Below are 144,179 nucleotides of genomic sequence, written 5' to 3' on the forward strand. Positions count from 1 at the left end.
TATGGCTGGGTAGAGGAACATGCAATTAGTTAACACTATGGCATATTGGACAGTACACAACAGTGTGCTTAATATGGAAATGCTTCCAAAGATAGATACCACCTGAATTACTAATGATGCCTCCAGGCATTTCTTATGGTTTTAGCCTAATGATACTTCTAGGCATATACCATACCAATGTCCATTCTTATTTACATTAATAATTGTGAAAAAATGCTACATTTAGACTTTTGAGAGATTTCTTCCTAATTATATGATACAGAGTATGCCCATTAATTCTTGACTTCTGTCTAGGGTAGCTAAATAACTGTTACTTGTTCACGTTATTATTTTGCCTCTCTTTTTGTATCTCTCTAAATATCTCAACAATTTAGCAACTAGTTACTGATGTATTGTGAGTCATTTATAGTACACTTCAAAAATTTTCACAGTGATTATTGTGACTTGTAAAATGCAACTCAAGACATTGAAACTAATGAATAATACCAAAATTAAAATTAGTTTGTGCTTAACAGTCTGCCATTTACTTAATGTTTATTTATTTAGACTTTGTTGCCCAGATTAGTTTTAATTTTTACTTATTTACACTTTGTTGACCGGGTTAGTCCCCCTAGGCCAATAGCCTCTCTTCAGTGAAGACCAAGGGCAGTACTCATACTTGATGGTTCTAAAGATAGAAATCCATGTTTGAATTGTGATGTTACAACTCAATTTTGTCAGAAGATTCAAGATGTAGTGACTGGAGGTTAAAATACAAAGTTCCAGAGCTGCATTGAGTGCAATGAAGATGATGGATGAAGAAAATATTAATATGCCCTCATGGGAATGAAATAAAGATCAGCTAGGACTGGTTATGCCCCTACTAGCTGACATGGTCTAAAGAGTTAGACATTTATCAATTTCTAAATGAGGAATTTTTGAAGCAGGTTCATTTAACTGCCTATGTATTCAATCCATTAGCTTTGTTTTTATAAAACTTAATTTTATTTATTTTCAAAATGTGCCAGTAGTATATAAAACAGTAAGCTTGAACAGCAGAAAATAAAAAAAAGAAGAAAAACAACAATATTATAATTCTTATTCAACATCACAACAACTTATACATTTTTGACATAGCAAAAACCGTCCCAGATACCAGTGCATGATCTCAGATTAAGGGAACCCCAAGAATTATAATAAGTACAAAAAACTGTTATATAACTTTAGTATAAAGTATAGCAATAACCCAAGTCAGAACCATCTTCCTAATTTCAGCACCCCCTTATACAAGTCCAAAACCAGACAGAAGGAAAATTTTGGTGTAAACTCACCCTTTTAAATGAGTACATGATACTCAGTACATATTACCAAAGTAACTTTCAAAGTGTTGTGTGGGGGGTATTATCATAGCTCTACAGTGTTTAGCACAGAATAACTTGGTAACATGAGCCACGACCCAGCAGATCTCTGAAGTGGATTCTGAGCCTGTATTCTCTGTCCAGTGACTTCCAAAAATCCAAAACTCCTACTTTTTTCTCAGAGCAAGACATTATATTCCATGCATCTTCTTAATAAAATAGTAGTTTCAAATAAGAAGAATCTTTGAACAGCTCCAGAACATATGGAGATTATTGACTTTTCCTTGTCCATATTGCCAACACTTGCTGTTTTAGGACAGGCCCATTTTATACTACTGATCAAATACCACTTAAAAAGAAGTCTAAGTTGTTTGTAAAACTTATGCCACCTTTTCTGCCCATTTTGGGCTTTCCAGACCTGAGCCCATGTCACATCTGTTGATCTAATACCCTATTGTGCCATCTTTCTGGTTTGAACCAGACATTTCAAGGCTTTGGCATTAAAGATCCATAGCTCCTTATCAATCAGGCCAGCCATACCACTCTTAATTGCCTCCACTTGTTCCATCTAAGAGGCTTCCCATCATGTTCTTCTCTAACAGTAGTATTGCATCAGGCTTGTCTGATATGAAAGTAAGTGAATCATTCTTCAGCATTCAACTGGATCTCTCTCTGGAGCTCCATAAAGGGGATTATTGAGCCTTGAGATTCTGGGGAGCAATAACGAAGTCCAAATTCAGATTCCCTTATCTAACCTGTCATGTATTGCACCTCTTCTCATAGTTCTTTTAAGTAATGGATGATTCCACATCACATCTGTGAGACCCTTACCTCAATTCAATCCACAGGTAAATATGCAACCCTCATAGATTTAGTCAGTCCATTCTTGAGGAATACCTAGTAGGTGTCTACCCCCAACAGATTAATTCATTACAGCCGAGTGCATTTCCAGGCTTATCAGCATTTAATTCCTACTGATGCTTGCTTGTTCAAATTTGCATTAATAATTCCAAAGCCATGCTACATACAAGGTATAATATTTTATCCTGAAGCATACATGTCGGCAAACACAATTGTATTGCTATTATACCTCTGTCAATGAGTATTTATTAGAACTGTAAGGTGATAACTTCATTTTTTTAAAGGCTCAAGCCACACCCACTGGGAGGTAGCTGCACTGTAGGGAATGAGTTAAGTTGAAAAGCAATTGCCTAGCTAGCCAAACGAGGCAGTCTAGTATCTCATTAGAGCCTTGGTAGATACACGATTTGCAGGTAATCTCCTCTCTCCCTTACCCTGAATGGCATTGACTTCAAGCTGCTGAAGGACTCTCTAAGTTAGGATGGGATATAGGGACAAAAATATTCTGCAATAAATGCAAAATAAGGTGTAAAATCTTTCCCTGAAATGAATTAGCATTTCCTTCCAATGAATGTACCTTATCTACCTTAAATAAAAGTGCCATTGTCTTAGCCTGCAAGTCATTTAGATTAGCTTCTACTGTCTCTGTATAAGAGCTTCATACCTTTAGACCCAAAAGAAGTAGTCTTACTGATCTTCTGTAGTGTAAAGGTATCAACAGGGGAGAAGGAAGACAACAGTGGATAATAATAATTTTCCCAAAATTGCATTTTAATCCCAAGACATCCCCAAAAACCTCAAACTGGGCTAAAATCTTTCCTAATGTCACACGCAAATTTGAACTCAAATACAATTATCCTTTTAGATCACTGTGTATGATATACCTGTAAGAAGCATACCAGCCAGTGGGCACATGCATACAAGTACTGAGCACGTACAAGCAAGTGTGTCATTTTTGAGTGAGCAGCCAGAGTGATAGCATGCATGTGTGTAGTAGTCAGTTGGTTCATTTAAGTTTAATTTTCCTGCCATCCACCCTGATGTTTTTGTGTGTAATAAACTACTTAAATAAACATCCAAGCCTCTTTGTCTAATTCAAATGTACAAGATGAGTGACATGGTGTTAGAATAGGATCCAGAGTCAAAACCATAAACCACGCAGTTAGAAATGGAGGAATATACAGAAGTGGATCATCCCTACTTCTCAAAAGACTCACAGGTAGGCCAGAAACTAATTCCGGGTACTAAAACTTGCTTAAATGATTTCTTTCACTATAAATATAAAATAAAGCATGCAGAATTCTCAAAATGAATTTCTAATTAAACAAAATGCCAAAAACTGTGGCATATTGATAAAATACTCAAATTAATTATGAAAGCATTTGAAACAATATCCAAATTGCATAAAATACATAAAAAAGAAGAAATGACCATATTTTTCACTATGTGCTAATTTTTCATATTAACTAAAGCTATTCGAAATATCCAAAGTATGCAAAGTACTGGCAAGTGTGTGCAGTATTATAGTGCAGTTTAACAAAGTACAGTCATTTCAAAGAATATTTCACAAAGTACAGTCATTTGAAGAGTTTATTGTATATTTGAATATTACTAAAAGTACCCTCTGTGTTGTGTGTTCATATGTAATTACAAGGGCCAAGATTGCATTGCATTTATTATAATTTGTGGGCATGGCAGAATGATTTCACAGAACTGCACCACTTGTGTTTGATAATAACTGTATTGCAGAAAAATTGGAGTTTGAGCAGGAATACAGTATTTTCATACTGGCTGCTTTTTCTGACAAAGACACATGTACAAAGGTATTTATTCTGCTAAATTTAGCTGGTTCAGAAGCCATTGAAAGAGAACGTTCATTTGTGTATGCAGCTGCTGTGTTTGCAGGGGAGGGAGAAGACCGCCATATTGTGGTACCAGCTGAAATTCGGGAAGACCCTGAATGCTTAAAAAGTAAATGTAGAGGAATGTGTAACCCCCAAATGAATGTTACAATGGAACAGATCAAAAGCATGGTGAAACTTTTGCAGCATATATAACTGACTTGACAAATAAGGCTAAAATGTGCAGATGCGGTGATTTGATAGATGAGTTGATAAAAGACAGGCTTGTGTGTGGTATTAAAGATGATGCAGCGAGAAATATTTTGCTTTGAGTCAGTGATTTAGCATTAAACAAGGCTATTTATATTTGTCAGATATATGAGCTTACAGAAAGGGACAAAAGTATGCTTATAAATGAGAACAGTTTTGGAATGCACAGTGACAAAGCTAATGTAGATAGCATACAGAAAAAACACTCTGTAGCTAATTGCAAAGAATGAGAACTTCTTGAGGGCACAAATACTTTATTACACACTTTTGTCAAACTGACTTCATCAGAACAACTACCACAAAAATAATTTACCTAGGGGACAATTTATAAGGGCAAGTAGAATGACATTTGATTATATGAAATTCAGAAATGAGTTACTTTATTACAAATCTGTTTTTTGGCTAGGGGTTACAAGAAAGAATTTTTAGATGAAATTTGAAATAATGGTAAAAATAAATTTAGAGTTCCCCCAATCCTTAAAGAAAGTTTTGTTATAAGAAAAAGGAACGAGATTTTGAAAATATAACAGAGGTGAAAGAAATAAGAGATCCTAGCCAGGATGATTCGGAGACCTCGCGACAATAGTAGGGCTAAAGATTTCTCTGAAGTTTCTGAAATAATATGAGGCCAGAGGAAACTAGGCCTTTACCTACTATAGCAAAGACTCTACTTTGTAACAGGCTGAGGGGCCTGATCCTCTGGTTACCTCCTGTTACTTTGTGCCTGCTGTATGCCTTCTCTTTACTGTTTCTAAGGCTCAGCTAAATGGCAAACTTGATTTTTTCTCTTCCCTCTGCCTAAGATTCTGTTTCAGGGTCAGTGCCTAGCCAGGATGGCCTAAAAATGGAGAGATTTTGTTTACTGATCCAGTTGCTTCAGTTCCCTCCATTTAAGAATTCCCAGCTAATTGCCTCCTGGAAAAGTTTGGAGGCAATTCATTTTGCTTCAGAGTCTTCTGCCTGAGAATTTAGAAGATTCAGATCCCCTACTTGATTAGAGGGAATTTGCCCTCCTGGATTAAGGCCTCTTCAGGATTTTTTCATTTTTTTCAAGATTTCCCCTCTTGTTGATTTAGAAGTGGGAAGGACAAGTATAAGATTTCTCCTTTTCGATGTTTTCTCCCACTTGTTTTACAGCATGTTTTCCCCTATATTTCAATTTGGATGTTGTCATTCCATGGATTGGGGTTTTAGACTTAGGACAGATTTTGTGCCTCCTGCATAGTTTACCTCTACCGGTATTGTTTAGGGCAGCATAGCTAGGCCTTTGCTTTATAAACTTCTGTGTTATTTGGATGAAACTGCTAAGCAAGGGCTAGAGGGTGTTAGAGACCTGCTTGTTAAAAATCGGTATCTTATTATTTGGAAATAGAGGACTGAAGATGTATTAGAGGGTAGATACCTAGCAATACCCAGCAATTTGAGAAAGAAAATGCCAGTTGTTAGAGTGATTGTAGAATTCTGTCCAGATGGGGCTGGAGAGCTTTGGCCTCTTTGCATAGGGCTAGGATACTTATTGAAATGCAGTTGATATGCCAGGTTTCTGAACAGGTGGGTAATTTCTCTTTGCAATGGTAAAAATGCTGCTTTGGCTTCTTCTTAGATTGTAGCTGCCAGCATTTCAGTTGCCTGTAGGCCATACAGTGAGCAGAGAATTTTGCCTGAGCAAGCATGTTTTAGCAGTCTAATGGGATGCCTAAGGCAATCTTTAGTTTTGTTTGGTCGAGGTGTGTTTGGCCCTGGCAAGAGAATCAAGATTAAAGAAAATGGAAAACTGTCAAATGTTTTTTCGATTTGCTTTGATTTCCTCCAGTAGAAATTGGCCTCCTAGAGTAGGGGCAAGCCAACGGGCCCTTTTTCTGCGAGACAATGGAGGAGATTTCTAGGTACAACCAGAGTTTAGTAGTAGTCAACCTTCTTACCGAGGGGGTGGAATCCAATCTTCAAATTCTCAGTCTAGGGCAGGGGCTCGTCCTGGTCCTAAACAGGCTTCAATGACCATTTTCTTTTTCTGCCAGATTCTTCTTGCCCCTGGTGAGGCACAATTGGAAATTTGGCTCTTTTTTTACAAAACAGGCATAATGTTCAGCTGCAAATGGGGCCAGGACGTTCTTGCGAGGTTACAAGTTCTATTCCTTTGTTTTCATATTCAGGTCATTGCCAGGCGTAGACAAACAGGTATTGGTCACAGCAAACAGACAAATTTCTTTAGTTCTTCAAATATTCCAGTTCCAGCTTAAAGCCAGTTCAGAGGAGTTTCCTTGGATTTTATTCTCGCCTGTCTTCGTTTCCATTTAGGGACTTCTTCAGGAGCTTTTACAACAGCCCTCTTCCTCACAACTTACTGGATTTTTTTCTCTCTGTTTCTGTGAAGAAAACAAGGGAACGGACCCTTGTTGGGAGAAGATATCTCTGTTACTACCTCTGATCTCAAAGATCTTGATGCTTCCTATCAGGCCCAGTTGCAGTCTGTACCTCTGTTCGGGCTGGAAATTTACATTATCAGTTCTCTGCATGCTTCACTTTGGATTCTACTGCTTAGAGTGTTCACACAAGTTTCTGCTGGACGAAAGACCCTATTTTCAGACAAGAGGAATTTGGATTTATCCCCTACGCGGCCCGATCCTTATCAAATTGCATCAGAAGATTGATAGCTCAGTGATAAATCTAGTATACTTACACATATTTCTCAGATGCCCTACATTCTGATTCAAGGACAGAACATTCAAAGGGTCTAGGACCCTCTCAGCTATCTACAGTATGATGTGTGAGACTTATTACCTAAAGTATTCTCTACTTTTTGGCCGGACAAACAATCTCTACCCTCTCTTTACATGCTTTCTCTGTGTCTGTATGCAGTGCTTCCCAATACCACTTTAGGTGAAAGGAAACAAACAAGCCATGGCTTCTTTTATTTCTGTAATTACTGCATATATATAGAAGCAAGAGGAAGAGGATAGACAATGTCATTCATATGGACACAGATCTGCCAAGAGGAAGATTCTGTCATTCATCAAATATGAGGAATTCATCTCAAGTTCTCTGGTGGGCTGGACAATGAGACCTAAACACTCTCACTCTCATATATTCTGCCAGCACTGCAGAGGCGAGGTGGGCAGTGGCCCACGGAAGGCTTGTCACCTACTGTGGGGTGCCAAATGCAGTGCCAAATGCAGAAGACAGATGCCCTCGATTTGGCTTTCATCTGCGAAAGATTTGGCAATCAGTTGCATGGATGGGCTTTGTTGAACACTTTCAATACAAACTGAAGTCATTGTTCAAATCAACATTTGCACTGGATGGAGGTACAACAACTTTGGCTCACTCAGATTTAGATTCCTTCAGGCAGGCAGCGATGATCTACACTCCAAACTGCTCATCATGTACTACTCATCACACAGCAGGAACCCTACCAGGAAAGGTTTCTTGATTAGCAACAAATCCTCAACAAATAGCAGATCCTCGCACAAGAAATTTCCTTCAGGCAGATTTTTGGGAGGATGATTGCCAGACACAAAAGTGTGCTCCTCACTGTTCCTTCTCCACTGAAACAGTTGTTGCAAAAAATTCATTATGGCCAACTCTTGACAGTGCTTGGTTCACATCATTCAGCATGAAGTTTAAAGGTGTATCTGCATGTATGCCCACACACCTTGCCCTCCCAAGGTACTCACCAGGAAGGCCGAATCTGCAACCCCATGCCTTTCCACCACAGCCTTTATCGATGCCTTTTTGTTTAGGCCAGACTTGATCCCGAGAACATCATTTTGCCTGACTTTGATTCCGCAAATTGACACACAACTTTTGGTCTGAAGAGTTCAATAACAAGATTCATGCTCTGCATTCTGTTTCTGCGCATATTCTTCACAAGAGCTCTGGAGGGTCTCAGCTTCTTCTCTAAAGTTTTGAATGTTATTTTTGGAGGCATAGGCCCTGAGTACCAGAGGTCTTAACTCATTTTCTGTTTTTTGAATGTTTTTATTTGAGGCAAGGAACAGGATTTTTATTCTGACAAACCCAGGACTCTTTTTTGTCTTTCAACTTGATACAAAGATTATTCAGATTTTTGTTTTTGGATTGATTTAAGTTCTGCCTTTTATTCTCTATAGGTTTGTCTTGCTGATTGTGACTCTCCTCCTATTTTAAGGTCTTTTGTTTTTCTCTTAATTTCTTAGAGGATTGGAGATCCTCCCCCGTTCCATTAGACTGTACCTTCCTTTCTGGGTCAATTTTTGGAAAAACCTTTTCGAGCCTCTTTCTTTTTTTGAGCCTGCTTTTACTGCTGAAATTAGTCTGCTGTCATGGAAAACTGCTTTTTGTTGGCCATTACCTCTGCGGAGAAACCGTTTTGATACCTCACCCTCATGGCAGTGGGTTCTTTCCTGATTTTTTCTTAAGGATTTAAGATCTTTATCTTCCTTTATGCCCTTTATGCCTAAAGTGGTTGCCTTCCTTTATGCCTAAAAGTGGCTTACTTTGGCCCTGCTTTTTTTGCTAGAGCCAAATAAAGGGAGCAAATTTTGCTATAAACAGACAGTGAATTTTCCAGACACAGGCATTTGACAGTTGTTCAGAACCAGGCAGCAGTCTTTTGTTTCTTTTGTTTTTTGTTTCTTTTGTTTTGGGTTCACAGTGTGTCAAAACAACAAACCTCCTAAAATTGGGTTGTTTTTCTTTTTTTGTGCTTGTTTTCCATCATTCTAAAGGAGATCAGGCTGGAATGAGGCCTCGCCCATCCCACTTTAGGGCTACTGCTACTTCTACGGCCTCTAAATGGCTCAGCTAACATTTTAGCTTTTACTTTTTTGTTCAGGAGTTACTTGCATACTTTTTTCACACCTTTCTTTGTTATTTCTCTATTCCTCTTTATGCCTGCAATTTTACAGGGCATTTACCCCAGGCATTTTAGCAGCCCCTTACCCCCTTCCCTTTTTCCCTTTTTTGCTTTTAGGTTCTACCCTAAGTAAAGGACTGAGAAAATGAATGATAGAGAACATATGTATGTTATTTTTATGTACCAAATAAATGTAGATGTTCGAAGATCCACATGCAGTCAATCTCCCTCCTTCCCCACTCCCCCTTAACAGGGTGCTATGCTTTAGGTGATAGTTGTTGTTGGTTGTGTTTTGGTTTTTATTTTTTTTTTTTTTTTTGGCTTTTTTTGCTTTTTTTTTCTGACTCTGATCTCTGAGAAAGAAAAGAATATAGCAATGGGCGTCGGTCATCGCCTTTATACCCTCCTGATGTCAGATCTAGGAGCCCATGACCGACGTCGCCCCATATCATGGTATTCGGGCCGACCCGCCGAGACAGCGGACTACCCAAGTGTAAGGACTGCAGCAATGTGGATCTTCGAACATCTACATTTATGGTAGGTACAAAACTGTACTTTTTGTAACTTAGATATGACAGTTGATAGTCCAATTTGTTTCTATTATAGAGCATATATATAGCATAACTGTATTAGAAGAGAACAAAGAATTATACAAAATTGTTGGAAAGGCACCTTGTTTTATATATAAGAATAGTATTAACATGAAAGTACTATTACAGAAAAATAATACTAGTATTATGCTCCCAGGTTTATTAACAAATAAGTGTAAGGAGGATGTACAAATGTGTTAATGTAAAGGATGTTGCTACGTTTGAGAAGGACCATATATCCATTTGGACAAATTACCTTACACTTTATCGATACCTGGTAGGTTCAGTTGTAAAACTATGGGAGTGGTTTATGTAAGTAAATGGATGGAGCACAGTGCTTTTTTATGTAGGGATGACAAATAGAATGCTACAAAAATGGATTAAGGAACATCTCTACAGTATAAGAAGCAAAGACAACAAAAATTCTGTTTATAGACACTGTATTGAATGTACTCAGTATAAAATGTTTTTATAGTAGAACAAGTGTTAGTTGATATTAGGGGGATTTTAAGAATGTATTAGATCAGAGAGAAACATTATGGCAATTAAAACTAAGGGCTGGTAAATATCCTAAGTTAAATGATGTGGTAATATTAAATGTTTTTTGAACTACAGGAAACTTTCTATATTAAAATAATAGTAACAACGTGAAAGGTTGGGGTGAATAAGTTTTAATTTTGTGTAAATAGGATTTTTTCTACTTTTTATTTTTCTTTAAATTATTAATATGTTAATGTCTTGAATGTTTTTATTGGTCAGTTTGTACATATAATTGCTATATTTTGTGATAGTTCTGATGAAATCAGTTTGATGAAAGCGTGTAATAAAGTATTTGTGCGCTCAAGAAGTTCTCTGTTCCTTGCAATTAGCTATTGAGTGGCTTCTCTGTCAGAGTTTGTTTATTTTTAAGTCATTGCCGAGTTCTCTGATTTTTTAGTTATTTTAGACAGTATACAGCACATCGCACAAGGTTAAAAGATACAGGCCTAAGGGCATGGCAACTCCAGCATAACCCAGAGCATATTCAGTAAGACCCAGGGTACACGCAGCAAAGCACAGGGGTAACTCAGCAAAACCTGTAGCAAGCCTCATAGTCAACTGTCATAATTGTGGTGAAAATCACAAGCCCAGATAAGAAAAGTGCATAGCCTTTGGTCAGCAGTGCCATAAACGTAATAAGTGGAATCATTTCAAAAGGTTTTGTAAATCAAAGAAGGTACATTCTTTTATTTAAAAAAAAGCACACAAATAGGCAAGTTGATCAATTAGAAATCTGTGGCCCTCCTTTTTATATTGATGGTATGTCTGTGCTTGGTGAAGCAGTCAATGCATTAGATTTATGGGCAGAAAATGTAATCTTTTGTACTGTTTGGATTAATAGCAGACCTGTGCAGCTCAAAGTAGAAATTGGTTCAAAGTGCAATGTTATGTCAGCAGAAACATTTGCTAGAGTAAAAGCTGCAGAACAGCTTGATTTGACAGTGTGTGAAGCTTGTTACTTATGGTGGTGGAGAGATTCAAACTGAAGGCTCAGTATTCCTTTCATGTTACTGTGCTGGGAACGGCTATGACTTGCAGTTTTATATTGTCAAGAGACACATGGAGCCATTATTAAACCTCAGAGACAATTTGAAAATAGGACTGCTGTAATTTAACAAAGAGGTCCACCATGTAAGCTTGAATGATAATGGCTCAAATTTTGCCCAAACCATTTGTTCTGAATATGCTTATATTTTTGCAGACAAACTAGTCAAACTCCCAGATGTGTACTCTATGCAGTTAGACCCAGGGCTGAGCCCAGTTATCAGACCAGCACAGAAAGTTCCAGTAGTTATGCAGAACAGAGTCAAAGGTAAGTTAGATAAATGGTGCAGCTAGGAGTAATTTGTCCAGTAGAGGAAGCAACTGAATGGGCATCTTCCATGGTAGTAGCTCATAAGAAAAGCTCAGACGATATCAGAATATGTATTTATCCAAGAAATTTGAACAAAGCATTGAAAGGACCTCATCATACTATGCGCACAGTCAAGGATGTTGCTGTCCCCTTGTCAAATGCCACTGCTTTTCTAACTTGGATGCAAAAAGTTAATTTTGGCAAATTTTGCATGATCAAAAATCTTCATTGCTAACCACATTTGTTACGCCATTTGGGAGGTACAGATTTCTGAGAATGCCATTTGGAATACATTTTGCCAGTGAAGTATTTCAGCATGCGATGAAACAAATGTTATCATGGTATCGATGTGCTATTATAGTAGATAGATATTCCAGTAGGAGGCAATGGTGAAATCAAACATGATAGAAACCTCAAGAAAGTTATGGAAAGAGTTTGTGAAGTGAATCATAAGCTGAATCCTCAGAAGTGTAAATTCATACTACAAGAAGTTACTTATTTTGGCCCTTTGTTTACTAATTCAGGCTTAAGACCAGATCCTTCCAAGCAAGCAGCAATTCTTAAGAGGCCCGCTTCAGACAGTGTTCAAGCCTTACAACATTTTCTTGGCATGGTCAACTATTTAGGCAAGTTAATTCCAGATTTAACCAATGTTCATCACTGCTCAGAGATCTGACATGCAAAGATATAACCTGGTCATGGTCAGAACAACAGCAGGGAGTACTCAATGTCCTGAAACAGAAAATTGCCAGTCCACCCCCTCTACTCTACTATGATGTTCACAAACCAGTAACTCTTTCCTGTGATGCTTCTAAGTTTGGTGTAGGTGCAGTCTTTCTTCAATAGGGTCAACCAGTAGCTTATGCATCGAGAACTCTTACCCAAACCAAAATTCAGTATACCCAAATTGAGAAAGAACTCTTGGCAATTGTGTTTGCAGGTTTGAAGTTCCATGAATATATTTATGGCCGACCAATCCAGATAGAAACTGATCTACCAACCTCTAGTCACTATTTTGAAAAAGCTTATGCACACAGCTCCTGCGAGATTGCAACACATGATGCTCAAATTGCAAAAGAACAATTTCAATCTTATTTATATAAAAGGCAAATGTCTTTAACTTGCTAATATCTTATCCCGATCGCCCAGGAAAAAACACAGAAAACCATGAAAATCAGGTTGTTGATTTTGAAGTCATGGAAGTGAGAATTTTTTCTTCCACACATCTTGATGAGCTTAGAACTCGCACATCTTCAGATCCAATTCTCCAGAAGCTCAACCACTTTATCAGTCAAGGATGGCCTTCAGAACAATCCTATCTCCCACTAGATGTGCAGCAGTATTTTTTCATACAGAGATGAGATTTTGTCAGACAATGGTATCATCATGAAAGGTCCAAAAGTGATTGTTCCAAAATCCAAGCAACAAGAGTACACTAAGATCTTGCATCATGGCCACCCAGGAACTGATTCTACCAAAAGATGGGCGAGAGGGCTAGTATTTTGGTATTCTGTGTCAAAGGATATTGAGGAGGAAATTTCTTCTTGTTCTGTGTGTAATGGTACAAAGCTGCATCAACAAAAAGAATCCCTTCAGTTATGCCATATTCCTAAGCTACCTTGATTGACAGTAGCCCCAGATATCTTCAAGTAGAATGGTCAGCATTACTTGGTGTTAGACTCTTATTCAAATTGGTTCAAAATTGAACTACTTCCTAACCTAACATCCAATACTGTCATTACTAAGTTGGAGACGTTTTTCTGTGTATGGTAGTCTGCATAGAGTCTTTGCTGACAATGGTGTACAGTTTTCAAGTCAGCAGTTCAAACAATTTGCTGAAACTTGGGACTTTGTTCTGAGTATCCGCAGTCAAATGGCTTGGCTGAATGTGCAGTTCAAAGTGAAAAACAGCTGTTGGAGAAATTCAAACAGACAATACCGATGTTTTCCTAAACTTGATAAATCTCACAAACATTCATCGTTAGGAATGTTTTCTAAACTTGGTAAATCTCAGAAACATTCCTCACTATGATCTATCTGTAGCAATTTAATGGTTCCATGTGCTAAAAACAACAAAGCAGTAAAAGCCCAAATGATGAAAAATCATTTGTCCCAGAAGTCCTACTATGATAAGACTAGCAAACTGCTCAGTTCATCAAAAGAAGCTTGAGATAGTGAAGATGCAGATGTCAAAAGATTTTGATCTCATCAGATTTGTGAAAAGTTTGTGTCAAGAGCTGAGATTGTGCATCGTGTAATCACAAGGAATGGAATTTAGGTGGAATCAGAAGCATTTTTTTTACAGGTATTCGAGCCAGTATTACAACATCTTGCCTGTGATAAAGACACTAATTCTCAGAGTGACTTGGCCAATGTTCCTGGTCCAGAAGACATTCTGTCAGCATTCCCTGTTCCTGAGAATATACCTGGGATTCCTGAAGTAGAACATTCCCTAGTGACTATCCCTGTTGCTAAACCCAGTCCTAACTATTGCATTACGAGAACAAGTCGCATTTCCAGACCTAGTTCCTGACACATGACAACCTGGACATGACTGTTGTTGTGATGCATGCCTGTTCAAATTTCATTGCTTATATGAGACAGCTCAGTAAAGAGGGAGGATGTAGATGTAGATGAGTGTGGGTGATATAGCTTTAAGAAGCATTCCAGTCAGTGGGCATGTGCATATAAGTAATGAGCACATACAAGCAAGAATGCCATTTTGAGTGATCAGCCAGAGTGACAGCATGCATGCGTGTAGTAGTCAGTTAATTTAAGTTTAATGCTCCTGCCATCTACCCTGATGTTTGTGTGCAATAAAATGACTTAAATGAACACCATATTTGTCTTATTCACATGTACAAGACGAGTGACAATCTTCAAACAGCAGAAAAGAACTTACCATTTCCCTTGTCAGCCTAAGTTTCTCTACCTTAACAATAAGCCCAGTTGCTTTGTGAATCACATAAAGTCATAACAGCTAGAGTAATAGCATACTTCTTCTTCTTCTTTTGGCTTTTCCCGGTTAGGGGATGGCCACAAAAGATCACATGTCCGCTCATGACTGACAGTGGGGTTTTACGGTGTCAAGTTGCCAGCCTGGTGCCCAACCTTCCACGGAAGGCACACACATGCATGCACTCATGCCTAGGGCCAGTTTAGAGTAGCCAGTCCACCTACAGCATGTCTTTGGGATGTAGGAGGAAACCAGAGCACCCAGAGGAAACCCATGTGACCACAGGAAGGACATGCAGACTCTGCACAGAAGGCACCCCAGCCATTGATCAAACTGGAGAATCTCTTGCTGTGAGGCGGCAATGCTAACCACTGCACCACTGCAGCCACCATAGTAATAGCATACTGATGCTTTAAAAAGATCAGTGACTCAAAGTGCATTCACAGTATGACAATGCAGATGAGTAAAAGATGCTTTGTAACATGCTTTGTAACATGTGTGCTTCAGTTCCTATTGAGTGGCAGATGGCCTTAGGTACTTAGCCAGAGTAATGGTCAGCAAAACAAAAAAATATATTTACAAAAATGGGGGATGTCAAGCCCATCCATTGGGAAAGGGGGGGTTGTAGATATTTTTCAGTGGGATCTTGCTTTTGTATATGTAAAACTACAAGACTTGGACTGCTTCCAAAGCCATCTGGAGTGAAAAAGCTGATATAAGTATTTTTTTTTCAGTCGCTCTTACTGTCTCCATACTATTTAGCATTTCTGTGTTGCAGTTATGGATTCAGTTGAATTTAACACTATTTTTCAGCCAGCACTTGTTAAAGAAACACCATCTGTTTGCTACTGTACTGCTGTTAGTTTGTTTTAACAGTAATCTCATATTCACTAACCTCCTCTGGTACAAAAACAATTTGTTCTGAGTTTGTCAAAGTTCTCCTGAGGCTGGCAAAAATATTCTGTTATATCGTGTATTTTTTCTCTGTATTTTGTTGATCGTGTTTCAGGGTAAGTGAACTTATTTCCATGAGTTCCTGATACTGCAGGAATTATGTGAAGCATTTGTTACTGCAATTGAGCTGAAAACCAGTTTCTTTTACATTAGGATGGGTCTTTTACACTCTGGTCAGAGCAGATCTGAGTTAAACCCATGTAAGTGAGAAACTGCTGGTTTAAAGTTAATTGTGTTTTTATCTGACTTGACCTGAAAAAAACTGCTGGTTTAAAGTTCATTGTGTTTTTATCTGATTGACCTGAAAGGCTAACAGTTTAAAATTGTTTTCATCCTGCTGGTATAAAAGAATTACATTTGTGTAAGGTTGTGCTCATTTATTCAAAGCTTCCCTGTGCCTGGCTTGGACACCTCTGAGTACAACAGTTTGATTGCTTCTAAAACCGCCTGGACGTACAAAGATGATATAACTATTTTTTGCAGTTGCTCCTACTGTCTCAGTACTATTTAACATGCAGTTCCCCATGCCTTGTATGTAAGGAAACCCTCCAGTTTAAATTCTTCTATAGAAAATGCTGTCCATAGTCTCCGACTGGTCACAGCTGCTCGAAGAGCTTCCAATTTTTGCAGAGGGCAGTACCACTACAGGTCATCGAACTGAAGCTGCACAATGTTTGTTATTTTTGCTAGAGGTCTAGAGAGAGTTTCTGCTGCAATCTAAAGCATTCACTGCTAAAATAAAAAAAGTATGTTTTGAGTTTCCTTTGCACTTGAACTGAATTACAGTTTTGCTGAGTTATACTGTTTTTCTGCACTTTCAAAAAAAGCTGTTCTGTTGCCTCAAGTAGCTAGCACATAACAAAGACTAGAGTCATATCTGCTGAATCTATACTGTACTGCTAGACTTGAGCACTATTCCAGCCATCTTACATTTGGAGGGCCCTGTCTGCACCCTTGTGGCATAAGTGTGTAGTCTAACCATCATTGGAGTTGAAGATTACTGGAGGAAAGCTCATTGTGTGCTTTCGCATTTTGAAGTTAAGCTTAAGTGCTTAATTTCACCTGTATTTAAGCCTCTCATTTGTGCATACCTGTGCACCATTCACCATGGTTCAGTGGTGCCCCGTACAGAAGCAAATACCTTGAAAGACAATTTTCTCTTAGACATCTGTTAGTGAACCCTCCCAAGCTTCCCTGCTGCATTGCAGGAAACTACGTTGCACACTGAGAAGCAATGCCATGGTTTTCACCCATAGACATCAATAGAATAATCCCCTTTGTTAATCCTAGAGCAGAATCTGCTCAAACTAGCCCACTCCCCAATAGTAGTTATGGTAAAAACCTGCCATAATGGATGGTCAGTTTCCAAACATCCTGATAAACATGGGCATCCTGAGACAATGTAGTAATTGTCTCATGTATACTGACAACCTTTTACTCCTAAAACAAACAATTGCAATATGTGAGAGATGTAATTACACTATGAATTTTCGAATCAGTTCTTTCAGGTAACAACAAACCAGACTTCAAACAGATTGTCTGTGCACACACACCTCTCGCACAAAATCAGGTCACAACATATAAACCCACATACACCGAGGTACTCAATAGAAGCCCAGCAAAAGATCAGAAACCACTTGCACACACTGCAAAGCAAATAGAATCCACTATACATAACCCATACACCAGTGTCTCAGCAAATAAACTTGTAAGGTAGAACACCTCAAAACCAGATGTCCTGGTCATAGGTGACTCCATAGCGAGACACCCAGATCTCCGCCTCACCATCCTGGACAAGAAGATAATGGTCAGCTGCTTGTCAGGTGGCAGCATTCATCATATCACACATACACTCAATTCACTCAGCAAAAGCTACCGGTATGAATCTGTCATAGTATATGATGGTGTGCATTACTTGAGATGTAACTCTCTGGACTATATGAAGATAGACGTGACTGAAGTTTCAAATTTTGTCTCAGGCAGCTATGTCACTAGCCTTAAGTAGCATTCTACCTTCTCCCAGGATGATGCCATAATATAAGACAAAAAGTTATTTAATTAAACAATTGGCTTACCTTCTGGTGTCAGTCCAGAGAGATCCAGTATCTGTCAGCCTGGAAAGACATGGTTGACAGATCGCTCTGCTGTGCCAGAGATGGTCTTCACCTGTCTCCTGTAGGCTTTCAAATACTGGCAAAACACTTCCCTTCCACATAGTGCCTTTTTTAGGCAATGTCAAAAGAGCTAAATTTCCAATGAAAAACAAATCCACTTGAGACAAACTCACGGTTATGCTGCTTAATGCTAGGAGTCCAAACAGGAAGCTGCACTTCCTGGAAGCACTTCTCACCTTGGAAGATACTAATATCTGTGCAGTCACTGAGACATGGTTCAAGGTTGCAGATAGCACACTGGCCATGCAAGGCTACAATGACTTCCACACATTCAGACCCCAAAATGAGTGTGAAAGAACCAAAAGTGGATGTGTATCTATCTTAATTAAAGCCAAATATATCTTGAGACTAGTTGAACAATATAAATGTTGTGACTCCAGATTCAACTAACAATAGGTAAAGTACCCTACCACATCATTGCTAGCTGCAGGTCCCCCAACATGAACCAAGAGAAACACACCATCTACCTGGACTTGCTAAAGTCACTCACTATCCAGCCAAATACTTTGGTCGGGGGTGATTTCAACTATCCCTCCATCAGCTGGGCAATATACATGAGCACAAAGATGCTCACCCTGAAGTTCCTAGACATTGTCAATACAAATGCCCTGGAACAGCTAGTCTGCACACCCACAAGGGGCTCAAATACCCTAGACTTAGTACTCTCCACTATTGGGGGGGGGTCACTGCAGTACTGCCTGGGCATTACCCTCTCTGTAAAGTCAGACCATAAATCTGTCTTGTTTGAAGTATTGATTAGACTTGATACCCCCATAAAGCAAACTACAGCCTGCTAGGCAATGATATAAAAAGTTTTAAACCCCTTCCTAGCACAGCCAACAATGATTCCTATGCATAGAAGTACACAAATGCCCTGTATAACCAAGTAAACAACTCTATAGTTACAGCTGTACCTGACCGAATCAAAACTAAGTCCTCCTGAAAAAACAGGACAGCCTTCTGGACTTCAAGTATAAATAGATTAAATAACAAAAGGAAGAAACGAATGCACAAGAACAAGACTGACGTTACCCAGCAGAAGAAGAATGCCATTCACAGCTTGAACAAGCAAATCAGATAGCGTATAAAGTTCTCTAAAGCTAGTTATGAAGCTAAATTAGCATTCCTAGCTAAGGATAATCATAAGTCATTCTCTAGCTAAGGATAATCATAAGTCATTCTTTAGCTGTTTCTGAAATCTAAAAGGGAACACCCAATTATGTGCCAAACTTATAGTAGACAGTACATCTCATACTGAACACGAAAAAATTGCCAACCTGTTGCTGAACTGACCATATTTGGCACAAACTTCACCCCCCATTGCCACCAGCCATACCCCAAAGCATACCTGACACTAGTCCTGTACCTAATATCTCCAAAGAGCAGGTCATATCAGCACTCTCCATGGCCAAAAATACGGCCTCTATGTGACCAGATAGCATTGCAGGCTGCTTACTAAACAATCTAAAAAAAAAACTAGTGGGACCACTTGGCACTCTCTTTAAGCTCAGCCTGAGTGCTGGCTTTGTTCCTGCAGAGTGGAGACCAGCAACAGTAATCCACTTGCAGAAAGGGGATCCATCAACCAACCCTGGGAACTTTAGACCCATAAGCCTAACCAGCCATATCTCCAAGGTCATGGAAAGAATCATCATATACCTTATCAACAAGGACATAAGAGACATTCAAACTCTTGACCCAATCCAGTTTAGCTTCATCAAGTGTGGATCATTCTTATTGAACCTGGTGGACTTCAAGAATGTCACCAAAGCCCTGGATGAAGGCAAAACAGTACATACTGCCTACCTTAACTTAACCAAGGCTTTTGACACAATCCCCCACTCAGGTGGTATTGAAAAACTCTCCCAGCAGGGGATTAACTCTTATGTCAATAGGTAGCTGGCTCGTCGACAGAATGCATACTGTCAAAGTTGAGAATCCCACCTCTAACAGTAGAGCACTTACCAGTGGCATACCACAAGGATCTGTGCTGGGCCCTTTGCTGTTTGGAAGTTAATTCTCAGAAGTCTATATGAAAGTAGATGGCCTGTGGTTTATCAAGTTTGCTGATGATTTCAAACAGGGTGCAATCACCGAGTCCTCAAACGATGTTAAAATATTAAAAAAGGGGCTAACACATACAAATGATTTGTACCAAAGCCATGGACTAAAACTAAATGCATAAAAGTGCATTATTATCCCCTTTGGCAAAGAGAAAGTGCCTGCAAACTACAACATTGACAGCAACCCTGCTAAATTTAATCCCAGTGGTGAGAAATTTGAGAATGCAGGTTGATGGTAGTGTCTGCAGTGGTAAGGAAAGCCTTCTACGTTGCACATAAGTAAGGGCATCACATCCAAGACTAAGGCTGTTTTAACTCCTCTATACCCGACCCTCATTAGACCATTAATAGAGTACAATGCTCACTTTTGCATCTATGTCACCAGACACCTGCAGCAGCTGAAGAGACCACAGAGGTTTCTCAGCAAGAAAAGTCAGGGCCTCCAAAATATAACCAAAACCAACATGGAAAGACTGAAAGAACTATATCCCTACTCTGCATCAGGATCTGTTTTACTAGCTCGAAAGATGTTTTTGTTGAACACCTCTCCATCAACAGAAAACTGTCGAAATTCACTTCTGTGAATTGCGGAATTTTTCCAGGATAAGGAAATAGATGGACAAATCCACAACTTTGCTCTTTTCCCCACTGTAGTGCAATCACAGAGTTGGTATATATAGTTAGTGGGGTGTTGGGATGATGTCCCCCACTTGGGTGGGTTTGATTTAGTGCGATGTGTGTTTTATTGTGCTATGCAGCGATTGTTTCATTGCCCTCGGGAAAATTCCACGATTCACGGGAGTGACTTTCGATGATTTTGTGTATGTCAAGAGATTTTTGATGGAAATGTCTTTTGATGAAATAATATGGACCCCTGTAACCTACAAGCTGCTGCAAGGCAACTTGTGCCTGGTCTAAAGAGCAGTCTCTGACCCTGCCCTAATGGAAATGCTGCACATCCACAAATTGAGACAAGAGGCACTTGCTTCAGGGATCTCAACCTAGCCTGTGACATGAACAGAACATGTTGGAGAGATGGATATATCTCCTAGAGATTGCCGTTTCTCTGGAAAAAACTCCCACTTCATATGAAGCAGAGCTTCACAATTACCCTATCGAAGCGTAACCTAGAGATTTGGATTGGAGACCATAATTTCATCCCAGTGGTGTCACCTATGTCCCTCATGGACAGGGTCAGTTGGTGCTGATCATAGACTCACTCTGCAAATAACAGCCATCTAACCAATTTCAGTTAGGGAACATGGGGATAACATGGCTAGCCTGAATACCTCTCAATCTCTTAGAGCAAGAAATGTGCACAAAGCCATAATCATAAGTGGGATAAAGGCCCAAAAATAGGGACAATTTTTAAATACTGCTCTTATAAACCTAGAATGTTGATAGAATAATAGGTTTTAAATTAGCATGAATTTTATGAAAGGTATGAAGTCTGAAACTCAAATGTCTGTCATTATTTTCTAACTTCACTCTTTAATAATTTGCTACTAGTTTGTCATAAAAATCGCAATTTTATGAAAAACAGATCAAAAATATGTTGCAAAAATCTGGACATTCTGCAAAAATCTGTACAGTTGAGAGGTATGTGGCTAGGCTTGTAAAGGCCCTAGGGTCAACAGCCTAGTAACCTCCTAAGAACGTATGAGCCTATCTGTGCAAATAAACCTGACATACTTTACTGTGTCTATATTTAGATAGATATTTGAGGTATGCACGTCAAGAAATATGCTGTAAATACTATGTACAAAGTTTGTCTGCAGATGAGAATGGCTCTGAATTTGTTTTCATGCTGCAGTACATCTGAAATTATCATGATGGTTGTGATTTCGTTCCCTTTCCATCATGGTCTAACATTGCATTGCATTGTATGCATGGTACACAATAAGTGGCTATCCTTGGTTGGCAGGATGGGATGTATGCATTAGCAGGTAATCACTGGTAACTTAGCACAGTGAGTAGCATTGCAATCCACCTCTTCTTGTTTCTTTGGGTTGGATTCCTTCTCCATTTCTCTGTGCAGGGTTATACAGGTGATGCTGTTCCCTCCATCAAAACAAATACATGCTGTACATGAATTGGCATTACTCAGATTTGCTTGTAGGTAACCATGCAGTATGAGACTGTGTGTGTGTGTGTGTGTGTGTGTGTGTGAGAGTTAGCATATCCAGGCTGTGACAACGTTCTCTTGTCAAGGTGTGAGTGACTTTTGTAAAAAAAAAAAAAAAAAAAAAAAATGTTTTCCTCTGGACACAGTATTGAAGCACATACAACACTCTTCTGGGTAGCAGTTAAAGAAACACTTAACAAGCAGATATTTTCCAAACATAATGCATAAAATGCATTACAGAACATCTAGATGTGCAGTCTCTTGGAGCATCTGGATCCCCAGACCCACTTACCTGTGTAACTGGATTTTGTCATGTGTGAACTAAGAATGCTCTGTCCTCAACCTCTGCCTGGCCCTCCTAACCTAAAACTCTCCTTTCTCAGTGGTGAACACAGAAGGTCTCCATAGCTTGTGTGCATACCTTTCAACCTCTTAACCCAGGAAATCTGGAGAAACCCTAGTATAATGGATGTCAAAGGCCCAAAAATAGGAACACATTTTAAATATTGCTCTTATAAACTTCGAAAGTTGCTATTATAACAGGGTTTGTGTTAGTGTGCATTTTTCTGAAGGATATGAAGTCTGAAACTGAAATGCATGTCATTACTTAGTGACTAATCCTTCGATCATTGCAGTGATTTGTCAAAAAAAAAAAACAGTTTTGTTATGATGAACAAACAAAATATAACAAACAGTATCACCTGGATAACTATTCTCTCCCAGTTAATCACAACCCCTATATACAGAGCATTTACTATTCCTCCATATGAGCTGAAACTCTCGCTACAAGCCCTGATAGATTTTTCTTCAGACAAGAAGCAAGCAAAAATCTATTGAAGTTATCAAATGACATATTTTACATAATTTTAAATTTGATAATCAAATTTCATAACTTTTCTCCTTTGTCCTTGTCATGATATGCTCTGTTGTGCTATCAATATAATGTTTCTTTGATCCTTAGATATCATATCACTACAAATGTTTAATGTCTAGACCTACTATGTTGTATTTTACCTTATCGTCATGTTATGCATTGTTATGTATTATTCTGTTTCATTGCTTTGCGGACTTTTCACCCTGGGTGTCCGCTGAAAATGGGCTTCTGGCCCAATCGGATAATACCTGGTTAACAAATGTAATAAATAAAAGTATGTCGAAAATCTGGACATTCTGCAAAAATCTGTGCAGTTGAGAGGTATGCTTGTGTGGTGGCTTGGACAGTATGGACATTATTTTTTTAATTTCCTCACAAACCACGGAGGTGTGCACAGAACGTTACTATAGCTTGCCTACTTGCACTGCTCTGTCTGGGAGCATGATGATGATGAAGTATATCTTCACAATCAGTTATCAGGTGTTTGTGCAGGTGTGTACCTTGTGAGTACGGGTAAACAGGCATGTTATGTATACACATTTGAAATGAATGAGTAGAATCTATTACTGTTGCTATTTTTTCATTCACTTTTGTCTCAGCATAATGCAAGAGTATACAGAAGTTAAAAGGGGTCAGGGTTGTGGAGGCATGCTGTGACTTTGTATGCTACATCAACTTGAAATTTATGCCCGTGGCTGTATGCTTATTTGCTTGTTTCCTATTCTAACAACAGGAATATACAGAAAGTAACCATCCTTTTTTGTAGGGGTAGGAAGGCAGCCCCCGCGGTGGTGCAGCGGTAGCATTGTTGCCTCACAGTAAGAGGTTTTCCTTTTCGATTCTCAGCTGGAGCACCTTCTGTGTGGAGTTTGCATGTCCTCCCTGCGGTCGAGTGGCATTCGAAAGACATGCATGAATGGGCGTGCCTTCACTGAAGGTTTGGCTTCGGGCTGGCAACTCGGCACCATAGAAATCTGCTGCCAATCATTAGCAGACCAGAATTCCGCTGTTGAGACCCATAACCGGGAAAAGCCGAAAAGACAAACAAGGAATGCAGGCATTGTTTTCACATGTGATTTTAGGTATCTTCATTAGGATTTGTCTTCTTATTTCATTGGTAACAACTATTTAGTTCATAGGTTCATAGCTTAGTACTAGGCTACCTGCCCTTTCAGGCCATGTTAAGCCTAGCCATTTACCCCATGTGAGAATCAAACCCTGCACCTTGTGTCTGTAAGGTAAACACCTTAACCATCAGGCCAACCCCCCACATCTTTAAACATCAGACTTTGGACACTAATTTTTTACTTGAAAAAACTTAGATTTATTTTTTTTTTTATTTCTTTACCCTCTTACAGTAGAGTAGCTAGGGCAGGGCGAGAAGGTAAATTGCCCCAGACACAAATTGTTGGGAGGGCATGATCAGCCCATCCCAACTGCTCTTTGTTGCAATACCAGCATTTAAAAGCTGGTATTGCATTTGCAGTCAAAACTGAGGGCTGTGATGCTCCATGTATGGTCTAACCTGTAGGAAATGTTTGCTACATTGCACAGTTTGCTAGAGTTTAAAAGGAAAACTTATTTTTTTAACTAAAACTGGAATGCTTTAGTGCTTTGGGCAGGTGGGGTATTAACTGTAACAAATGGTTTGCTGCATTTGTAAGAAAGAGTTTGCTACAGTTTAAACAGAAGATAATTTTTTTAAGTAAAATATGAGCACTTTTGCACTCTGGGAGGTGTAAACTGTTTCCACTCTTTACTATACTGTAAAAGAAGAAATGCTTTTTTTAAAAATACAATATGTTAAAGGAGGGTTGGAAATAGGGCACTGAAATGGGACCTGAATGCCTGGGGCAGGAATGGGAGGGGACGTATCATGTATCTGGCCCTGTGATTGGTGTGGCAGTAGATAGAACGTCCATTTTTTTATTTTTTTTTCCCCAGGGGGGGCGTTACACAGATCTAATTGTATTAAGCTAATTAGTGAAATGCCTCATTCACAGTTCTGGCCCAGGGCACTAAGTGGATCAGCTACGTTTCTGTGTACGCATGATTTGTGATCACACCCTCATTGGCTCAAAAGGCTTAAAATAACTCTGAAAACCACCTCAAAGCATATAGAACTTTGTGCCTTCTGGGGGCTTACACACACCTGGCTAGATTCAGTTGCTGCTGCTTCAGTAATTACTGTGTGGTATTGGCCAGTCTGGTGTACTGAAAAGGTGGAGGAAAAAATCTGCACTTAAAAAAATTTAAGGCAAAATAGTACTTGCCTATTAAGTCCAAAATGTATCTTGCAAATAGAGATGTAAAGATGAAACCAACTTCATTATCTTCTCAGAGTCGGTATTACAAAATCCTGCTCAGTAAAATTTGATTGTGTCCACAACTGGATAAATACTAATCTCTCCAAAGTTTCTGAAGAAATGGCCATCTCATTCAAGGCAAACGACTGAACACAATTTTCACACTGAAAGCACCCAAAAGCCCTCCAGGCTACCTGACAAGATAGGTTCTGTCATCAGTCAGTGGTCTGGAAAAGCTATATTGGTTGGGATACTTGGATATCTTGAGTTTAAAAAAAGTCAGCCTCAAGTTTTCTTACTGATAAGTGATGTGTTGATTGTTTGAAATAAGCTTGCTCTCAAGAAGTAGAGTCCACCTACAATTGCTTTTTTCCTAAAATGTCATCATCCTCATTAGCTGAAATGGAATCAACTATATCACAGCAGGTCAGTGATTGTTTTTCTGTCATCTATCAATAGCTGGAATCTCTAAATTTCATTCACAGACTGCCTCAGGTATCACTTATAGGAATTTATTGACTGTATATACCTCAGATTTCTGATTGTAATCAAAGACAATAGCCACAGTACTACTTTACAGCTTACTTCATTCAAATACACACAAGCCTTGACCAGCCAGATCAGAGACAATCTAACTGTGATCACGTAATCTCATGGGTCATTCCGTGGTATCCACAGACCTATTGCATTATCCTCCCCAGAAAGATGCATGATATGGGGAGGATAATGCAGATACACAGATGTGTCTCCAGTTATAAACACTTTACTGCTTTATAAACCTCAGATGTCTGTTGTCAGTGAATGAGTGCATATAAAAATAATGGCTTCTGTGATATCTCTGTTTGCTTCTTTCAGCAACATACGAGCAACTCTCATCAGTTACAGACACTGTAAAGATTGTGTACACATCAAATGTCTGAATGTAAACAAATAAATGAAGAAAGATACAAATAAGGTATGCAGTAATTTATTTCAGATCACTGCTGTAATTTGCACACAATACATCCTTTTGAAACCCCAGTGGGTACAGTCTTGCACAAACCAGTTGCGGCTACTTTGTCTGTGTATACATAAGATATCTGAATGTGATGAGATAAATGAATAAATACATAAATGCTGGCCATAGTAATGTATTTCATTTCACTGCTGTTAAACATGCATACTATGACACAGTGTCACCTGCAATACACACATACGTGGCTAACAGTTAAAGCCACTAAATTAATTGCTAACATGTCAGTTGTGTGACTGAAAAAAAAAAGACGATATGTATGATCAGAGTAATGCATATCAGGTCGGTAGCATCAGACAAACATAATGCAACTGACTGTAACTTTCAGACACATAGTACAACTGATTATAATGTCTCTTTTAGAAACACACACAGTCTCACACAAATATTTCTACTAGTTATAACCACACTGTTGACTATGCGCACCTTGGGTTTTGATCAAATGTATGAATAAATACATAATAATGCTTACAGTGTTCTATTTAAATTCAGTCACACCAAATGCATATACTGCAATCCCTCTGCATCCATCTCCAAACACAGCATTAACTCTTTTTAGAAAATACATTCCCTCATAATGGCAGACTGGCATAGATTACTGAAGGGATAGTAGACTACCAACTATTATTTATTTAAAAGGCTTTTTTTTTAAACCAGATAGTTTTCTTCCTTTGTTTTGCCACAGTACAATAAGTTTTATTTTCATTTGTATTCATGCTATCTTATGCAGTATGTGAGCCGCTAAAGACATTGCTCACTGCTTCATTTATAAATGCAACCATCTCCCATTGAAATGCCATTTTTACCCCCACCTCCAATGGCACATACAGATTCTATAAGAAATAATCACCTTAGTCTCCTTAGGGACTTATGCATAAATGTAGGGCTGATTTTAAAATAGCCCAGTGAAGGAAGGTAGCTTTTTTATAGGAATTGGTGCTCTATGCTTACAATGCCCAGATGTGGAATTTCATTTCCCAAAAAGGAAAAAAAAATGTTAAAAAATAAAACATGTACTTTTCATTTGGAAGTGTGACAGCCCAGCAGTCAAGTTCACAAGCTGCCCTTGCATTTCTTGTTTAGAACTAACATTAGTGAGTAGTTGGCAGCATGTTAATGGTACTACGAGTAGAGCTGATTGTGCACAAGCACTTAATAATTAAACTTTGCAGGTCACTGCTTGAACGAAGTACTGGCAAATATCACTATCTTGCAGAAAAGTATGTATAATAGCAAGCATTAGAAATGTTAAATGGTGCTGTCCCAGTTCTTCCAAGTTGCAGGTTCATTCTGTCCTGCACCTGTATATGGTTTTGACAAGTGCCATAATCATGGTAGCCCTGGACCTTCCACACATGATGCTCCTGCACTTGATGTTGAAATAACAGTTTTGGAAAAGCAGGGATCTCTAAATGTCAATGCCTGAATCTAATGTGAAAATATAAAGCCGAATAATAAATTTCTACATGCCCAGAAAACTTCTCTCTCAGAAGGATCAGCAAAGGACTAAAATTTCCTCCCCTGCAGTTTTATTTTAAGAAAAGTAAAAGTAAATATAAACTGGAGGTAGCATCCAAAGCCAAAGTCAATTGCAAATGGTTATTTAATTATTTTATAAAACTAAGAAACGACACTCTGCAGAGTTCTGAAATAATCTAAAACAGCATCACTCACTGAATGTCAGAGGAAATTACATATGTCCTAGCAGTTACATTTTTTCCCTGCAGCTTGACCATCAGCTGCTACCCCTCCTTTCCTCATTCACTAGGTCAAGAAGACATGTCTTTACTTCCCCGAGGTTCACCAGGCTCACATTTACCCATATATAGGCTGGTGTGGGAATCAAACACCCTGCTTGAAGTATCATACTGCTGTTATACAATGTACCTTAACTCCTGCCTCCACTAGAGGAATCCTTTGAGCTCCGCAGTTTCTGCTTTTGGTAGGTGCATGCATGCTTCTGCTCAGTCTTAACCTCCTGACAAAGCATCTTAACACTGACACAGCATGTAAATTGTTTGGATTCTAGCACAAGATCCAAACAATTTACATGCAGTTCACCTAGGTTGCCTCCCTCCTCCAGGACAAGTGGGCCAACATCAGATGCTCACTCCCATCTCCCACCACTTAACCCTTTAGTGCCAGTGCTGCTAATCAAACACTGATTGTCTGAGAATAAGTAAAGGCATAATTAATCTGGAACATTAGGCTATCATGTTTGAACATAAATTTATTACAAACCACACCCAGGAAGCATTCATCAATTTAACACCAAATATATTTGTCTCTCGCCTACATAAATCTTCTTGCATAATTCCAGACCGTTTCTAATGTGCAACCTCAATTGTTTATACTCATTTGTATTTCTGCCTGTAGTGACTACAGAATGTTTTTCAAAGCCTGTAATTTATTTTTTCATTCTAGTCTGTCCACAATTTTATATTTCCTGTAATGTATATCATTTCCTTTGAAATTCCTCACAAACTGTATTGTTTTGTAAGTTGGAGCTTTTCTCCTCAGGTCTCCACTGAAACTGGGCCATTGGCTCAGTTGGACTAACCCAGTTAACAAATGACTGACAAATATTCTGCAAACTCATAAAAACCTGACACCATCTAATATCTTAAAAAAATACATTCAAATAGTGCTATCTGAAGGAAAAAAATACCACTTTCGTGGGACAAGACAGCAAACCTGGATGTGTAATATAGAGGATTATGATTGGCTCGCTGATCATAACCTGCTTATTATGTGTTTGAGACATGGATGTCAAGAAATTCTCCTCAAGGGCAAACCTCAAGAGGTGACTTTTGGCTTCCATGTTGAGAACACACAGTAAAAGGTTATAATTGTTGATACAATCGTAATTCTTTTTAGTGGAAGGAACTTTATCTGCTCCATGTACTATTAGTTACAGGGAAAACATCTCTAATTGTTTACTTGGCTTTCAAGGCTTTTAGCAGGGATTCCATGTAGCATTTCCTTATTGATGTTGCAAAAGGAGTGAAATGGGTGAGGGTGCCTCCAGCAGAATTTCTCAAGTGATGTTTAATTGGATTTAATAATAATCTTGTCTGTAAATAAGGACAATACTACTTGAAAGTTTTGAACCAAATAATAATTAAAAGGAGGGACTACTGGTTACTGGCAGCCAGTCAGCGTTTTTTAAAACATAAATGTTATGTGTGGAAAGATAAGCAGTTAGAGCAAAGAAACATATCTTATTTACTAAAGTTTGCAGGATTTGTGTTCTGTGTAAAGTAGTAATGTTGAGACCTTCTAACATAGGTAGTAGGAAGATTTTGTTTAGGGTATGAATAAAAGGGGAGATTAGGTCACTAAGCCTCTTGGGAATGACATTGTTGGTTTGAGGTTCTTTGTACTATTGTCTCACTGTATGCTTTAAAGACAATGTAGAATTTTATGAAGTCCAGTTACCATTGCTCTTCTATGTCAAATAACGTTTTCCAAGGTGTCATTAAGTATTATTTTTATTTGCATCATTCAGTCTTTTTGATTTGACAAAAATATATCATTTTTTTGTGGTTGATTTTTTTGTCTCCTGTGTCATAAAATTGTGAAGTCTGAGTATTCTTAGAACTCTAACAGGGATTGGAAAAGGTCATAGCTTAATAGGAGAATACAATCAGCATATATAACTTAGTTGGTTGAGCAATGGCAAGGTCATTGACAAAAAAAAAATTGAGAACAACAAAGACCTCAGTACCACATAAAGTTCTGACATTTGATAAAGCTAATTGAATGACCATTTCTTAGGTTTAGTTCTGATTTTTTTTTTTAGTCACTCAAGAAATAGACTTTCATTTGAGATGATATAATGTACTATTGCTTCTGTAACAATGGCTATTGGATTGTCTGCACACTATAGTTGCATCTTTCTTTTAAAGACATGCCTTTTAAAACAACTAATGGTCGATTGCCTACTTGAGCTATACTTATTTCAATTGTTATCATTTAAATTTATAATTGCAAATGCCAGACTAATAACCACTAGGGCCTTGCCTAGCAGTGCAACCTAAATGTGTCCCATAAGTCATTGTATTTTAGACGTTTATATAAAGACTGTATGTCAGGACATGATTTACTTACTGTAACTGTCCATCAGAGACATGGGTGAATTTCTGATTTCCCATCCACTGGTCCATGTTATGCTTAAATAGGGATCGTGAAGGACTTTGTTTCACATGGATGGGAACCCTATTGCGGAAAATGGTAATTTTCTGAGATCTCTCTCTCCAAAGTGTCCGATTTACGTTTTGAGTAAACTTTTTGGCCCTTTGATCAAGTATTTCTGATGCTCTTCATTTTGCCGATATGCAAATTGCCCTTCAGATTGAGATCATCGCTTCTCAGTCTGTATTAGACAGAGTATAGAGACAGAGCTTTGGAGTGATCTGCATAGGACATTGTGTTTATGCCCTCTATCCTTTTTTGTAAGGAATCTATGCAGACATTGCAGTTGCTGCATGTGTCATTGGGGGCATTCTACTCAATGATGGGTCTGATGATCGGCAAATACAGTAGCACAATGACTTCCCTTGACCTAGACTCCATGCCTTTATTTTTTCAGTTGAGCAACATAGAATGAATTCTTTACTACCCTAGTCCAGGCTGCTATCTGTATGTGTTCCCAAATCTCTGACTGCCAAGTCAACTCTTGGGGGGTATCAGTCATGTATCTCTGAATGATCACCTTTCCAAAAGGCGTATCTTTAGCATCAGTCATTTAACTGTTAAAACCTCTTGTAAGATGTTTGCTTCAACTTTGCAATCATCTGCAAACTTGGTCAGCCAGAGGTCTTTGACATAAGACATGAGACGTGAGTTCCGAGCACTGGATGCCAAAGACGAATAGGCCCAGCACAGAGGCCTGAGGAATTCCAATGGTGACTGACCTCTTTATCGAGCTGGTCTCACCAATCCTAACTTCCTGGGTCCTATCAGTGAACCAGCTGTCTGTTCACCATGTTATATAGGGGATAAATGCCTTTGCCAGGTCAGGGCAGGCACTATGCACCATTTTACCATCATCCATTGCTTTGATAACCTGTTCAAAGAATTCTTCCAGGTTCATTAGGCATGATCTTCCTTTGAAAACCTGAATTGTGTTGGGTCCAGTGTCTGAAGATTTCCTATCTTTGTTGATCATTTCCATTATAATTTATTCCATGACTTTGTATAAAAGACTAGTCACACTAATGAGTCAGTTGTTTCTGGGATCTGTTGATGGTCCAGCCTTTTTAAGAGGGATGATTGTTATAGTCCGCATTTCCCATGTCACAGAGCCTGTTCAAATACTGTAGTTAAATAGTGACTACAGTGGTCCTGATAGTTCATATTTTAGGCTATTCATGAAGCATCAAGAAATATTAATGGGGCCCATTGAGTCTGTGTCCTTGGCTTAGCAAGTGCAACCAGGACCTCGTCTCTGTTTATACTTGGAGGTATTTCCCAGTGGGTGGATGGGAGTGGAGTTTAATTGGCCAGCAAACAGATTCTCGTTATTACCCATCTTAGTGAATATGGCATCATTAATCGCCAGTTTACTGTTAAGTGCTGCCTTTGAGGGTTCTGACATAGATGAAAACGTTTTTCTGGTTGTTGTTTACCCGGAAGGCTATCTTGACTCCAAAATTAGCTTTACTGGACTGGTTTAGCCCTCTTAGTTGCCTGCTTTGTTTGATGAGAAAGTTTTTATCTTTGAGAGTTACAGTTTCTCATTTTAGCCATGATGTTTTTCCTTTTGTTGTATAACCGGTTTAATTTAGGTTCCACCAGAGTGCTTTGGTTTTAGATTTTTGGGCTTACTTCTGGCAGGTACAGTGGATTTATGTCAGTTTATCGAACAACCACACTGTTAAACCCTATATGTTTGAGACCAAATAGCTGACAATGCAGTTAAATAAAGAACTTGCTTACATCCACACAACACCTGCAAACAACACAAATAGAATTTTTGAAAGGAGGGCAAGTCCTCCTGCACCCCACACATGAGGTATTGTACTTCCTACATGTCCTGCTATTTATTTATATCAATTCTGAGATTGCACTATAGTGAAGAAGAGCAAATTCCACAATCAACACTCTGTCGCAATCTCAGTCAGAATGGATCAACGAACTACATTTCTCAATCATATGGTTTTCAACAATTTTATCCTTTAAGCATCTGACATAGACCCAGTACAGCAGTCTCCATGCAGTCATTGACATGGCTGTACAGAGATGGTATGAATAATTCAGCATAGATTGCTTTGATCTCTGTGTTTGAAGGGGCATTTAATTTTGACATACTATCACTTAATAAAAGGTAGTTTATTTTATTTATTTTACATTTGTTGACCGGGATAGTCCCACTGGATGCATGTCCATTTTCAGCGGAGGCCCGGGGAGAAAAGCTCCAAGGGTAAGCAGATACAGCATTACATAATACCAGCATTACATATTACAAACAGACTATTTACAGAGATTACATAAGTAAGCAAGTTAAACAAGTTCCATAGGTTACAGTTAATCCTGAGCACAAGTCCGGATTAAATTAAATTAAATTACACAGTAAACTGGCTAACAGATTTTTACACATTCTAGAGAGAGTTAGCCAGGCTTGATACATTGACATAGCCAGTTAAGTGACAAATGTTGTTTGAGTCTAGTTTTAAACTGACCTAAGGTGGAAAGTAAGGTAATATCAGCTGGAAGAGAGTTCCAGGATCTAATTACAGAGTTTGCAAAGAGAGAATCACCGGCTGTGTTATTAATTTTGCTAGTCTGAATTAGTAGTTTGTTATAGGATTGAAGCGGTCTAGGATTGTTATAGGGGGTGATAATATTTTTAAGTGCAGGAGTATTGTCCTGATTATAGAGGATTTTATAGGCCATAATCAGTTGGTTATACTGGATTAGGCTGGGTAGTTCAAGCCAACCAAGCTGATTTAGATTGATGCAATGATGTGTCCTAAAAGGCAGCCCAGTGGCAAACCTGGCAATGTGGTTGTAGCAAATTGAGAGTTTGTTAAGGACAGTCTTGTTCAAATACGAGAGTAGAGGGGATGCATACAGAAGGGTTGAAAGAAGGTGAGAGCGAGCTATGGCAATTTTAGCTGGAGGGGTTAGGAAGGCTTTTATTCTGTAAAGTGACCCTAGTTTTTTATTGATGGTTTTGATAGTTTGGTTAACATGTAGGTCAAATTTGAGATTATTGTCTATGATAACACCTAATAGTTTTGTAGATGGGTCAGGGGAGATTATTGTGCCATCATTTGATTTTATGGTAAAGGTGAAAGCGGTAGACCTACGTGTTGGTGAAAATAACAGCATTTTACTTTTTTGGGGATTTAGGATCAGACGATGTTCAGAAAGCCAGTTTTCTAGTGTATTAAAGGTGGTCTGGGTAGCTGACCATAACTCTACTGGAGATGTGGTTGAGCAAATCAGAGTAGAGTCATCAGCATATTGGATACAGCTGACTTTTGGGATGACAGTATAAAGGTCATTAATGAAGATGGAGAACAGCAAGGGCCCTAGTATAGAGCCTTGTGGTACTCTGAGGGTGTTAGGTAGAAGGTTAGAGAGTTTGTTCTGCCAGAGGACAGCCTGCTGTCAACCATTCAGGTAGGATTGAAACCATTGGAGGGCTCCAGTATCTAGACAGAATGTTTGCAGGGTGTGGATTAAAAGTTGGTGATCAACCATATCGAATGCCTTGGAAAGATCCAAAAAGAGGGCTGAGGATATATAATTATTGTTGCGATTATGGTTTATGGTGTTAGTAAAGGCTAGGAGGGCTGAAGTAGTGCTGTGATGAGGACGGAAGCCATGCTGAGTGTCTTCCATAAGGAGATTTTGGATTAGGTGGTGCATGAGTTGTTTCTGAATACATTTTTCCATAATCTTTGCAAGTGGAGAGAGTATAGTTATTGGCCTATAATTGGAGAATTCAGTAGAGCTGCCTCCTTTGTGAAGTGGGATTACATAGGATATTTTCCAGATGGTGGGAATTTTAGCTTCTACTATGGTTCGATTGATTAGTATTGAGATGGGGTAAGCAATAGCATCAGCTGATTTTTGTAGGTACTCGGCAGGGAGTTGATCAGCAGAAAGTGTAGTGGGTTTTAATTTTTGATCAAGGTATGGATAAGTGAAGTGGCGACTGGTTGGAAGCTGAACACAAGTAGATTTCTAGGGGTGCTACTTTCAGGACCAGGGGAGCTAGGAGGTAGTTGGCTAGCTAGGGCTTGAATTTTCTCAGTAAAGAATTGGTTAAAACTATCAGAAACATCTTCAGGGGTTTTATCAATAGTAGTAGCAGGGATTGGGGTTGAAGTTTGTCCAGGATGTAGTAGATTATTTAAACCTTCCCAAAACTTCTGAGGGTTATTTTGATTTACTGTCTGTAAATTACAGTAGTATTGTTTTTTGTCTTGTAAAATTGATTTTTGGTTTCGTTCCTGGATTGCCTGTATTTAATGTGATGTTGAGGGTCTTTAGAAGAATGCCATAAAGACCATGCTTTGTTTCTAAGGGTAATTTTGAGTTTAGACTCTATAGAAAGCCATGGTGCAGTTTTTGCCATGGTTCTCTTTGAACGAACAGGTGCATGCAAATCAAGGATCTCAAGGAATTTGTTGTTAAAGTATGCTACTGCTTCCTCTAAGGGGAGGTGTTTTAGAATAGACCAATTACATGAGTTTAGTTCTTGTTGGAATTTGGCAAGGTCAAAGTTTTTATTGTTTCTAACCTTTCTGAGTAAGGGTTGTTGGGAATTAATGGTTTTGTGCTTAATTACTTATGTGAGAAGGTGATCACTTAGGCCATTAAGGAGGGTACCAGAGGTATACAGTTGGGGGTGACTGTTTATGAGTACCCAGTCAAGTATACTTTCTTTTTGGTTGGGTTTACCTATCCTGGTAGGGGTGGATATGATTTGTGTAAATGCATGCAGGTTAATATGGGTGGTTGGGGATTCTAAGGAACAGGTGCCCCAGTCTATGTTAAAGTCTCTAAGTAGTAGGGTTTCTTGGGGGTAGTGACATGATAACCAGTGCAGGATATCTTCAAATGTAGATATATTGTTACCTGGGGGAATGTACATACAGATGATATTAATGCATTTATTTTTATTAAGTTGCAATTTGGTGGCAAGAATCTCGGAGTTATTAATCTGAGGAGGTTGTATTACATCTATGGTGACATTCAACTCAGATTTATAGAGTACAGCTACTCCACCCCCCTTCCTCGAAGCACGATCCAGCCTGTGTATGTTGTACCCAGGTGGTAACACTTCATTGTCTTTAGTGTTAGGTTTTAACCAGGTTTCAGATAAACAGAGAATCTCAGGGGAGTGGACATCCAGAAGTGCATGCAGTTTATGTACCTTGTTATTAATGCTTCTAATATTGAGATGACAGACTAGGAGAGAGTTAGTTGGCCTATTAATTGTAGGTTTGTAGCTTAGATTACAAGTAGAGGGGGTATGTGTATCTGAAGTGAGTGGGCCAGGGTTGGGGTGAATATCACCACCAAGTATTAGGTTGAGTCTATACTTGGTGATGAACTTCAGGAATTTGTATATTAGTTTATGGTAGTGTTTGGATCTAGAGCTAATGTGCCTGGGGTTGAGATGTTGATAGACTGAACAAGATGTTGGATAGGATCTGGTACTGTAAGTATGGTTGAAGGTGGAAAGATTTACAGCTGGGGTGATAGTATGTATGGCCTTTTGGGACCTGAAATCCCGTAAGAAACTGGTTTTCATACAAGGTAAGGAGGTATGATGTGAACAAGAGGGGTAGTAAAGATGAGTATATCATTATATGTGATTCAGCTAGTGAGTGAAGGAACTGTTTTACCTGGTGATGCAACACCAGAAGATAGAGTGGTGAGGTAAAGGTACTGGAAGGGGGATGGGAGAATGCCAGATGAAAGCTAATAGGTGCTATTAAATGTAGGTAGTAGAATGGGGGTGGGTGGAATTATCCCAGGTGAAAGCAGATAGGATCTAGAAAGTGGGGAAGTGGCTATAGTACTATAAATTTAGAGTTTGCTTTAGAATAGTTCCTACCTGTTACAGGATTTACTGGAGTTAAATTGATTTTGGTTTCAAGGGAGACTTGAGTTGTGAAGCGCCAAAAACTGAGTTGTTGTCAGACATTAATAAGGAGCATGTGACATCAGGGCAGAGGTGCAATGTTCTCCCATACTTGTGAGTATGAGGTCCAATATGTTAGAACCTATAGTGGGCATATTTTCCAGTTGGTCAAGGATGTTTGTCCTTACGAAATTTAATTGCAGATTTGAGGTTGTGTAGGGTTCCCATTCTGTTGAGGTGTAAAGCTCCCCATGAGTAAGGTCTCAGGCATAGATAAAACTTCCTGGTGAACCACCACAGCTAAAAACTTTGTTTATTTAAAAAGAGAGGCAGAACATAAAAGACTTCCAACAAATGAGAGCTCTAAATGATTAGCGCTTTCAGCTATTCAGCCTTCTTCAGATCACGTACTCCATAGCTCTTCAACTGAAGTTAAATAGCAAGTCATTTCTATATACTGCAGGCAACGCCTGCTCATTAACCAATCTAATGTCATAGCAGCCAATCATGGTTTTTAGAACTGGCAAGCCTCCTTTACTTGGCTTATAGTAAGACATCTGTTCTTTAATATTGGTTTAAGTGGGACCATTGTATTAAGGCCTAGGGGGCGATCAGCCCTTAAGTTCACTATCCAACTCGGCATATGGAAATAACTTGCACCAGGAAGTTTTATCTACACCTATTTAATTTTGTTTTGTCTGGCGCACCTTTGGAAGTTTCTTGTTTCTCTCTACATGACTAAGGTCTTCTGTTGGATGGTGAGTAATTCTATTAGGTCACAGTATGAGCTATGAGCACCAAGGTACATAGAGGGTAACTTATATGAGCTATGAAAACCATGGTACATAGAGGGTAACTTATATGAGCTATGAGCACCATGGTACATAGAGGGTAACTTATATGGGCTATAAGCACCATGGTACATAGAGGGTAACATATGAGCTATGAGTACCATGGTACACAGAGGGTAATGTATAGCTTGCTAGGATATGGTGTGAGATATTGTTTATGGTAGTCTGCAAATGTAGAGGTATGCTTGTTAATGGATGTCAGTTGAGACACCTCCATCTTTAGTCTGTCTGTGCATCTACTGGTCTATATGTGTGGAAAGCATTAAAGTCTTGCTCTGCTAGGATACTGTCTGCAGCTTTAAACCATATCTCAGTAACTACACAGATGTCTATAGTCTCCACAGTGAGGACACCTTAGAGGGAGTATAGTTACTTGTTCAGTTTCCTGGCATTTAACAGTAACACCATAAGTTTCCCATGAGTTGATTTGGCTGTGTTGGCAGGCTTGTTAATCTGCCATTGCTTTATAAAGGCTATGTGAGAAAGATAGTTTTAGCCAGCATTCAAAAGCCTATGGGGAGAGGTACAGACTGTTTGGCAAAGCAAAATGATCCGTTAACCATGTCCTCCCATGCTGATGAATATCTGATCCTTTTAGAACACCACCAAAAACTGAGACAGTTGTTGAAGTCAGTCATCTTTTGTTCATATTGTGGCATCATGTTATGTAAAGGGAATATTCTGCTCATGCCAGCCTGATACAAATAGTCTGAGAGATGTATAACCTCTCAATTCATATAGTCTATGGAGGTATGTCCCAGGTCATTTACACCTACATGAGCTATGATTGAATATTACTGGTAGCTGTGATGCAGTGACTTGAGAGTGTATGCAATATAACAGATTCTGGCTCCATATGAGCATCTAACCGTCATCTTTTCCTTAGTCAGCCTGTATAGACGGGCATCAGTATGTGTACGATGGAGTCCCCTATGACTAGAGTCCTGGTGAATATTATTGCTTGCTTTATTGACTGTGTATTTTGGGCTCCACTAAGTGGACCTTATTTCTGTTGGTGGTAGTTGCTTTTGTGGAATGCTTTTATCTTTCATGAGGATAATCTTTGCAGATGGGAAGTCTTTGGATAGTAAGAAAATTACATTTAAGTGCCTGAACATGCATTTTTCTATGTGTGCGTTGCATGCTGTGTGCTGTAGGTATAAGGTACATAGCTTTGAAAACCTGGTATATGCTTGTGAGTAAATATGGGACAATTACTACACTATCTTAAAATGACCATATCTACCAAACTGGCTGTAGAGAAGTGAGGAATTTTTTTATCAATGTTGTCTGGTCCTTTAAATGATGAGCTACATGGATGTTATAAACAAGGGTTAACAGAAGGCTACTAAAAATGCTTTTTGAGGGTGGAGGCAGATGATGCTATATAATACTAAATTTAATAGTATTTCTACTCAATGTGCAAACTAGCTGCTCTAAGCTGGCCACTGTGCAAGGTATTAGCACTATGGTTACTGCTTTACATGGTACAGTTTTATCAGCAGTTCTAATGTAATTTGCTTTCCAGGTGTTTGCTTCAACACAGGGTAGTATTAACTTTGTGTGGGTCTGAAAACGTTTTTGTAATGAACTGAGGAAGAGATAGAAAGTTCCTTGAATTTTCTTACACTAGAGATCACCTTAGCACATGATCCTCTTGTCTTATTAGAGAGCTGCAGCCTTTATTCTAGTTGCTATCCATCATCAAATTTTCCTGTAGAAAATTTAGATTGTCTTTTGGTGTTTAAAATGCTTAATTTAGTGTTCCCCTTTTTAGTAATAGGTTTAGATGGACATTTGAAATATGAGGGATTTTTTTTTTATTTTATACACAATTTCCTGACCATAGAGAAAGCATTCCAATTCCAATCACAGTCATTGCAAAGTTGTGGAATACATAAACTTTTTACTTCCACACAGGGTTGAGTGAGCCTTCCACTGCTGCACATGAATGTTTTCTGTCATAAAAATCAGAATGTAATTTGTCATGAGGAGACTGCTGAACCAGGAAGCTTAAGAACTTGGTGTGCTCTTTGCATTGTTGTAAAGCTGACAGACTAATAATCCTTGTCTGCAACAGCTGCTTCCCTGGAAAAACACAGGCAAACTACAATCACCATACTCTGGAAAACCAGCTAATCTCAATTTAGTCTGTCTTTGTCATTACTTCCTATGGCTCACTTTATGCTGATTCCAACTCGGTGCTTATTTTTTGCCCTAGCAGAAGCAGCTCTATACCTGAGTTGCTGCAAAATGCATCACTGACTCAAGAAATATCGCCACTGGCCTCTTGTCTAATAGTGTTCTCTGTTTTGAATTCAGCAGTAATGTCATGGAATTTGGCTGTCACAGGTATTATATTATTGATTCTTGTGGAGCGATCTATGATCAGATTTAAAGATTAAGGCTGCAGTTCTTGACCATATGAAAGACACGGTCATCGAATGCCATCTCAGTAAATGAATATAGTCTACCAAGATGAAGGAGATTTACCACAGACAGTATTGTGAAGTTTTGCTACTTCCTTATTTATTTATTTATTTTCATTTCATTTGGTTACCGTGAAGGTATGACTGGGGCATGCAAGACCTCTTTGCAGCAGATACCATGGGAAAATGCTCAATAAAAGTATTTAGTGGGAAGAAAAACTTAACAAAAATATTATAGTAGATATTTTTTTTTTACTGCAAATGGTACTTGAAGTATACTGATAAGAATCCAGATGTGTGATATATAAAAGCAATTAATATCTACAGTTGCAGCAGTACACATAAGAGTAAATATAAGCTGAAGGAAAAATGCACCCGTTGTGACTATGGTGGGGATACAATAATGTAAAGTAATCTGAAAACAAGTTTAGTATTAGCAGTTGTAGCAATATCCACAAAAGAAATATTAATTGATACAAGCATATCCATTATAAATAGGTTGACAAAAGTGGTCACATAAGAAGATGTTAGTTGAAGCAATATCATCATACATATTTGTTGTGCATGAAAAGTGCATGATCTGTAGTGAGAAATCCACTGTATTAACATTGGCAAGTAAGGAATAAAAAAACTGGGTTAAGCAAATAGATATTTTATCTTAATTGCAAACATGATTTAAACTATAAGAGTGATAATGTATGTTAGGCATGTCTGGAGCAAGTCGTAGTTGTCAAAGAAAGGACATTCATAACAGTGGTAATGTGCAGAAGGAGCTGTTTGGATAAGTCAGTTGTGAGAGACCAGCAAATAAAAACAAGAAGAGAAAGCAATCAAGTTAATGCTAACAGAGCTCCAATGTTACAGAAATGCCTAATGATCAAGAGGACTGAATGTAAAAGTGGGTGGGGGTTGCATAGTTAACTTAAATTATTAAAGTTACAGAAAAGTGGAGACTTAAGGTTGAAGTCAAGGGATATGAAAAGGAAAAAATCTAGAGTTGCTGATGAAGGAAGAATCTCTGCCATTTGGAGCAATGGAATAGTGCACACTTTAGAATTAAGGATATGAATGTGGATTTGAGTGTGGGGTTGACTAACGTCTGTTGGTGTCTGGTTCCAGGGTTTGGCCACATGACATGGCTACAAGGCCTCACTATTTGCATTGGATGCCTTGTTCTGGTAGGCAAGGTATTTGCCTTTAGAGCAGAGTTCTCTTACAGGACAGAACTACTACATCAGTGGGATAAACGGAAGGCCATTTGGATGGTTTGTGCAGAGCATACTGAGATACATTAACGTGGGTATATTGAAGATAAATGGGAAATTCTCTCCACCTATTTTTATTACATCAATGCAATGGTGAGTTGTTCTATGCAGTATGGAGGCAAATCCTGCTATATTTTTTTGTAGCATTTCTCTAGTCTCCCTTGTTGAGTGGTGAGGCAGAACAGAGTAGACTGGTCAGGAGGTAAGCATTCGGTGTAGACTTTTGGGGTTGTGCCAAGAGATTAAAACACATTTATTTATTTATAAAATTGGATATGTGGAGGTAAAATTTTAATTTACTGTCCAGTGCAACACTAAGGAGTTTTTTTGGGATGATATCCAGTTTAATATTGTTGGAAGTGGTAAAGGAAAAATTACTTTGTGTGTCAGCATTAGATCTAAGTTTTTAGAGCATGACTTACTTTGTTTTAGCTCTGTGTATTGGGTCATGTTGTTATAAAAGGAGTTTGACAGAGGAGTACAGTTCATCAATGGATGGGCAATAGTAAACAAGGATGAAGTTGTATGTATAATGTATAAGTGATTATGAGGCCAGAAGAGGTATGCAGATAATTAACAAGTATATTAAAGAACAGTGGGACCAGTAGTAAATATGGTATGCATGCGAGGAAGGAGGAATACTCTGTCTGAGTCCATAAAACTTTAAATAATGGTAGATAAGTTTTATTTTTCAGTGGTCCCAGCGGAAACCGTATCAAGCTCCATCCCCCTCCAATTTAGGCTCTGAGTCCCTAATTAAATATATTGTTGTCCCTGATTATTGACTTGACAGAATAATAGCTGTGTTTTAGTCATATTGTTGTGAGTAAGATGGGAAGAAATACTAATAATTCTACCTGATCCTACAACAGCATGTTGACTGCCTATAATGTGGCATACTACTTCTGCTGATTATTGGCCTCACTTGCAAAGAAGTGAAAAAATCCACTGTTGTAATTTGGTATAACAGTAGGGCATAAATCCAGTATTAGTGCAACTTTATTCCTATAGTTACACTTGCAGCCTTTTTGCCTGCTTGAAATCTTTCTACATTTGAATAACACATTACCATTAAGTCACATGCTTATCTTTTGTTCTGGACGTAAAAGGCTGTTTAAAGAAAATCAGCGTTTCTCTAAACTTAGTAAAACCAATGCCTCAACATTGGCCTAAATATAAACACATACACCTTTATATAAATATGCAGGGTCTATATTAGTTTGTGGAAATTTATTTTCAATGAACATGTATTCATCAACCGCTATTCAGCAAAAATCATTTCTGCGATTTCGTTGAATATTCCAAGGGTAAAGATGTAGTTGGCTAATGGTACAACTTTGCCCTTTTCTCCAATGTAGTGCAATCTCTGAGTTGGTTTATATAGGTGGGGGTGGGGGGCAAAGCTTGGGTGGGTTCAATTTAGCTAGTTGTGGGTCCATTCTGCTACAAGTCAAGTATTTCTTTGCTCTTGGATTATTCAGTGAATTGCGGAAGTAGTTTTCACTGAATAGGTTTGAGAAATACATACTTGTTGAAAATAAATTTCGGTGAACTAATATAGATTCTATATGGATACATGCATGTATGTCTTTATTTGAAGGCACCTTTTTTAATAATCATGTTGTAACAAAGCAGCAGGGTGACCTTTAAATGGTTTAACGGCATTTGTTTCAGTTTGATATTATCATATGTGCTTCTGAACAGGGGGAATGCATTTCCTTTTTTTTTGGTTACTTCGTTCATGAGATCCAACATCTAAACTATTTTTAAATTCCCCTCTGATGTTACCATTCTTAAGGCTATATTTTTCACAGTTAGTTTTGGGTCTCTAAGATTGCATTTCATTGGGAAGATCATACGCCAGGCCCACTTTTGAAAGAGATCTTTAGTTTTCTAATCTATTTTCGAAGCTGTCTCTACAACTTTTAAAGATGGTGAGAAATGACCCAAACTTTGTATATAAAAAGGGTAAAAACCTTAAAAACAGTTAATCTGACATGAATTAAAAACATCACATGCAATAAAAAGGTGTACTAGGAAATGCGGGATGTGGAGTGTATAACCAGTATTGCTTTTTTTAGGAAGGAGACACATTTCCAGTTAATTACTGAGGCCAACCGTTAAAGTTGGTTGTGCCAGCCTCCTGTGGTACTTTTGTGATATACTTCATGTGGCTTTTTTTTGCCAGGACTGCAATGGATTTAACATTATGAAAACAAAACAACCCTTAGAAAAAGTATAAACATCTGTATAGTGCCTTTTAAAGACATACCTTAACTTGTGAAGGAAATGAAGCAAGTAAGAAAAAACACACATTTGCAGTACTTGAAAAGGTTACTAAAGCCACAAGAGGTGGATCATGGGAAACGTGCAATAAATTTAAAGAGCTGATGTGGCAATTACAGTTAAATTCAACAAACTGTCTCTCTTCTGAGTGCGTTAAAGTTATGTTCTGCTAAATTAGAGGGATTATTTACTAAATTTATTATTATACACAGTTCTTTTATTATCTCATATGCTTTGTTAAAATAGTTATGCATGGAAGAGCAGTTTTGTCATGAGTTTTTCTCCGAAATTTACTTTAAAATTTTAAATCTTGGTGTACAAAACATAAAATGCTTGACTGTGTACGACTACTCTGTGAAATGCATAACTACACTGTAAATTTATTTCACATGTATTATCAGTCCAAGATTAGTATAATATAAATCAGAATTTTAGCATGTATTCTGCAGTGGCATGTTCTGTTTACTTGCTGTAACCTGGCTTTATTTGCTGAGGCCTAAACTCTCTTTGTTCTATTAAACTGTGGTTCTCTGCCTTTTCTAGAGAACTGATCATTCTTTCAACTTTGCACCTACTCTGCCATTTAGGTAATGACCTGCTACTTTCTTAGCTGAGGTGAGGCCCTGGATGAAGTAGATCGTTTCTAAACTCCAGTTTCCTGAAATTTACATGTAGTAATGAGCATTTCCCTGTAGATTGAAAAATAATCTTGCATAAAATGAAGAGGCTATTCCAGGAGCACAATAAATAGAAAAACAATCCTTCCAGTTTGTGTTTCTTAACCTTGCATAATCCCAAATCAATCTAGCTATTCATTGCTCTCTGTTTATCTCAATCCCTGCTGGCCTATGTTTCAATATTGAACAGTTGTGAGTTACAAGCTCTTGGCACATTTCCAGAAGCAAAGGTTGTCTTTGCTTTCCTAAAGTTACAGATTCTCATTTTAATTACATATAGAGCATGCACTCAATGCATGCTCATAGGTTCATATGAAATTACTGGACGATTAAGAAACGTATCCCAAATTCCCAATTGTGCCAAAGCATTGTCTGGTTAAATGACTTGCTCAAGGTCACACATCCGGCAAATAAAAGCTGATAGAGCTTGTTAATAACTCATAGCCTTAATCCTTATCACTGGCAATCAGATTGTATTTCTGCACATGGAAAAATTAATAGAACAAATTCATGTCTTAAAAGTTTTACTACAGTTTTAATCCATCGCAATAAAATAGCCTTTGTTTCAATAATCTTTTGCATTCAGATTCATGTTTCAAACCTGTAAAAAATGACAAACTGAAAATCTTTCTTTTAGTGTAAGCAAAGCACAGGCAAATAAAAATGCATTCTTTCTTTGAAATATTGTGTTGCAAAACAACGCAGTTGTCATCTATGAGTATTCTAATAAAAATGAATCCATTGACATTATTTACTAAGAAACAACAAATCTTCATTAATTTAAACAACGGTTTGCAATGAACAGCACATACTCATAGTCATCTTCCGGATCAGAAAAAAATAAAGAAAAAGCACAGAGACACATTTTATAACACTTTATTTTACAGTTTTTTGTGGCTTGAGACTTTGTCCTTTGCCTTCTGGAAATGTGTCTACTATTTATATTGTCTTGTAATCTGTGTACATGGAAACATATGCTGGAGAGTTCATAGGATCATAGGAGGTTACTAGTCAATCAACCCGGAGGTCATTTCAAGCCTAGCCATTTCATCCCAGTGTAACACCATAGATACTCTAGTTAATACCCAGGATTGTATTTATTAATGATGTCTCATGTCCAGGAGGGTTCTGGGCAATATCCCCTCTTAAAATTTTAGGTGCCCCATCCGCTCAGCCAGGTTCCTTTTGAACAGTGTCATAGAGGTGCTTCACTTCACATGAATTGGCAGCCTATTCCAAAGATGTAGCAGTTGCTGGGAGACAAATCTGTCCCTCCAGCACATCTGTTCAAGTCACAGGCCATATTTAGGTCCCTGGAATGGGTAGCTCTAGTCACGTTTGATTTACGGATGTGTAACAAATGCATTATTCTATCTTCTATATTACTGTGTTGCTCAAATGTTATTATTCTGTCTTCTATATTACTGTGTTGCAGTAGTTTTTGAAAATCGTATTGTACTTGTTAACTTTTTTTGATATGGGCTTTGTAATAGTTATATATAATGCTTTTCTCCCCTGGCCTCCACTGAAAACGGGCTCATTCTGGCCCAATGGACTTTCCCGGTTAGCAAACTGAAAATAAGTAAATAAAATAAATAAATTAGGTTTGGGTTGGAGATTGCTCTGCAAGTCAGCCATAAGTCTTAAGTCTATACGATACTAAGTATAATGACAGGGACATTAGTCGGTCTGTGTAAGGCATGTGCTGGAATCCCTTGATCTTTGTTAGAAACCTCTGAGGTCTCTCCAATTGCTGCAGGTGTTTTGTATGGTACGTGCTGAAAGGGCTGTTATACTCAATTATGGATCAAATTAGTGACAAGTATAGAGGGGTTATAACCTCCTTTGTTCTAGAGGTGATGCCTTTGCTAATCAAGTGTGCTATGTAGAAAGCTTTCCTTACTACAGTAGAAACATGGTGGTTGAAGTTAAGGTTTGTAAGGAATTTGTGATCCCAGATCTCTTACCACTTCGTAGGTACAGAAGATATTGTTGTTAATTTGATAATGTGAAGGGACACTGTTTTTAATGAAGGGGAATGATGATGCATTCCTTTGAATTCAGTTTGAGACCGTGACCAATGACACCAGCCATTGGTCTGCGTAAGACTTTTTTGAAGTATAGTGACATCATCTGGGGATCCACTAATTGCACCCAGTTTGTAGTCATCTGCAAACCTGGTTAGCCACAACCCCTGAGTTTTGGCCTGAACGTCTGAGAAGTATATGCCAAACAGTAGAGGGCCAAGCACTGACCTCGTGGCACTCCGCTGGTGACAGGTCTGCTAGTTGATGCAGAGTCACCCACTTTAAAAGTGTGTGTGACCAGTTTGTGATCCAATTGGCAACCCATCTTACATCAAAGGATTTACATTCAGTTTGCTAAGTTTATCGGTAATGCCTGAGCGTGGGATTGTGCCAAAGTCTTAGCCAAGTCAAGGTATGCTGTGTCCACAGATTTGCCCTTGCCAGTGACCCTGGTCATATTTTCAAAAAAATCCACCAGATTTAATATGCAGGATCTGCCCTTGAAGCTGAATTGGGTCAGATCCAGAGTCTGGAGGTCACCTATGTATTTATTTATGAGGTCCATGATGATACGTTCCATGGCTTTACAGATGAGGCTGGTCAGAATTATGGGTCTATAATTCCATGAGTCTATTGTTATGTCACCTTTGTGTTGGGGAATAACTGTTCCTGTTCTCCATTCCACTGGATCAAAGCCAGTGGTTAAGCTGTGATTAAATACAATACTTAATGGTGATGCTAGGTCATGTTTTAGTTTGTTTAGAAAACAGCCTGGGATTCGATCTGGTACCATAGATGCTTTATGTTTTGCCGTAGACAAGGCTTTAATGACCTGTTCTTCAGATATGTAGGGCAGGGGGGTGGAGTTGGGGACAAGGTTTGTGATTAGTTTTGAGGGGATAAGGGAGTGAAATTTTCCCCAAATCTGTCTGCTAGCAGGTTTGATATTTCTGCTGGATCAGTGTTTGTGATATCATTAGTCACTAGTTCGGCACATGTTTGGGTCCTAACTCCTAGGCTATGTACATAGCTGTAAAAGGGCCTTAAGGTTATCCTTATGAATATATTATTAACTTAGAGAAAGTCTGATGAAAGGTTTTGCTAGTCAATATTTACATCTACTTGTATGATTTCTTTTTTCATTAGATATATAATTAGTTGTTCAGGAGAATATTTCTTTTATAGTTAGAATGTTATTTCCATTATTAGTTTTTATGAATAGAGAGACAGAGTGTATGAACTTGGATATATTAAGGCAACCCTCTCCTTCTTTCTTTTGCAGCCAGTCAACTTCGATATTACTGTTGCCTGGAGGGAATAGTACAGAATCTTTAATGTTAGGCTTCAGCAAGGTTTCAGTGATAGCAAGAATATCAGGGCTACACTGTGATATTGAGGCATGTAGTTCAGTAAATTTGATACAAAGACTAAGGAGTTTTATACAGACCATATTATTTAATTTTTTTGGAAAACAAGTAGGAGAATGAATGGGGTGAGGGGTTTGGGCTAGTTTTATTAGTATGGATAGGTGTTTGTTTAATGATAGAACAGTACAGCTGGGAGGAGTTATAGTTTGAGGTAGTAGGTCAAGGAGGGTTTGTTGATTCACAATTTTGTAGGGGTCGTTCTTTGACATTTAGATTAATTGCTGAGTTTTTTGGGGCTTGGTGGATATCGCCACTCTGTGGGATTTTTGAGAGGAAGTGTATTGATTTAGAGGGGACCTGTAGGATGTTTATTTTTATTTTTGTTTTATTTATTTATTTATTTTTAGTTGAAAGGTGGAAGTGAATTACTTTGTTCCTAAGGGAAAGACAAGGTCGGAAATTAGAAAGGCAGGGAGATATATTGGTGTAGCTACTCCACATTGCATAGTGTTCTGAGTAAATTGCAGTAGAAGAGGTGTATAAGGGTGAAAGTGTATCATGATAGTTTTATAGCTAATATGTTAGTAGCAGCAGAAAGAGACATGATGCTTGGAGAAACATCTGAAATTTCAGTGGTTATAGAGAGGAGGAAATAAGTGGAGGACGACAAAGGTGGAGTTAATGAACAGAAGTAAGTAGAGAGGATTTTTTTACTAGCTAATTCAAATTATGTAATAATGAGAATGGAAATCGTAGAGTAACGATAAAATTGAAGTCTGCCAGAGATATACCCAGCAGAATGTAACCAAGGGCACTAATAATGAAATGTAGGTGCATGTAAATGTATGAAGAGCAGATGAAACGGCTGTAACTTCTGTGGCTGGGAGGAGACAGAACCTGTGTTTGTGAGATGGTTATGTTACTACAGTTGGGAGGAGTGAGGGGTATTGTGATAGGTTGGAATTTGAATAGGGAATGGTAAGCCCAATCTAAAGGAAGTGATGTCCAGGGTGGAGAGAGATGTGAAGTCAAGTGGGATCAAACTGTGCTTTGCAAGAAAACAATCAGTCAAGATAAGCAAAAAGCAAGTAAAAACATCTGAATAGACTAGGACACAGCAATAGCAGTGGCAGTGTTAAAATCTAACCGCAAAAAAAGTTGGAAGTATTAACATGAAAAACAGGGAAGATTGTATTAGCTGGTGATAGAAAGGGACAGTGTATAAAATAGTAGTATGGAGGTGCTAAAGGAGGTAGAACTAGGCCAGCCTAGTAAAGCAGACAGGGAGTTAAATGTAGCGGACAGGGGAGATGCAAGAACAATAATCAGTAGTACCTCAATCTGTCTTAGAACTCGGAGACAGACAGAACAGTAGCCTGAGTAAAGCAGTAGAGTAAGACAAAATGACCCAAGGTAGGAAGGGAACTTGGCATGGAAAGGTTTCCTGAGACCCCTGTGTATTCATACAGTAAGGTAAAAGGAGACAGTTGCACTCATTCTAAGGTAGGAGATACCAGCAACAGTGACACTCCCCTCCAGTAATCCAGAAAGTACCTAACTAAATATTACAATACAGGGAAGGTACTTAAGGCACTACTTTATGATTTTTCATTTGTATGCCCTCGGAAGCCAAAATAACTGGGTGTTCTGACCCTGCTTTAGAGCCTTGATTGATTTTATCAGTGATGTCAGTCTGGAAGGGGGACCTTGAGTCTAGAGACACAGTACTTAAGATGCCTACAGTATTTGTGACTTTTTCCTCTAGTCCCCCCCACCCCAGAGACAAAATAACAATAGGAATGTATTTACTTTAGGGCATTAAAAAATATTTAATTGGATCTTATTATAATTCCAAACAATGATGTAATTTTATATTGTAGAAAAAAATTAATGCCAAGAGTAAATTTTTCCTTACAGTGATGCAAGTGGATTGCTTTTAGTTGTAGTTCTTGCATATCAAATTAGAATTTACACTGTAATAAATGCTTATTTGGATGTCTAGTCATGGTGCTAATTAAAAAAGAAGAAATCTTGAAATTTTACTGACTCATATGGATGAATGTGTAATTTTGGGATTGGATTTTAACTGTGTACAGTTAAGTTGACACTTGCACTTGTGTCTTCTAGAATGTCTGCTACAGTCTAATTTAAAAATAATAGATAGAATCAGTTTAATAGATTTAAAAGCACGAAAACAAGAAAACTCTAAGATTCACTCATTCATATATGTTTGGTACTCAGGCACCAACAGAGAGAAGATATTTCTGGACTTGAGTGAAAGTTAGTTGCTATAGCAATAGCCCACTATAGCAATAACCCACAGCTGGTGCAGATAATGGTGGACTTACCCACGGTTGGTGTGATCAAACAAAGCCAACCATAGATAAATCCAGCATTACCCACACCCATCCGTGGATTATTGTTATTATACAATGGCATTATTTAAGGGAAAAAAACAGCATACTTTGCTTAAATTACATCATTGTATAATGGTGCTGTGGTGTTATTCCACTTTAATTTTATGTCTTGGAGTTGCTTGATGTACTGCGCATGCGTACTATAGAGCTTACATTCCCATGGGTAGACAGTGCACTGGTGGTTGGGAAAGAAAAGTAGATGGGGAAGGTGTTTGTAAAGCTACTGTGCCAACTGCAATATTCTGCATACAGGAAGAGAATTGCGTTTTAATTTTTTTTTTTTTTTTTTTTTTTTAGTACCTGATTCCTCTTCATTACAGAACATCATGGCTAACTTCATAGCTTAGGAACACCTTCCAGATGTACAATGTTGTTTGCTGCCTGGAAGCATACATATCAGCCTCTTAAGAGTAAGAAATGTGGGCAAAGCCATAAATAATGGGGCATAAAGGTCCAAAAGTAGGGACGGTTGTTAAGTATTGCTGTTACAAATTAAGAGAATTGATAGAATAACAGATTGTGTATTAACATTAATTTCCTGAAGGGTATGAAATCTGAAACTCAAATGTCTGTCATTATTTTCTAAATTTAACCTTCAATGATTTAAAAAAAACAAAACAAATAAAAACACGTGCTTTTATGAGAAACTGACCAGAAATATGAAGCAAAAATCTGGGCATTCTGCAAAAATATGTACAGTTTAGAATTATGACTGGAAGTTGTATACACAGTATAATAGTAAAGGATTATATACCATAATATACTGGAAGAAATGGAAGAAATCAAACACTTTTATTAATTTAATGATAAGGTATTAGTAGAAATACACTTGAGATATATTAAAATCCAATATCTATAAATAAATTAGAAATTAGATGCAAAACAAATGAAAAGAATGTGGCAGTGAGTTGATAGACATCCAAACAAACAAGATAGATGTTGTCAAAACAGAACAAAAAAGAGAAAAATATTTTAAACATAGTGACATCCCGAAATGATAAATATCGACAAATAATCATAAAAAGGAAACAATACTGGATTAATGGAAATTTAATTCATAGAAGGTTACAAAACTTGGCCAGTATATTAAACATAAATATAACATGACCAGTACTACTAAGTGTGTAGCAAGTATTCGATTTAAAACAGATAAAGATATACTTGGAATATATACAGAAATTATAAAAATTTCAATGACATAAATGAGATACCGCTAGAAATAAACAAATGTTACATTAAAATCATTAACTCTCTCTCTCTCTCTCTCTCTCTATATATATATATATATATATATATATATATATATATATATATATATATGTGTGTGTGTGTGTAAATATATATATATATATATATATATATATATATATATATCTATATATATATATCTATATCTATAGAGAGAGAGAAAATTTAAGTTTTTTTTCATGTTAACAATGAATGCTCTTTTGAGTGAAGCAAAAAAAAAAGATTGATCATTTCAGATTGAACACAAAATATTGAAAGAGAGCCCCAGAAAAACACAATTTTGTGCAGGGATACTCCATGCACCCCAAGCCTCGGGGATGTTCTCCACATCCCTTGTTAATTATATGCCAACTCTGAGGTTGCACAACAGTGGGAAAAGGTCAAATTCCCAGAAACTGCTACACCATAATATTGCATTCACAGCAGTCTGGCAGCCAGCAAAAGTGATAATAGAGTGTTTACTCCATTCACTGTTATCAACTGCAGTCATCTATCAACACATATAGATATATAAATATAATATGTAGGATCTCTTCTTTATATGTCGATTATCTAGGACTAGGTAAATACGTTATAGTCAATGAAAATCAAGAGAACTTCTGAAACAGTGCTTTAAAGAATAAGAAACTGGACTAAGGCATATAGTGTTACCTGTGCTGATATTCCTATTAAGTTGTTGTGTCTTTTGGCTTTTCCCGGTTAGGGGTCGCCACAGCGGAACTCCGATCTGCTAATGATTGACAGTAGATTTTTATGTGCCGAGTTGCCAGCTCTGATGCATAACCTTCAATGAAGGTACACCCATTCACGTATGTCTCCACACAGAAGACGCTTTAGCTGAGAATCGAACAGGACGTCTTACTGTGAGGCGACAACGCTACCGCAGTACCACCACCGCAGTGATATTCCTATTAAGTATGATCCCCAATCCCTCAGATTTATCATAAGATTAAAAACTGCTAAGCAGGGATACTGAAGTTGTATCTTTGTTTAAAGACTTTGCAAAATGGCTAGAGAACAAATTTAATTTCAGTCATTATGCAGAAAATGTTGCAGAATAATGCACTGAGACTATAGGTGGCATTAGCAGATTTAGAATTTCAAGAATATCTGATATTATGAGATGTATAGGTCTAATAAGACATACCATTAAATCTAAATCTGTGTATTGTTCCCACATGCTAAAAACAAAGGACTAGATGAGCCTGGGAACAGAAAGAGAATACACCAGGGTTACCGAAGGTTCTGAAGTTGTGGTGAATGCAAACAGGCTATTAATTTGTGGCGTATTCTAAGCAAACTACCAGCAGAAATCTGGGAATTTGATACAGATCTACAAAGCAGCCTAGGGTCCATGCCTGTGGGAGAAGTTATGCTTGAATAAAGAGGAATACCCAAAATCATTAAATTGTTAAGACCATTCCACTAGAACAAGAAGACTATAACATGATTCACTGAGAATGTGGTAAGCATTGGAATAAAATACTTACTAACATAAACAACTGCAAAAATGAACTATATGGTGAAGCATGTTCTAAAGACTGAAAGTGTGCATGAGCTTACAGTCTGTACCTGAAATAATGTATTCTATTGTTTTGATGTTAGGATGGGGATCCATCAGCCATCCAAGCAAATCTCCAAATTAAATTTGCTTTTAAAAATCAGAATATGCCTATCACCATGAATTTCATTTTGATCCTTTGAATGTGGTCTTGCCTGGTTGATGTATGTGTCTAAACTGAGTAGCTGAACAAAAGGTAGGGCATGACAGCTAGTTATCACAGTAACAGCAAAGGAACACCTTGTTCTATGGACAATTTGGAGAAGCTGATTAGGCAACTTGATTGGCCTCTGATATTTTTATTTTATAAAGTACATTCTGAGTGAGGCTATTAGATAGCATTACAGTCATGCCACTGTGGTGAGCAAGGTTGCACGTTGGATAAAGTATCATTAAGAATCATGAGTTATTTATTTATTTACTTATTTATTTATTTATTTGACATTTGTTAACCAGGTCAGTCCAGCTGAGCCAGGAACCCATTTTCAGTGGAGACCCAAAGAGAAAAGATCCAGTACGGAAACAATTACAATACATAAGCAAATTATAGTACATAAGCTACAGTACATTCAAGCAGAGAATCATAAACATTTTAGTTTTTTAGTACAAGAATAATGCTGAGGGATTGTATATAGATCATACAGCAATCAACTTTTGTAAAACATAGGTGTTTTTAAATGATATAATTCTAATATAGAGAGAGTAATTTAAAGTAGAAAAAAAATTTTTTTTTGAGTATTTGAAGGAATATTCGGGAATTCTGGCCACAAGATACACTGTGTCTATATGGATCATAACATAAACTATGACAGTAGTGTTCCCAACACCTTTACTGACCACCTGCTTATTCATGCAATAGGAATGCACATTCTTAACCAAAACAACATAGCTATAACCTTGCTCACAATCTCTCCACCTTCAACAAGGGCACTTTTTTTACAAACATAAACTTAATAAACTGGGGAGTATTAAATACAGTCATCCTAAATACAGCAGAAGCTTTATTTAACACAACATTTCTAAACACACTAAATGAGGCACACCCTTAAGGACGATCAAAATTAAATCCAGCTTGGCTATCTGGCTAGAAATGAAACTAAACTGTTCATGAAAAACAGGGATCGAGCATGGAGTACCTGTTTAAAATCAAGTAATAATGGCAACAAACAAAAAAAATAAAATCCAATCTGACAAAAATTTGACACACACACACACACACACACACACACACACACACACACACACACACACATATATACTCACACACACACACACACACACACACACACACACACACACACACACACACACAGAACAGGTCAGTTAGGGTTAATCATCTGTGAACTGAGGGGTTGACCTAGATACTAAACATTCTATTTAATGGGTAAAATAAAACATATCAAAGATTTACTGGAAAAGCTCACCCAGACTCAGCCACAACATGCTGTGAGGGAAAGGTTAGGTTGCTTTTGATTTCTTCTACTTTGTATTACTTTATTGCCTTTTTCTATTTTGTATACTGTGAGTTGTTTTCTTTACACTGTGTTTTACTTGCATTTTGCTTGTAATTACATATTAAAACTTGAAGAGACCACACCATATCTTTCAACCTCTTACAGCAAAAATTCTGGGCAAAGCCTAAAATGATGGGGGCACAAATAGGGACAGATTTTAATTATTGCTCTGACAAACTTAGAAAGTTGATAGAATAATAGGTTTTGCATTAGTATGACTTTTCTGAAGGATGTGGAGTCTTAAACTCAAATGTTTGTAATTATTGAATGACTTCAGTCCTCAGCTATTTGCCATAAAGGAACAGATTGTAGGAGGGACACACCCAAAAATATGAGGCAAAAATCTGGACAGTCTGCAAAAACCTGTACAGTTGAGAGGTATGGACCACACACTGTCTCTTGTGAGTCAGACAGAATTTTCCTACCCTCCCACACTGTTACTGTTGTTCTTAAACACCACTGTCTTTTTAGTTGCCTGCCTCTTATGTTAATTTGACCATACATCTTCTCTCTCTCTCCTATTACGGGCTGATGTGAGTAAACTCAAAATTATAATTTTGTGAAATCACTCCTCTTAAAAACCCATTGTATTCCATAGTACCAGAATACAAAAGTGTCCACCTCCTTTCACTCTATCGTGCCCTTTTAAAAATAGTGGCTCTCCACTTAGCTAAAACTTAAGTTACCCACTTTCATATCTAACTGCTTAGTGCACACTGAGTGTTTAGATAAACACATTTATTTATCTTACCTTTAAACATCTGTTGCAAGACCACCAGTTAATGGAGAGCCCACGTTCTTCCTCTCAGTAGTCATCTTGGGATTATCACTTCTGTTTTCTCCTGGTGAGAGAAGGAGTACAGGGGTATTATTTCATGGAGACTGCTGATCACCAGAAAGCATAATGACGGTTTTATAGGTGACGGCTTGGAATCTGTGTTTATATTCTGGTTCTGGTGAGAGAAGGAGCAGAGTGCATTGATTCCTGACTATTTCTGGTTGGAGAGTGAGTGAAGGTGCTTAACATACCTGATTGGTCTGGTTGCTATTCATGGCATCTGTCAGAAATAGGTTACAAACCTATAGACCCTTGCATCATCTGGGATAAGACTGTGGATCACCAAACAGGCTGTGGCCTGATTCTGTTCTTGGGACTGGTGCTAACATTTTGCTTCTTGTGAGAGAAGAAGCAAAGGAGCATTGTATCCTAGCAGAGTGAAGCTGTGGTGAGAGCAGCATTAGTAATAGCCAGGCAGTAGCCATTCATGTGACTCCCCTCTTTTCATCTTTCTTGACAAGCTAATTCTTTGGTTTCAGTAAGTCCTGCTTGATTTGTTTCTAACTTCAGAATATCTGCTTAAATACTTCTTCCTTAAATGTCCAGGGTCTACACATTAGGTTCCCCTCAAGTGTTTGGCAGTGCTCTATAAAGATCCAGACACCTTGACATTTTTCCTTCAAAAGCGCAATTGAAATTTCTCCCATACCTAGTTGCACACAGGACAACTAGTTTGCAGTGACAAGCACTGTCCACACAGTTGCAAACTGGATACTCCTGACAGTGACTGATATTCTCACTCCAACTGTCTAATCAATGGAAAATGGTCTGTTGCACGGATATGAATTTTCGTACTGTCTGTTACCAGCTTGGTGGATGTTGGCATCCTGAGGCAATGCAGAAATTGCCTCATGTTTACTGACAACTAGTTAATTCTCAAGCAAACTGATATGGTATGTGAGATATGTATTTACACAATGTCACTGGAGGCAAAGCTCTCACATAAAAGTACTCCTAATGTCAGTAAGGTTGTCAGTAGTACACACGCTGCACCCATCATGCACAATTTAAAGCAGGCGTATCCACCCACATATGCTGAGAGACTTGCATGTAACCTCCCTAAACCACAAAGACCTCCAAGATTAAGTACACATAACAGCCCCAAATGCACTCTTTCAAAACAACACTCACATCAACGCATAGAAGCTACATCTCATGTTGCCTTTACCTCTAAGCCAATAAGGCAAGCCATCACACAATCCAACATTCTAGTCATTGAAGACTCCATCATGAGACACACTTTTGTCCCTCTCACCAGGCTGAGTAAGGAGAAAGTTCCAGTGAGTTGCTTATCAGAGGCTAGGATCCACCACATTACACATGCACTCAGGTCATTGTACCACAATTACCAATATGAATCGGTCATAGTCTATGTGGGTGTAAATGACCTGAGACGTACCTCCCTAGACTATATGAAGAGAGATGACATGGACCTCTCGGAATATGTGTCTCAGGCTGGTATGAGCCTAGCATTGAGCAGCATTGTACCTTCTCCAAGGATGATGCCACAGTACAAACAAAAGATAATTTGACTTTAACAATTGGCTTAATTTCTGGTGTCATTCTAAGGGGGTACAATATTTGTCAGCATGGAAGAAGATGGTCAACAGACCATGCTGCTTTGCCAGGGATGGTCTACACCTCTTCCTGTCTAAGCTTTTGAATATTGGCTAAAACATTCTCTTCCCCCTTTGTGCCTTTTTTAGTCAATGCCAAACTGAAAGTACTTCCAACATAGCAAATCAAAACCAAATAAATCTAAAGGTGTTACTGCTCAATTCTAGGAGACCAAACAAAAAACTCAACACACTAGAAGCTCTCTTTACCCTAGAGAATACTGACATCTATGCAGTCACTGACATGGTATAAAGCCTGTACAAGCATGTTAATAGCTGCATAGAAACAGCTGTATGCACCAGAAGGTACAGAGCTATCTTAAAAAACAAGCTACCCTGGTGGAATCACAAAATCAATAGGCTCTATAACAGTAGGAAGAAAATCATGGCAAAAATTAGGAGATGCAATACTCAGCAAGAGAAAAGTACTCTCATGAAACTAAACTAACAACTAGGAGGACAGATGAAGTCTACCAAAGCCAAATTTGAAGTTTTCCAGGCCAAGGACAACCACACTCCCATCCAGCTTTACCCCTTTCTCCCCCTCAACCTTCCCTCAGGAAATATCATCAAATATAACTCCCCCTACTATCACTAGGGAACAATCCTTAATGCTGTCTCTCTGAGACACAAGGACACTACATCAGTGGGCCCAGACAATATCCCAGAATGCCTTCTAAATATCATGAAACATGACATACCAACGTCTCTGGAATTACTATTTAACTGTAGCCTCCAAACAGGCTTCCCTCTACACAAAGGTGGGCCATCTACAGACCCATAAGTCTCATAGGATCAAAGGAAGTTACTAGGGCATTGGCCCTGAGGCCTTATAAACCCAGCCAAGAGTTTATCCCATGTTTATACAAGACAGCACCCAATGCCCCTGTCCAGCAGGGACACAGGTGGAATCCCAGCGGTGTATTTTCTGTTTCCCATCCAGTTATCCAGGCTGCACTTAGGATCATAGGAAGTTACTAGGCTATTAGTCCTCAGGCTCTTACAAGCCTAGCCAAGAATTTAGCCCAGGTTCCAACAAGTCAGCACCCTATGCCACTGTCCAGCAGGGATACAGATGGAATTCCAGGGGTGTATTTTCTGTTCCTCAAACAGTTATCCAGGTTGCGCTTAACAAGGTTAATGAGGTACTCTACTTTACGTGGAGAGGGTGTCAATTCCACAAAAGGAGGAGTCTCTGGGAGACAAATCTGTCCCACAAACAAGTCCTATTGATGTCACAGACCAGGTTGGGGTCATGCTTGTGGATTACTTGAGTGGTGCTTGACTTGTGGATATGCAGCAGTCCCATCAGGGCAGGATTTGAGATTGCTTTGTATGCCAGACAAAGGTGACCTCAGAGGAGTCTGTAGGAGGCTGAGTAGCAGGACAGGGCTTTTAGCCTATCTGTGTAGGGGTGATATTTGAGGCCATGGATTCTCTTGGTGAGGAGCCTCTGTGGTCTCCCCAGCTTCTGCATGTGCTTTGTGAGGTACATGCCGAAAGTGGCATTGTACTCAATAATGGGTCTTAAAAGGGAAGTGTACAGGGATGTTATGACCACCTCTCTGAGCATGTAGCCCAGGCCGGTATGACCCTGACCTTGAGTAGCATCTTACCCTCACCAAGAATGATGCCACAATATGAAGACAAGATGATCAATTTCAACAATTGGCTTAAGTGTTGGTGTCATTCAAAGGGGATCCAATGCCTGTCAGCCTGGGATGACATGCTCGACAAGCCACGATGCTTCGCTAGGGATGGCTTGCACCTGTCACCCCTGGGCTTTTGGATATTGGCAAAGGCTCTTGCTACCCCCATAGTGCCTTTTTTAGGCAAGGCTCAAAAGACAAACCCACCTCCATAGGTATCACAAGGGATAAGAAACTAAGAGTAATGCTACTCAACGCCAGAAGTCTAAACCTCAAGATGCACCACTCGAAACTCTCCTTAGCATGGAGAACATCGATATCTGTGCAGTAACAGAAACCTGGTTCAAGGCTCCCGAGAGCACCCCAGCACTACCAGGTTATACCTCATACCATGCTTTTCGGCCCCAAAACTTGGACCGAACCACAAAAGGAGGGGGGAGTATCAATATTCGTCAAAGATACCCACACCTCCAGGTTGGTGGCACAGCACGAAGCATCAGAGACTATCCATGTGCAACTAACTGTGGGTAAAACTGCCTTCCAGTTTATAGCCTGCTACAGACCACCCTCCCAAACACAGGAACCCCACTCTGCCTTCCTGAGAATACTGGAAAATATGAAGGTCTCTCCAAACACCATTATATTGGGCGACTTCAACTACCCAAACATAGACTGGGAGCATTACTCTAGCTCCAACACCCTAGCCCAAAGGTTCCTAGAATTTATAAACTCAAATGCTATGGAACAACTTGTTACCACTCCCACAAGAGGGGAAAACATACTGGACCTGATCATCACCAACATGGGGACACTATGCTCCAGACCAGAAGTGTATCCCTCACTGGTAAGATCAGACCATAAACTAATCTCACTGGATATTCACATCCCGACCCCACCCCCTGCCCAGAAAACTACAGTGAAAAACTTCTCTAAAGCAAATTTCACATGCCTTCAAACCGAGGCGAAATCCTTCAAAGCCCCCGGGCCTGTGGAAAATACGGCCCAGACCGCAGAATCCTTTATAAACGCATTCTATGAACACCTTCAGGAATGCATGGATCATGCAATCCCAAATAAAACCAAGACCCAATCCTCCAAAGGCAGACGTCCTGTCTGGTGGACCCCAGCCATAAACAAACTATACAATAGAAGGAGGAAGCTACTACATGATAGAGCAAAATCCCAAAAAGGGAAGGCATCTCTGATCAGTATTAGCAAAAACTACGGGCACTCATAAAATCATCTAAGGCCAGCTTCGAGAGAAAAATTGCACAGGACACTAAGGATAATCACAAGGCTTTCTTTAGTTATGTTAGGAACCTGGGTGGGAATTCCCAGATATGCTCAGAATTAGTCCAAAATGACAAAAATACACGAACCCACAGACATTGCCAACATCCTAGCTGACAGGTTCAGTGCAAACTTCTCCCCTCCCACCAAAAGGGCAAATATCTATCCCAACAGAGTGCTGCCCCCCTGACATCTCAGATGCTCAGGTAAGAGACGCCCTCTCCAAAGCAAAAAACACAGCATCAATGGGACCAGATGGTGTCCCGGACTGCGTCCTACATGAACTCCAAGAAGAGCTAAACCCAAACATAAAACTACTGTTCAATCTTAGCCTTTCTACAGGATATGTACCCAAAGAGTGGCGTACAGCAACAGTGGTCCCTCTCCACAAAGGTGGTGCCTCAACGGATCCTGGAAACTATCGCCCCATAAGCCTGACTAGCTTGGTCTGCAAAGCTATGGAAAGGATCATCATGGACCTCATAAATAAAGATATTGGGGACCTACAGACACTGGATCCTACCCAGTTTGGCTTTGTTAAGGGCAGATCCTGCCTCTTAAACCTGGTCGATTTCTTTGAAACAGTCACCAAGGCCATTGACGAGGGGAAGGTGGTCCACACAGCCTACCTGCACCTCGCAAAAGCCTTCGATACAATACCCCACTCGGGCATTATAGATAAGCTCACCAGCTTAAATATACACCCCTATGTCACTAGATGGGTTGCAAACTGGCTCAAGGACAGAACCCACATGGTTAGATTTGCTGGAGCCATGTCAGACTCCAAACCAGTTACAAGTGGCATCCCACAAGGCTCAGTCCTGGGACCTCTCTTGTTCGGTATATATTTCTCGGTACAGGCCAACACGGAAGGACTGTGGCTGACCAAGTTCGCAGATGACTGCAAACTGGGCGCCATAATCAACTCTCCAGCTGACACAAGCATCCTCCAAAAGGGCCTCATAGAAACAGACAACTGGTGCCAGAGCCATGGCCTCAAGCTAAACGCCAAAAAGTGTATAGTCATCCCCTTTGGCAAAAACAAAGTGCCCACAAATTACCAAATAGGTGGTAATCCATTAAGTACAGAAGAAGTCATTAGGGACCTGGGGACCCAAGTTGATAGCAATCTCTCATTTGACAACCACGTGGCCAAAGTGGTTAGAAAAACATTTTATATAGCCCACCTAATCATGAAGGGATTCACATCTAGATCAGGAGAGGTCATCGTGCCTCTTTACTCATCCCTCATCAGGCCCATAATTGATTACAATGCCCCTTTTGGGATGTACCTTACCAGACACCTGCAGCAACTGGAAAGACCCCAAAAGTACCTCACCAAGAGGATCAAAGGGCTCAAACAGATGCCATATGCTGCCCGGTTAAAGAAACTCCAGCTCTACTCAGTGGCATACCGCCTGCTCAGAGGTGATCTGTGCCTGACGTATAAAGCCATGTCCAACCCGGAATTAATGGACATGCTGCACCTCAGAAAATCCAAATCCCATCGAGCTATGCTCGAGAGACTTGAACCTCAGCACTGAAATAAATAGGACATGCTGGAGGGACAGATTCATAACCCAGAGGCTCCCTTCACTCTGGAATAAAATCCCAGTCCAGGTTAGGCAGAGTCCCACATTGACTCTCTTCAAGAGGAATCTTGATGAGTGGATGGGAGATCGTAGGTTTACCCCGGCTATCACTTCTGTGTCACTGTTAGAGAGAGGCACAGTATACTAACCTCAAAAAAAGGCATAGCAAAATTAATTTAAAATGGGTGGCGAAAGCCAAACACACTCTGGCTAGGCTTATAAATGCCCTAGGGCAGATAGCCTAATATGAACCTATGAACCTATGAACCTTGTCGCTGGATGAGATACCCTTACTAATGAGGTGGGCCATGTAGAAAGCTTGCTGTACAATGGAGAAAATACAGTGGTCAAAAGTCAGACTGCTATCAACCTGGGTGCCCAAGTCCCTCATGACTGATTGCATGCTTAGTGCCTTATTATCAATGTGATAATTTGTGGGGACATCACTTTCCCCAAAAGGGATGATGATGCATTTTTCAGCATTCAGTTTGAGGCCATGTTTCTGGCACTAGTCATTTGTTTGGGAAAGACCCTCTTGGAAGATGTCCACATCACTTTTATGTAAAACTATGGAAAGAATTATGATGGAGATGATCAACAGAAATATAGTAAACCTCCAGACGCCAGTCCCAACCCAGTTTGGTTTTGACAAGGGCAGATTATGGCTACTCAACCTGGTGAACTTCTTTAAGAAGGTCATCAAATAATGGGTGAGTGCAAAATCATTCACACTATCTACCTAGACCTGGCCAAGGCATTTGACACAATACTCCACTCAGGCATTGTTGAACAAACCCAAGAGGTTAGGTACAAACTTGTATTTCACCATGTGGATAGACAACTGGCTCACAGGAATTTGGGAGTCCACCTCTACAAAGAGGCCAGTCACAAGTAGAGTCCCTCAGGGATTAGTCCTTGGACCACTTTTCTTTGGAATTTATTTCTCAGAAGTCAAGGCCAGTATCAGTGGTCTCTGGCTGACTAAATTTGCAAGTGATTTGATTGCAAATTAGGAGCTGTTATTGAATCTCATACTGACACAAATGTTCTCCAGTAGGGGTTGAGACACACAAATAAATGGTGTCAGAGCCATGGACTAAATTTAAACACCAAGAAATGCATAATAGTATCCTTTGGAAAGTCAGCCATCCCTGGTAACTATCGTATTCACATATTGACAACACACTCCTTAGAGTTGAGCTAGTAGTCAGGGACTTGGGGACACACACAAGTAATCAAGCATTTGACCATCCTGTGTCTACAGTGGTGAGGAAATAATTCTGTGTTGTGCAACTTATAAACAAATGTAGGGCATCTTAATCCAAGGAAGTCACTGCACTGTATTCGGCATTCATCAGCCCTACCATTGAGTACAGTGCCCCCTTTGGTATGTACCTAACCAGGCAAATCCAACAGTTGGAACATCTTCAGAGGTTCCTCACTAAAGGAATACTGGGCGTATGTAAAATGTCCTATGCTGAATGTCCCTGTATTCCCTCTCCTACAGGCTTTTGAGGGGAGATCTATTCCTGGCATACAGGACATTCAGACCCCACTCTGATCGACCTCCTGCATATCCACTAAACAAACAGTACCAGAATTACTCATATTAAAGACTTAAATCTTGTCTGTGATATAAATAAGACCTGCTGGAGAAATATGTATGTATACCAAACATTACCCCATCTTTGGAACATGATCCCCATCCATGTGAAGCAGAGTGGCTTCCTAACTCAATTCAAGTGCAACTTGGACAACTGGATGGGAAACCGCAAATTCATCCGTGGTTTGGCACCTTTGTCTCTAATGGACACAGGTAACCTGTAAATGATTTATCTCCCAGACCCATGCTTACGGTTATCAAGGGTATAAAAACTTGTCAGAGATTTGGGATGCATGGCTAGGCTTATAAAGGCCCTTGTGGTCATTAGCCTAGTAAACACCTATGAACTTATATACATATATATATACATATATGTATGTATATGTATATATATATATATATATATATATATATATATATATATATATATATATATATATATATATATATATATATGTATTTGCAAAGAACAAATCACAACAACCATAAGAGATTCTGATCCACCATTGACGTACTCCTAAATCCAGCCACACAACCCAACCTTGCCACAACCTTGCCAAACAGATACACTAACAGACTAGGAGATTCCATTGCTAACCAATTTAAATTACACTGCAAATTTTGTTGCCTCTCTTAAACTCACATTCCTTAACTACTAATATTACACTTCTAGTCCCCATGGCTCATTCCCAAGTTCTCACGCTTCAACCCATCCTTACCTTGAGTATCAGAAAACTATTAAAACTTCGAAGCCCACCGCTTACGCCCCTTGCCCCCAATAAGTTACCAGATGAATACATCAAAGTAGCTGCAGATGCTGTTACATATTGCCCCCAGTAAATTACCAGATGAATATATATCAAAATAGCTGAAGATGGTGTTACATATCATGTGTCCATTTTAATGAACCAGTCTATCAAGGAAAGTTATGTTCCTACTCTGTAGAAAAAATTTCCTACATAATCCCCCTACATAATGGTAGAAACTCCACTGACTTGTCTATGTACATGCCCATGGCAATCCTGTCTCCCCTGTCTAAAATACTTGAGAGATGTATACAATCCAAGTTCTTACCTTCATTACTGAAAACTTACTAGCTTCTCCTACAAAGTATGGTTTCTGTCCACATCACAGTATCACCACTGGACCACTATGATTTGTTATAGCAGTATAATAAAGCAGAAACAACTAACTCTGTCCATTCCATATTCCTTGATCCGTCCAACACCTTCATCCTGTTGTATCACCTGAAATTACTATGCAAGATATATTCTCTAAACTCTCACTGTCCTGGTTTTACCGATACCTCTCAAACAGATAAGCTGTATTTGGGCAAAACATTTCTTTTGTTTCTTCCAGTAACAGTTGGCGTCCATTAAGGATCTATATTAAATTCACTATTTTTCAGTATATTCACTAATGACCTAGATTTAGCAACCATCTTCCAATATTTAAACAATCCAATCATCTCCTCTGCCAAAAGCATGGTAAAACTACAACAGTACACCCAAGAAGCTTTCTTACAGGTTAATACTTGGTTAACTGACTCATGGCCCCTGCTAAAACCTCAAACTTCCAAACTTTTTTATTCCTACCCTAGTAACTATTCAACCAAAAAACAATTCATTCTCAATTCTGTCTTCAAACAATACCAGGAAAAAAATGGTAGCCCATGTCAAGCTACTTAGGGTTACTAGTAACGGGAATCTAAAATTCAACCACTACATAAAACAGGTTGTCAAAAAAGGTTCATCAAAAAGTGGGAGCCCTTTATAGACCCGAAGTATATCTAACATAGCAGGCTAAGATAAGCATTGCCTCATCTCTTCTCAACCCTACTCTGTTATATGCGCAACCCCCATGCCTGTCAATTTATTCTTCAATGAACTATTCTTACTTGACCAAATATTTGTCACCAACCATCATTACAGGATTCATCACTGCCTTGCACTAAAGCAACTTCAGTGGCTGGAATTAAGGCACTATTTAACCTGCTCACAGTGTGTCATGACACGTGTGCTCATAGATGACCCAGGCAAATGCCCACGTTTAAGCAATATTCTCCATCTCTAAATTCCCAAAAGTTCAATGTGCTGTACAGACCGAATGTTGCTAACTGTAACTAAATCGTACAATACTACTAGAAAATACCTACATTCTTCATCTCTTTCTACACCTCTCTCTCTCTAAGAATATCAGAAAATAATAAACATAAGGATTACCTAAAAAATACTTGGTCATGCTCTTGCACTTCTGCTGGAATAACCTGAATGCTGACTTTCTCTCTACTTGTACTCTTCCTGCTATAACCACAATCTGGTCTACTGCTCTTTGGACTTGAAAGAACGTCTCATACTTACTATCAACATTACAATTTTCAAAAAAAATTTCTGGCATAAATCTTGGTAACAAATTTCATTATAAGACAAAGATAAACCTTTTTTGATTCTTCTATGTGCTATTTCCATTATCCGGTATAGAAAATCTTAACCAAACTGTGAGTAACTTACATTGACATACAGTGCATTTTTGCTTATTGTCTAAAATGTATTAACTATTGTTTTACTGTTTGTTTTATTGTGGAGCTTTTCTCTTTGGGCCTCTGCAAAGGGACAGCTTTTCTACCCAGACAGACCATCCTGGTAAGCAAATGCAATAAATAATTAGCAAATAAATAAATATAGGTCCTTACTAGGCCCTAGACCATTAATTATCTTTAGAATTCTAGTAATGCATTCTCATGAAATGTTCAATCCTTGTTTAAGTATGAACAATTCAGTACTATGGAGAACATTTACGCATTACCCCTATCATAAGGGACAAAGGTCAATTTGTGGTCTTCCATCTGTTTATCCAGATTATGTTTGACTAGAGTGAGGAAAGTACTTTGCTTTATTTGGAAAGGCAGACGGCCCCAAACAAATGGCATTTTCTGAGATAGATGTCTATCCCTTCAACATGTTCTGTTTATGTTGCAGAAAAGATTTAGATCTCCTGAGCACATGTTTATGCCACCATTAAAGCTGTGGAAGTGGAGTAGATCTGAGTGGATAGGGTCTGCCAAGGGTCAATATGTGAAGCAGAGATTCTTCTCAATATTATGCAGGCTATTGAGGGGCAGAGAGTTATGAGATGGTCACTGCAGATTTTATGATTTAGGACCCTGATTTCCTTAATGATAAAGCACTGTAGTCATTCAAATTGTGTTAAGTGTTTGGGCAGGTACATACTGAATGGAGCATATACTCAGCAACTGGCCTGAGTACCGAATACAGTGGAATGCTGATATCCCTCGACATAGTTCCATACATTTGCTAAGGAGCTGTACAGTGAAAAAGGACTTAATGACAATGGTGAATACACTAAGATTAAAGAGAAGTTTGTTACACACACAGATGCGTTGTGTTGCTAATGTGATAGATTAAGGGACATCACGTTTGTTTAAGGAGATTATTATACAAATTTTTGGCATTTAGTTTTAGTCCTTTGTTATGACACCTGCTATTTGTTTGGGAAAGGCCCACTTGGAGGATTTTGCTTTCCTCTGGAGAGTTTATCCACATATAGAGTTATCTGTAAACCTGTTCAGTCGAAATCCTTAATATTAGCTTTGAACTTCAAGAAATAAACGGCAAAGAGGAGTGTTTGAAGTTCTGAAACCCATGGTACACTACTAGGGACACATTGTCTGAAGGGCATAGAGCCAGCTATCCTAATTTGCTACTTTCCATTTGGGAGCCATTTTGTTATCCAATCTGTTACATAGAGATTGACATTTAGTTTGAGAGAGCTTACCAGTTAAATCTGAATGTGTGATGGTGTTGAATGTCTTTGCAGGGTCTAGTTGTGGTGTGTCTACTGATCATCTCTCATCTATTGCTTCAGTCACCTTTTCAGACAACTCAAACTGGTTAAGCAGACAGGATTTACTCTTCAGAAACCAAACTGGCTTAGGTCAAGAACTTGTAGATTACCTATGTCCTTATTTATTATTTATTTTCATAGATATCCTAGCCTTACAAAAGACTCTGGTCCAACTTAGGAGTCTATAATTTCCATTGTATACTGATGACCCACCTTTGTGCAGGGTATTCATTATTTTTTTTAACTTTTGTCAAGTTTATGCCGTGTATAAATTTGTAAATTATAATAAGGTAGAGAGATTTGTTTTTATATCATATATTTGAAATTCCAAAATGTCGAACACCATATGTTCGAACTTGGAATTTCGAATATTGAAAACATCGAACGCTCAGAATAGCGAATTTTTCCCAGGGAAAAAATTCACTGTTCCGAGAAACATACACAGAACACAAGCCCACCAAAATAAATAAACCACACACATACAGTTAACAAAACCCAACCCCACACTAAACCACACATACATTACTAACTATCCACTTACCTTAACCCGTACCCTATCCCTAAGCTTCATAACTATTGCACACATACCCTATGAAACTATACACAAACAAATTCATACATACACATACAGTTAACAAAACACAACCCTACACTACACCATACATACATTACTAACTATCCACTTACCTTAACCTGCACCTTAACCCTAAGGTCCGTAACTCTCTCACCACAGTGGAGGAAATAATGAAGCCATGGAATGGCCCACCAAAATGTTGCCCTAGGTAAGATTTCAATGTTCCGGGGCTTCGCTATTTTCACCATTCAATATTTAGGGTTCGACGTTTTCACATTCGGCATTTTCCCTCTTAGGAATTTTGATATAGACCTGAGAGATTCATATGTTGCTTTTATAACCGTATTTTACCTAAAAGTTGTGTTTTAAAAACCGTTTATTAGGCTTTTAGTAATGCTGTGTTACTGTATGGCAATATAGTGTGCTTTTATTTTTATTCTAGAATTGTTACTGTTTGATTGAACTTTATCTGGAAAATTTTGAAATGTTTTGTTTCCCCCCTTAAATAAATGTGTACTGTCTAGCTCCTCCGTCAGTTCCCACATAATTAACAATTTCTAATTCCTTTGACACTCCAAGATATGCATCAGAGCTGATAATATGCAATGGAATAAGACTTTAACATACTGCAATAAATAAGCAAAGCAGTCAAAGAAGAAAACAATATAAGAGGTGCAAAACAAAAAGCTTGTGTTTTCCACATAGCAATTTACGGTGGGAACTGTTTGAGTGAGCATTCTTGGAAAAAACATGAAATGCTTTCTTTCCCTATTTAATAAAATATCACATTTCTTGATTCTCCCTTAGTTCACATGTAAATATCTTTTTCAAATAGCCATGCCTCAACAAGAGAGACAGCAAAACATTTATAAAGTAAGGGGAAAGGACTTTAACGTACTGCAATCAGTCAAGAAAACCATACAAAGAACACAAAGCAAGAAATTTGTCTTTTCAACACAGCAGTAAATGGCAGGGTCTTTTTGAATGAACTTTTTTAGGAAAACAGTTTTTCTATAACTGATATGATATATCTATGCATTCCAAGGGCATTCTATTCTTAGCCATAACTGAGTTGTTCTCAGTGAGAGTCATTCATGAGTTTCCATGTATTCTGTTGCCTTCCATCTTAATGTTTATTACTTTGCTGCCATCGCCTTTGTGTCATGAGCCTAGAGAAGCCTTTATATTTATATCTTTAGATTCCAGAATTTTTTTGTAATATTGTGCATCATATATTGGTGTACTTTTAATAAACTAAACATCCAAATGTCACCATTGCTAATGCTTACAGAGCAATGTAGAAAATAACAACATTGATACATTGCAGTCCATTCTGAGCATGCAAAAATGATTTTTTTTTTTGCAGGGAGTCAAGTCTCCAAAACACTTCCTGCTAATTATATACTCTCATTCAGAGACCACACAATAGCAGGGAAAAGGGAATATTCCCAAACTGTGGTAATGTTGTGATATCCCACAATTCTTGATCATCTCTCTTTTTGACCCAAGTTTGTTGACAAAACAGATGTTGACTTTTAAAAAAGAGTAGTGATTTCTTTAAGCACTCCAGTAAATAAATACATATATACATACATATATGTAGCTATATTTAAATATATATGTCCATACATACACACACACACACACACACACTCTTACACACGCACACACGTGTGTGTTTTTTTCCAACAGACATTCTGAGTATACAGTGGCCGGGTCTATATTGCAACATCGAATGCTTAAAACAGTGAACGATGTTACATCGACACATTTACAGCGAAAGCTGAATATGTCGAATCCAAAGAACAGCGATTGCTTTCCTAGGGAAAGAAATCGCTGTTTCAACCCCTGCAAAAAAAAAAAAAAAACACATTACACACTTCCAAACACATACACACATACCCAGTCTTAATTATACTCCCCCAAAAACCAGTAAACAACTAAATACACATATGCACATAACCCAAACATACATTTAACGGGAAAAAAAACAGTAAACATTTTAAACCATATGCACTTACCTTAACCCACACCCTAACCCTAAGGTCAGTAACTCTTGCACATTTACATAAACAGCTCCAAAAACATACACACTTACCTTAACCCTAATTCTACCCCCCCAAACAAAAGTAAACAACTGAAAACACATACACACGTAACTCAACCGTACATTTAACACAAAATATAAAACAGTAAACACTTTAATACGTATGCACTTACCTTAACCCGCACCCTAACCCTAAGGTCAGTAACTATTGCACAATCACACTCGGGAGCTATACCGGACAAGGGACCACACTAAACTTCAGAACACGGCAAAACAACGAAGCGGTCAAGCAACTTCTTTCCCAGGGAAAGAATTTGCTGAACAGCTGCTTCGCTGTTTTGCCTGTTCGCTCTACATGTGTCAACGAAAACGCATTTGACATAATGCATTTTCATTGAACTCATAGGAACCCCAGTGGCCTTATATCTGTTATTGTAGTCTCTTTACAGTATTTATTCATGTACATAAAGACACTTTTGTGTATGTGAGTGTGTTTGAATGTATACTACTTTACTAATTTTACTGATATGTCCCACTTGGAGCAATGCAAGCAGCAGTATTAGTAGAAAACTGTTGCAAGGCTGCTATTGGCTGACAAAGTACTAGAATAAAATATGGCTCACCCACAACCTTAAATTAGATTTAGTGGTTAAATAGAGAAAGAGACTTACTATATTTGAAACTCTGTTAGTTTATCCATGAAACTATTTGCACACATACACGCTAGCTGCGCTAACACTTATGAGACCCATTATAAAATTGTTCGCCAGATGCATATAAGAATTTTGATGTCTGTATATGCAACATTGTTTCTATGTTAATATTTTCCAGTGCTTGTCTCCACAAATTCTATGTATAAACTGCCCAGCGCTGTGAATACAGCTGGCTGAAGCACAATTTAGCAATGAACGACAAGATGCTTTGATTATGTTTCCAAGCACTGTACTGAATATTGTTAGGGTTTGTGTGTGTTGCCATTTGGTGCATATGCACACATTTACATGCACACAAAGTATGTGCAATAAATCAAGTGATGTAAAGAAATAAAATGAAAGTATGATTCAAAATGATAGCATGGAAATATTTGTGTATTAGTTGCTCAGTGTTACATAAACTGCTTCTGCAGCAGTTATGTGATTATTTATCGGATTTATTTATTGAAAAAAGGCTAAATTGTTCATAACAGATGGTCAGACAGTTAATAAAAACTAAAGGCTTTCTTATAAATAGGGTTGATTTTTGTGGTGAGTCATCCATGATATTTATAGATACTATCAAAGCAATTGTGATAATTTCATTCAAATTAACTCCGGATAGCTGAATATTAAATAAGTCGGTGTAAAATCATATCACTTTCCTTTGTGGGGAACACCATGAACTTTGCTGGCAGAAGTTTTTATAAAAGTGTCCTGCATATAGACATTTCTAGTAATTACTTTTTTATAACTGTGACTCTATAACAGCAGTAAACTCTTCATAATGACAACACCTCTTGTTTCTGATGACTTACCTTTCGTGATTTGACAAGGCTCCAATTAAAATTCTATCATTAAATAATAAGTTAGTGACTCAAGTTCCCAAAGATTTTAACTTCTGTAGAATGGGTGAATAATTTGACATCCCATGAATGAAACATACTAAAAGTGGAAATGTTAGGCTTTGGTTTCTGTTGTGTATTGAAATGCAATTACTCTGATGACATATTTAGAATGCTTATATCAAGATCACCTTGGGTAGTTCATCTAAGGCTATATGAAGCCTGAGCAGCAGCAAATCATTATATTACCTTTTCAGTAAAATTTCATATATATATATATATATATATATATATATATATATATATACACACACACACACACACACACACACACACACATATATATATATATATATATATATATATATATGTATATGTACATGTATATATTTAATTTCAGATATAGTTTTTCAGTAGTGTACTATAATATTACAAATACAGATTTTTTTTCAGTAGTGTAATATTTCACATGTGTGTGTATGTATGTATATGTGTGTGTGTATATATATATATATATATATATATATATATACCCAGCAGTTATTATAAAAATGTGTATGATAAATATATTGAGGAAATGGGTGCATTTGAAGGTGAAGTGAAGTCTAGGAAACTGAAAAAGCTTAACAGAGACAGTAGTGACTTTAAGAATGATAGAGGGTTTACTTGGAAAAAGCAAAAACGAGCAGGAAGATTTTCTTAGACTGTAAATAAACCGGGTAGGGGCAAGAGAAAAACAGGCAAATATATCTTGAAGCCCACTCGTAATTCTGGTTATATTACTGATTCTGTTGTCTCTGAAATGTTGTGAAATGCACCCAGTACAGATACTGATAATGATTTTGGGGACATTGTAGAAATGGAGTCGCTGATACATAAGAAAGCTAAGGCAAAACTGGCCCTTTAGAAGAGGAGGCAGAAAGCGCCATAAACAAAGTAATTGCCGAGATGGAAAATATCTTCAGGAATTTGATAAAGAAGTGACTGCTAATGATGAAGAACTAATAGTCAATTTGACATCTGATCACTTTACAAATGAAGAAAACAACGTTTTGAATAAAGGCTTGAACTATGTACCATCACATTTTGTCTCACTGATATTTGTGTGGATATAAAAATGTTTGTAGAACTTGAAGTACCTTTATCATATCAAGAATGAAACTACTAATGTTATGTTTCATAATTTTAAGGTTAAAGAAGTACCTTTACCCCTCCTTACCTCCCTAGAGTTAAATTATTTGAAGATGCTGTGTTAAGAGACTTAATTGACAATCTAAATGACATATTTAAACATTATGGGGACAATTTGTCTAGGACAGAAAAAATGGGATTGGGATGGTTAAGAGACAACAAAGATATAGTGATACTAAAGGCTGACAAGGGTGGGGCTACAGTAATTTGGGAAGCATCTGAATATATTAAGGAAGCTCAAAGGCAGCTGAGTGATGGTTAATTTTATTACAAACTACCATTTGATCCCACTGTTGATTAAAAGCAAAAAATAGATGGAATACTGATGGAATACATAATGAAAGGCTGCATAACCGATGTTATGTATAAGGAATTAATAGTGGAAAATCCTAAGGTACATATTTTTTATATTCTTCCCAAAATACATAAAGGAATGTATCTACCACCCGGTAGACCAATAGTATCAGGTAGAGGGTACTTGATGGAACCTATCTCTATGTATCTAGAGTATCAGCTCAAGCCACTATTACATCTGGTTAGATCTAGGCTAAAAGATTCAAACAAACTTTTGAAATTAATGAATGATTTACAAGTTACCCAGAATTCTTACTTATGTACCTTAGATGTGCAATCTTTCTGCACTAGTATTCCATACCATGGAGGCATCACTGCTATTAAGTTTTGGTTGTCTGAATATGGTTTGTATTCTGTGGAACATTGTCAATTACTAATAGATTTAATAAGATTGGTGTTGGAACATAATGTATTTTATTTTGGTAAAGAATATTATCTACAAGTCAAGGAACAGCAATGGGCACTAAGTTTGCCTCTGTATATGCTGATCTCTTTATGGGATACATTGAACATACGCTGATTTATAATGAAAACAATTTATTCAAGAGAGATTTAGTGATGGGGCGACGCTTTCTAGATGATTGTTGGACAATTTGGTCTGGTTCATTAAATAAGTGGAAGGAATTTGTTGAATATCTAAACTCTGAGTTTCAAATTGCATTTTTGGATAGAATAGAAACCTCCACTATTGACGACTTAGATGTTCACATCACGAAAGCGGTTGATGGGACCATGATTACTGGGCTATATAGAAAGCCATTTACCAAAAATGCTTTGCTGGGGGCTGATAGTTGGCATCTGAGACATACAATTACCAACATACCTTAAGAACAATTTCAGTGGCTCAGACAAATATGCAGTAATGATGTGAATTACCATATTGAAACAGAGAAAATGGGAGATAGATTTGTTCAAAGGGTCTATAACAGATCTCAGATTAAGAGAGAAAAAGAAACAGCTCTTAAATTAAGAAGATAATTTGTTTCATAAGACACTGGGAATTCAAAAACTGTGGTTGAATAGTTTAAACCCAGGTTAGTAACAGCTTATGGTACTAATACCTTTAAAATTAAAAATGTGATAGATAAACATTGATATATACTTAAATCTGATGACTTCTTTGACCAATATCTTGAAGATCATTGTTCCTATAGCTACAAATATGGGAGTAGTATTGGTGAGTGTTTATCATGGTATAAGAGAATGAACACAGAAAAATGAACAAAAGGGTAGTATTTTAAGATGTTGTAACAGTTGTGGTAACTGTGTATTGTAAAGTGATATCAAAATCTAAGTCATTTATATCAGTAAATACTCCAAATGTTTTTGAGATTAGATATTTTATCACCTGCCACACAGAGTGGGTTGTCTACATAGCAGTCTGCCAATGTGGGGCTTTTTATATAGGCCAGACCTCTAGATATTTTTAAAAATCATATAGCGATACATTTAAGTGTCATTAATTGTCAGAGAACTAGGAGTGCACTTTACAAGCACAAGATTGAACAAGCTTCTGCACATTCTGTTTTTGTAGTAATTGATTCGGTCTGGAGCAAGAATCTTTCTTAGGTACAGAAACATAAAATCTTGGATAGAAAAAAACGGTTATAGATAGACAATCTTGGGGCCATATATAGACCTGGCCTTAACCAACATTTTTAAAGTACACATATATGCCTTTGTGTAGGTTTGAATATTCATTTTGTAATATGGGCTAGCGAAATAGGTGGTGAAAATGATAACTATGGTCTGTCATCTATTATGGCTTAACCACAATGGTGGTTAATTCTATTTAAAAATAGTCATGATGTATATATAGGTATATTTTTATAGATATGTTTTGACATACTTATGTATTTAACTATGTGATGTATAATGTTTATAGAGAGAGACATTTTTCACCTAGAAATGTTTTGAATAATGATGTTATGACTTTAAAAGTTGGTATATTAAATTAATGTAACAAGGGGATGCACTATTCCACTGATGACGCCAGAGGGCGAAACCGGTTTGGGTCTCTCTATTTTTGTGTTGCTGGCTGTATAGCTGGCCACCATGAGATTGTGGATTATTTTTAAATAAATAATATTTCACTGCAGCCGATTGTGGTTCTTTTCAGACAATTATCTAAAGGATAAAGTGTTTATATATATATATATAATCCCTGTCAGATTATCAAGTTTTCAGAAACTCTAAATTCATATAATCTGGACCATATTATAACGTTTACAGTGCAGAACAGGAAATTTACCCTTTTCATCAATGTAGTGCAAGGTCAGAATTGCTATATTTAATTTGCAGGGGGAATGAACCCCCCCCCCCTGCAAAAAGTTAGATTTTTGGGGGGTGTTTTTTGGATGTTCGTGCTTTTTGGAAACTTGATCATATGGTCCCAACCATATGAATTTCGAGTTTCTGTAAATTTGATCTGATAGAGACCCCATGCATATATATATATATATATATATATGTATGTATAAAACTATATATATCTATATATATGTATGTATAAAAATATATATATATATATATATATATATATATGTATAAAATTATATCTATATATATATATATATATATATATATATATATGTATGTATGTATGTATATATATATATATATATATATATATATATATATATATATCTATATATATATATATATATATATATATATATATATATATATATGTATATATATGTATAAAACTATATATATATATATATATATATATATATATATATATATATATATATATATATATATATATATATATATATACATATATGTATATATATATATATATATACATATGTGTGTATAAAACTATATATATATATATATATATATATATATATATATATATATATGTGTATAAAACTATATATATATATATATATATATACATATATATATATATATATAGGTTTACCTTTATATTGTCGATTCTGATATGGGCGAAACGACTTCCGCGAATACTGAAATGCGAACATCTCCAATGTCGAATTCCGAATAAGCCAACGACAAAACCTCACCCCTTTTTGACCAATGGTAGCAATGGTGTGGAGGTGTGGTGCGGCCATAAATGTCGAAAGTTTTTCGATATTTAAAAATTTTCACGGTTTTGGTTTGCATAAAACGAGTCGATGAAGTGGCTGGTCGACGAAGTGTGATCGATATAAAGGTAAACCTAGATATATATATATATATATATATATATATATATATATATATATATATATATATATATATATATATATATATATATATATATATATATATATATATATATATATATATATATATATATAGATATAAAACTATATATGTATATAATACACACACACACACACACACACACACACACACACACACACACACTATTTTCAGTAGTGTAATATTTCATATATATATTTTTCAGTAATCCAGTAATGTTTTCATTGGAATATGCCGGAATATGGTTTGTCTTTTTTCACCAGTAATTCCAGCGACCAGCTTGCTTGGGTCACATTGTATTATAAATTTAAATTATGATGATGCTGTTTTGAAAGAAATGATAAAAGGAAGCAATAAAACTGCAGCTAAGAAGTGTCTCTTACAGATCTAAAAAAAATGACCAGACTCATACTGTATTGCAAAAAGGAGTCTTTCGTAGGTTCATAGTTCTGTACTAGGCTAATGGCCCTGGGGCCTTTACAAGCCTAGCCCATAGGATTTCTCTGGCATCGTGCCACCTGAACGTAGTTCACAGTGCCTTTGTCAAGTACAGCCACTGGAGTGATCTCTGGGTTGACTTTTCCATTTCCCCTTTACTCATCAAGATTTCTTTTGAAGAGGGCCAGTGAGGTGCTCTGTTTGACATGTATGGGAAGTCTATTCCATAGCATAGGCAATCTCTGGGTTATGAAACTTTCCCTCCAGCATGTTCTGTTGATTACTGTAATAAGGTTGAGGTCTCTGGACCAAGTGGTGCAGAGGGATTGGTATTTCTTTAGATGTAGCATTTCTAACAGAGCTGGGTCAGACATGGCTTTGTAAGTCAAGCAGAGATCGCCTCTAAGTAGGCAAAATGAAGCTGAGAATAGTTGAAGTTTTTTGAGACTGTCCATATAGGATAAGTTTAAGTTATAGGATCCTCTTTGTGAGGTACTTTTGCAGCCTCTCCAGTTGTTGCAGGTGTCTAGTGAGGTACATGCCAAGTGGGGCATTGTACTTGATGACTGGCCTTATGAGGGAAGAGTAGAGGGAGACAATGACCTCTTTCTTCCTGGTGGCATAACCCTTAGTAATGAGATGTGCCACATAAAAGGACTTTCTGACTACAATGTCAATGTGGTAGTCAAAAGAGAGGTTGTTGTCAACCTGTGTTCCCAGATCTCTCATAATGCCATCTGTTTTCAATGGACTACCATTGATGTGGTAATTCATGGAAACCGGGTTTTTCCCAAAGGGGATGACAACACATTTTTTGGCATTGAGCTTAAGGCCATGGTTCTGACACCAGTCATTAGTTTCAGTGAGGCCTTTCTATAGGATGTGAGCATCACTTGGAGAGTTAATAATAGTACTCAACTTTCAATTGTCTGTGAACTTTGTCAGCCAGAGTCCCTTCTTGTTGGCCTGGACTTCAGAGAAGTAGATACCAAACAGGAGAGGACCCAGGACCGAACCCTGTGGGACTCTATTCATTACTGGTCGGCAGTCTGACCTGTAGTCAGCTACTTTCACACTGTGGGTTCTGTCTGTTAAGCAGTTTTCAACCCATCTAATGATATACGGTTTGATGCCTAGCTTAGTTTGTTTTTCTATGATTCCTGAGTTGGGAATGGTATCAAAGGCCTTGGCTAGATCAAGGTAGACTGTATGAACCACCTTGCCTTCATCCACAGATCTGGTGACTGACTCAAAGAAGCTGACCAGGTTAAGTAGGCATGATCTACCCTTCACAAAACCAAACTGTGTGGGATCCAGAGTTTGGAGCTTCCCTATATCCTTGTTTATTAGGTCCACAATGATGCATTTCATAACTTTTAATAACTTCATATATTGACATATTGGGAGCAAAACAGGTTGTCGTCTGCCTGACTGAAATTACTCCAAAGATAGTTTGCTAAAAACCCCTTTTGGCAACTGTTAACCATACACCTTTTCCTTTTTGTTGTGCGACCATGGAGGTGGTATATATAAGTCGATCAGTGTGTGTGTGCGTGTGTGTGTGTGTCTGTGTGTGTGTGTGTGTGAGGGGCATCTCCCTGCACAGGAGGGTATAGTATTGCTTGCACCTTGTCTAAAAATAAAAAAAAGTGTGTTTGCCTTCCTTAAAGTTCCTTTCAGTGAAATAACTTAACACTGCAGTATTTCTCCTCTTTGATGAATCATTATTAACCCAAGATAATCATGTGCAAAAATGACTTACTAGCAAAGGAATGCTTTTCAGTATCTAACAATTTGGGGTTACAAAAGAGCAGATAATTTTTTTTCAAAAATTTAAGAGATATTATGTTTTATTTTTCATGTTCTAAGTAGCTTTATAATATTCTTAATTATGTGCTATAAATATACAATACTTTGACAAGATTATTTCTGAAAGAAAGATGCAAAGGAAATATACATGTTTATCCAGCAAAATACATGCAATATCCAGTATTTTTAAAATGTACCTATTTTAGCCAATACATTCATTTGCTGTTTTTTTTTTCTTTTTTTGTAAATTTGTTAAAAAGTGTGAGAATTTTCATAAGCACAGACAACTGGTCACATAATACTCATTACTGTGTTAGACATTTACTCATAGTAATAAGATAACAGAGCAACAGTTTTTGTGGTTTGTTTTGAAAGGGAATGCAAGCTTTCAAAAGACAGCATTGTCAGCATTACAATGGCCACTGCAAAATACATTTATTTTATCAACACATGAATAATACATTATTGCCTATTGTGTAATCAGTCCTCTGAATATCTTTCCTGGTGTTTTAACATTTTGAACGTGCATGCATCACAAAATTAATTTCCATTTGTGCAGAGAGAAGAAAACTACATTTTCTGTAAGCAGATTATTATCAGTATTTTGGGATAAGTTTTCCCATGCAGAAATCAAGTTTTAAAGCACATTTTCTGAGCAGTAAATGGGTTGTTGACTTGCAGGTTGCATCTGAATGCCCCATGTATTCCACCATGCAGGTGCTTATTACTAGATCTACAACTGTCGGAAATGTGGGGGTATTTTTGGTACAGGTATGCTGAAATGTTACTGCTAATTGGATGAAGCTCAATGCCATTCACAGCTGTACCTGCTGTCCACATGGCAATTAACACTCCTCACCAGTGAGGAGATTTTTACGCTTCTGTACTTACAGCTGTGGAACACAGCAAAGTCTGATGACAGGATGAAAAGATTGCACCAGTAGCAGTTTAATATCACATCCCTAGTGGTTATATTAACTAGCATATATGAGGCACTGCTTCTAAGCAGTAAATGGCAAGATGGCCTAGTCATTTTGTTATAATTAAAAAGCAGAAAGTTAACACTGCTCAATGACCTTGCCATTGGTAGTGATTGCAATGTTTTGTTCAGGAAGAGGCAAAATTACAGAGTATCATGCAATTCCAGAAAGATCTTCAGGATATGGGCAATCATAGCTTCTGAAGTGATATAGCAAAAACACATAAAAAAATAACTTTCAGTCAGATCTGTGCTACTTGTGTTAATGATTTAAAATAAAAAGCAATATGATTTTAGCATGAACTTTGTACATTTTTAAAAATACATCATTAACTAATGATGATTATTGGTTTTAAGATATTTGCAATGGCACATCATTAATAACAGGGCCTTTCATTTCCCTGCAGTAGTATGCATGAAATGTTTGGAAATACATTCTTGAGGATTGCACATCAGCTGCAAGACAGCTTCAGCCATCTGTGAATCTAGTAACAGGAGTTTTGTGATGGACTCAGATTATCAGTTTTGTCCCAGCAAGTAGTGTAGTGTGCAGTTTCTTTTGTTATTTACCAGATGGAGTGGAAAGAGAATGGAGATGGGTTCCATTACTATATGACGTTAACTGTACTGTGTTGGGAGTGAAACCTTGCATCCTGCTTCTACATGCCAGTACACACCATGTGATACGGTGATATTTTATATGCAGGTGAGTTTAATGGTGGATAATCTTTCTGGTGGGATTAATGCTGTTGCATTGTCAAGACATGGCATTCAAAGCACAGGACTGGACAAAAACTTCTCCTCAATCAAGAATGCTAGTTATTACACTCTTCACTCTGAAGGGCCTGCTTGGCTTCGTGTCAGAGGTCAATACTAGGGCCAGTATTGCTCAAGATGGCAGCCAGCACTTTGCACTGTATTGTAGGATTGTGGTAGCCCTGCATAGCACCAAAAATCTCAAAGAGAACAAATCCATAATGAAAGAACACACAACAGAGCCAACAGCTGTAACTGAAACCTGCTTTACTGGTGCTTCTGGTACCTCGGCAGATTGCCTTCAAGGAATAATTCAAGCCACCATCTCACTCAATATATTACAAAGCTGTTCCAATCACATTATACATTCCCAATAAATCAATTAACACTAGCTAACAAACAAGCAAACAAGTTCACCACCCCCAAAAACACAAGTATGCATTACAAAAATTATATTAATAAATAGTGCATTTTGCATATTAAATACACCAATTCACTTCTAAATTAATTCCTCTAGGTTTTAAAATACTGTAATTCAAAATAAATCAACTTTCCAACCTAAGAAGACTAACCATAAAACCTCACCCTCTGGCAAGATAAGGTCTTACCAGGATACTAAAGAAAAAACTTGCACCAGACCCCCATGGACCCTATTAAAATGTTCCAGACCAGGACTTTCCAATTTTTTATTTCAAATATGTCCTAAATGCTAAAGAATCCTGACTTTTACCATACCTTTGGTTTGTCCTGTATACCATTTAACAGGAGTACAGCCACATCCCACAATATAAACCACCCCACAAGAAGTGCATGAAAATCTGTCTAAAGAACAAAATAACTTCCCATTAATTTTTTACTTGAAATGTTCCTGATCCTAGCCCTTGTGTAACTGCTAGTATTCACATTTTTTGAATGGAGACTGCTCACCTTATAGCGAAAACAATTTAATATAATCTGACTCATTGAAAGGTCAGTCAGTAACTGAGATCTTGGTGTCAAATTAAAACTATGATTGGTTTCAATATGTACGCCAAGATCAGAAAAAGGGTAGTGCAACTGGAAAGACTTTAGCAGCCCATTTTGGGACACACTGTGACGTGTTTATATGAGAAAACATATCGGTTTAATCTCAGTTACTGTTGGTAAGTTTGCACTAGAAAGCACTGGACTAACACAGAAGTGGGTGAGATCCTTGGGAGCCAGTGATCCTAACTTCATTTCGGTTTCAGTATAAGCGTATTTGGAAGTGACACACAACATTTATAACCAGAGACAGTAGTGCACATTTGCCATAAGACCTTAACACCAGTCACCAACTGCATGTATAATAGATGCCACTGTGCATTTTTCAGCTACACCTTTCATTATTTTCCAAGAGTGTGATAGGATTAAAGGACTATATCCCTAATCCTCACATTATAGGATTAAAGGACTGTATCCCTAGTCCCTGCGTTAGTTTGCAGCAGTAAGAAGACTCTGTCCCTATCTATCTGTCCCATTATTTGGAAACACGGGGTTAGATTTAAGTATCATAACACTACTATTGATATTTGGTGACAGTGACAAGAAGGCTTACCGACTCTGTTCAGTATTTGCATTTGCAGTGGTAAGGATATATTCTAAACTGGATTTCTATAGCCAAAAATGCATTTGCCCTTGCAGACATAATGTAAGATTTATAACTGCACAGCAGTTAATACCTAGTGAACACTGAAGAATATTCCAATATATCTAGTAATATTTACAAAGATTATTAACCCTTTTATTTCACTAGTAGAGACTAATGTGATGTTCTCAGGTAAGCTGTAATGTTTTCTCTAGGATTTCTTATACCAATGTGTCTTTGATAGTAACTACTCACAAACCAACCATTTATTCTAGCCCTTTTGTGATCATTCTGTAGTAATAGGTCTTTATATTTTAATATCTGTTCTTGATATCTGCTTTGTATCCATTTGGATCTTTACAGGCTTTTGTTGTTTTTTGGCTTTTCAGGTATTTAAGACATGAGCACTGCCAAACCTACTTGAGGAACATATTGAGAATTTTATAGTTTTATTACTCCATCCTAAGAATATTGCATAGTGTTCATATTTGTCAGAGATTTGACATTTTATTTTTCTCTTCTCTTCTCATCCATAAGTGAATACACATACATTCCTGTAAAAGCAACGGCTGCCATAGTCTCTGAAAAAGATAGAGAGTTTTTTCAGTAATAAAACAACCAAAGAAAGATATTATATTGGTTGCAGAAATCATTTATTTCAAGTGTGCTCAGGATTGCCCTTGAAAGATATACTTCACTAAACCATTCCATTTTCTCCAAGGAATATTTTACTTCAAACTATACTATTTCTTTTATAAGTTATCGCTGTTCTAAGAGAAGCTAGTAGCAAAAAAAATAGCATTTATAAAGTATTTTGGGCATTTACTTATCGGCATCATGAAATATGAGCTCATAAAAGACACATCGTCACTTATTCCTCTTTGATCTCAGGCCTGCAACTCAGGACATACAAAATGGAATATGAATTAGGTCATCTGAAAAACAGAAGCAATAGAATCTTACCTGCAAATCATCCAGCTGTCAAGAAAAGAAAGAAGGCAGTGCTCTCTTCAATTTGTTAAAACACAGCTTGTAAAGATCCATTAGACAAATCAGTCACTAAAATAGCCAATTAATTGAAATCAAGGAAAGGACAAGCCCCCCCCCCCCCCCCCCCACACACACACACACACACAGTGTGCTCAGGCAGTTTTTTGTAGATTTCCTCAATTACAGAAACAAGCAGTCTGCACTTAAAAAGGTAGGTTGTTTAAATCAGCTCTGAATATGGTAGATACCTCCCTAAGACTATTGTAATTTTCTTTAAAAAAACCTATGGTGCTGGTTATGGTAATGCTAACAGATATGGGATACAACTGGAAACTATGCTTTACCTCCATTTTCTCTGTGTCTATAGCAAGTCAACAAGCAAGCAATAATGCATGACAGGTTTGGTGCTAAAAGGAAATAACAGACTGCACATGGGTGTTGTGTGAAGTAATACCATAGATGTTGTCCTGTAAAGACCCATTTGTGTCCACATATTTACTTTTCAAATTTAATACTTTGGTTTATTTACTGCAAGTAAAAACTTTAAGATTCACTTTTAAATATTTGTAGCTTGCAATTTATTTGTGACACTAATGGCTTCACACAGAACTGGTATTATGAATTGTTCAGTATTTGTTAAAGAATCACTCATCAGAGGTATTATTCAAATATTTAAATACTGCCTTATCTTAAGTGTAAACAGTATTTGTGTTTTCAGTTTCCCCAAGTTAGCCTGACAAGTGTTTGTATTACTCTAAAATTGTGGTAGTTGTTCGATACTTGATAGTTATTTACTTATACTTTAAGGAAAATATTGTGCAAGCCTTTGCATACAAAATGATTTTGGGAACAGTTTAGTAAAATTACACTGAGCTCATTCAAAGAAGAATAAAATCCTGTGGAGCTAGGGATTGTATTTCTAATTTGCAACTGCAGCATATAATATGTATTTGGGTTTGGCAAGTGTTGAGTATTCCCTAAGGTAGCAGTGCACATTTAACATTTGCCCCAAGACCATTTGCCCATCACATACTAGCCATATGGTGCAGATAAAGAGGCCATACTCATGATCATCACACAGAACTTTGTGGCATTGAATAGGATACCCATTCACCACATAATTTTGGTTTCATTCGTGGGATATTATGTATAGGACTAGTATAGCCTGCAAATTAGCTTTACACCAGACAGATTATAATTGTGGTAAATAGCTAGCAAGCAGAAATGTTGGTATAAAAATGTCATGTCATTGTAACTGCTGACTAAAGATCAGAAGGCAAGAGGCATTTTATCTACCTATTTGACCAAGAATGTCATGATATCAGCATTAACTAAAGCTATTTTAGAGGCAACTAAAACTGAAGGCAGACTGAAATGGATGAGTGCAGAGTATAAAAACGTGTAACTCATTCTGACACCCCTGGATGATCTCAAAAACTACCTAAAGCTTAAAAAATGAATTCAGACCTGGAAATGAGATGCCTTAAAGCAAACAAGAGAAAGAGACATCCTGTGCTGTAAACATTGTTAGAGAAGCCAGACAGAGAATAAGAGGAGTATGAAGGAAGGAGGAAGCATTACCAGCATAAGAGGGAAATGATGGCCCTTCATCACATGTACTCAAGTAATGTAGTGAAACCAACTCCAGGAACGCACTACAGTTTGGGAAAAGGTCATATAAGTTTAACAGCATTTACATTCAGTGAAATTTGATTCAGTGAAATGAGTTTTCAGTTATTTGAGCTTTCAGCAATTTTTTGAAGGTGGATTGAAATTCAGTGAAATGTGTTTTCAGTGAATCAAAGTAGACCCATATATATATATATATATATATATATATATATATATGTATATGCAAACCATGTTAGGCAAGGCAGGTTGACGGTGACTTGTAGATGTGTTTGTTGGGGTGGGTGGTTCTTCGTTGGAGAGGCTCCGAGCTGTTTGCGGGCTGGGATACAGCTGTGATTTGTGCAGTTACATGTAGTATAACAACTGCTGAGAGAAAGATGCTTATGTTTTAATCTATGGAGTTCATTGTTTAACATTGATAACTGCATCAATGGCAAAAGTTTGATACCACCTGTGCAGTGGAGTTGCACAATTGTAGGGGTTACTAGTCTTGGTTGACACATCCTAAATGCTTTCATTATTTAACTTAATAATTAATTCTCAGTTTAAAAGTTTATATAGTGAAATACCTTTACAATGCCTTTACAATTCCTTGAACTTGGATGCCATACAATTGTTAATAAGTTACGCAACACAGAATGATTTCATCACAGCTGTAGATACGTGGTGGTCAAACAGCTAGATGACTATTTATCTGTCTCTCTAAATCCCAGACTACTGGGTCAACTATAAGCGGTGCATTGTCAATATAATAGTTACCAGAGGTGGATGACTACCCAAAGGATACTGTTATGCATTTCTTGGCATTTAGTTTTAGTCCATGGCACCAGTTGCTTGTCTGCATCAATCCATCCTGGAGAACATTTGTGTCAGTGTGGGATTAAATGATGGCTCCTAATTTGCAATCATCTTGAAATTTAATCAGCCAGAGACCACTGACATTGGCTTTGACTTCAGAGAAGTAAATGCCAAAAAAGGAGTGGTCCAAGGATTGATCTCTGAGAGACTCCACTTATGATTGGCCTCTTTGTAGAGATGGAGTCCCCAATTCTAACTTCCTGGGTCCTTTCTGTGAGCCAGTTAGCTATTCACCGGGTCACATATGAGTTGGTGCCTAACCTCTTGAGTTTCTCAACAATGCGCGAGTGAGGTATTGTGTCAAATGCCTTGGCCAGGTTAAGGAAGGCAGTGTGAACCATTTTCCCCTCATCCATTGCATTGGTTCCCTTCTCAAAGAAGTCCACCAGGTTGAGTAGGCTTGATCTGCCCTTGATGAAACCAAACACTGTTGGGAACACTGTCTGGAGGGTTATTATTTCTATTGATCATTTCCATGATCATTTTTTCCATGGCTTTATGACTAGTGAGACTTACGGCTCTGTAGTTTCTAAGGTCTTTAGATGGCCCAACTTTGTGCAGAGGGATGACTGTTGCTGTTCTCCATTCATGAGGCATGAATGCCTGTTTGGAGGCTACAGTTAAATAGTAATTCAGAAGACCTGATAGGTAATATTTCATGCTATTTAGAAGGCATCCTGGGATATTGTCTGGGCCCATTGATGCAGTGTTCTTAGTCTTAGAGAGAGCATTAAGGACTTGTTCCCTAGTGATAATAGGGGGAGTTATATTTGATGATATTTCCTGAGGAAAGGTTGAGGGGGAGAAGAGGGGTAAAGTTGGAGCTGAATTTATCAGCCAGGAGGTTTACTATATCTTCTGGCTCATTATAGGTGTCTCCATTTACAATGAGCTCTGCTCACAATTGTATATTGTCCTTCAGGTTGCGGACATAGCTAAAGAATGCTTTGTGGTTATCCTTGGCCTGAGAGGCCACACTTAACTCAAATTTGCCTTTGGTAGACTTTATTTGTCCTCTGAATTGGTTGTTTAGTTTGATGAGATTGCATTTATCCTGCTGAGTGCTGCACCTCCCAATTTTTGCCATGATTTTCTTCCTTCTGTTATACGGGCTGTTAATTTTGTGATTCAACCAAAGTGGCGTGTTTTTTAATTCGTTCTGTATTTCTTCCTGGTGAGTACAGCTGCCTCTCTGCAGCCATCAGCATGCTTATACAGGGATTTTCTGAACAGTTCTGCATAGGAAGTAGTGTTCTCAGGGTTTATGGTGGCTTGAGATTTTGGAACTTTTCTCCCCGGGGCTCTGCTGCAAATGGGCTTCTACCAAGTCAGACTTTCCTGATAATCAAATGTTAATACATAAATAAATATTGACTAGTCAAATACTGCTGCAAGCTGATGCCTCCACTTCCTACTTTGCCATTGCTTCATGAGTATAGAGTTTATGCCAGTCTGCTGAAATAACATTACTTTGATTGTTTGGAAAGGAACTATTCAAGTATACTGGGAAAATGGAAGAGGTATGTTGTATATAACCACAAAATATATGGACCACCACCAGTAAGGATGTGTGATACACCAACTAAATCTTCACTTGATACATCACAATATTATTGTGAAGATTTATTTGGTGAATTGCACATCTTTGGGTGCTGTTGATACATTTATTTTGTGGTTTAAGTTCATAGGTAGGTACTAGGCTATTGGCCCTAGGGCCTATATAAACCTAGTCATAAAGGTACCCTGGCTTTCACCACCCAAGAAAATAATTTTCCTGTGCCCCTGTCGAGCAGAGCCACAGAAGTGATCCCAGGGGTGAATTTCTTATCTCCCATCCAATCATCAAATTTTTTTTTTGAAGAGTGCTAATGAGGAGCTTTGTTTTGATATAGATAGGTAGTTTATTCCAGAGTATGGAAAGTCTCTGGGACAGGCATCTGACTGTCCAACGTGTTCTGTTTATTGTGGTGACAAGGTTTAGGTCCCTAGAGCCTGTAGCTTGGAGGGATTGGGATTTCTTTAAGTGGAGCATGTCCAACAGCTCTGGGTTTGACATAGCTTTGTATGTTAGGCAGAGATTGCCTCTGAATAGGCGATATGTGATGGAGTAAAGCTGGAGTTTTTTGAGACTGTCTACATAGGGCATCTGTTTGAGGCTGGTAATCCCCTTTGTGAGGTATTTCTGCGGTCTTTCTAGTTGTTGTAGATGTCTTGTGAGGTACATACTAAAAGGGACGTTGCACTCTACAATGGGTCTAATGAGTGATGAGTAGAGAGGAATAATGACCTCTTTTTTCCTGGATGAGAAACCTTTTGTGATGAGGTGTGCCACATAGAAGGATTTCCTTACTACTGTGGTGATGTGATTATCAAAGGAAAGACTACTTTCCACCTGTGTCCCAAGGTCTTTTATCACACTTTTGGTGTTAAGTATACTACTGCCTATGTTGTAGTTCATGGGTACAGAGTTTTTACCAAATGGGATGACAATGCACTTTTTGGCATTGAGCTTGAGGCCATGGCATTGACGCCAGGCATCTGTCTCAGTGAGGCCCTTTTGTAGAATGTCCACATTGTTACAATTATGGCTCCTAGTTTGCAGTCATCTACTAAATTCATTAGCCAAAGACTTTCTGTGTTAGCCTGTACTTCTGAGAAGTATATACCAAACAGGAGAGGACCCAGGACTGAACCCTGTGGTACTCCACTTGTCACTGGTCTGAAGTCGGATTTGGAGTCTGCTACTTTCAAAGTGTGGGTTCTGTCAGTCAGCCAGTTGGCAACCCATCTTGTAACATAGGGATTTATACCTAGTTTAGTGAGTTTATCTATAATTCCAGAGTGGGGGGTGGTGTCAGAAGCCTTGGCAAGATATAGATAGGCTGTGTGAGCCACCTTACCCTCATCTACAGCTATGGTGACTGCTTCAAAGAAGTCTATCAAGTTTAGGAGACATGATCTGCCTTTTACAAACCCGAACCGGGTGGGGTCCAGAGTTTGGTTATTACCAATGTCATTGTTTATAAGCTCCATGCTAATACGTTCCATAGCCTTGTAGACCAAGCTCATCAGGCTAATGCGGTGGTAGTCCCTGGGTTCCTTGGTGGCTCCCCCTTTGTGGAGTGGGATAACCATTGCTGTGTGCCATTCATTGGGCACAAAGATTGAGGTGAGGCTATGATTGAACATGGTACTTAAGTATGGTGCCAGTTCATTCTGTAGTTTGTGTAGAACGCAGCCTGGGATGTTGTCACGTCCCATGGATGCTGTGTTCTTGGCTTTGGAGAGTGTGGTTTTTACCTGTGCAGCTATGATTACAGGAACTTTGTATTCTTCTGGTATAGAGATATGGGCCCTTTACGGGGTGGGGGGGGTGGTAAAAGCACTGAACCTATCTGCCAGGATGTTAGCAATATCAGTTGGTTCTGTATATTTAGTGCCATTGTGCTGTAACTCAGAGCAGATCTGAGTGTTGCCATTGAGATTCTTGACATAGCTATAGAATGCTTTGTGGTTGTCTTTAGAATCAGTGGTGATTTTGTTTTCATAATTAGCTTTGGAGGATTTTATGAGGGATATCAGCTTTTTACTGAGGCTGACCAGGGAGTTCCTCCAATCATGGCATTTTGCTCATTTTTGCAACAGATTCTTTTTTCTGTTGTAGAGTTTGTTTATGGCAGGGGACCACCAGATTGGCTTCCTTTTTTTAGAGGACAGCATCTTGGTTCTGTTAGGGATTGCATGATCCATGCACTCGTGTAAGTGTTTATAAAGGGCATTTGTGTAGGATTCAGCAGTCGTACCTCTATTGACCATCTGCATGGGTATGGTGAAGTTTGCCACTTCTGTCTTAAGAAGTATGAAGCTGGCTATGTAGAAATCTTTTATGGTAGTTTCACTAATGGGGGGGGGGCAGGATGTGGATGTCTAGGGTGATTAGCTTGTGGTCGGATCTGACCAACGCGGTATTGACCACTGGTGTGGAACACTGGTCGCCAGTGTTGGTAATGACCAGGTCTTGGATATTGCTGCCCCTGGTGGGGGTGTGGATAAGTTGATCCAAGGTGTTGGAATTTATGAATTCCAGAAAATGTTGAGCAAAAGAGTTGGTACATGAGTACTTTTCCCAGTTAATGGTGGGGTAGTTGAAATTGCCTATTATTAGGGTGTTAGGTTGTACCCTAATATTTTCAGTGTATCAAGAAATGAGGAGTGGGAATCCTGGGGCATGGTGGGGGATCTGTTGCAAGCTACAGTTTGGATTGCGGTCTTGCTCAGAGTTAGCTGCATTTGGATAATCTCTGATGCATTATGCTGTGTAACTAGCCAGGAGGCGTGGATATCCTTAATGCATATGGACACACCTCCGCCTTTAGTGTTTTGGTCCAGGTTAGGTGGCCGAAAGGCGTGGTATGTATTATAGCCTGGTAATGCAGAGGTGCTCTATGGAGCCTTGAACCAGGTCTCTGTCATTGCACAGATGTCGATGTTCTCCATTTTAAGGAGTACATCAAATGAATGCCTTTTGAGGTTTAGACTTCTAGCATTGAGTAGCATTACCCTCAGACTTTGCTTGCATGTACCTGTTACAGTGGTGAGTTTGTCATTTGAACCTTGCCTAAAAAAGGCACTATAGGCATAGCAAGAGCCTTAGCCAGTATCCCAAGGGCGACAGGTGCAGGCCATCTCTGGCAAAGTATCACGGTCTGTTGATCATGTCATCCCCAGCAGACAAATACTGGATCCTCTTAGATTGACACCAGTGGCTTAGCCAGTTGTTGAACTCAATCATTTTGTTCTTGTATTGTGGTATTCTGGGTGATGGCAGGATGCTACTCTGGGCTAGGGTCAAACCTAACTGGGCTACAAGATCGTACAACTCCTCCATGCCTCTTTTCATGTAGTCCAGGGAGGTATGTCTCAGGTCATTCACACCTAGACAATGACAGAGTCATATTTGCACCTGTTGCTGAGGGACCTAAGTGCGTGCATTATGTGGCACAGCCTGGCACCTGACAGGCAGCTGACTGTTACTTTCTCTTTATTCAACCTAGTGAGTGGGACATCAGTGTGCCTCACTATCGAGTCACCTATGACTAGTGTGTTGGGCATGCTGTTTTGCCTTAGGGGCTTTGGTTGAGTGGCACACTGTTTTGGAGAGTTGTGTCTCATGATTAGTGTTATGTTGTGGTGGTCGAGTGCATTTCTGTCTTGGAGGTCTCTGCTGTTTGGGTAGATTTTTATTGAAAGCCTTTGAGAAGGTGGGTGTGTGGTTTATGTTTTTATGTGAAGGCAGTACTGGTGTGTGTTCTTGAGGGCTATGTGTTCTATGTGGTGTGGTGCAAATGTTGACCTTCTCCTCAGCTATTCCAGTCTTGGCTGGAGAGTGCGGGGCTTCTAGTTTGGACATATAAGTACATCTCTCACAAGTCTGAGTGTTGGGAGGTAAGATTAGAGGGTTGTCGGTGTACATGAGGCAGTTGCTACATTGCCTCAGGATTCCCAAGTTCACCAGGTTAATAGGAGAAAGCACAGGGAACTGACATTTAGACATGCCTGGAGGGGTGGGCATTAATAATAAGTAGTGGAGCTGTTTCCTTGTAAAACGTTTAGTGCTGGTAGCACTTTTGTGTGCTGCAATAATTGCTACAAGAAGTCTGGTATGGTAATGTGCTAGACTAATAAGCTAGTAAAAGTGCAGAAAAGGAGAGAACTAGCAGATCAGAAAGGAATAGGAGGAGCAAACTACATAGAAAAAAAAGTTCTTTGTAGCAAGGATTGTCACTGCTTCACATACCTTGCTGTCCACGTATATGAGGCTGCATATCAGAGCAGCACATGTGGACCAGTTACTTTATGGTGTCTGTTTACACACTGCAATGGGCCACTATTTCTGTGTCACAAGAAAGATGGAATTTTAGGCATAGTCAGATTCTTTGGCAGCCGGAAGAATGCCGATGCATACTTTTGAGACTTCTAGCTGAGCTAAGAGACTCCAACATCTACTTTGTTGTTAATCCTGCTGCTTCCCTTCCTTACTGAAGTCCCAGTTGACCTGAATTTTTGGGGGTACAGTTACACTAACACTTGTAGTTCTTTGTACAGTTTTTGTTTTGGAATCATTCTGCAATGTAGTAGTTCCTCATCTGCATTCCCCATGGGCCATATCATTATATTTTTAACTTCCATCTTACTATACACTGATTTTTGCATATTATATAAGATGCTTTATTTCACGGCCTTGCATGACTGGGCTAAATATGGCTCTGAACCTCAAAACACCCTCCTTGCAGCCACTTATTGTACAGTTTTGCTTTACATATTGTGGTTTGTTTCTGACTCCAAGATTTTAAGTGGTGCCTATATGGATGTATTGGTATATGGAAGCCTTCTTTTTTTTATACTGTGACAGTCCCTACTCTTGGCCAGTAATCAAGGAACCATAATCATTACCACTGATACTCTTGACAGATGGCCACTAGGAACAAAAATGGATTCACATAGAATTTTCAGATGCAGCCCTCTGCACCAAGCACAATTTCCCTTAAGAGCACACAGGGAGCACACTCCAGAGCTGGGGCTGGACTCTCTTTCTCTCTCCAGGCCCTAAACAAGACTCCAGACTGACCACTTTGGAGCTTTGCATCCCTGTTCCAAATAGCTGACACACACATTCCATTATTTCGTTACACACACACACACAGACACACACACACACACACACACACACCTGGGAAAGGCGGGAACAGCTGTGCTCCCTCTGCACAGATTATAAGGTAATTACACTGCCACCAGTCAGCTCCTCCAAGGCTCAAAGGGTGCACCATTACTGAGTAAAACTACTGATATACAAACAAACTTTTTGAACCAACAAAGGCAGCAAGGCATTGCGCGATCACAGTGTAAAAAAATATATATATACTCTTCAAGATGTTAAAAGTATTCTCTAAAAGACCAGCCACAATGAAAGGTATATAAATATTTAATAATAAATAATAAAATAGAAAACATGAGAATACTGGATAGCTAGTTATAAATTCATAGTCCTGTTTTTCAGAGTTGTTTGTCTCTGATTGCAATCAGACCTGAAAGATAACTTTATGGCCTAAATCAACCCATTTAATTTTCAACCTATTTTTCAAAATTAGCTGGACTGAGAAAAATCTTTTCCCTTCCAGAATTCTCTGTGAAAACATATACATTTAATCAGTTATAATAATACTGTTTGGCATACATGCAGATCTATTTTCTGTCTAGCAGGACCCACTGTTGATGCATTTTTAATACAAGCACAAGCATCTGTACGAATGTGTGATAGTCAAATGCCATAACATTTTTTAAAACCTCTAGCTAGCTATGCTGGAATATGTTAAACATGCACTGGCCTACTCTCCCTGGCACAGGTGTGCACTACCTCCTATCATCACACATACTTAATAGTTTTACAAAAGTCAAGTATTTGCCATTCTCATTTCTTTTTTTGCATCCTCAGAGAGGAAAAGAAACATTTTTCAAACCAAAGAGCTAAAATCTGATCCAAGAATAATCAGGAGAGTGCAGGACTTCATTAATAAGAACTTTTCCCCACAGATCTAGGTGTTCTGGGCTTACTCCTGAGTACTGACCACTATGGAGTCTACATGTTCAGATATATAGTACCTACCCTTGCCTTGTAATCTGAAATGTGGCTGACAGAGGTCCAATGACTAGCCAAGTTAACAAATAATATGTTAAGGAAAGAACAACTGTCCCCGGAATTGAGTAGAGAAACCCACATGCTGATATTAGACAGATGAAAGAAAATACCTTTTAAATGAAAGAACTATGCTGTTAAAGTTGTAGATTTTTTCATGCCAAATTTGATGAATATTGTGTCGAAAGTGTAGTAAAAAGGAAATAGATTTAAATAATAATTGTTTAGAATAATCCATGGAAATGACATGCCAGTGAATGGTAAACTTAATTTACATTTATGCTGAATCAAAATGCCTTCCAAATATTAGAGGAGATGAAACTGTGAAATTTAATTGAGAAAAATGTACTCTGTTAAGAATCACACTGCAGCCTGATTGGCTGTAATATTCATTACTGTGTTGTATCATAAAGAATGTATGAATTAAGCACCACATTGATAAATGTTATAATGCAGTTTTCCATATTACGTGTTCAATATAAAAATTATTTGCAAGGGAATGCAGCTCACAATTTTCTAATAAGGGATCTGCTATTATTTTTTTGTTGTTATTTTTATTTCATTGTCAGCAAGCAGCAGATAATTCATGCATTTTTTGCAATGATTATTCAAGACTGCTTATATTCCTTGTCACTCATTTGTCTTATAAGGTGTAGACATAATAACATAAATATATTATTTATGTATATTTGTTAAGGAGGTTAGATGGGAAGTGCCATTTTCAGTACAGTCCCTGTGAGATGCTCCAACACTGTACCGGGGTACAAAAGGCAACAACTTGGATGTATTACACAGCAATAATAAAGCACTGTAAGTCAATAAATGAGCATATGCAAAGGAAGTAAAATTTGACCTATAATGCACTACACTAGTTAAACACCATGTGGAGAATTCATAAATGACTAGAGCACTGTTTTATGTGACATAGGTCATTTTGTGGCAATAGCCATGAAGGGGCAGTTCAAAATCACGTGTAACATGAATGTGCTGTGGATATGGAGAAATGTGGAGTGGAATGCATCACATGCAAGTGACATACAAATGAGATGCAAATGCATGTCATCATGCTAATAACAGCCATTGTGTATGCAAATGATTAAATCAAATATGATTGCAATGTATAAAAACTGTGAGCGAGGCATGGCAAACAGCTAATCTGTATATCACAATTACTATGCGCAGTTGTATTACTTGTGCTAAGATGCTGGTCACCTTGCTTAACTAGTTGCTTGGAAAAACAGTGTCTGTGATTATAAGTATAGATAGGGTGGGAAAAAAGGGGCAGCTGCCTTGGAAGCAGGGTGTTAAAGGGCATGACTAGGAGATGGCGAATGAGTGGTAGTGCAGTACCTGTATTTAATTCTGTATCAACATTTCTGAATGTTGTACGAAAAGGAAGTCGATTACTTCTTTTGTTGATAGGACTGCAAGTATGAAGCACTTAAAAACTTTGCCTTTTGTGTGATTTAAGTTGTGCAAGCCATTTGCTACAATGTAGCAAGTATGTGGTTACAGTTTTAAAAGTAGAATGATTAGTCCTGAAATCAGAACTTATTTTTGTTGTTGGTCTTCAACTTAGAGTTGAAGAATGCAGGCTGAATAGACTAACCTGGTTATTCAGCAGAGGAGTGCTGGAACAGGCAAGGGGCCATTTTATTTTTTCCCCTCAGCTTATAGTTTAGGGGTACCAGGTCATGGAATGTGACCAGAGGGGTGATGTTTTAAACCAAACTAAGCTTTCCAAATGTATCTGACAAGTTTTAATATCCTAGGATAATTTTAAGTGGTATATGCAGGCTTGGACAAGGGTGGTCAAGCATTTGCAGGGCTGTGTCTATGTGCTAGAGACATAGCTGCCAAACCAGGGGTAAATTTCCATTTCCCCATCCACTGTTCCAAGTTACGCTTGCATTGGTTAGGGAAAAACTTTTCTTCACATGGGTAGGAGAACTCTTCCGGAAAAAGGGTATTTTCTGAGTCACATAGCTATCATACCAACATGTCCTGTTTATGTTGCAAAGGAGGTTTAGGTGTTTAAATCAAGTAATTCTGATTTGTTTTACAGACATATAAAAGGTGCGACAGAGTGGAATTACATGATGCATCATTAGCAAGGTATAGATCACCTGTCAGTAGTCTGTAGGAGACTGTACAGGAACAGAGTTTTGAGATGGTCTGTGCAGGACATTTTGCTTATACCATGTATTCTTTTTGTGAGGAAGCCCTGCAGATGCACGGTTTGTTGCATGTGCCTGGTCAGGTACATTCAGAAGGAGTTATTTTACTTAATGATTGTTCTGATGTGGGCTGAGTACAATGGAACAATGACAAGCCCTTACTTATAAGCTGTGCAAAATAGATTAATTTCTTTTCTACCATAGATATTGATGGTCAAAGACCAAAGACCTGGTTGATGTCTACATTTGTCCCCAAATCTATGACCACTAAGTCTTTTTTCTTCTATGAAACAACCCTTTTCTCTGAGGTCTTGGGGGGTAATTGTTTGCATCCATATTCTTAATACCCACCTGCTTCATATGGCATCTGGTATATAAACTGGAATGGCTCCCACTTCCATCTGCTGCCATGAAAAGTAGAGTGCCCAGAGAATTATGAAGAATGTGTCTGCTAATCATCCATGCAGTTGATGTAATTCCCACATCTGGCACACATGCAACCTATACCAACATTCCATAGTGGAGGAATTTTCTCAGGGTCATGCATTTGGCAGGTACACACAGCCAACTGTAGAGGCCATGACGGTCTGACTACATGAGCACAAGTAACAGGCTGGTCACTCGGAATAGTGTTTATTGTTGTGTGTTGCAGTGATGCAGCTTTGCCTTGGAATCATGGGGGTGAGCCCCTCCCCCAATTGCAGCCCATATACAGTGATAGAGATGGCATTCAGCACACCACTGGCACAAACATTGAGAAATGTGTTCAGAGTGATGAAGTCTGATTTTTGCTTCCTGGGTACATTTGTTGGTCCACTGAAGTATGGTACTAATACGTGCCAGAAGGATACTGTGGTGTTAGTCATGCTGCACACCTTGGTGCCATGAAAACTGACCAGCAAAGCAAGGCTGTATCATTGCTTGTGTACCTGTGTTAGTGGCAGAAATTGTGACACGAGTGAGAGCGTACAGTTTCAGTGGTCCCAATATAAAGCAGTGGAAGGAACAATATATTGTGGCACTGACAGAGGTGGTATCTGGTCCACAACTATGGACAAAGACTACTATACCTATATTAGCTAGAAGGGTTGTCATGGCACAGTCATCATCATTAGCACAACTGAGAGTAGGGTTACAGTATCATAGGACAGTAATAGTAGCATAGGTGGAAGGTCTGAGGGTAGCACAGCTGAGAGTAGGATTACAGTGTCAGAGGGCAGTAGTAGCATAGGTGGAAGGTTTGAGGGTATTTCCTACAGTATGCAAGCACACTGCAGTGGGAATGTGGAATGTCAGAGGTCATGTATTCTGGTAGTGGTTTGTAGCTTCTCAGGATTGAATATGCACTATGTGTACCATTTGTCCCTTCTGTGGCAGGTGTGGAAAATATGTTCAAGAGGATGGAGTAGCATGTGGACTGCATGTGTGGGTATGCCACTATGGCTCCTGTTGTATGATTCTGTCATACAAATGGTTGCCAGAAATACATGAAGAAGTAAGATGAAAGGCAAATAAGTAGCAAAAAGCCACTTGTACTGAGACTTGAAGGAATAAATATGAATAATTTTAAGTGTAGCACAAGAGGGATTATCTTTGTAAATAGACTATGTTCTTAACCCCCTGGTTGTGAGTTTTAATTCTTATCTATGTGATTCCTATGATTTCCAGGAACACATTAGGAAATGTAACGCTAATTTTATGTATGGAGACAAAAATTTGGTTATGTTCCCTGTAGATATTGTTTCTCTTTTTACTAGCATACCTTGGGACATAGGAGTCAAATATATTAGGCTGTATTTGTTTTCTAGATCTTCTTTTTAGACTGATATAGTGAATCTTATTTGTTCCCTCTTAGAAATACTACTTGAAAACAATTATTTTTTGTTTCCTGATAAATATTACCAGCAGGTAAATGGCACTGCAATGCGTTCTGAGGCTGCATCTGCCTATGGTAATTTGGTTTTAGACATGGAGGTAGAGCAAAATACTCCCCACTATTGCTAGTTACAAAAAAATTGTGTTTTTAAGCATTATATTGATGATTTATTTTTTATTATAGAAGGAGACAACATAAACTGTGATACAATCTTGTATGAATTGAATAATGCTACACGTTTTCTTAAACTTTACTTCCTCTACTGTGGGGTTGAAGGTACTTTTTTTGCATATTTTGTTAAAATGGGATGTTAAGAGAAGGTACTTTGGAAGCAGTATATTTAGAAAAAATACATTTTCCAGTTGTTACCAGCACCAGAACAACAGTCATCCTCTTGTTATAAAGAATAATGTTCCCCATGGACAGTTTATTCAAGCCTCCAGGTTCACAACTGAAGAAGATACATTGGACAAAGAAATAAAATGTATTATTTCGCTGTCCTTGTCTAAAGGATATACTGATTCTGTTTTAGCTGCTAGTGCAGCTGAGGTTAAAGGGCAAGAGAGCTTCTTTTTTTGCTCCTATTTTACATCAACCTATCATGGCTCAGAAAAACTTGTCCACTACTAAATGTTAACAACAGTATAGCTTGTACTTTGGATATGTCTACAGATAACTTTGCTATCAGGCAGATAATCCAGGACAACTGATAGATTATAAAAGGCAATGCAGATTTATGGAAGGCTGTGGGGGGAAATCCTTTGATTGTTTACAAAAACAAGAATTTTAAAGACTTTATTCCAGAGTGATAGTAATCTAGTTAAACCTACCCTTACTGCTAGATCAAAAGGCACTTATAAGTGTGGGTTCTGTACTGCCTGCAGATATATACATGAGGGTAGTTATATTATGTTACTATACGGTAACATTGAACTGACAGCCGGTGGGAGGCTTACTTGTATTTCTACTGGACTTCTTTATATTAGCATATGCATGGGATGTGAAGCCTTTTACATAGGTATGACCTCAACAGCCTTCAATAAAAGGGTAAAGGAGCATATTTATGCTTTAAAAATTAAGAATCCTGATAATGATTTGTATAAGCACAGTATCGCATGTAAGAATTTTAGCAAATTTCTTTGTGTTGGAACAAGTTCCAGTACATAAAAGGAGGGGGGGACCATTAGAGTTTTATAGAGAAAAAGAAACCATGTGACAGATCAAGTAACAAGCTGACCAAGAACCTAGTTTAAATGAGCTGATTGTTTTAATTTAATTTAATTTTACATTTGTTAACCGGGAAAGTCCGACTTGGAACTAACCAATTTTCAGCGGAGGCCCAGGGAGAAATGCTCCAGATGCATGTCTTTGCAACTTGATTACTATTAAGTGCTTTCTTAAGGATAGAAGGATGAAAGTTAGAAAACTTATATAATGTTATGGTGGGGACAAATATTTTTTTCCTGTATATTTTCTATGTTTTTACCAGTGTGTGCTTTTAAAAATTTGAATTGTGATTCAATTATACTATAATTTTATTATATTTTTCTTTATAAAAAAAGATTTTCATTTGAATGCAAAGTGTTTTCTGATGAAGTCCTTTGTCAAAAAGCAGATAAATAAATTTGTCTTACTCTTGAAATTGCTCACATTCATTCCTTCCAGTCTCAGTTCAGCAAGTGGCTTTTTGCCTTTATTTGGCAGAAATACATGTTGAGGCATAGGTAACTGTCCATTGATGCTTAGCCTAAAGCGCTTTCCATGGAATAACTGAGATCTAGGGCACGGATGGCCACCAATACACTCTCCAGTGACGTGTACACTCAGATGTTGGCTGCAGTGATTCTGCTTGTGTAACCTGTGGAACTCTCATGGACGGGATGTCCTGCACTAAATAAAGGTGATGTGAGAAGCTCCTTCCTGAACTCCTGCAACTCTCAGCTGTGGAGGAGGAGGAGACCCTGCCTTCCACTTTCACCATTGCTGACAATGTCACTATTTTTCCAGATGGGGCCATTTGATCAATACCATCCTCATCAACTTCTGCAGATATGCTGACGTCAGACTTGTGCAGGCCTGTAGTGACATAACCTCTTTCACTGGAACCTGTGTATGCATATACATAACATATCAGAGTCTGAGCTGTTACATGTGTGATTTCTAATACCGTGCATCAGACACAATAATACATGCCAAGAATATGCATAACCCGACTCACAAGGTATGTGTGTTCTCATCGGCTATCTATGATTCAGACCCAATGAACCATGGGTGACAGAAATATGATATGGTATCTCTGAGCAGACTTTAAAGAGTTACTGAGCAATGTCCATTTGGACTGACATGTCACAGAACTCACATTCTGCATCTACCACAGCCACCTTGGCAGTTGTACACTAAGGAGCAGATGTTCTTAATGACAGCTCTGATGTTCCTCATTTACATTAATGCACATGGCCTTGACTAAGTAAACCTGTGTTAGGTATTGTCATACAGGAAAGGCATTTGCCACTACTCATGTAGATCATCTAACACAGGCACTCCAGTAGTCCTGACCAGTGCAGCTTCCATATCCAATCCACCACCATGTAGTACTCATCTGTTATTGTCACCACCGAGGGACAGAAGGAACACTTCAGTGTCTGTGATTGTGTGATATCTTTGGTGTGCACCTTCATGAGGCAACCTATACATGGTTGTGCTATAGGACTTCTTCCTGATATAATGGATCATTTTGGTGACTTTCATTTACCTACAATTATCCAATAGTGGTTACCAGGGCATTGATGCCTTAAGTCACTTTCTGTTAATCTGGTCCATGAAAGCAATATTCACATTAGCCTTGTCCAGTTTTCTCTTGTTGTTGTGCTTAGGTGCTAAAGTAGCACCTCTATATCCTTGTGGGTGCATTTTCCAGCTGCTACAGTTGTAATTTCATGACAGCTCTGGTACACCAGTGGTTGCAGACATAAACCGGTGTGTGTGTGTGTGTGTGTGTGTGTGTGTATACATAGGATTGTCTCTGTCATTCAGCACCTGTCCCATCATTGCCCATACTACTATTGTTTCATGTATAGCCTTGTGTCATCACATGCACTGATGTAAATGGTCTGCCACTGGGCCAGTGAATGTAGCAGTTGTGGATATGTGACATATGTGCACTGACCCTTGTGCCAAGTAAGCAGCACAGCATGTGGCCACTGCACTGTAGGCCCAGCATCCCCATTAGCCATCCATGCTGTGCGTGTCTTTATGTAAGATTGTGAAGACACCCACACAGCAGGTGTGTGACTTATCCTGCCTATTCCCCTTGCTCTGCCTGCATCTCCCTATAATATATATGTAGGATGTCCCCACCTCCATGCTTTTGCTGGTTGCACACCCCTCCAAGATTGCAACCCACCCTGCCTCGTCTTCCTCCTTTCTGCCCCACCCCCACACTCATACCCTGGCAGGGCCACTATCATACTTATCAACTGTACAAATTTTTGTAGAATGTCCACATTCTTGCCTCATATTTTTGGTCTGTTTTTCATAAAATTGTGTTTTTTCTGGCAAATTATTGGCAAGTCATAGACATGTCAGACAGACATTTGAGTGAAATCATACTGTTCAGAAAATTCATGCTATTAGAATACATGCCATTTTATCAACTTTTTAAGGTTGTAAGAGCAATATTTAAAACCTGTCCCTATTTTTGGGACTTTGTCCTCTCATTATGTATGGCTTTGTCCAGATTTCTTGCTCTAAGAGGTTGAGAGGTATGGCCACCACAGTGATACACACAATGCTCAATAGTGTGACAGCTCTGTATAGCAGTCATTCTCCATGGAGCTGTCGCTGCTATGTCTTGTGCATCACCAGTAATAGTGTCTACTGTCACTTTACCTATATGTTAGTATAGTCAGGTATTCTGTCTTTTTAAGTTCATGAGTGTCTCACTGCATTGTCGGTTGAATACAATTGTGACCATAGTTTTTTGTCACAGCAGTGTTAATAGCACAGCTGTTTTGCTAATGAGGTGACTTAGTATGATTTATTTTTTTGCAGATTGCTGCTATAACATGATGCATTTTTTTCTTGTATTCCATGCAATGGGGCATGGTCCAGCCATTGTATAAGCATTTAGTTCAATTAAGGTGCAAACAGCTGTGTAACCCAGATTTGTTGCTAAAGATATGCATCATGTAAGTGAATATTGACATCAAGCTGCCTTTTATGGATATTCTTGGGCATGCTGGGCACATTGGTCATGTAGGATATGTTTGCTGTGGAGTCTGGCCATGTAGTTCTCTCTGCCTTATGTGATCTACTGAGCATGTGCATTGTATTGCCCTACTGTGCTTCTGTAGAAGCTTGTTATGGGGTATTCTCATGTGGTATTGATTCCTGCCCATCATTTTCACTGTCGGACTAGCCCTGGTGTGTGAACATGGCTTCTGCAGGATCTGAGACTGCAAGGGTTCCCTTCTGCAGCAAAAGGGAAACCAAAATATTTGTGTACCTCCTGCTCACAGAGAACAGAGAGTATCTGCTGGGTGCAGGTCCCATGTATAAGATAGTACAAGACAGTTGCCATGCTGGTGAGTGATGCTATTGGCATCACCATCTCTGGCAAGCAGTGCTAAGGAAAAACGACTGGCTTCACCAGTAAAAACTGGCTTCTTCTAGTCGTGTAAACACACCCAGCATCACAACTTCTTTCTTATCTAAAAAATATATATTTTTTTTTTTTTTGTCGTAATGTATGTATGGATTATATATTTTTTATATATATATATTATGAAAATAATTAACAACATATATATATATATATATATTTTTTTTATATTATATTTTTGTGTTTTGTTTTTATCACATTTAGGACATGATGCATTTGATAGGTATTTTTTATGTGTTGGATGATTAACGATAAGACTAGTCGGGTTTTTTTGATTAGCTTTTTGCTTTTCAGTTCTGGTGTGTGCCTTTATTGCGGTTCTGCGCAGTGCTAAGGAGCCATCCAGACCTTTAGCAGTGGAAAGAAGAGGTTAATTAACTTTGTATTACAGTAAGATTTTAATTTTTCTGAGTCGTTATACAGCAGTTCTGAAATTATAGCTGTACCTGCTTTCTGCTGTCTTTTGGTAGGCTGTGTTCATTAATGTGTTGCTCCTATTTTGAAGCAGATAAAATTAAATACAGGTGAGGCACTCCAGGCAGTGGGCTAAATGTACTATGTTGTTGTCATCAGTCTATCTTTGCCTAATTTTCTTACTTAAAACATTAACTGGTTGTTGGCTCTGTAGACTACAATTATCCATGCATTTGCAAATGTGCTGATGTCCTTCCTACACTGTGCCAGAATCAATAAAACTGCCATGTGTATAACAAATATAAAACTGCCATGTGTATAACACATGTACTGATGCACTAAACCTGTTTACAGCAGCAATGTACCATTTTTTTTTGTTTTATTTTTTGACCATGTAGGATTGCAAGATTGTAGACATGTATGTTCCATTGTCCTAAACTAGTCCATTTATCCCCTGCATATGTCATGGCTTGCGTGGCAAAAATGCAGGTCGGCTGTTTAGCATCAGCTGTCATGCTGACTGCGAAGACCTGAGCACCCCCCCCCCCCCCCGGCCTGGACTGCTTCAAGGAAACAGTGGTCATCCTGTGAAAGGCAACATGGAAAGGTCTCTAATGGTCTCCAGTACTGCTTTACCAGTGGGTTACAAGGGCTTCTCATTCTCTATTGGTCTCCAGTACTGCTTTACCAGTGGGTAACAAGGGCTTCTCATTGAAGGTTGACAAGTAGGGGTCACCCTAGGTCAGACACTTCAGGTTTGGCACCTGAAGAGAACTGCGGACAGCATGGCAGCTACAGCCTCACTGTTGCCTGTAGGTCTGCATTTGCGTCTTGAAGCTCCTTATACAACTAGTTAAGGTTAATAGTGGCCTGATCCAGACCCTGAAGATGGCCACAGAAGTAACCGCCTTTTCATACAGTTCTTTCCTCTGGGATGGCTGTCATCAATCCACCCTCTTCCCCCATCATTGTGTTTCTTTTGTGAGTGTGCTACTCACTCTCAAATGTATGTAATTCAATCCTACCCCCTACTTGTTGTCCCCATTTGGTCTATCAGCATACTTTGATTGCGCCCCCTCCCTTTCGTCAGCACCTCCATTGTCTGGTCTATATGTTTGTATGTCTGCTTCTGCTGATATCCCTATGCTCTCCTCTCTACCCAAAACTTTCTTATACTTCTACCTTTCTCAGAAATAAGCACACCTAACCAGTATTACACAGTTGCGTACGCACATGCACATACCCTTCTTCCACCCCATATCACTTCTCACTTTTTTTGTACTTCACAGCGTTCTTCTTCTATCTAATTCCAAATGGCTGGAATTCATAAAATTCCAGTTTATATTTATATTACTGCTGGACTGAAGTGGCAGATATTCCAGATGCTGTTAAACCACAATTTCTCTGTGTGTGTTATATGTGCAATTGTAATGTGTCCCACTGTTTTATTGATATGATGTACCTTACTATGCTACTTTATGACTTGGAGCTTTTGTCCCCGGGCCTCCACTGAAAAAGGACACATGTCCAGCTGCACTTTCCCGGTAAACAAATGAAAAATAAATAAAATAAAATAAACACATTTTTGAAAAAGAAATTCTCCAAATGAATTCGAAAAGTACTAGTGCATGTATAAAGTTAAAGTCGTTTTTGCATTTAAGTTACTTGTAGCACATTGCATTTAAGTTACCTGGCACTTGCTCACTAAAGCAATTATATAAGTCAGCACTAAAAAATTAAAAACACTACACCCTCACAAACTCCCCTTGAGTACCTGTTCCCCATTGGCCCTTTTTTTTCAATTATAAAGGAATTCCCAGTACTATTCTAGCATGTCCAAAGGTCATTTGTCACTCTCCTCTCCGGTCCAGCTGGTGAATCTGGGAATCTTGAGGCAATGTTACAACTGCCTCATGTACACAGACAACCCTCTCCTCCTCCCAACAAATTCCAACACATGTGAAAGATGCAACCATATAGCCAAACTGGAGGCTAAGCTCTCTCAACTCAGTACTGGCGTAACCACTCAGGAGGAAAAGGAAACCACACTCACTACAATTCCAGTCTCACATAGACCTACCACGACAGCAAACCAAACACATAAACACACAAAAACATACTTGGAGGCTCTAAATAAAAATCTGCCTAAGCAGCAGAGACCACCAAAGCAGACACCCAAGCAACCGCACACCCAAAACAAAACACGTGCAACACATAGCTCACAAAGCCAGTGTGCCGAACAGTCACAGCCCTTATGGCTAAACAACACACTTGATACACTTGTAATAGGTGACTCTATCATCAGGCACACTGACGTCCCACTCACCAGGCTGAACAAGGAGAAGGTCACGGTGAGCTGCCTGTCGGGCGCTAAGATCCGCCATATAACACAAGCACTCAGGTCACTCCAAGGCAAGTACAAATATGACTCAGTCATTGTCCATGCTTGTGTGAATGACCTGAGACGTACCTCCCTGGACTACATGAAAAGAGACATAGAGGAGCTCTCTGAGCATGTAGCCCAGGCCGGTATGACCCTGACCTTGAGTAGCATCTTACCCTCACCAAGAATGATGCCACAATATGAAAACAAGATGATCAATTTCAACAATTGGCTTAAGTATTGGTGTCATTCAAAGGGGATCCAATGCCTGTCAGCCTGGGATGACATGCTTGACGAGCCCCGATGCTTCGCTAGGGACGGCTTGCACCTATCACCCCTGGGCCTACGGATATTGGGGCTCAAAAGACAAACCCACCTCCATAGGTACTTATACCTCATACCATGCTTTTTGGCCCCAAAACTTGGACCGAACCACAAAAGGAGGGGGAGTATCAATATTCGTCAAAGATACCCAGACCTCCAGGTTGGTGGCACAGCACGAAGCATCAGAGACTATCCATGTGCAACTAACAGTGGGTAAAACTGCCTTCCAGTTTATAGCCTGCTACAGACCACCCTCCCAAACCCAGAAACTCCACTCAGCCTTCCTGAGAACACTGGAAAATATGAAGGTCTCTCCAAACACCATTATATTGGCGACTTCACCTACCCAGACATAGACTGGGAGCATTACTCTAGCTCCAACACCCTAGCCCAAAGGTTCCTAGAATTTATAAACTCAAATGCTATGGAACAACTTGTTACCACTCCCACAAGAGGGGAAAACATACTGGACCTGATCATCACCAACATGGGGACTCTATGCTCCAGACCAGAAGTGTATCCCTCACTGGTAAGATCAGACCATAAACTAATCTCACTGGATATTCACATCCCGACCCCACCCCCTGCCCAGAAAACCACAGTGAAAAACTTCACTAAAGCAAATTTCACACTCCTCAAAACTGAGGTGGAATCCTTCAAAGCCCCCAGGCCTGTGGAAAATACGGCCCAGACCACAGAATCCTTTATAAACACATTCTATGAACACCTTCAGGAATGCATGGATCATGCAATCCCAAATAAAACCAAGACCCAATCCTCCAAAGGCAGACGTCCTGTCTGGTGGACCCCAGCCATAAACAAACTATACAATAGAAGGAGGAAGCTACTACATGATAGAGCAAAATCCCAAAAAGGGAAGGCATCTCTGATCAGTATTAGCAAAAAACAACGGGCACTCATAAAATCGTCTAAGGCCAGCTTTGAGAGAAAAATTGCACAGGACACTAAGGATAATCACAAGGCTTTCTTTAGTTATGTTAGGAACCTGGGTGGGAATTCCCAGATATGCTCAGAATTAGTCCAAAATGACAAAACATACACCGAACCCACAGACATTGCCAACATCCTAGCTGAAAGGTTCAGCGCAAACTTCTCCCCCCCCTCCCCACCAAAAGGGCAAATATCTATCCCAGCAGAGTGCTGCCCCCTGATATCTCAGATGCTCAGGTAAGAGCCGCCCTCTCCAAAGCAAAAAACACAGCATCAATGGGACCAGACAGTGTCCCGGCTGCATCCTACATGAACTCCAAGAAGAGCTAAACCCAAACATAAAACTACTGTTCAATCTCAGCCTTACTACAGGATATGTACCCAAAGAGTGGCGTACAGCAACGGTGGTCCCTCTCCACAAAGGTGGTGCCTCAACGGATCCTGGAAACTATCGCCCCATAAGCCTGACTAGCTTGGTCTGCAAAGCTATGGAAAGGATCATCATGGACCTTATAAATAAAGATATCGGGGACCTACAGACACTGGAACCTACCCAGTTCGGCTTTAAGGGCATATCCTGCCTCTTAAACCTGGTAGATTTCTTTGAAACAGTCACCAAGGCCATTGACAAAGGGAAGGTGGTCCACACAGCCTACCTGGACCTTGCAAAAGCCTTCGATACAATACCCCACTCGGGCATTATAGATAAGCTTACCAGCTTAAATATAAACCCCTATGTCACTAATTGGGTTGCAAACTGGCTCAAGGACAGAACCCACATGGTTAGAATTGCTGGAGCCATGTCAGACTCCAAACCAGTTACAAGTGGCGTCCCACAAGGCTCAGTCCTGGGACCTCTCTTGTTCGGTATATATTCCTCAGAGGTACAGGCCAACACGGAAGGAATGTGGCTGACCAAGTTCGCAGATGACTGCAAACTGGGCACCATAATAAACTCTCCAACCAACACAAGCATCCTCCTAAAGGGCCTCATAGAAACAGACAACTGGTGCCAGAGCCATGGCCTCCAGCTAAACACCAAAAAGTGTATAGTCATCCCCTTTGGCAAAAACAAAGTGCCCACAAATTACCACATAAGTGGTAATCCGTTAAGTACGGAAGAAGTAATTAGGGACCTGGGGACCCAAGTGGATAGCAATCTCTCATTTGACAACCACGTGGCTAAAGTGGGTAGAAAAAACATTTTATATAGCCCACCTAATCATGAAGGGATTCACATCTAGATCAGGGGAGGTCATCGTGCCTCTTTACTCATCCCTCATCAGGCCCATAATTGAGTACAATGCCCCTTTTGGGATGTACCTTACCAGACACCTGCAGCAACTGGAAAGACCCCAAAAGTACCTCACCAAGAGGATCAAAGGGTTCAAACAGATGCCATATGCTGCCCGGTTAAAGAAACTCCAGCTCTACTCAGTGGCATACCACCTGCTCAGAGGCGATCTGTGCCTGATGTATAAAGCTATGTCCATCCCGGAATTAATGGACATGCTGCACATCAGAAAATCCAAATCCCATCGAGCTACGCGATCGAGAGACTTGAACCTCAGCACTGAAATAAATAGGACATGCTGGAGGGACAGATTCATAACCCAGAGGCTCCCTTCACTCTGGAATAAAATCCCAGTCCAGGTTAGGCAGAGTCCCTCATTGACTCTCTTCAAGAGGAATCTTGATGAGTGGATGGGGGATCATAGGTTTACCCCGGGTATCACTTCTGTGTCACTGTTAGACAGAGGCACAGTATACTAACCTCGAAAAAGGGCACAGCAAAATTAATTTAAAATGGGTGGCGAAAGCCAAACACACTCTGGCTAGGCTTATAAATGCCCTAGGGCAGATAGCCTAGTATGAACCTATGAAGAGAAGGGTCCTGTTATATGACAGTTACATCACTGGTTTAGAAACCATGAAGTTCTTCCTGACTTAGAGAACCAAAACAAAGTATGATACTAAACAGCTGCAATCTTACATAGTAATTGTTGTAGTAATCAGCCTTGGATGTTATACATACAAATACATTAATAATTGTTCCTTAGCAAATCAACTCAGAAGAGATCTGGACAAAGATGTTTTGCAGTTTAAATAAACAGTACATGACAACAAGCCCATTATAACCAATTACCAAGCCACCATAAGTGTTATCATAGACATGTAACGAGAATTATTTCAAAAACCTCATCTAGTTAAGCATGAGATCAGTGCCTTAAGGACATTTTGGTTCTGTGCTTTACTCATTTTAAGATGACCCAGATTTGAGACTTCAACTTGAAGAGGTCAGGCAAGTATTTATGAAGTTAATACAGGTATTATTTGTGGCACAGTGGTGCAGCGGATACTGTTGTCACCTCAGAGGAAGAGGTTCCCTGGTTCAATTCTTGGCTGGGGTGCCTTCTGTGCAGAGCCTGCATGTCCTCCCACTGTTTGCGTGAATTTCCTCTGGGTGCTCCAGCTTTCTCCCACATTTAAAAGACATGCAGTAGGTGGACTGGACACTCTAAATTGGCCATAGGTGTGTGTGTGCATGTAAGTGTTTAGTGTGGAAGAACTATTTATTTTATTTTTATTTATTTTACATTTGAAGCAGCTTCTCACAAGTTATACCACACATAAAGCACTGAAGTGAATACTTCAGTTCTGACAACCCAAACAATATATTTTTTTTCTGCACTGGAATTCAGGAATGCCAGTATGGAAATGATTGCCAGTGGCTGTCCACTTTGCCCTACTGTAGCCGTGCTTTTCAGTGGAAGATGGTTGATGTGAGAAAGGGCAGAAATATAGAACCGATGAGGATTTTTTTAGCACCATTAATTGCGTACGTGGTGTAGCCATATTGAAGTACTCCAGAGTAAGCAATGTGGGAGAGAAGGAAGAAATAAAAGGTTTCACATTCCTGTTACATCCTAGCAGCAGCTGTGCACTCTGTATTGCCCCCATTTTCATACATAATGCATTTGAACTGCAACTGGTTGGTTTTCATGAGTGTGCATTCAGTATTGTAGTGCAATGTACCCATTGGTGCTCAGTTTTAGTATACACCCCCCAACAGATTTTGAAACACAAGGAACACAACCTGCAATGTTCTTCACACTAATGAAATAGTACTCACATGCTTAAGCATATATAGTGAAATTAACCTACACACTGCTGTACTGTGTGCCTTTATTTAAACTGTTTATCTCCGCAGTATTTTCTCACAAGCTTCTTAGCTGAGTGCCCTGTTTAAATATCTTGTGCCAGTCCCCATCACCAAAGTGTGTACAATATTCATTTGTAGAACTCGTAATGCTGCCCTACAAGTGTAATGCATCTTCCCAAAGCCAATATTGTCTTAATGAAAACATTCAAGGCATACAAAGGGATGACCATTTTCTTCATATTTTTTTTTCAGTAGCCTAAAGCTGACAGAATGCACACTTCTCTTTCTGAAGCACATGTGACAAGCCTGACCAAGATGCTATCCCCAGTGTGTCTGATTTAGAGTGTGGAACGTTGACTGAAACTTGCACCATGTTTTCTGACAAAACAGACCCTATTACTGAGTATCCGTTTAACCTCTCTGATAACGAGCACTAATCGTGTTTCGCTATGTGTTGCAAATCTTCTAATTGTATCATTAGTTGGACCGGTGTCATAGTTTTAAATAAAAATGCCAGTCTTTGCCACCTGCTAAAAGAAATCACTTCTCCTGAGGCTTTTGTTGTCACAGAACCTGAGCTGCAATTACTTTGCTGTTTCTTTAAATGTATTATTCACCCTTGGCATTCTTTTCTTTCATGTATAATACATCATGCATATTTGATAATCACACTGAATATATATGACCAGTTATATACCAGATAAGCTAATGCAACATATTATGTTGTTTTACTGTTTTTACTTGCAGCACACTATATACAGGTTTATTAAGTCAGACAAACTTGGACATGTAAATGTGATTAGACTGTACATTTGAATGGACATAGTAAAATGCTGTAATAATTGCTTTTCTTTAAATGAAAATATATTGAATTGATTACTGTCGTATTAATGCTATTAATAAGACACCGTTTTACATATTGCTGTGTGAAGCAATGCTACCTTAATTTGATTTCCATAATTTAATGAACCTGGATGCTTGAAAATGAGTCAGGTTTACTGCCCAGGCCAATCCAATGTCTTAATCATCAGTGATTAAGAATGAGACATTATCACCAATCATTCACTTTTCTGAAGTTTTACAGTATCTTAATGAACCATATATATCATCATTCAGAGTATCAGAAAACTAAACATTGTCTGTTTTTTTTTTTTCTTTTTAATGATCGTTTATCTATTTGATTTCTCCATTTTTTACATAAATGTTCCGGCATATTTTTACTTGCTTTACCTTAATAAATATTACTGGAGTAGGGAGTGAATGTTAGTGCAGACTTCTCAGATGTGTAGAATAAATATTTAATCATGTAGATTCCTACTGCTGTCCATAATGTGTGGAACAATTGCTTTATACTGCAGAACTAAATTCTTCAGCTAGCTTTCCCTTTAATATTATTGATAGATGGCATTCAGTTTTAATAAAACAGCAGTAAGAAAATTCTTGGTTTTAAACACATGATTAAAATGACAGTCTGCATTATTCTGAACAATGGTGCACCTTTTGATCAAAAAATATCTGCTGATCACTGAAAGTCTTTGTCATTATATAACAACAGTCTTACAAAGCCATATGTTAGACTAGAATTGCATGATAGAACAATGTAACATAGAAAATGCAGGGCCACATCTTTAGGCACATTGATGTTAATCACTGGTGCCTCCTATTATAGCACATGTCGGGAGACCATGTGTCTGGTTATGGAAAAGCAGCATGTCAGGTGTTTATGGAAGGCAGAAAAAGAGGCAACAGATGAGAACATTATTACTATGGTGCCAAGGTAATGTATCTCTTATTGTACGCTAATTCTATAAATCACCATTGTAAATAATGACATCTTGTACCCCATGGAACAAGTTGATTTCACTTCAAAAAGAACAATAAAAAAGATATACATTTTCTGACAGCAGAGAGATAACTCTGTATCTTTCAGAACTTTTATGCTCTTGTCTCATGCTAGACTACATATAAAAGCTACTACAGAACAGTAACTGGGGGATAAAACAGCTTTAAAAGCACACAAAAAGCAAATGTTGCATAGGAAATTTTCCAGCAGCTTTTAAAGCTAATGGTTGAAAATAGGTGGAGTTTGCTTCTGGCTGCTATCTCTGTGTAGCTCTAAGTGCTTTAAAAGCTGTAAAATAGCTCCAGTGTTTTATCTAACAGGCAGCACGTCATAGCAGCTAATGCTCCATGCACTACCCAGAATTATGAGGTTTCTCTCTACTTGGTAACTCATGGATTCTGCTCTACAAATATATGATAAGAGTCACCCCTTGAGGATTGCTACAGAGGCAAATTTCTTGGCCTTATCATATTTTAAACACACAAGTGGGTTATGATGGGAGACCAAGGGGTATATCTCTCTATCAATTCATAGTGAAGCTATATAATTATAATAGCTAGGATTAAGTGACTGTTTTGTTGATAAATATATTACTGCCATACAAAAATATATATACAGCACTAATGTAGGCAAATGCCACATATGTTGTCCAGCTCTATGCCCTGTTATAAAAAGTTATAATGCCCCTTCAAAACATGCTAAGATATATGGCACACAGGATAACTAGCTCAGAACCCCATTATGAATTATATTTCCCCTCCAGCACTTAAGACATATGGCAACCAGGCTACCTAACTCTTTATCCTGTTATAAAAAAGCTTTATTCTATTAATTATTTACCCTTTATTGACAAGGCTGGTACTGCTGTGTAATGTTTAAAAGCTGCTGTAACATATGCAGTTGCTGTTAGAGGAAATGTTTTACATTTAAATAAGTTACGTATTTATTTAATGTCAACACACACACACACACACACACACACACACACACACACACACACACATAATTGTGCCCATCAGTTACAACCGCTTTCTTGTCTGGTTATGCCTCATATGTCTTATTGTGATCAAATGACTTGACAAAAAAAAAAAGAAATGAAAGAATAACTCTTGCAGTGCAAGGCATTATACATCTCCCCTTCCTCCATGCCTCTCAACTGTCCCCTGTTTTTGCAGAACATTTCTATGATCCTCACTCAGTACCATTGGGAACTCATCTGTGAATCTGACCACTGTGATTGTGTCATTAGGTAATTGTACAAAGCCTGCACCAATTCTACCAGTGCTTGCAGGTCTATGAGCAATTGCAAGACTGCCCATATCAGCTTTAGTCTAGCAATATCCATTTGAACTCTTTCTTCATCTGAAGCTTCTTTTCCATTATCTGTCTCACTGCAATCATCATTGGCAACGTTCAAACACTGGACCCCACCCAGTTTGGGTTTGTGAAGGGCCGATCTTGTCTCCTGAACCTGATTGACTTCTTCGAATCAGTCTCCAGAGTCATGGACAAGGGTAAGGTTGCCCACACAGCCTATCTAGACCTTGCCAAGGCCTTCGACACCATGCCCCACTCTGGAATCATAAATAAACTTACTAAGCTGGGCATTAATCCCTATATCACCCAATGGGTTGCTAACTGGCTTACAGATAGAACCCACACTGTAAAAGTAGCCAACTCCAAATCCAGCTCAAGACAAGTGACAAGTGGAGTACCTCAGGGTGGCAGTACACTAAACACCGAAAGTGTGATAAGACACTTAGGGACACAGGTGGACAGTGGTCTCACCTTCAATAACCACATCGCCACAACAGTCAGGAAATCCTTCTATGTGGAACACCTCATCACTAAAGGCTTTTCATCCAGAAAAAAGGAGGTCATTGTCCCACTGTACTCATCCCTCATTAGACCCATTATAGAATACAACGCACCATTTGGTATGTACCTCTCAAGACATCTGCAACAACTGGAAAGGCAACAGAAATACCTCACTAAAAGAATCACAATGCCTAAAGCAGATGCCCTATGCTGACCACCTTAAAAAACTCCAGCTATACTCTGTCATATATCGTCTACTCAGAGGTGATCTCTGCTTAACATACAAGGCCATGTCAAACCCAGAGCTGTTGGACATGCTACACTTAAAGAAATCCCAATCCCTCAGAGCCACACACTCTAGGTATCTTAACCTTGTCATCACAATAAACAAAACATGCTGGAGGGATAGGTTCCTGACCCAGAGACTCCCCAGACTCTGGAATAGACTGCCCAAACATGTCAAGCAGAGCACCTCCTTGGCCCTCTTCAAAAGGAACCTTGATGATTGGATGGGAGTCATATCAGTCTCCCTACTAGACAGGGGTCCAGGGAAGTAAATAGTGTGGGAAGAAATAGCCCGGGAATTGTTATGGCTAGGCTTATATAGGCCCTAGGGCTGATAGCCTAGTACCAACCTATGAACGTATGTTACACAATTAACTCAATCTGAACTGCACATCTCCCATTTTTCTTATCAGTCACCCTCTCCAGCACCTTCATGCAGTTTGACAGGAGCTTGATACTTCTATACTGCCTACAGTCGTGAATGTCCTCTCTGCTTTTCTTTATAGGCAGTAGAATGCTTATTACAAATTTAATTAGCATGTGCCTTTCTGGCCATATTAATGAGTGGCCTAAGGAGCCATTTCTCCCCTTACTCATCCAACAACTCGATAATGTCTGCCGTGACATCATATGGGCCTGCTTCATCCCTGACCTTATTTTCCTTAGTGCTACTTATATTTCTTCTGGGACAGGCTACTTCTTCCTCTTTCATGACAGCCTTTGTATGGCACAGTCCAGCTTCTGTGTGGCTTTCTTCATTCATGCTCCTTCCATCTACCTTTGATATTCTGTTGACTAGAGTACATGTTATTGCTGGCATCTCTTACAGATGGTGTCTGATGACTATTTTCTTTATCTTTCTGTCTTTGTCTTGCAGATTCAGAATTTGTTTGTACTATCCATTGAGTCATTCTCTAGAAGATCATTTCAGTGGCACACTCACCCTTGGTGCTGAAAAACCCGAAGCTGTGGGTTCTATTCCCATGCTAGGTGATTGGATCACTGACATTGCAGTGTATTATTAGAGGTGTGTGGCATTCCTGAGTGTGTCATCTTTCAGATAAGATGCTAAACCAAAGTCCTATCTTTATTTTAGTTGGGAGTAGATCCATTCAATATAAAAGATCCCATGGCATCCCATGGTACCTTTCAAGAATAACAAGGGATGTTCCTCAATGGTTTGGCCACAATTTCTCTTACTAATAGAAGCTGATAAGCTGCTTCTAATGCCATATTTGTTTGTTATTGCTACTGCTCTCTCAGCCTCATTGTTAGCTAAACCACTGTTCCTTTTTAGTCTGTTCCATCTTTTCTGTCTCCCACGCTTTCCTGCACTCCTCCTCTCTTTCAATAAGTTCCTGGACCTCAACATTCCACCACCAGTTTTCCTTACGTACCTTATTTCTGTACCTGGCCTGGCTGCATATCATTATACAATACTCACACTTGGTGTTCTAAGATGCTGACGTTCTTCTTTGACTTCACCTAAGTCTTCCTCTTCCTGAGGTGCTAGAGCTCTCAGTAGTTTCCTTAAACTCTTGTGCTTTTGCTCCATTCAGCATCAGGGTCTTCTCCTGGTCTCTTGATCTTAAAGCCCTCTCTGATCACTGCTTGCAGCTGATTGTTACCATCAGTGGATTATACAGTGGGTCAGTTGTTTTACTGGGGATGACTTCACAGTCTCTGTTTCTACCCCACTCCTTACTCTAAGGGTAAGTCTACCTAAGTTGATCTTGTGACCATCTCTCTTGCTAAACAACATGTCGACCATAGTCAAAGCATTTGCCAGGCAGTAGTCTAGAATGTAGTCTCCTTGTTCATTCCCATCATCTCACTCATGTAGAGCCAGACAATACTCGTATCTTTATCAATACCAGCTCACGTTGTCCTCTTTTATTTACTATTACTGCATCTGCTTCTTGAAAGCACTCTCTTCCTTACCATCACAACCCTGCTGTGGAGCATATGCTTATGAATACTGCCCTATCTTTACTCTGCAATGAGTCTGAGTCTATCACTAATTGTAACAGCATTCCTCCATGTCTTCTGAAGCCTGTTCTTCACCACATTCTCCATATTATTTCTAGTCTGTTCACCTGCAGAGTAGATGACTCTTGATGTCTTGCCAAGTGGCTCTGCTGCACGTCCACCTCCTTTCACATACACAGGATGTCCAGTCTCCTCCTTATCTTTGTTATCCTGTCCAAGCTGCATCCTGTCACTGAATCTATATTCAGTATAGCCATCCTTAGTTCATGTCTGGTACTTTTACGTTCAGTTTTTGCTAAATGAATATAATCTGAGTATCCCAGGCTGTGCAAGTGGACACCAGATGGCCACTAGATAATTGCACCAAGACTGCGGGGAATTATGTTTGGCTCACTGGCATTGAATGGCTAGCCCTGACATTACTTTGTTTATAAACATTGGACAAAACCAAAATTAATGTGGTGGCGGCTGACAACATATCAAAATCCATTGGGCATATTCATTGGGGGATAAGTAAGGCAAACCCACCTCCCTCAGATTGTACTTAACTCTATAAAACATAAGGACACACAGCTGTGCATGCTTTAAAAAAAGCTTGTCCTCAAAACTGTCTGTAGGTATATGCATTGTCTTTAAATGATTGCTGTAAACAGACTGGTGTCCTCTCCAGGGCTGATTTTATCCACCTTAAGTTTTGCTTATTGGGATAGGTTTCGATGACTTTGATTTTTGTGTATTTATTCATTTACTCTCTGATAGATGATGAATTCCTGGAACCAAATAGAAAATGCACCAAACAAGCCTGTATATGAACTCTGTTTATTGCAGTAAAAACACACCAAGATTAAGTGCTTTCATCTTTCACATAGAAAACTTTAACAGAATCAATGAATTCCCCTCATGTATTTCCGATCTGAAATGAAACCAGAGCGCATTCTGAAAACCCATTTTGGCAAAGGGAAGATGAACAGACAACACAGAAGGCACGACAGTCGCAAACTACATTTAAACAAAGAGGTCTGAAGCAGAACTGATATTGCATTACTGTGATATATGTATAACTATGTGTGTGTGTGTGTGTGTGTGTGTGTATATATATATATATATATATATATATATATATATATATATATATATATATATATATATATGTATATATATTTCCTTGGATTCACTTTAGAAGATCGAAATACGAAATTCAGTATTTTGAGCCCATAAAGTGGAATCCTGAGGAGAGCGGAAAGCTCAGAAGTGCAAAATTCAAAACTTCGAATACCGGTGGTTTTGAATTTTGTACTTCTGAGGTTTTTCTGTGGTTATGGATTCAGGTTAGTGTGTGTATGTTAAGGGTTTTGGGTAGGGGATGTGATGTGTCAGTGTGTTTTGTTGCTGTGATGTGTGTGTGCATGGAGAATGTAACTTGTGTGGTGGTGTTTTGTGTGTGTTTCTGTGTAGTGCGACTTCGGAGTGAGAATATTTAAGTGGGGGGGTGCATGGGGGCTTGCCCCCCTGATTTTATGTAGTAGAGAGCTTGTGTTTGTGTGTGGGGAGGATGGTGTGCATGTGCAGTAGAAACGTGAAATTCAAAATCTCCAGTGTGAGAGATTTTGAATTTCGCAGTTTCACAAATTCGACTTTATAGCTTCAAAATACTGAATTTTGATATTTCAATATTTTCGAGGATATAAAGTGAATATATATATATATATATATATATATATATATATATATATATATACACACACACACACACACACACACATACACACACAAAGATACACAGACATTCATAGCATGGATGCAGACACGCACACACATACACATGTATATATATAAAATGTATTTGTGTTTGAATGTATGTGTGTGTTTGTGTGAATATACATATAAATATGCAATTACTGGGAAAGGTCAGTTCTGCGTTTCATGGATGGGATTAATACTAACACACTAGTGTCAATTTGTACAGCATCAGCACACATCTGCACATGCTTCACGATTACTTCTCAAAACATACAATACAACAAACAGTTTTTTTTTGAGTGGGGGCACACACCAATGTACGCACCAGTGATCCTCCAAACACCCCCTGCTAATTATATATACTAATTCCTAGGTAGAACTGTCCTAGGGTAAGAGTCATATTCCCCTTCCCCAAGGAATTTCCTTTATCACACAACTGTCTGCCACCTGCATTATAAATCAAAGTAGGTCAGCAATACAGAGTTCAATCTTAGCCACGACTGACCAACCTCAAGGAAAAAGAAGTTATGTCTTACCATAACGTTCCATCTGTATTGTTGATCCTCGTTCAATCATTACGTATGGGGTATTGGTTCCGAGCTTGGAACCGAGCCGGCCATTTTCCAAGCTTGCTTCATCTTCAAACTCTAGAGCTAAACTCTTACCCACAATTCCCATCTCCCTGTTACCTCAGATTGAGTTTGCAAGTTAAAGAAAGTAGAGGCTACATCTGGTCAAATAACCTAAGAGAACTGGATGGTGAGATCCACTAGAAACCACAGGAGAGGGAAGGAGGGAGGGTCGTAATGACTGAACGAGGATCAACAATACAGATGGAACATTATGGTAAGACATAACTTCTTTATCTGATACTGTTAATCCTCGTTCATTCCTTACACATGGGACAGAGTCCCCAGCTACCTCTATTCCTGGGAGGCTCTCATGGAAGGACATTCCTGAGCACCATAGAACTGAAAGATGCTCTTCCCCTGGACGCTAAATCCAATTTGTAATGATTGATGAAGGTATGAGGCGTAGCCCAAGTTGCAGCTGCACAGATGTCATGTAAAGAAGCTCTGGCATAGAAGGCAGCAGAAGTTGCCACCGACCTTGTTGAATGAGCTTTCATGGTAGTAGGCAACGAGATATTACGTTGTGTATCAATAAAGGTCACACAGTCCTTCAACCATCTAGCTGATGTGACCTTAGCAACAGCCAATCCTAATCTAGGTCCAGAAAAGGCCAAAAATAACTGATCAGATTTATGAAAGGGTTTAGTCCTGTTTAAGTAAAAATGGATTTGCCTGTGTATATCAAGGGCATGTAGGCAATACTCTCCTCGGTTTGAATGGTTGGGAAAGAAAACTGGCAATTCAATGGCTTGATCAATGGACATTTCAGAGATCACTTTAGGCAGAAATGACTGATTAGTTCTCAGGGACACTCTCTCTCTATGAAAAATCAAGTAAGGACTCTTGATACATAAAGCTTGAAGTTCAGAAATACGTCTGGCAAAAGTAATAGCAACCAAAAACATGGTTTTCCATGACAAATACTTAAGTTCGCAAGAAGAAGCTGGTTCAAAAGGTGCCATTGTCAGAGCCTGTAGAACTAATGATAAAACCCATGGTTGAATAGGTTCTCTAAATGGTGGCTTTAGATGATTCACACCTTTTATGAAGGACTTGCACAATTTCTGGGACATGAGAGGAATCTTGGACACCCTCATGAAAATTAGAAATTGCAGCCAAATGAACTCGAATGGTAGAGGCTGATAGACCCAATTGAAAGAGATCGGCCAGATAGTCTAGTATTATCAACACTGGTGCTAAAAAGGGGTCTACTTGTTTATCTTTCAGCCAACAGGTAAATATTTTCTACTTGCTCAGATAAGTAATTCTAGTGGAAGACATACAAGAATCAATGAGAATATCACGTACTGGTAAAGAAAGATCATTCTGCCTGGCAATCAAGGGAATTGGAGTAGCCAAGCTGTTAGCTTCAGGCTGTTCAAGTTGGGATGAATCAGGTTCTGTGGATGTGAGATCAACTTTGGGGTTGGATGGGGGATCCATGATCAATCTAGTAGGTCAGGCCAAAGGAATGGAAACTAAATCTGTCGTGGCCAATATGGTGCTATGAGGATTACCTTGCTCTTCAACTGCCAGGCTTTCTTCAGAAACTGGAGAATGAGAGGAAAGGGTGGAAATGCGTAGAGAAGACCTGAAGGCTAATCGTGGACTAGAATCATGGTGAAGTAGTTGCTGCATTTGTAGTTGGCTGGGGATGCAAAGAGGTTGCAGGAAGGGATTCGGGGACCACTCATGAGGTTGAAGAATGCACCTGCTGAGTCTGTCTGCTATCACGTTGGAAATCCTGGGAATGTGCTTTGCTAGAAGAAAACGGTTGGTAGCCATCACCCATTGCCATATCCTCATGGCCTCTCGACAAAGGGGGTAAGATTTGGTTCCACCTTGCTTGTTGATGTACCAAACCACAGCTATGTTGTCTGACTGAATCGCAATTGTCCCAGACGGCAGCAGGGGATGGAATGCTTGCAACGCCAGAAGCACTGCCCTCAGCTCTAGAACATTTATATGCAGATGGGCCTCCGGTTGGAACCAAGTGCCTTGAACTGTCTGTCCCTGACATAGCCCCCCCACCCCATCAGGGAGGCATCTGTGGTCACTGTGGCCTTGGGTTGCTGGGGGGAAAAAGGGTGAGACCATTGAGAGGGATTGTGTGTCATCCACCATTTTAAATCCTGTTTGCACCTGTGGGTTACTGGAATCATGGCTGTAAGAGGATGCTGAAAAGGATACCATTGGGTGAGCAGTAGCCATTGTAGAAGCCTCATGTGAAACCTGGCTAGGGGAACAATGGTGATGGAGGCTGCCGTGGAACCCAACAGCTGTAGAACCAAGTGAGCCGTGGATTTTTCCTTTAAAAGGATTGGAATTAGTTGTTGCTTTATCCTTAAAATTCTGTGCTCTGGAATAGCAGCTCTGCAGTTTTTTTGTATCCAATAACCGCTATGAATTCTGTCGACTGAGGTGGGGTGAGATTGGATTTCTACCATTTTATGGTTATGCCTAGCCCTTGAGCAGCAAGGAGGGAGTATGCCAAGGCTTTTTCCAGTAGCTGTCTGTTGAGGGCGGAAATGAGCCAGTCGTCTAGGAATGGAAACATCTGGAATCCTTGAAGTCGCAAGTGAGCTTTGACAACTGCCATGCACTTTGTGAACACTCTGAGGGCTGTAGAGAGTCCAAAGGGCAGTATTCTGAACTGGTAGTGACTGGCTCCCGCATGGAAGCGCAGCAATCTTCCTGATGGCCTGTCCACCTTTATGTGATAGTACGCATCTTGAAGATCTATAGAGCGCATCCAGTTGTCTTTTTCCAAAAGCAGGAGGATAGACTGTATAGTGACCATCCGGAATTTTTGTACTGTCACAAATTTGTTCAATACACTGAGATCCAAAATTGGTCTCCAGTCCCCAGTTTTCTTTGGCACCAAAAATAGTCTTGACTAGAATCCGGATCCTGTCTGGTCTGGAGGGACTATTTGGATGACTCTTTCTTAGCTGCTTTTCTATCTCTAGTGTTGCTTCTTCCCTTTGACTGGGTGGAACATCGGGAAGATTTTTTTGAAGGGACAGGATAAAGATCAAAGGGGATATGATAATCTCTGGTTATGATCCTTTGTACCCAAGAATTGGTGGTGATGGTTAGCCAGGCAGAAGGGTACAAGGAGAAATGCCCCCAACCACCTCCAGAGGAAAGGAGTTGGGCCGCTCTTCAGGAGCGCTGGTAGGATTGACCAGGGAAAGAATCCCTGGAACCCTAGTTACGCAGTCGCCCTCTGCCCCGAAAGGAGCATCTTCCCTGTGAGTTTCCCCCTCTGCCTCTGGGGGAGAACTTGGCCTGTGTGTCATGGAAAGGACCTTGAGATTTCTTGAACCATATCTTCCCACTCTTTTGGTTTCAGGAGAAAGCACATTAAGGGGAAGAATAACAGACACCTACAGCAGAAAGAGTCTTACCGTCTTGTTCACATTTGTCCAGTGTAACTTTGGGCCCAAACAGCAAGGAGGGCTCAATGGGGGCATTAAGAAAGGAAGATGCAAAAGGTTCCGTGAAGTTGCACAAGCGCAACCAGGCATGTTGTCTCAAGATCGCAGCTGAACCCGCCACTCAAGCTGCTCCTTCTGATGCATGAGATATCAGTCGCATAGAAGAGTTAGATATAAACTCAATGGTGGCTAGCTGAGATGCTACTTTGTCATGGATCTCATCAGACACTGCACCAGCCAAGGTTTCAGAGAGCTCAGAAACCAGATCCCTTTGAAGCCTGGTAAAATGTGCCATATAATTCAGGGACCTAATAGCAAAGGTCGCTGAAGCAAAAGTGCAATTCCCTATTCTGTCCAGGGCCCTGGGACTCTCTGTTAGGTGGATGGACAGTCTGGCTTTCTCCTTCTGCCAGATCCTTTTTTGTTGCAGCCGCCACCCAAACATCTACAGGAAGACCTTTGGACCAATGGGGATCTGAAGCAGGGGGGCAAGATCTTATCTGGCCTCCGGGGAATAGCTTCAACAGTATCAGGGGCCTTCCAAGCACTACACAATGAACTTGACAAGTTCATAGGCAGGTGGAGTAACCCAGGAGGTAGGGGGCTTGGCGTGAAAAGCCTGCATGAACACAGATTCCTCAGGGGTCAGATTAGAGGGCTGCCAGTCACCTCTGTTTCAGGATTTCAAGGATATTGCCAAAGGATACCTCAGAGGGTGACCGAGGGGATCCTTCCCCTTCATCGAAATCTGTGTCTTCAGTGAGAGACTCCTCTGTGGAGTCCATCTGCTTCCTCTTACATGAACTTTTCAGATGGACCTCCTCAGTGGGAGAAACTGGGGAAGACAGTGGAAAAGGGGATTCCTGAGGAAGTATGTCCTGAGGCCCTTGCACCCAGTGTCCGCTTGGTGTGACTTGTGAGACCAGTGTACCAGAAGAGGGCGGAGGTATAGACAGTCCGGTATCGCCAGCAGTGGCAAAAGCCTTCTCCATCAGTTGGAAGGCTGGTACACCCAGAGAGGAGTGTATGTCAAGGACAGGGGGCACTCCTACCCTAAGTGGCTCAACCTGCCAACTTGGAGTCCATGGATGGCTGTGGAGTAGCAAGCTATGCATATCACAGCTGACATCCTGGGTCATAGCAAAACTTTCCTGCCATGAAGGCAACAACAGTTCTTAGTGAGATCCATAAAGGGAACCGCAGATGGGGAAGACTGTACTTTATCCATGGACTTCAAAGGCAATGAAGGAGGAGGAGAATAAGAAGGTACCTTTGGGGATGGGTGATCACCTCCCAAGGAAGGATAGTTCCTGGGGGTGGTATACCTCTGTCCAAGAAAGCCTGGTCCACAAGACACAACACATCATGTTCAGAAAGACTTCTAGTGGACCTCACAGAGACTGAGGGAAAAACAGGCATGTCCACAAAAAAGGCAGACTCAGTGCCCATCTCATCTGATTGCACCAAGGACAAGGGTGCCGAGAAAGACTGGACTACTGTAGTCTGCACCGAGAAATCATCTCTGCCAATGTCATTGTCTGCACCGACACAGGGATCGGTGCTGGAGTTGTTGCCGGTACTGAAACTGGAACCGGCAAAACTGGAGTCAGTAATAAAGGCCTTGTTCTGAGTAAGAGCTCAGAGCCAATGAGGTTAAGGTCTGCACCGACTGAATGGTCGGTGCCAATACAGTAGTAATGGTCTGAACTGAGGAGCCCCTCGGTGCTGATATGAAGAAGCCTGCAGGAGAGGACGGAGCCAAAATCACTAATGGGGCCGAAGGCCTGGGCACCGAAAGCACTGGGGCTGACAAGAGAGCTCCAGATACGAAATTTTAGCCTTTTTAGATTTTGGTTGGTGAGAGTCCCCAGCCGGGGACGAAGGCAAGGATTTAGCCTTAGTCGAAACATCCATTTTCTTATGGGTCTCAGGAGGGGTTGAGACCTCTGACCCAGAAATAGCCTCTGAAAAGGAAGATTTTGGAAGTCCCTTCAGTATTAGCTTATTTTTCCTTTCTAACAAAGTTCTGTTAGAAAAGTTTTCACATATAGTACAAGGTGGTTCAACAGATAAATGGGAAGCTCCCAAACAATAAACACATAAAGAGTGTGCATCAGAAGTAGGCAGTTTGTGTTCACAATCAGAACACCGTTTAAACCCCGGACTACCCTTTTTATCTGCCATATTAACAAACAGAGAAGTACCAACAATGGTACATGAGCGTTCCCGAAGGTATGAAAAAGAAAGGACAGGGATTACCAACAATGGTAAGGATAAATTACCTCGCGGTAAAAAGTGTAAGTAAAGGAGAGAAAAAACCTGAGGAAATTATAAACACTAGATGCAATAGGGCAAGAGACAATAAAATTTCAACTTTTCTGACAGAAAAGTAATTTGTAAAGCAATTAAACAACAATTGACTGTATTTAGCTCAAGAGAAGTAGCTTGACACGACCGGATGGCAACGTGGCAAATGAAATCTGATGTAACAGGGAGAGGAATTGTAGGCAAGAGTTTAGCTTGAGAGTTTAAAGCTGACGCGAGCTTGGAAAATGTTCGGCTCGATTTCGAGCTTGAAACCGATACCCCATACATAAGGAATGAACGAGGATTAACAATATCAGATCTCATGTATTTATATATAAATATATATATATATATATATATATATATATATATATATATATATATATACATGTACACACACACATATACGTACACATGCACAGATACATATCTATGAGAGAGAGGGATATGCAAAAAAAAAGTTGAATGTTTCAGTCACAATCTTTTCATTAAATTACACTGTTATACTATATCCATGGGTAATGAACTTGGATGTATGTGTGACTAAATGTGTGCGAGTGTGTGCGAGAGAGAGAGAGACTGTGTGTGTGTGTGTGTGTGTGTGTGTGTGTGTGTATTTGTGTGTGTCCTCTTACACCTCTCTGTGTGAGAGGGCGATACATTAATGTTTTCATATATTATGAGAAAACATCAGATTCCCAGCGCCATACCTTTTAGCCTACAAAAAGAAACTGTTTCAAATAGCAGTTGAAATATGCCATTTTCTAAAAAATTAAGATTTGCTGTTATTAATACCATCTATATTTGGCAGACAGATGACCTTACCGATTCTCATATTAAAGTGGCTTTACAATGACCTTTTAATTTTTGGCAAATTGAAGATTGTACATCTTAATTGCAACCGACTATGCATCTGTGTAGATGTATTAATTTTATTACTTAATAACATTAGAATGACCTTTATTAGGCAGATTATTTGACATTGATGGTTTGTAGTATTTGCATTTGCATAACGTTGCATATTACTTTTTATCATTGAATAGTTTGAGAGAAATCACAGAAACTGCTTTAATGAAAGAGTGATTTCTGGAACTAGTTTAACTGAGATAATGGAAAACTGCCTTATTTGAATATGTTTTGCTTTATAGAATATACCAATGCATCTACTATGATTTAAGTTGTCTATTTCTAATAATCAGTGATATTGATTTCGATTGTCTTCTGGGAAATAAGCTTACTGCTCGAATGTGGCCTCATTATTGGAAAAAGATGAGATGATCATGAAATTCGACATCTTAGGCCAAAATAATCTTTCACCAAAACCTGTATTTGTTTCCTATTTACTGCTTAAAATTCTGTCAGCTTGCTTTATGTGAGTGTTCTGTACCTATAATACAGTGCATTAAATAATATAATTATATAATACAGTGCACATTTGCATGTGGTTATACAAAGACACACAGACACACACACAAATGTCGAATTTCAGTATCTTGAGAGGAAAATATCAAAAGTGAAAATCACGGAGCATGGAAATTATCCCAGGGCAAGTAAACACTTGCACAGAACTACAAAATAAATACCGTACCAGCATAAACACAACTAGGTGAGGAGCTACACCACCCACACCACCCGATGTGTCCACCACCCCCCTGACTATATATACCAACTCAGAAAATGCACTACAGTGGGGAAAAAGGCATATCTCCCCACAATGGGCAGGGGTTTACTTGCCCTGTGATAATTTCCATGGTTCCTGATTTTCATTTTAAATTTTTTTGTCTCGAGATACTGAAATTCGACATTTTAGTATTTTGAGCTTTGAAATTGAAACTATATTTATATATAGCTAGATTAGATATAGATATAGAACTATAACTAATCTGTGTGTGAGTGTGTGTGTGTAGATATATATATATATATATATATATATATATATATATATATATATATATGTCTTTCGGCTTTTCCCGGTTAGGGGTCGCCACAGCGGAACTCCAGTCCGCTAATGATTGGCAGTAGATTTTTACATGCCGAGTTGCCATTCCTGAAGCACAACCTTCAGCGAAGGTACGCCCATTCATGCATGTCTCCACACAGAAGACTCTTTAGCTAAGAATCGAACAGGACAACGTCTTACTGTGAGGCGACAATGCTACTGCAGCACCACCACTGCAGTGTGTATGTATATATATATATATATATATATATATATATATATATATATATATATATATATATATATATATATTCCCACCACTGCATCCATTTCCACATTTATTGCACATAATGAGAATATTTAAGAATTGTTGATTTTTATATGTTTTATTTATTTATTATGCTTTGTTAGTTGTGCTTATTTTACATGTGATTAGTTATAACTGTGCAAATGTTGTATAGAGACTGAAGGTTTCAGGAGTGTTTTATTGTGGGGTAAGTTAAGTGTATAATTTGCTTTGTGTTAAATTTGTGACTATTTATTTTATTTATTTTTGTTAACCAGACAACTGGCACAGGATCCTTTTCACACTAGTCCCAGGCCGTCCAAGATATAGCATGTGACTTAATCAAGATAGGTATAAGTAAGCAAACACATTAGCACAATATTTAAAGTTAACTATAGCGAAGACACATTTGTAATGGCAGAATATGCCGATTAACTCTCCTGAAATAGTCTGAGAGAAGGGAATAGTCTAGAAAGAACATCTCAATGCTTATAGTATATATATATATATATATATATATATATATATATATATATATATATATATATATATATATATGTTACTCAACAATATTGTCTAACAGTAACAGAATAAGGTAAGTAATACCTAAAGTTGATCAATATACAAGGACAGTCACTAGGTTTCTTGTGGCAGGTATAACTTGGTCTTTAAAACAATTCTATTTTTTTGCTACTTGTTTCTTTGCATACATATGCAGTGTCAAAAAGAAAGCAATTGTATGAGACAGGAGTCAACCTGAAGAAAGATTTCTCACAGATAGCTATTGAAAGGGCAGACCTCATTGGTCTGGGGCCTGTACTACTGAGTAATGCATAGAAGGAAATATGTACCTATAAGTCTGTTGGCCTGTTAGTTTTAGGTATTTGTGATCCTGAAACAGTTTCTCTCTCTCTCTAACCCATTTAAGCACCACATGGTGCATCAGGCAATGAGCACCATGGAAAAGATAAACAAAATAAAAATAGAAAACTAAAACCAGGGAGAAGGAAGCTGATCTGTGATATATTACATTGAGTATCCTGTTTTCTTGCTTATTCTACAAGTTATTTATAGCAATTTTATTGTCTGCATATACATTTCTAGCTAGTTTCACTGTGTGTGAGGTATTAACTAGAATATTTTTACAGTTGTTAAGCATGTGGTTGGGTTTGTTTGTTCTGATTTCCTGCTAAGGAGTGTATCATATAACTTGTTTGCAGTTAAACGCATTCTCATTTCTGCAGTTTTTTTCTAAGTAGTTAGGGGATTGTAGCATTGTCCATATTCAGGCTTATGTTTTCGGCCTAGTTGTTTGTTAGTAGAGGCTGTGTGTCTGAGCACATGTTGTAGGCCATCGTAGTTTAGCCAAAGCCAGTATAGCATTTCAGTGAGAGTGAATTGTTTATGCTCATTGGCTGATTGGGGTTGCTTGGACTATGGCTTGGAGTAAGCACCTCATTGGTTCTTTCAAGCTTTTTTTTTAAAGTTGTTTCAGGTTTCAACTTCATTACTTAAGAAGTTAACTTGTGAGTGTTTCTGCCATTTCACACTGAGCTACTTGGAAGAAGGAAGCTGATCTGTGATATATAACATTAAGTATCCTGTTTTCTTGCTTATGTTTATGAGTTATTTATAGCACTTTTATTGTCTGCATATACTTTTCTAGCTAGTTTCACTGTGTGTGAGGTATTAACTAGAAATTTTCTACAAGTGTTATGGATCTGGTTAGTTTGTTTGTTCTGATTTCCTGCTAAGGAGTGTATCATATAATTTATTTGCAGTTAAAAGCATTCTCATTTCTTGGGTTTGTTTGTTCTGATTTCTTGCTAAGGAGTGTATCATATAACTTGTTTGCAGTTAAAAGCATTCTCATTTCTGTAGTTTCTTTCTACCTAAGTAGTGTGGGTAGTGTAGCATTGTCCATATTCAGGCTTGTGTTTTGAGCCTAGTTGTTTGTTAGTAGAGGCTGTGTGTTAAGCACTTGTTGCAGGCCATCGTAGTTTAGCCAAAGCCAGTATAGCATTTCAGTGAGAGTGAATTGTTTATGGTCATTTACTGACTGGGGTTGCCTGGACTAAAGCTTCGAGTAAGCACCTCCTTGGTTCTTTCAAGCTTTTTTTAAAGTTGTTTCAGGTTTCAACTTTGGTACTTAAGAAGTTAACTTGTGAGTGTTCATGCCATTTCACACTGAACTACTCGGAGGAAGGAAGCTGATCTGTGATATATAACATTAAGTATCCTGTTTTCTTGCTTATGTTTATGAGTTATTTATAGCACTTTTATTGTCTGCATATACATTTCTAGCAAGTTTCACTGTGTGTGACGTATTAACTAGAATGTCTTTACAATTGTTAAGCATCTGGTTGGGTTTATTTGTTGTGATCATATAACTTGTTTGCAGTTAAAAGCATTCTCATTTCTTGGGTTTGTTTGTTCTGATTTCCTGCTAAGGAGTGTATCATATAACTTGTTTGCAGTTAAAAGCATTCTCATTTCTGCAGTTTTTTTCTACCTAAGTAGTGTGAGTAGTGTAGCATTGTCCATATTCAGGCTTGTGTTTTGGGCTTAGTTGTTTGTTAGAAGAGGCTGTGTGTCTAAGCACATGTTGCAGGCCATCGTAGTTTAGCCAAAGCCAGTATAGCATTTCATTGAGACTGAATTGTTTATGGTCATTGGCTGATTGGGGTTGCCTGGTCTATGGCTTGGAGTAAGCACCTCACTGGTTCTTTAAAGCTTTTTTTTAAAGTTGTTTCAGGTTTCAACTTTGTTACTTAAGTTAACCTATGAGTGTTTCTGCCATTTCACACTGAGTTACTCGGAGGAAGGAAACTGATCTGTGATATGTAACATTAAGTATCCTGTTTTCTTGCTTATGTTTATGAGTTATTTATAGCATTTTATTTATAGCATTGTATTGTCTGCATATACATTTCTAGCTAGTTTCACTGTGTGTGAGGAATTAACTAGAAATTCTTTACAATTGTTAAGCATCTTGTTGGGTTTGTTTGTTCTGATTTCCTGCTTAGGAGTGTATCATGTAACTTGTTTGCAGTTAAAAGCATTCTCATTTCTGCAGTTTTTTTCTACCTAGGTAGTGGGGGTATTGTAGCATTGTCCATATTCAGGCTTATGTTTTGGGCCTAGTTTGTTAGTAGAGGTTGTGTGTCTGAGCACATGTTGCAGGCCATCGTAGTTTAGCTAAAGCCAGTATAGCATTTCAGTGAGAGTGAATTTTTATGGTCATTGGCTGATTGGGGTTGCCTGGAATATGGCTTGGAGTAAGCACCTCATTGGTTCTTTCAAGCTTTTTTTTTTTAAGTTTTTTCAGATTTCAACTTTGTTACTTTAGAAGTTAACTTGTGAGTGTTTCTGCCATTTTACACTAAGCTATTCAGAGGAAGGAAGCTGATCTGTGATACATAACATTAAGTATCCTGTTGTCTTGCTTATTTTTACGAGTTATTTATAGCACTTTTATTGTCTGCACGTACATTTCTAGCTAGTTTCACTGTGTGTGAGGTATTAACTAGAAATTTTCTACAATTGTTAAGAATCTGGTTGGGTTTGTTTGTTCCGATTTCCTGCTAAGGAGTGTATTGTGTAACTTGTTTGCAGTTAAAAGCATTCTCATTTCTGCAGTTTTTTTTCTACCTAGGTAGTGGGGGTATTGTAGCATTGTCCATATTCAGGCTTATGTTTTGGGCCTAGTTTGTTAGTAGAGGTTATGTGTCTGAGCACATGTTGCAGGCCATCGTAGTTTAGCCAAAGCCAGTATAGCATTTCAGTGAGAGTGAATTTTTATGGTCATTGGCTGATTGGGATTGCCTGAAATACGGCTTGGAGTAAGAATCTCATTGGTTCTTTCAAGCTTTTTTTTAAGTTTTTTCAGATTTCAACTTTGTTACTTTAGAAGTTAACTTGTGAGTGTTTCTGCCATTTTACACTAAGCTATTCAGAGGAAGGAAGCTGATCTGTGATACATAACATTAAGTATCCTGTTGTCTTGCTTATTTTTACGAGTTATTTATAGCACTTTTATTGTCTGCACGTACATTTCTAGCTAGTTTCACTGTGTGTGAGGTATTAACTAGAAATTTTCTACAATTGTTAAGAATCTGGTTGGGTTTTATTGTTGTTTCTCACCCTCCCTCCCCTGTTGGTATCCTGTTTTTATACTTGGTGGTTTTGCAGTTGCCCGCCCCTACTGTAAATTTGATCTGAGACACTCCTTCCAGTCTAGTCTCATAATCTCATTCTACCTAATCCAGGGAGAATATTTGAGAAGGCTAACCCACTTAGTTTCTGTTCCTCCTTTCCACTTTACAAAAAAAAAAATTCTAAGCTTGATTCCTGCCTTTCCAGTAAGTCATCTCGTACAGATACAGATTTGCTGTATCCAGGACTGTTTATAAGCTTCTGAGTCCCCAAGCCTTTCTGTGTTGGATTGAAGCCTTCTAGCTTAATTTTGTTTATTAGAACTAGCCAGTTCACTAGTTTCTGCACTCAAATCTGTTTTTTATGAGCTCAGCACTTGTTCAGAAATCATTGAAAGCACTAAATAAGCTACAAATTACTACACCACTCAACTTTCCTCACTTGTCTACAGAAAAACAATTTTTAGTACTTAATAAATAAGCAGCTATCTAGGCATGTCTAAGGGTCAGCTACCGGTGTTTTCTCCTGTGTGCTTGATGAATCTGGGCATCTTGGGGCAATTCGGCAATTGACTCATGTACACAGACAACCCTCTCCTCCTACCACCCAACAGTACAACCTGTGAGAGATGCACTTATATAGCCAAGCTGGAAGCAAAGCTTTCTTCACCCAAGACTGCACTAGGCAGTCAAGAGGAGAAGGTAAACAGTTGCAACACACCACACTCACATAGAAACACAAAACAAACACCTACATTTGTGGAGGCTCTCAATTAAAATCTTCCCAAGCAACAGGGACCTACAAAGCAGAAACACAAGCAACCTCCACCCCCCAACACAACCCAAATGACACATAGCCCACAAACTCAGTGTGCCACTCAACCACAGGCCATAAGGCATAACAACGTACCCAACACTTTAGTCATAGGTGACTCTATAGTCAGGCACACTGATGTTCCACTCACCAGGCTAAACAAGGAGAATGTTGTTGTCATCAGCCTGTCAGGTGCCAGAATCTGCCACATAAGCATGCACTCAAGTACAAATATGACTCTGTCATTGTCCATGTTGGTGTGATTGACCTGAGACATACCTCCCTGGACAATATGAAAAGAGGTATGGAGGAGCTGTCTGATCTTGTAGCCCAGGCAGGTATGACCCTAGCCTCGAGTAGCATCCTGCCATCACCCAGAATGATACCACAGTACAAGGACAAAATGACTGACTTCAACAATTGACTAAGCTTCTGGTGTCATTCTAAGGGGATCCGGTATCTGTCTGCCTGGGATGACATGATCGACAAACCACAATGCTTTGCCAGAGATAGCCTGCACCTGTCGCCCTTGGGATTCCGGATACTGACTAAGGCTCTTGCCACCAAATGACAAATTCACCACTGTAAAAGGTACAGGCAAGCAAAATCTGAGAGTAATGCTACTTAATGCTAAAAGTCTAAACCTCAAAATGCACTCACTCGAGGCACTCCTTAAAATGGAGAACATCAACATCTGTGCAATGACAGAGACCTGATTCAAGGCTCCAGAGAGCACCCCTGCATTACTAGGCTATAATTCATACCACACCTTTCGGCCACCTAACCTGGACCAAAACACTAAAGGAGGAGGCATGTCCATATTCATTAAGGATATTCACACATCCAGGCAAGTTCTTCAGCATAATGCATTGGAGATTATCCAAGTGCAACTAACTCTGGGCAAGACCACAATCCAAGTTGTAGCTTGCTGCAGATCCCCCACCATGCCCCAGGATTCCCACTCCTCATTTCTTGATACACTGGAAAACATTAGGGTACAACCTAACACCCTAATATTGGGTGATTTCAACTACCCCACCATTAACTGGGAAAACTACTCATGTACCAACTCTTGTGCTCAACGTTTTCTGGAATTCATAAATTTCAATGCCTTGGATCAACTTATCCACACCCGCACCAGGGGCAGCAATGTCCTAGACCTGGTCATTACCAAAATGGGCAACCGGTGTTCCACACCAGAGGTCAGTTCCTCATTGGTCAGATCCAACCACAAGTTAATCACCCTAGACATCCACATCCCACCCCCACCCCCATTAAGGAAACCACTGTAAAAAATTTCTCCAAAGCCAACTTCACAATTTTTAAGACAGAAGTGGCAAACTTCACGACACCCATGCTGACGGACAATAGAGGTACAACTGCTGAATCCTATACAAATGCACTTTATAAGCACTTACACAAGTGCATGGATCATGCAATCCCTAACAGAACCAAGATGCTATCCTCCAAAAAAGGAAGCCAATCTGGTGGTCCCCTGTCATAAACAAACTCTACAACAGAAGAAAGAAACTTGCAAAAAAGAGTAAAATCCCATGATTGGAGGAACTCGCTGGTTAGCCTCAGTAAGAAGATGAGATCCCTTATAAAATCCTCCAAAGCTAGTTACAAAAACAAAATTACCACGGATTCTAAAGACAACCACAAAGCACTCTGTAGCTATGTCAAGAATCTCAATGACAACACTCAGATCTGCTCTGAGTTACAGCACAATGGTAATAAATATACAGAAACAACTGATATTGCCAATATCCTGGCAGATAGGTTCAGTGCTAACTTTACCTCTCTCTCACCTCCTAAAGGGCCCATCTTTATACTGGAAGAATGCAAAGTTCATGTAATCTCGGCTGCACAGGTAAAAAACACACTCTCCAAAGCCAAGAACACAGCATCCATGGGACCTGCCAACATCCCAGGCTGCATTCTACATGAACTACAGAACGAACTGGCACCCAACCTAAGTACCATGTTCAATCATAGCCTCAGCTCAGGCTTTGTGCCCACTGAATGGTGCACAGCAATGGTTATCCCACTCCACAGAGGGGGAGCCACCACTGACCCTGGGAACTACCACCCTATCAGACTGATGAGCCTGGTCTGCAAGGCTGTGGAACATATCATCATGGAACTTATAAACAATGACATTGGTAATCTCCAAACTCTGGACCCTACCCAGTTTGGGTTTGTAAAAGGCAGATCATATCTCCTAAACCTGATAGACTTATTTGAAGCAGTCGCCAAAGCCATAGATGAGGGTAAGGTGGTTCACACAGCCTATCTAGATCTTGCCAAGGCTTTTGACACCATTCCCCACTCTGGAATTATAGATAAACTCACTAAACTAGGTATAAATCCCTATGTCTCAAGATGGGTTGCCAACTGGCTCACTGACAGAACCCACACTGTGAAAATAGCAGACTCTAAATCCAACTTCAGACCAGTGAGAAGTGGAGTACCACAGGGTTCAGTCCTGGGTCCTCTCCGGTTTGGTATCTACTTCTCTGAAGTACAGGCCAACAAAGAAGGTCTTTGGCTAACAAAGTTCACAGATAGCTGCAAACTAGGAGCCATAATCAAAACTAACAATGTGGACATCCTACGAAAGGGCCTCAATGAGACAGGTGCCCGGTGTCAAAGCCATGGCCTCAAGCTCAGTGCCAAAAAGTGCATTGTCATCCCTTTTGGTAAACACTCTGTACCCATGAACTACCACATAGGCGATAGTCTACTTATCACTGAAAGTGTGATAAGAGACCTTGGGACACAGGTGGACAGTAGTCTCTCCTTTGATAATCACATTGCCACAGTAGTCAGGAAATCCACCTCATCACAAAAGGTTTCTCATCCAGGAAAAAAGAGGTAATTTTTCCCCTCTACTCATCACTCATTAGACCCATTGTAGAGTACAACGCCCATTTTGGTATATACCTCACAAGACATCTACAACAACTGGAAAGGCCACAGAAGTACCTCACAAAGAGGATTACCAGCCTCAAACAGATGCCGTACGCAGACCGTCTCAAAAAACTCCAGCTTTACTCTGTCTCATATCGCCTTCTCAGAGGCAATCTCTGCCTAACATACAAAGCTATGTCAAACCCAGAGCTGTTGGACATCCTCCACTTAAATCCCAATCCCACTGAGCTACACACTCTAGGGACCTAAATCTTGTCACCACAATAAACAGAACATGCTGGAGGGATAGATTCCTGTCCCAGAGACTTCTCATACTCTGGAACAAACTACCTATCTATATCAAACAAAGCTCCTCATTAGCACTCTTCAAGAAAAATCTTGCTGATTGGATGGGAAATAGTAAATTCACCCCAGGGATTACTTTTGTGGCTCTGCTTGACAGGAGCACAGGAAAATAATTTTCTTGGGTTGCAAAAGCCAGGGTACCATTTGGCTAGGCTTATATAGGCCCTAGAGCCAAAAGCCTAGTACCTACCTATGAACCTATTGTATGACTTCATTGGTGATCACATTCATCACTAGTTAAAATAACTTAAGATATGTGATTGCAAATGTAAACTGATGACTTTCATTTATGACCACTAAAAATAATATATCACTTGCTTTTACATTGGGGGCTCTAACCCCAGTACAGCAGAACTTAAATAATCCTGGTCTATATCACCAAATCAAAAAGTCATGTAATCGAATGGCATTTCTCATCGAACTTGCATTCACTGAGGTGTTTATAGTGAGATCGCAGTAACAGGTAAGATCGGAAAATTTGCCCTTTCCTCACTGTAGTGCGATCTTGAAAATGGTATGTATAATTAGTGGTGGTGGGAGGGGTGCAGCCACCCCCAAGAGCAATTTCGATAAATGTCATTTTCAATGTTAATGCCATTCAATTACATGACATTTCGATTTGGTAATATATACCCAAATAATCCAACTCTAGACTCTCAAAGCTGGGCAGAAATGATGGAAAACTCCTTAATTATATTACAGTTGATCTGCTGATGTTCTACCAGAAAATAATCTGACAAACTACCCTAGCAACCAATTTAACAACATTTTTAAAATGCAGCAATAAAACATATAACACCTGTAAGTATAACATAAATGAGAGTTTGAAATGAGAAATGCATTGTACTGTATGTTTATGCAAATTTTTAAAGCTACAAGTCACAATATCAGTTCAGAAAGTACAATTACATCATGTATCACACAAAGAAGGCTGGAAATATACTATTTATTCATTGTTGTGTTTTAGCTGTTGAAGTAATACTCAGTATTGATTTGAATGGGTCCATTTTTTGACATGTTCCCAAGTCTCAGTTCTCACTTCTTTGAAGCTTAACAATAGCTGAGCAAAGACACAGAACTGGAAACAATAAGGTTACTCCTTCACTGATGGCATTTATAAATACTGTTACTGTTATGTCATAAATAAATGTCAACTGTCAAGATGAAAGCAATCAAAACAGTCAAAAAATCACCCCAGAATGTAATTACTGGATAATAGGGAAATATTAATCTATGATTTGTGATCTGTCTATGGCTGATTAATGAATTTTTATCATGATATATACGAAACATTAATATAGATGTGTATAACTAGTCATTTGTTTTCTTATGTTGGTGTATTTATTCCTATATGTAAAATTTCAATGATGTTGTTGTTTGTCTTTCAGCTTTTCCCGGTTAGGGGTCGCCACAGTGGAACTCTGGTCCGCTAATGATTGGCAGTTGGTTTTTATGGTGTTGAGTTGCCAGCCCGACGACCAACCTTCAACGAAGGCACATCCATTCAATGCATGTCTTTTGAATGCCCACTCAATCGTGGGGAGGACATGCAAACTCCACACCGAAGGCACTCCCAACCCAAGCTGAGAATCGAATGGGAGAACCTCTTGCTGTGAGACAACAATGCTACCGCTGCACCACCGCGGAAGTAATATATGCAAACTTTCAATACAGATATTAAAAAAATAAAAAGAAGCAATCACTAATAAGGGAAAATGATTCTGAATGGGTAATAAAGATTATCTGATGCTACAACATCAGCCTACAGATAGAACTGTATGTTTAATTTAAATTTAAAATCATTATGATCGGAATTTCTAAGTGGGCACAGCTGTTTGATGTTAAGTAGCTTTTCAGGGATGTTAAGTATGAAAAAATTTATATATAATCTAACCCACTGCTAAAGGAGGCTCACAGACAAAAACAGTAAATCCAAAAAATATGTATATGTGAGTCAAACCACCACGGTCCAGCCAAATAAATGTCCAAAATATGTATAAAAAAGCAAAAAATTTATTGGAAAAAAGGTTAGCGCTTTCGCATAATAAAATGTCAACTCTTTCTAAGATGTTTTCCTAACTATGTAGCCTCCTGTTAGTTCTAAAATACTTCACACCATCAGAATGTTTTTTTTTTTTTGCTAGTCACTTTTCCTCCAGTACGACTCAAATGTAAACCATTTCCTAACAACTTCACATTTGTTTTGAAGTTCTCCCATAATCTAACGAGATCTTCATTGGATTTACAGAAATTCCAGACTTGTCTGTTAGATAACATGATTTTAGTATACTGATAATCTTTTAACACTATGGAGGGTAAAGTTCCAGAAAAACACAGTCTAACTTCATTTGCTTTGCAAATCTAACAAACGTCGTTTAATGTTCCACACGTGTATCAGGGCGGTTTTACTTAGATCATTAACACCTGCATGCATAATGACAAATTCCTAAGAATTACTGCTTTTAAGTAGTGTTTGTAAACCTGAATAAATGCCATGTAGTTTACTTCCACTTAAGATGAAAATGAATCTTTTCTCAGTTTATACTTCACAGTGATTAATGCTTTTCCTTATCATAGTTATCAATTACTAATACCCCTGACCTCTTGTTTCCAAATTAATTGTCTTCCTTAAAATTTCCGCCAACTGTCCTTCTCTTTACCTTCTTTTTCCTAACAGCAAAATCTGAGCTAGGTTCTGTGTTCTCACTATCCCTCCTAGTTCGCTTCTGTTGTCTGCTCATTAAATCACGTCTGTTCAGCTATCTGGCGAACATCACCACCAAAGCCACTAGGATCTGCAGTGGGACAATCAGTTTGCGTCATAATGTTCTTTAGAGTTCAGATAATTAACTATTTTATCCTTCCACCCATTCTCACCTGCTATGATTAATAGGTATTCCTTTTGAACTCACATTTCCTGTGAATGTGTTACAGACTTCAATATCAGAGTCTGTTGTCAGTTTGAGTTTTCTGATGCATTAATAAGTTTCCTTTATTTCCACCATCATAAAACACCATATCAAGATGATCTAATGAGTCACAATGGCTCACTCTTCCATCAAAGACCTTGTGTTTCAGTCTCAAGATCTTCTAAATTGTGGCATTTGATGCAGATGTTACTACCACTATCAATAACATTTTGTTTTGCAGTACAACTACGTCTTACAATGAAAAAACTTTATAGCAGTATTTTCCGCTAGTAGAGATTGTAGCCAAGTAATAACTAAATTGTCTATTTATACAGATACAATACATAAAAACAAGAATAACTACTACAATCTGAGTATTACCTCAATCAAACTGCTAGTATTATGACTCTGCCTGTGTCTGCTATGGTTTTCTGGTGTATCGCACTTCGACGCATAGCGTCAACCACTCACTCTGACCAACCTAAATAAAAAAGCTGCCCAATGACAGACAATAGAAACAGTGACAACATGCTCCCCCCTTATTTACAACAATTGTAGTAAAAAGAATAAAAAAGTTAAACTCCTGTCTAAGTTCTGTTTAATGTGTATAATTGCAGCTTGCATTGAGTGCCATTCTAAATAACAAAGCTGCTCAGTGCTAGCCACTAGAAATGCTGACAACACTCCCACACCCTTCACAGGCGGTGTGTAAATATAGTAAAAAGAAAAAGATTATAAACTCTCTTTAAAGCTCTGTCATTTTTTTTCCCATTTTACTTAAAAAAAAAAAAAAAAAAAAAAAAAAATGCTTCTCAAAAATAAGTTTGGAAGTAGTGCTTCTGTTTTGTTCTCAGTCAGAGAAGGAGCAGAGTAACAGTTTCAAGTATTCCCAAATATACAGAGTTGGCCTAAATTATTTCCTCTTGCATGCATAGGGTGTAGCGTTTAATACAGATCTCCAGCTAATGCCTGGATGGGGCGTGTATGTTCTACCTGTGCATCTCTGATAGGTTACTACCACCTCCCAAAAACATAGTGAGTGTTTCCACCTCAAACTGTGGAAAGCATCACAGATACTAGTTGTTGCCTGTTGGAGGAGGATTTGTATAAACCACCTGCTTTAGGCAGAAATTGTGGTGCGCAGTATCTTCTAGATAGGAGAACACAGACTGTGTGCCATGTCAAGGATATCCACTATATGGTATAAAAATTGGCTATAAGAGACGTGTTGACATATGTTGCCAAAGAACGGGCATGTGCATGGGAATTTGCCAGTGATAAGTTGGTTCAGGACCCAAGCTATTATGACATATGTCAGGGGACCATGCTGCTGGTAGGAGGTGGTCTGTGCTTCTGTTGGCTAGCATGTGTGCTTACCATAAAGCCCAATTCAATAAGTTACTGGCCGGTCGGTGTGCAGTTGCCCAGCTTTGGTTACCTGGGATAGTTCTCTGGAGTGAAAGCTGGAAGTAAAACCAATCAAACCACCAATCATGAACTAAGGATTGCTACATAATATAGGTTCACTAACAGGACATGGCTTGGAAGTAGATGAATATAGATGTTAAGGAGGCTCAACATCCTCATATCCATAGGAGACAAGGTGGAAGGGCAGTGTAGTAATGCCACTTGACCTGGGACAGAGTCCACAACCCAGGAGGAGGGATGGAGAGTAGGAATAATGTGAGAATTGGTGATGATGGAAGTTTAAAAGGCATGATCTGCCCTTGACAAAGCCAAACTGGGTTGGATCCAAAGTCTGCAAATTCCCTATGTCTTTATTTATGAGATCCATTATGATCCTCTCCATGGCTTTGCAGATAAGGCTTGTCAAGCTAATGGGCTGGTAATTTCCAGGGTCGGTGGAGGCGCCGCCTTTGTGAAGTGGGACCACAGTCACAGTGTGCCACTCCCTGGGTACATATCCAGAGGTGAGACTATGATTAAACAGCTGTCCTAGCTGTGGGTTTAATTCCTTGTTGAGTTTGTGGAGCACACAGCCGGGGACACCATCAGGTCCCATGGATGCTGTGTTTTTTGCCTTGGAGAGAGCAGTTCTCACTTGGGCGTTAGACATGTTTGGGGGGCTGCAATCGTTTGGTATAGATATCTCTCCTTTTGGGGGTGAGGGGGGGAGAAGTTTGCACTGAACCTGTCAGCCAGTATGTTGGCAATGTCTGTAGGATCAGTAATCTTCACATCATTTTGAACTAGTTCTGAGCATATCTGGGAGTTTCCTCCCAGGTTTCTAACATAGCTAAAGAAGGCCTTATGATTGTCTTTTGAGTCTTTAGCTATTTTTCTCTCAAAATTTGCTTTGGATGATTTTATGAGAGCTCTTAGTTTTTTACTTATAGTGATCAAAGGTGTCTTACCTTTTAAGGATTTTGCTCTATCTTGTAGTAGCTTCCTCCTTTTGTTGTAGAGTTTGTTTATGGCTGGGGTCCACCAGACTGGATGCTTGCCTTTGGTACAAAGAGTCTTTGTTTTGCTTGGGATTGCCTTATCCATGCAGTCCCGCAGGTGCTGGTAGAAGGCATTTGTAAGTGATTCAGCTGCTTGAGTACTGTTTTCCGCCAGCTCGGGGGCCTTAAAGGAGACCACACTAGTCTTTAGAAGTGTGAAGTCGGCTTTCGAGAAGTTCTTCACTGTGGTCTTTTTTATTTCAGGTGGGGTGGGATGAGGACCTCCAGCGAGATTAGTTTGTGATCTGATCTCACCAGTGAGGGTATACTTGGTGTTGAACATTGTGCTCCCATGTTTGTGATGATGAGATCAAGTATGTTTTCTCCTCTTGTGGGATGGTGACTAGTTGTTCCATGGCATTTGAGTTTATGAATTCCAGGAACTTTGGGCTAGGGTGTTTGGGCTTGAGTAGTGTTCCCAGTCTATATTAGGGTAATTGAAGTCACCTAGTATGATGGTGTTTGGAGATACATTTATCCCCTCCAGTGTTTTCAGGAAAGCCATGTGAGATTCCTGAGTTTGTGAGGGTGACCTGTAACATGCTACAATTTGCAGAGCAGTCTTGCCTATGGTTAATTGCACCTGGATGGTCTCCGATGCATCGTGCATTGCCACCAATCTTGAGGTGTGGGTGTCCTTGATGAATATGGATACCCCCCCTCCTTTCTTGGTATTGTCCGGATTTTGGGGCCGGAACACATGATATGAGGTAAAACCTGATAGTGCTGGGGTGCTCTCAGGAGCCTTGAACCAGGTTTCTGTCGCAGCACAGACATCAGTGTTCTCCATACTGAGAAGGGCCTCGAGTGTGTGCATTTTGAGATTGAGACTTCTGGCATTGAGCAGCATTACCCTTAGTTTTTTTCCTTTTTTGTGTTCTAGGGTGGTAGGTTTAGAATTTGAGCCTTGCCTAAAAAAGGCACTATGGGTGTGGCAAGAGCCTTTGCCAATATCCGGAATCCCAGGGGTGACAGGTGCAAGCTGTCCCTTGCGAAGCAGCGTGGCTTGTCCAGCATGTCATCCCAGGCAGACAGACATTGGATCCCCTTTGAATGACACCAGAGTTTAAGCCAATTGTTAAAGCTGATCATCTTATCTCTGTATTGTGGCATCATTCTTGGTGAAGGTAGGATACTGCTCAAGGTCAGGGTCATACCTGCCTGGGCTACATAATCAGAGAGGTCCTTAATGTCTCTTTTCATGTAGTCCATGGAGGTACGTCTCAGGTCGTTTACACCAGTGTGGACAATGACTGAGTCGTATTTGTACCTGCTGTTGAGAGACCTGAGTGCTTGCATTATGTGGCGGATTCTAGCGCCCGACAGGCAGCTTACTGTAACCCTCTCCTTACTCAGTCTGGTGAGCGGGACGTCAGTGTGTCTGACTATGGAGTCACCAATGACTAGTGTGTCTGGCATTGTGTTTGGCCTTAAGGGCTGTGACTGTTTGACACTCTGACTGTGAGGTCTATGTGTTGCAGGTGTTGTGTTCTGAGGTGGTAGTTGTTTGGGTGTCTGCTTTGGTGGCCTCTGCTGTTTTGGTAGATTTTTGATCAGAGCCTCCGAGTATGTCTTTGTGCGCTTATGTGTATGATTTGAGGTTGTGATGGTACTATGTGAGACTGGTCTATAGTGTGTGTGGTAACCTTCTCCTCCTGTCTGGTCTTGCCAGTCCTATGTTGAGAGAGCTCAGCCTCCAGTTTGGCCAGTATAGTTGCATCTCTCGCATGTATTTGTGTTTTGTGGGAGGAGGAGAGGGTTGTCTGTGTACATGAGGCAATTGTAACATTGCCTCAATATTCCCAGGTTCACCAGCTGAGCAGGAGAGGACACTAGCAACTGATCCCTCGACATGCTAGAAGGAATAGACAAAAAAACTTTAAAAGAGATTCCGGGGGATGTGGGTGACGAGAAATGGGGTTTGCCGTTTGGGGTACTATCTATAACAAGAGTGCTGTATCAAGGTGATAAGTACTGTTGGAGCAAGTGCTAGGTTTAACAGATAGAGAATAGTCTACCTGGAGTCAAGTAGAGATGATCTTTTTAGTTATAGGATACGCTGATTAGATCAGTAGTATAGTTCGAGGAAGGTAGTTTTAAGGGAAAATTTGAAAAGTGGACTTTAGGTAGCCCAAATAGTTTAAACCTGCTTAACCGCCACTGCCCTAGTGTGCAACGGTGGCAACTCTGCGCTAAAGCGCGCTTTATAGCAGGGGGCTGGAAAAGACAGGAAATGACCCAAAATGGCCAATAGACTACAAGTTACTGCCTTAAACCACTCCTCTAAGGACAAATAGGCAGCTCAGTACTCCCCACTCTCACTGGTGAGTAAAGAAACTTCCCCCTGACCAAACAAGGAAAATGGAGAAACACAGGAACCAAGACAAAGCCCAGGGATCAGCAAAATGTGGTCTCTGGAACACTAGTTAGGAAAGTATGGAAAACAAGGATATTTTTTTTTGTTTTTTTCCAAGTTTCTTTTACAGAAAGGCAGAAAACACAATAAATCCTATAATTTTCGACTAATTGCTATCAAAAGCTAGTACACTTGAGTGTATTAGCCTGTAGTTTAACTTTTAGGCAAAACTTAAACTAGCAAGTGCAGTAATCTGTTTTAGCTTATAAAGACAGTAAAACAGTGCAAACTTTGATAAAACAAGCAAAAACAGTAGTCGAAAGTCACAAAAGGTCGAAAAAGCCAAGGAAAATACTAAAAATCTGGAAAGGTAGTCTTTTCTGGTCTCTGCTGCTAGAGGAACACTGCTGGCCACCACGAGGAGCTGTGCTGAGTTCTCAATAGCTGGAAAAGCCTGCCAAAATGCGCTTTATAGCAGGGGGCTGGAAAAGACAGGAAATGACCCAAAATGGCCAATAGACTACAAGTTACTGCTTTAAACCACTCCTCTAAGGTTAAGTAGCTTTTCAGGGATGTTAAGTATGAAAAAATTTATATATAATCTAACCCACTGCTAAAGGAGGCTCACAGACAAAAACAGTAAATCCAAAAAATATGTATATGTGAGTCACACCACCGCGGTCCAGCCAAATAAATGTCCAAAATATGTATAAAAAGGCAAAAAAATTATTGGAAAAAAGGTTAGCGCTTTCGCATAATAAAATGTCAACTCTTTCTAAGATGTTTTCCTAACTATGTAGCCTCCTGTTAGTTCTAAAATACTTCACATCATCAGAATGTTTTTTTTTTTTTACTAGTCACTTTTCCGCCACTACGACTCAAATGTAAACCATTTCCTAACAACTTCACATTTGTTTTGAAGTTCTCCCATAATCTAACGAGATCTTCATTGGATTTACAGAAATTCCAGACCCGTCTGTTAGATAACATGATTTTAGTATACTGATAATCTTTAACACTATGGAGGGTAAAGTTCCAGAAAAACACAGTTTAACTTCATTTGCTTTGCAAATCTAACAAACGTCGTTTAATGTTCCACACGTGTATCAGGGTGGTTTCACTTAGATCATTAACACCTGCATGCATAATGACAAATTCCTAAGAATTACTGCTTTTAAGTAGTGTTTGTAAACCTGAATAAATGCCATGTAGTTTACTTCCACTTAAGATGAAAATGAATCTTTTCTCAGTTTATACTTCACAGTGATTAATGCTTTTCCTTATCATAGTTATCAATTACTAATACCCCTGACCTCTTGTTTCCTAATTAATTGTCTTCCTTAAAATTTCCGCCAACTGTCCTTCTCTTTACCTTCTTTTTCCTAACAGCAAAATCTGAGCTAGGTTCTGTGTTCTCACTATCCCTCCGAGTTCGCTTCTGTTGTCTGCTCATTAAATCACATGACTGTTTAGCTATCTGGCGAACATCACCACCAAAACCACTAGGATCTGCAGTGGGACAATCAGTTTGCATCATAATGTTCTTTAGAGTTCAGATAATTAACTATTTTATCCTTCCACCCATTCTCACCTGCTGTGATTAATAGGTATTCCTTTTGAACTCGCATTTCCTGTGAATGTGTTACAGACTTCAATATCAGAGTCTGTTGTCAGTTTGAGTTTTCTGATGCATTAATAAGTTTCCTTTATTTCCACCATCATAAAACACCATATCAAGACGATCTAATGAGTCACAATGGCTCACTCTTCCATCAAAGACCTTGTGTTTCAGTCTCCAGATCTTCTAAATTGTGGCATTTGATGCAGATGTTACTACCACTATCAATAACATTTTGTTTTGCAGTACACTACGTCTTACAATGAAAAAAACTTTATAGCAGTATTTTCCGCTAGTAGAGATTGTAGCCAAGTAATAACTAAATTGTCTATTTATACAGATACAATACATAAAAACAAGAATAACTACTACATTCTGAGTATTACCTCAATCAAACTGCTAGTATTATGACTCTGCCTGTGTCTGCTATGGTTTTTTGGTGTATCGCACTTCGATGCATAGCGTCAACCACTCATTCTGACCAACCTAAATAAAAAAGCTGCCCAATGACAGACAATAGAAGCAGTGACAACATGCTCCCCCCTTATTTACAACAATTGTAGTAAAAAGAATAAAAAAGTTAAACTCCCGTCTAAGTTCTGTTTAATGTGTATAATTGCAGCTTGCATTGAGTGCCATTCTAAATAACAAAGCTGCTCAGTGCCAGCCACTAGAAATGCTGACAACACTCCCACACCCTTCACAGAAAATATAGTAAAAAGAAAAAGATTATAAACTCTCTTTAAAGCTCTGTCATTTTTTTTCCCATTTTACTTGAAAAAAAAAAAAAAATGCTTCTCAAAAATAAGTTTGGTAGTAGTGCTTCTGTTTTGTTCTCAGTCAGAGAAGGAGCAGAGTAACAGTTTCAAGTATTCCCAAATATACAGAGTTGGCCTAAATTATTTCCTCTTGCATGCATAGGGTGTAGCGTTTAATACAGATCTTCAGCTAATGCCTGGATGGGGCATGGCATCTCTGATAGGTTACTACCACCTCCCAAAAACATAGTGAGTGTTTCCACCTCAAACTGTGGAAAGCATCACAGATACTAGTTGTTGCCTGTTGGAGGAAGATTTGTATAAACCACCTGCTTTAGGCAGAAACTGTGGTGCGCAGTATCTTCTAGATAGGAGAACACAGACTGTGTGCCATGTCAAGGATATCCACTATATGGTATAAACACTGGCTATAAGAGACGTGTTGACATATGTTGCCAACGAATGGGCATGTGCATGGGAACTTGTCAGTGATACGTTGGTTCAGGACCCAAGCTATGATGACGTATGTCAGGGGACCATGCTGCTGGTGGTCTGTGCTTCTGTTGGCTAGCATGTGTGCTTACCATAAAGCCCAATTCAATAAGTTACTGGCCGGTCGGTGTGCAGTTGCCCAGCTTTGGTTACCTGGGATAGTTCTCTGGAGTGAAAGCTGGAAGTAAAACCAATCAAACCACCAATCATGAACTAAGGATTGCTACATAATATAGGTTCACTAACAGGACATGGCTTGGAAGTAGATGACATGATGTTAAGGAGGCTCAACATCCTCTATATCCAGGAGACAAGGTGGAAGGGCAGTGTAGCAATGCCACTTGACTTGGGACAGAGTCCACAACTCAGGAGGAGGATAGAGTAGGAATAATGTGAGAATTGTGATGATGGAGAGGCTTCAGAATACCGTGAGTGATGTCATCACTATCAGTGACCGAGTCATAGTGATCAGACTTCAGTAAAAGGACAGGTCACTATTCCAAATGACAGCCTAGATCCCACAGCAAGGTTGTGATAAGAATAAAGTGCATTCAGACACCAGTTTCAGAACATACTACATAAAGCAGGACAGCTTGAGTTGGGGTTAATAATGGGGTACCTGAATAAACATATTGGAACAGACAGAAAATATGAGGGATGTTTAGTTTCACATGGGTAATGTAACCATAATAAAGGAATGACCATTTTGGACTTTTGTCTAGCAAATGGCTCAGTGGTTACCAAAACTTAGTTCAACAAGGGAGACAGTCAAAATATCAAGTAACCAGCATATAACTCTGGTGGTCTTCCTCCGTTTAAGGAAAGGGCACCACGGCAAAAATCAGTGATTAGCCCACATCATAATCCACTGTTTGTCCGAACCACCTGTAGGCAGTGGTCAGAGAAGGCTCTAAAGGCAGCAGGGACTAGGCTGAAGGCCTGGAGGTTTAGTTGAGAGTAAGCACAAGAATTCAGGAAAATACTTAACCAGTGATACATGTGATTATTTAAGAAACACTGGGCCAGACCGGTCATGTTAGCCCACTGTTGGTAAGCATCATATCTCCATAACACCACATTAAACAGCACACAACTAGGCCCATCACCTATGCTGAGGCTGTAAAAAAAATATGACAA

The sequence above is a fragment of the Protopterus annectens genome, chromosome 9.part0, assembly GCF_019279795.1.
Source record: "Protopterus annectens isolate FY-2018-M chromosome 9.part0, PAN1.0, whole genome shotgun sequence".
NCBI classification, from domain to species: Eukaryota; Metazoa; Chordata; order Ceratodontiformes; family Protopteridae; genus Protopterus; species Protopterus annectens.